Below are 137758 nucleotides of genomic sequence, written 5' to 3'. Positions count from 1 at the left end.
TCCAAAAAAAAATCATTAGTTTATGCTGAAATTTTGAAGTTTTGGATTTCCCCCCATCCCTTTCCTGGCCCCCCTTCCCTTTGAATAAAATAGACAATGATATCTGGGGGTTGATTTTTTTCTCTCTCACTTTCCAGCTTTCACTCTAACTTCTCTGAAACTAAGGAAGTTTTGAAAAGTTAGAGACGCAAAAAGAAGAGAGAGAAAAAGAAAATCCAACTCAGTAACTCTGCCAGCTTCATATTGGCAAGGCAGAGCCCTAGTCCATGAGCTGCCCTGTATCTCATGGGTACAGTCTGAGCTGGGAATCGTCGCCATGGACCCAGAAGAATGGGAAGATTCTCTCCCCAGCAAAAGAGGCCAGCGGGAAAGTGAAGATTGAGGCCCAGCTATTGGCATCAAAAAATGCCACCTGGCCCCCTTCATAATCCAGAGAAACCCGGATCCTCTTGGGACTCCAGCTCAGGGTCAGAGGGCAGGTGAAAGCGAAGTCCTGATTCGTGTGAAGGGACAGAGCCCAGATCCCCTCCTCAGGGTCACATCTGATCCATTCTTCTCTTCTCACAGACTCTCTGGCCACCCCCACAGCCCACCAGTCGCCCCCATCCCCCACCTCCACCTCCCAGTAATGTCTCCCCGAGATGAATCCTTCACAGCCCAGCACACAGGGAGCCAAATTAAATCGCTTGGGATTGTGGGGCAGAACGTGCCAGCCACCCCAGCTCACGGTTTTCCCATCCTCAGAAAGGGTGAGCAGCTCATGAGCCGTGTCTGGATCCAGAGTCACATTTGCTGGGAGGGGAGAGAGAGAAAACAGCAGTGTCAGAGGCAGAGCTTGGCCCTGGCGGGGGCTGGGCTCATTTCTCACACACCCCCAGCAGCCCCGCCCTGGTGGGGACCCTCCCAGATTTTCTGCCTCTTTATCCTGGGTCCCAGAGAACTCTCTCTCTCTCTGCTAGGGCTGAGCCAGGATTTCACTGCAGCGGCCTCTTCCAGGCACTAGGGGGTGCTGTTGCAAGAAGAGACAGGAGCGCCAGAAGCTCCCTAAAAGTGTGGGGGGGGGGCCACTGGTACCTGAATCATGGGCTCCACCCCCTTTCCCTAATGCCCCGCTCCTTCCCCAGGCCCCACCCACCCCTTCTCCCCAAGCCCCCGCCTTTGCAATGCCCCTTCTCCCCGAGGCCCTGCTCCCGCACCGCCACTTCCCCTGAGGCCCCACCCTTGCACCATCTCTTTCTCCGAGGCCCCACCCCCACCCACCCCTTCTCCCCAAGCCCCCACCATCGCACCGCCTCTTCCCCTGAGTAGTTGCCCCATGCTCACTCCTCTACGCCCCCACCATCGCTCGCCCTTACGCCCAGTTAAAAGTGATGGGGCCACAGCTCACTGGTCCCTCCCTGTTCCGCCCCCCCTGGGGAGAGGGCTGGAGAGAAAATAGGGCCATGGCATGGAGAACCTAGCAGAAGTTCTACCCCCGGAGATTGCAAAGTGGTCGGAGCACTGACTCTCAGTCAGTTAATATGGGGGTTACACAGGGCGCTAGCCCTCACAGGTTGCTGCAGCACTAGGAAGACTGCGAGCATCATTGAAGTCTTTTCACCCGTTTCTGTGGGGGATTACTGGCGCGTGGGTGGCCACAGGTGGGCTCATGGGTACAAGTGTACACTGCCCCTACAACATAAATTGAACTCTGCCTTTTTGAGTGATAAAGAAGTACTAATGCTTTTGTAATGCGAGATCTTCTGAAAGATTTTTAAACTGGTCCTTGGTATCACTGAGTAGCTGACTTAAGGGAGAGGTCAGTGGCTCTGTTGACAGGAGCTCTCCAGCCGACATAGCGCTGTCGCTTAGGTCGGTATAAATATGTTGTTCAGGGGTGTGGATTATTCACACCCCTGAGTGCCGTAGTTATACCGAAGTAATTGTGTAATGTAGACCTGGGCTCAGACACTTAGGTTTTTTCCCTACCTCTGCACCAAAAAAAGTTATAAAAATCTGACAACAATGAAAGGAACTCATTTTTTAGTACGGCTACGTCTTGAGGAAACATTGAACAAATGACTCCAATTTGCTTCTCAACCTTAGTGCAGATTAGGGTGACCAGATGGGATGAAGAAAATATCGGAACACATGGGGGGTGGGGGAAGGGGGTCCTGCCAGAGGAGGAAAAAAAAAAAAGCAGAGTCCCGCCAGTGGAACAAAACAAAACAAAACCAGGAGTGCGAAATATCGGGACAAACGCCTAAAAATCGGGACGTCTGGTCACCCTTGTGCAGATTCTGTTGCGGCGATCATTAAAACAATTTCCTTACGCACATGGATTTTAGTTCTCTTTGAAAGTTATTAGCAGCTGATAGCTCCATATATCATAAGGCCAGGAGGGACCAGAGGTGAAAGTAAGCTGGTACGGTCCAATACGGCGCACCAGCAAGAGCCAGTACGCCGTGTTGGATCGCGCTGGCTTCCGCGGCCGGGATTAAAAGGGCTCTGGGCTTCCCGCAGCGGGGGCAGCCGGGATGGAGCTGGGATTTAAAGGGCTCGGGGCTCCCCGCAGCCACGGGAGCTCCGGGCCCTTTAAATCCCGGCCCGAGCCCTTTAAATCCCAGCTGGAGTGCAGTGGGGATTTAAAGGGCCCAGAGCTCTGCAGCGGCCGGAGCCCCGGGCCCTTTAATTTGCCCGTGAGCCCCAGGGGCTCCCAGCCACCTCTGCAGCTGGGAGCCCCGGGTTGATTTAAAGGCCCTGGGGCTCCCAGCCACAGCCGATCCCCCAGGGCCTTTAAATCTTGAGAGGCCCCACCTCTTCTGGTTGAGGCCACGCCTTTTCCGGATGAGGCCACACACCCCTCAGGACTCCGGCAGTACCAGTAAGTCCTGTACGTTACTTTCACCCCTGGGAGGGACCATAGTGATCACCTAGTCTGACCTCCTGCATTACCTAGAACTTAAACAAAAGAATTCCTGTTTGAAGTAGAGCAGATCTTTTTAAAAAAACATCCAATCATGAGTTCAAAATTGCTAGGGATGGAGAATCCACCACAACCCTGGGTAAATTGTTTAAATGGTCAGAGGCAGATTATGATTTCGTGGGGCCCTGGGCCAGAGCAAGTGGGGCCCCTCCCCACCCCTTCCGTCTGCAGTCCCTCCCCTGCCCCTCTCCCTCAATTGGCCAGGACCCTTGGGCACGGGCCCTGTTGGCCCAGTGGCTAATCCGCCACTGCCAATGGTTAATTAGACTCACTGTTAGATATGTACACCTTATCTCCAGTCTGAATTTGTCTAGCTTCAATTTCCAATCATTGGACCTTGTTATACCTTTGTAGCTATATCTCTCAAACCCCTTGACCAAATTACCCCAGATTTGGGCCAATTTTTCTAAGTGCTCTGAAGTTCATATGCAGTCTCATATTGTCTTGAAAATTGCTGAGTTGAGGTCTGGGGTTAGGTTAGTGGCCTAAATTTGGGGGTGTTCTAGCAAGGAACTCCAACAAGGATTTTGATGCTGTTCAAATTAATACTGCCATGCGCTACCAGAGATAAATCTGCAGTGAGCATTATTAATTTGGGCCGCATCAGAGCCATAGCTAAGAACATAAGAACACAAGAACAGCCACACTGGATCAGACCAATGGTCCATCTAGCCCAGTATCCTTTCTTCCGACAGTGGCCAATGCCAGGTGCTTCAGAGGGAACGAACAGAATAGGTAATCATCAAGTGATCCATCCCCTGTTGCCCATTCCCAGCTTCTGGCAAACAGAGGCTAGAGACACCATCCCTGCCCATCCTGGCTAATAACCATTGATGGACCTGTCCTCCATGAACTTATCTAGTTCTTTTTTGAACCCTGTTATAGTCTTGGTCTTCACAACATCCTCTGGCAAGAAGTTCCACAGGTTGACGGTTCGTTGTGTGAAGAAATACTTCCTTTTATTTGTTTGTTTTAGTTTAGCTCCAGGTGTGCAGACTAAGGTTATAAAAACTAGAATGATGTGACGTGATATTTGAGGAAGTCTGTATCTGCAGAACCCCTTGTTACAGTGAGTTATCACAGGAATTCTAGAGCACTTAGAGAAAGGCTGTTAAACTTGTATCAACCTTAATTAACTAGAGCAGAGCAAAGCTACCTCTCTGCTACAATTTCCAGCTATCTTTACCCAGAGACTTACCCCATTCTCTTTCCAGTTCAGATGACAGAGTGTCTACAGAGAGGAGAACAGAAGTGAGATTTCTGCTGTTCATAAGCTTAACAATGCTTTAACGTTCTGACGAAAGTCAGAGGGAAATCAACAGGCATACACGGGCTCGGTCTATTCTAAAAAACGTAGGTCGATCCAGCTACGTCGCTCAGGGGTGTGAAAGATCCACACCCGTGACAGACATAGTTAAGGCAACCTAACTCCCAGTGTGGGCAACACTAGGTTGAAGGAAAAATTCTTCTGTCAACCTAGCTACCACCTTTCGGGGAGATGGATTACCAACGTCAAAGGGAGAAGCCCTCACGTCAGCGTAGGTAGTGTCCACAGCTGCGCCACTGAAGCATTTCAAGCACAGACAAGCCCTGAGACAGGAAGAGACCAATGAAGGAGACCAAAAATTTCAAGTAAACCAGATTAAATTGAAAAGAAATCAGCTATATAAAATTATATATAAACACCGTTCTGGACTCCAGTCCTACTTTCCACCAAGGAGTTCAGAACACATCATTAGATTATGCCTGAGACACCCTAGGGAGTCTAATCATTATTATCACCCCCACTTTAAAGGAGGGAAAACTAGAGTAGAGAGATATTTTGTGACCTCTCTGAGGTCACATAAGCAATCAGTGGCTGGAATTGGACCCAGATATCCTGACTCTCAGCCCTGGGCGCCATCTGCTGGATTTGTTTAGTTTCTCTCTCGTATTTAATAGTTGATTACGCTCTTGTCTATTTACCCATACGCAGGACCACACCCAGTTTGGGGCTGTCAGACAGGAGGACGTGACACTGCTCCTTTGACCCGGATCTTGCATTTCTTATTATTTTGGACAAACAGGTTAATTAAAAAAAAATAGCTTCCTCGTCAATTTTGTTTGTGTTGTGGAATTCCCCGGCACCTTCCCTTGGTTTAGAAACGGTAACAGAATGCTGTATTGCCATTTAACTGGGGCTTGCATTAATAGCTATTTTGCCAGATCCCGTCTCCTACAGACACAGATGCCCAGATGCACAAAGGGACTTTCCTGTTTCCCCCCACCTCCTTGGGGGGTTAGGAACCTAAGTACCTTTGTGGATCTGGATCACAGACCCCTTTCTCAGTTTGACCTCCCAGATCCCTCTTTAGTACCTTTGAATTTCTGGAGAGTCTTCTTTAGAATGGTATATTTCTTCATGAAAATATGGATTCCCTCTTCCAGCCCAGAAGAAATCTCCCCTGGCTGCTGGGACTTCCACTTCTCCCACCTAGAAAGAAGAAAATTATAGTTATTTTAATGTATTGCTAATGGTTTGTATTGTCATCCACTTTTATGTGAATTTCATTCTTGCGAAAGATGTCAGAGTACGCGCCCAGGAGAATGAATGGCTCCTTTGAACTGGGAAAGGAAAGGCATCTCTGTGGATAAGATGGGACTTCTGCTTCCATGCCCTGTTCACTCTTTGGTCTCTATACCATGGATGTCAATGAGCAAGACAAGAAGAGCCAATGGACCTCCTAGCCTTTGGTATGGCAGCACTTGTCCAACTGGACTCAGATGGCTCCCCTCCAGCTCATTTCACACAGGTTACCAGAGACTCACTGGGTTGGAAGTAGCCTTGGAAGGATTAAATTTCAATTGGGACATGTCCATTTTGCCATACACACAAAAACCAATGGAAAAAATATTTCCATCGATAATAATCAAAATGTACAGAGAGGCTGAGTAAGAAAACGCTGCGTGAGCACTTCTTTGAGTTTGATTTAAGGAAATTTAATCTGTATATTTTGACACGTGAGGTTGACAATGTGTGTGTTAATGATTATATGGCTTTAGCTTTTTGAATGTCATTACCGACCGTCATTAAATAATTATTGTGCAACCCACCCCCTTTGTCTGACCCTCCCCCATAATGTTCCACAACTGAAAATTTAAAAGTCGATCAAAATTCTGCCTAGCCTAGTGGTAAGCTATGTAGGTACCCATAGAGCTGTCATTATCATAGTGTATGAGCACTTCGCAGTCTTTAATGCATTTATCTTCACAACACATCTGCGAGGTAAGGGAAGGATTATTATACCCGTTTTACAGATGGGGAATAGAGGCCCAGTGCCTAAGGACACACAGGGCGGCTGTAGCAATGTGATGATATTTGATTGCAAGGTGGTGCTAGTGATTTAGAGGTGAAGGGCCTATACTCCATCCCCAAAATCCTGAGGCAGCCAGCACGGGCAGCAGGTATCAAAGCCCAGGGCAGGCTAAGCCTCCCCTAAGCCAGGCTGTGGCCCCACCCATGTTCCACCCTGAGACCCCGCCTCCCTTCCCCTCTCCTCTGAAGCCAGCGGGGGCTCAGCTCCAGCCAGCAATGTGGAGCTTGGGCTGCCAGAGGCCAGGGGCTGGGTCTGCCCTGGGCGGTTCAGGCCGGCCAGGAGGTCAGGCCAGTGGCTCAGCCTGGGGATCGGACCAGCAACTTGGCCCGATCCTCAAACCAGCGACTTGGCTCAGGGGTTGGGCCAGCAGCTTGTCAGACCAGGGCTCGGATGGGCTAGAGTGGCCAGGGTGGGCCAGCCGGTGGCTTGGGGCAGGCGAGCTGGGGCTCCTCTGGTGGTGGGTGGGGCTTTGGGGCTCCTCTGGTGGTGGTGGGGGCTCGGGGTTCTGGCAGCTGGGGGGGGGTGAAGGGCATGGGTAGAAGGGGCGGGGCCAGCGGGTTAGCCTCTCTGAAGCAGAGGTTCACCTCCTGGCCATGGCAGCCAGTTCTCCAAGGAAAGAACTTATTTAGTTCAGAGACCCAAGTTAAGAATCCCAACCTAGGGATGGAGAAATCCAGTCTTATAAAAAAGCAACAGCTCCAGGAGTCAATAACAAGGATCGCGGTTTGCATCTAAAGTGCATCCCTGCCTCACACACTTGGTGGTTCTCCTTGGGGACATGGCTCAGCCTCCCAGTTGCTCCCAATGAAAATATGGCCACTTGTGTCCAATCAGCTTCCCAACATAGTGAAAAGTGGGGGGGCAGTGAAAAGGAGCAATATACCTGTTTGAGATGCTTATGAAATCCTAGAGGGGAGAGAGAAGAAGAAGCTGTTATGTTCACGGCATAAGACACAGAGAAGTTAAATAACAAGATAACTACTCTTGATGCAAGATTGCACCATAACCTGACTTCACTTCTTAGAATTCAGAACAACACCACTCAAAAACCCAAAAGCAGAGAAAGAAAACAGGCTGTTCCCTAAAGCAAAGCAGCACAACTCAACACCATCTTGCTTTAAGTTTGCTCTTTCCAGACATGCTTCACTACAGAGCTCCCCAGCCTGCAAGCAGGACCAGGAAACCTTTTACACTCTTAAAGCAATAGCTTGCCATTCCAACACAGTCCTCAATCCACCACAAGTCCCACATGCCACAAGAGGTTTCTCCCGCTCTGAACGAGACCCACTTTGCCTTCACTAAGAGTCCCATATACAGCTTCTTATAATTGGGGTCTCTGCTATCAAGCTGAGATATAAATATACACATCCACCCATTTACATCACTTACCAGTATAAGCTCAGGGATAGTCTGTGAACCTAATGCCTTAAGTCTAGATCCTTATAGGTATTTAGGCCCCATTGAAATCAATAGGACGTAGGTGCCTTACATACCTTTGGAGAATCTAGGCTTTAACCAGAATTGTGACTTCCTGGAAGTATTCCTTCAGGTTCCAAAGGACGTAGTTATGACATAAGTAAAATGTGGGGAAATCATAATAGATCTCACTGCCCCTGCTTTTCAAAGGGGCAGGCAAATGAGAGATGGGGACCTGTCTCACACCCATATCCCTTTGTGAGGTGGAGTTCTAACCCCTGAGTGATCCACTCCAGCAGCCCAGCATTTCAAGGAACGGTACATTTGTGCCTTCCCTGGATCACACAGGAGTGCAGTAGAGTGAAGAGGAGGAAACTCTCTGCACCTTCTTACCCCATGGGCGGCAAGTGACTCCTCCATTTAGGGAGGTTGGGCACGCCCAGACCATGGCCCCGCCCCAAGACCCACCCCTGCTTGAACCCCTCCCTCCGAAGCCCCGCCCATGCTCCACTCCAGCCCCACTCAGCTCCCTCCCCCGAGCCCCCCCACCTGCCCCTTCCCCCGAGGCCACCGTGCCCACTGGCCAGCCAGCTGGCCGGCTGCTCACTGAGTGCCGCTTCACCCCCTCCCACAGACCTCCCCTGCCTGCCACTCGCACCTCTTCGCCCCTTTCCCTAGGCCCCCCTTACCCGCTGGCCAGCTACTCATGGCGCCTTTTCACCCCCTCTGGCAAGGCCCACATGTGGGCAGAGCAGGGACAGGAAGAGGTGGAGTGAGGGTAGGGCCTCAGAGGGAAAGAGGACGAGCAGGAGCGGGGCCTCGGGGCAGAGCGCAGGTGGGGCCACGGCTGGGGCACCCTTTTGGCAGCAGCGCACCCCAAAGGCAACAGGCCGGCTGTCTGTTATAGCCACCCATGCACCCTACTGCAGGTGCCGTCATCATTTTGCTTTGCTTTTCCTCACAGGCCAATGACTGGAGGTTGATCTTGAAGGGAGCAAGTATTTTTATGTACTTAACTGTAGACGGTGGGATATATGTGTGCTCGGACTTCTGGGCTCTAAAATTAATGATTCAGGAGACTGCCCATCCCTGCTGAGGGACCTGGGGTTTAAGTCTCACCTGTAGGAAATTAGCCGATGGCTGCTGGTACTTCTCTATCTCATCAAGCAGGTCACAGAGAAATGAAATGTCCTCTGAGAATTTAGCCCCATTCGCATTTTGCCTCTTCACAATCTCCTTGTCCAGCTCTTCCAGCTGGGCCAGCAGGAGCCGCTCCTGTTCCTCCAGAAACTGCCGCAGCTGCTCAAATTCAGCCACAATCTTCTGCCGCTCGACGTTTGTCTTTTCCTTTGATGAGCAGACACAAACAAGCCGACTTTCATATCGGTGAACACCAGGGCTCTGATTCAGCGTGAGCCCTTTCAAATGGACTGTGGTTTCCCAGCAAACCTGCTGGTGCTAGATGGTTCTGCACTCACTATAATCTGGACCACAGAGGGACTGGAAAACCCACAGTTGCTGCACTCAGAGACCTGGTCTACCCTCCAAAGTTGAAGCACATTTAATCAAGCCCATTGATTTGCACCATTTGTTGCATCAAGGACATGCAAATAGTAGCACCTGATACTATCAATGCTGTTTGCAATACAAATCAGGCTCTTGAGACTCAGAGGAGGACATGAAAGAGCAACAATTGGATGGCTTGCTTTGTCCAAATGCAAACCAAAGAAGGAATGCGTCTTCTTTCTTTTAATGGTGAGGGAACTAGTCATTTGTTTAGATTTTGCCACACACTCTAAGGTGTCCTTGATACAACTTCAAAATACACCACATAAATTCCCTAAGTGCAGCAGTACAATAGAACGTCATCAAGAGAGCTGGGCAAAAAACTTTGGACACACAATCTACGTGACAAAAAATGCAGTTTTGGTCAACCTGAAACTAATTGAGAATTTGTTCACAAAATGGCCAAAAAAAAGGAGGTGGTAGTAACACAGAGAAGGACCAGACTGGGTCAGACCAAAGGTCCATCTAGCCCAGTATCCTGTCTTCCAACAGTGGCCAATGCCAGGTGCCCCAGAGGGAATGAACAGAACGGGTGATCAAGTGATCCATCCCGTCGCCCATTCCCAGCTTCTGGCAAACAGAGACACCATACTTCCCCATCCTAGCTAATAGCCATCGATGGACCTATCCTCCATGAACTTATCAAGTTCTTTTTTACCACTGCTTGTGACCTATAGTCCAGTGGCTCGGGCCCTCAGCTGGGATATTAGAGACCCATATTCAAATTTCCACTAGGGAACAAACCTGAAGTAGATATCTTTGATTCCCCCAAAATTCAGATTTGGTTCAAGCTGAATCAATTTTTTTTTCAGAACTACTGCTGATCCAGAAACATATTCACCCAGCTCCAGTCACCAAACCACCAGGCAATTGAAAAGTTCAAAGCCTTCTCCCCCTCCTCATTTCTGAAATCCTGGAATCATGTTTGCTAACTGAATGAGGAGACTGTGTGTGTAGATACGCTGCAATTTACAGAGAGGGAACAGACAATGCTAGTCATAATACATTTCTCCAGTGTAGCGAAAGTCATAGACCCTCACTCACAAAGGGAAATACATAAGGAATAACAATGAAGACCTACCAGAGCCTCTTTGCTTTTCCTCTCTTCAGTCAGTTTAGATGCCAGAAGCAACATGCTTTCCTTCGTCAGAGCCTTCATATGAGTCTGAATTGCTCGCTGTGTCAAGAAAAGGTGTTTGGGTAATATGTTTTCCTTAAGAACATAAGAACGGTCATACGGGGTCAGACCAAAGGTCCATCTAGCTCAGTATCCTGTCTTCCGACAGTGGCCAATGCCAGGTGCTTCAGAACAGGCAATCATCAAGTGATCCATCCCAGCTTCTGGCAAACAGAGGCTAGGGACCCCATCTCTCCTGCCCATCCTAGCTAATAGCCATTGATGGACCTATCATCCATGAACTTATCTAGTCCTTTTTTGAACCCGGTTATAATCTTGGCCTTCACAACATCATCTGACAAGGAGTTCCACAGGTTGACTGTGCGTTGTGTGAAGAAATACTTCCTTTTTTGTTTTAAACCTGCTGCCTATTCATTTCATTTGGTGACCCCTAGTTCTTGTGTTATGAGAAGGAGTAAATAACACTTCCTTATTTACTTTACCAATACCAGTCATGATTTTATAGACCTCTATCATATCCCCCTTTGGTCATCTCTTTTCCTGGGTGGGCAAAGACAGAGAAAGAGGAGAGAGTTTCTTTTCCTGCAAACAATGTCTTTGCATGGATGCAGTTTAGATTTTGTTTAAGCCCTTTCCAACTTCCTCAGTGGGAGAAAATGATGCTATTTTCCATGAAAGTTCCGTGTCTATAGCTTCTGGGTGGGACCTGGTCCTTCCACAGAAAAAAGTTTCAGTTTAAATAAAACCATTAGGTTGAAATGAATGGAACTAGCTGCAGGGGAAAGTATTATTCAATGAATATAATCCTGGCAAAACCAGGTCTTAAATGCCTGGCATAGGGTGCAAAAGGAATTGAGTCCCAGGACACATTAAATTATGGAACCATTCTGTAGCTTTTCCCATGGAGGGATGTGTTGGTAAATTTCATTCTAGTAATCTGAGGCCTGGTCTACACTAGAAAATTAGGTTGGTTTAACTACATTGGTCAGGGGTGTGAAAAATCCACACCCTTGAGCGGTGTAGTTAAGCCGACCTAAGTCCTTGTGTAGACAGTGCTAGGTTGAGAGGAGAATTCTTCAGTCAACCTAGTTACCACCTCTCGGGAAGGTGGATTATCTATGCTGACAGGAGACCCCCTCCAGTCGGCGTAGGTAGTGTCTATGCCAAAGTGCTACCGTGGCGCAGCTTTAGTGTTTAAAGTGTAGACAAGCCCAGAGTTTCTGGTTTTCTCAGAGCATCTCCAGAAGTTCAGCAATAAATTGCAAATTTCCAGATTTCCAAGTGTCTTAGATGTTTAGCCTTGCCATGGAAAGTTATGACTTTCTAATAAAAGGGTGTATTTTGTTTCCTAAGTGGAAGGATTTCTACCCCTCAGTTAGACAGGGCTGAAAACTGGTCAAGCATTTAATGGGAACATGGGCCTTTTTTGTTCCATATCCGTTTGTTGACTCTCTGGATGCTATTAAAAAGCATGAAGATCATGCTCCTTCTGCAAGGAACTGTCTAGGAGAAGCGAATCATACCAACCTCAAAACCCACGTTCCACTGGAGTAGCAACAGCAGCAGCAGCAGTGGCAGCTGTAGCAAGAGGACAGACAGCAATAATTTAACCTGGAATAATAATAAAATAAATAAGCATTAAAACCTGCCTGACGGGTGTTTGGACCCGAGTGCACATGACACGGGACTGAGGAATTCACAACCATGCTGCTGATCACCACACCTGCTGCACAGACGCAAATTCTCTCTTCTGCTCCCAGGGCTGTCGTGGGACTGGACCTGCCTGGAGCTCACTGGCACTAGCATTCCCAAAGGTGTGTGGAGACGGTGGTGGTGAAGCACAGCTAGCTGGCCTGTGGGAGGGCGTGTACAATTCACCCCTCAAAGGGGTGGCACAGGATTCACTCTCCTCAGGAGCTCCCCGAAGCTGGCACACCCCCTGGTTGGAATGAAGACATTCTGCCCCCCACACAGAGCTGTGTATCAGGAACACAACACAGCCAGTAGCCAGCGTACATCACTTACATTTGCTGCGTGACGAGAAGCCCATAACCCAGTGGCCCCAAAACTTTTCTAAGGCTGGGGCCGCAGCTGGGGATGGGTCTGGGGCCAGGAAAGGGGGCCGAGGCTGGGGATTAGGCCAGGGTTCCACCCCCCCTGCACTGTGCCACCCTTTCCCCCGGAAGCCCTACCCCTGCCCCGCCCTTCCCCAAGGCCCTGCCCCTGCCCCGCCCCATCCTTGAGGCCCTACCCCACACCTCCCCTCCCCCCAAGCCCAGTTCCCATACTGCCCCTTTCCCCTGAGGCCCTGCCTCCGCACTGCTCCTCCCCGAGGCCTCACAGCCCTGCCCCCCACATCACCACTTCCCATGAGGCCCTGCCCCCGCACCGTCCCTTCCCCCAAAGCCCCGCTCCACTGCTTCCCCCCAAGATCCCCCGCCCGCTCGCTCCTCTCCGTCCCGTCCCCCAGTCCCTCGTCCTTACGGCCAGTAAAAAGTGCCCCCCCCCCGGTTCTTGCGCCCCGATGAGAGTTGGCAGGTAGGGTGAGGATAAGTGTGAAGGGTCTTAAAAGCAAAGACGAGGAGATTGTGTCGATGTGATGGAGAAGGGAAGCCAGTGAAGACACAAAAACAGAGGGGTGACATGGTCCAAGTGACGAGCCAGGAAAATGACCCGAGGAGCAGCATTCTGGATAGAGATGACGTGGGGTAAGAGTGCATTTGCCAAAGCCAGAAAGGAGGATCTTGCTGTAACTGAGACGTGACATGACGAGGCCCTGGCCCTGGATGACAGAGGAAAGGCCAGATCCTAGAGAGGTAAAGGAACAGCAGCAAGATTTAAACACAGCCTTGGCCCTAGAAAGGAGGTGGAGTCAAAGGATTACACAGGTCACAGGTGTGTTTGACAGTGGAAATGGAGGTGACGGTTCAGATGACTGAGAAAGGAGGGAGAGGGAAGAGCTTAGGAGGAAAGATTCAGAACTCTGTCTTGGCCACATTGGCTGATCATCCACAAGGAGATGTCAGAGGGAGGCAGAGATGAACAGAAGGTCCAGAGCAGATGGGTAGCTCTGTGAGCGGGGTGCCGGAACAACGGGGGCTAGGGGGCATGCCCCCCCCCCCACTTTTTACCGACTGTATGGGTGAGTTTCGGGGGGAGGGGAAGGAGAGGAGCGAGCGAGGGGCGGGGTCTTGGGTGGGAAGAGGCAGCATGGGAGTGGGGCCTTGGGGGAAGGGCAGCACGAGGGGAGGGGTAATGCTTCGGACACCTGTGGCCCCCCCCCCGCATTTTTAGGGACCTTTTCCTGCTCCTGTCTGTGAGTCATCTGTATAGAGAGGAGAGAGGGATTTGTGTTTGTGAATGTGATTGCTCAGAGACAAGGTGTAAGAAGGAGAAGAGAAGGAGGCCAGAAGGCCGGCGCATAAAGTTGGACTGGGGATGAAGACAATGCTCCAAAGGATATGCTGAAGGAGCAAAGATGCCGACTTTCTATTGTGCCAGGGGGTGCTTGACCCTGCTCTGCCTCAGACCCCACCCCCCACTCCACCTCTTTCCCCAAGGTCCCACCCCCGCCCTTCCTTGTCCTGCCCCACCCCCACCTTGTCCTGCCCCCACTCTGCCCCCGCTCCACCCCTGCCCCATCACTTTCTGTCTTTTTCCACCCCCTCCCCCGAGCACGCACCGCCCTCACTCCTCCCCGTCAGCGCCTACTGCCCACCGTGGAACAGCGGATCCGTGGCAAGCAGGAGGTGCTGGGAGGGAGGGGGAGGCGCTGATCAGTGGGGCCCGCCGGCAGGTGGGAGACACTGGGGGGAGGGGGAGCTGATCAGGGGGGCTGCCGGTGGGTGCTGAGCCTCCCCCATTTTTTTTTCTCTGTGGCCCCAGAGCACCCACGGAGTCGGCACCTATGTGAAGGTGCGATTACAGAGAGAGAAGGAGAAGCAGGAGAGGACAGTCACAAAAGCGAAGGGAGGGCAAGATTTCCAGAGGAGCTTAGTCCACAACGTTGAAAGTGGACGACAGGTGGAGGAAGAGGCCAGAGTCCTGGCTCTGAGCACTGGCTAGGAAGAGGTCTTAGATGAGAGCCGGGAGATGGGGTCACCGGGCGGAGCAGATGAGATCAGATGAAAATGACGAGCATGGAAGAACATGAGAAATGAAATCAACCCCTTTTTAAAAGGACAGTTTTAACTTTATGATACTAACCACGATTTCCTACCTTGTAATTCCTAGCAGCAGCCTCCGGTGTGGGACCCACAGGCTGAGACTTGTGAGCTTCACGGTCCCTGTAGATCAAACCTATTAGTTTTCGATCCTCTTCACAGAAGAATTTCAAATCCTCCTCATACAGGTCACACACTCTCCCCTCCTCTCCGGCTGCCACCCGCAAGCTCAGCTGCTTGGCTATTTCTGCAATACGCCCCAGCTCCCTGTTGGGCTTGCAGTTTCTCTGCTGGGCGGTTTCTCTGCACTGGGGGCAGGAGAAGTTTGTCTCCGACTCCCCCCAGCACTGGTCGATGCAGGCTTGGCAGAAGTTGTGCCCACAGTGGATAGACACCGGGGCTTTGAAATACTCCAAACAGATGGAACAAGTGACTTCATCTTCAAGCTTTCCTACAGGGCTCTCTGTGGCCATGGCTAGCTGCAGGGAGCCTGACTGGGTTATTTTCAGTTTCCCCTCTGGTCTGAAACGCACATAGCAGGAAGCAGCAACCCAGCCTTTCGCTTCCTGAAGTCACCTCTTCTGGGTGACAGACCTCACCTGTTGTTATAGTCATGAGCGACGGGTGCAGTGAATTTGCCCACACTTAGGGCTGAACTGCTTTGAGCACTGGCTTAGCTGCACCTTAACCGCCCCCCTTTGACAGCAAGGGGTATTTCCGATTGCATAGGCAAGACTTTCAGAGTTACAGACCTTGGGGGAGTTTGGTGAGGAATGCACAGGGATGCATGGGGGTGGGTGAACCCCCACTTTGGGGAGGCTAGCTTGCCCCCTTCCACCTGAGGCCCCCTGCCCTCTGGAGCCCTGAGTACCCCCCCATGGCCAGAGGAGCCCTGGCCTTCCTGCCCCAGCTGGCCCCCCTGAGCGCAGGGCCTGCCCCAGCACCAGGCTGAGCCGCTAGCCCCCGCCAGCGCTGGGCCGAGTTGCTGGCCTGACCCCTCCTCCCCCGCTGGGCCCAGCGCCACCCCTGTCCGCCGACAGGCCTGAGCTCAGGGCCACCGGCTAGAGCTGAGCCCCCGCCAGGTAGAGAACCAGGGCGGGGCTTCAGAGCACAACAGGGGCAGGGCCACAGCCTCTGTCAGGGGAGGCTTAGCCTGCCCTGGTGTATGATACCCACCACCCATGAGAGGGAGGATGATCCACTAGCCTAGGATCTAGATTCAGCTCCATGCTCTGCCGCAACCTTCTTGTCTCCGACCTTTCAACAAGAGTAATTAACCACAGAAACAGCTTCCCGGGGTCAGGGTGGATTCTCCGTCACTGACCATTTTAAAAATCAAGATCGGCACTAGGAATTATTTCGGGGGAGTCCTCTGGCCTGTGTGATACAGCAGGGCAGACGAGATGATTCCAACGGTCCCTTCCGGCCTTGGAATCTAGGACGTCACTTAGGCCCAGCTCCACAAAGACATGGAGGATTATAAACCCCAGATTTCAGTGCTACTATGATCCACAGAACCCCTCCCTTCCCCCCACCCCACTCAGCTGGCATCTCAGCTCAACTTGGTCCTTGAGTTTTCAGTGTGAAAGTCCCCTAGGCACCTACGTTTCTGCTCATGGGCGTGTGCTGCTTCCCTCTAGTCATCTGGATGCCCATCTACTGCCAAAGCCCCAGTGCAATCCTCAAACCAGGTGGAGACGGACACTCAGCGCCGGGGACGTGGGAGATCCTTGTTCAATTCCCCCTTCCCCCCACTCCACCCGATGAGGAGAAGGGATTTTTGCAGGGGTTTCCCCACCTCCTCAAGGGAGCGCCTTAGCTAGTGTCTCTCTGTCTCTGGTCCAATGAATATTTCAGTTTGGAATCTGCATGACAGCAGCTTCCACAAGGGAGATGGAGAGATCCATAGAACTCTCTGCTCACTTTGATCACCCTGGGTTCCATCTCTCAGCCTTTCCCAGCAGAGCCCACTAGTGAGTATCTGAGTTACATTTAAGCCCCAATCCTGAAGGCTCCCTCCACACTGCCTCCTGGTTGACTTTGGAACAACCCTCCTGGGAATATGGCAGATTCTCCATGCTTTGAGGCCTTTAAATCAGGATGGACTGGCTTTCTAAAATGTATGCTCAGAAGAACAGCCACACTGGATCAGACCAATGGTCCATCTAGCCCAGTATCCTGTCTTCTGACAGTGGCCAATGCCAGATGCCTCAGAGGGAATGAACAGAACAGAAGCGTTATTGAGAGATTCATCCCCTATCATCCAGTCCCAACATCTGGCAGTCAGAGGCTTAGGGAAACCCAGAGCATGGGGTTGCATCCGTGACCATCTTGGCTAATAGCGATTGATGGACCTATTCATTAGCTCAGCCACAAGGTATGGGCTTGATGCAGAAATCACTAGGTAAATTGTACTGGTCTATGTTATGCGGGTCAGACTAGATTATCATAATCATCCCTTCTGGGCCTAAAATCTATTAATAATGGCAAAAAATTACTATTCTTCCTTTTAAAAAAAGGACAAAAAAACTTCAAGTGTAGCCTGTGGATTAGATATCAGTGAAATATGGGAAGTTTAAGGAGTCTGCAGTCTTCTCTAAGCTCATTATGATCCAAAAAATGGTCTGACACAGGGTGATAAAGTTCTGAAAGGCTCCATTTTTAACGTATAAGCCAACTAACCGATTTGTTTGTAAATTCTCAGAACGTGCATTCTCTATTCAAAGAATAAATGTTTCAGTCTTGGGGAGGATATGCTAAGGTCTCTAGTTTATTATGTGCCTCTATCTTGGTAGCATATGAGCATCTGACCCATCCAGGCTTGCACATTTATATGCAGCATATCACTGAAAAGGAGCAAGGGGTTGGTGTAGTTCCCATTCATTCTAACTCATCTCAGTGGTTACAAACACGCCGGCAAAAAAAGCATTCACAATTTATAAAAGGGATTTGAGAGCTCCTGTACATCACACACACACACATACACACACAGAAGCATTCCTGGGGTCGGGGTGAATCATAAAAATGTCAAATCCATTTCCTTAATAAATAAATGAAATCCTGAAATAAAATGACCCGAAGAGCTCTATGCAAGTTCCAACGCTTGTCTCTTTCACCAACAGAAGTTGGTCCAATGAAAGATATCCCCTCCCCTGCCTTGTCTCTCTATATAGAATCCTGTGAAATACTCTTCAGCTAGGGAGATTAATAATTTTCTCCACCATCTTCAGGTTGCCACTCCAGTCCCACCATCTCCTCTCCCCTCTCCATGGAGTCCCCAACCATAATCCCATTGCTCGGAGAAATGTGGCCTGTACCACCGATATCAATGGGGTACTCTGAAACCTAATGATGGTATTGTTAATTCTTTCACCCAACAGAAAAACAGCAAACAAATCCATAACTCCCCTCCCCGCCAAATGAGCCTTTTTGAGCTATTGAGACACTTTAACACAATCAATTTTGTGAATCCTGAAAAGGTCAAACCCATTTCCTTAAAAAAAACTAAAACTTCAAACTTGGAAATGATTCGTTTTCTCCCTTCTCTTCAGGTTCCCTCTTCTTTGGTCTTCTCTTCTCCCTTCCCTACCTCCCCCCACCTCCAATTGCTCTGAGAAATACAGATTCCCCCATTGAGTTCAGTGGGTTTTTAACTCAGACATAAAGATGGGTGTGGCTAGATGTTGGCTGCATGTGTGTGTACTCCCTGTGTGCTGCTCCAGCTCTGCGCAGACAGCCGGCACAGCGGACCTCAAGCGAACCGCCCAATGACCACAAGATCCATTAAGGGATGAACCAGGCCAGGTTTATTGTCGACAAAGCACGGTAATGGCACCTGGCAGACTTTACAAAGACACGTATGCCCGTGACAATGGACAATGGACACAGTTCAGGGAATGGCGGGATTTTCCGTTACCCCCTCGGCTGGACTCTCTCAGAGATACACCTTTATACCCTGATACAAACAAATTATCTACTGCCCCTCTGACATAGTTAGTTACTGCCCCGTGACATAGCTAGTTATTACCCATTTCCTTGTACATATTGGTTTGATTAAAACATCTTTATTTATTACACTGTCATCCTGACCTTATCTTTTAGGAGGGGTCAGTGTGTTCTTGTTATCCTTGGGGAATGTTTTGGTACCATCTTTGATATAGGGATGTTCTGGTACCACTCTTCTGGAATGTGTTTGGGTGAGTACTCTGTGCCTAGCACTTCTTAGGAATCTGTGTTTCTGCAATGTTAGCTCTGTCCTTGCCAGATTCTGTGAGCTTGCAAGCAGGCGGAGCCTGACGTTTGCTCACAGCCTGACTTTTGCTAACTTTGCTTTATATCAGCAAAGCTTGCCCACTACTTTAGCTCAGGCCTCATACCTGGCCTCTGATACAAGGGCTTATATCTTAGGTTCTCTTCCTACTACACTGGGCATTGTCAATTCTTTCACTGCTGATTGTTTTCACCAAAACCTCCAGCCACACACCGATCCCTCAATACCAAACAGCCTCTCATCCCACCCCAGGTGCCAATGGCCCAGATCCTCAAACGTATTTAGGTGTGTAACTCCCATTGAAATAGACTCCTATACACCTTTAAGGTCCTGCGCCAAAATCCCCAAATGTCCCCCATCCAGAAACTAAAACCTCCAGCTCCCCCTTAAAAGAATCTCTCCTGTAGCTACGCATTCTCAGCACAAAGATGTTGGGATATTGGAAACTGATCACCTGGGAATAGTGTAAAATAAACACAATCAAATATCTTGCTACACTAACTGCACCATTTAAATCTATTTAAAAACGTCCTTTAAAATTGTCTCTGACGTTGCTGCAAAATTTCCCCTAGAGGCTGCAGAATCACAGGTGACTACGGGCAGCATTTCTTATTCCCTGATCTTGCAAAATCCCTGGGCCTCCAGAATCATAAAGAATTGACAGACAAATGTCATTTGCTTCGCCTTCACGTCCATCTCTCTGCCATTTTGTCTGGCCAGAAATATGCTCTAGCCTCAGTGTCATGACGTCAGAAGTTAGAGAAACCTATTTTATGGTTGTCACATGAATAGGCTCCAACTTTTATTTTTCCCCGGGGGTGTTTCTGCCCTGAGGCCCCGCCCCCACTCTGCCCCTTCCCCCAAGTCCCATCCTCGCTCTGCCTCTTCCCACCCCTGCTCAGCCCACTCCCCAAAGCCCCCGCCTGCCCACCACTCACTGGTTTCTGCCCTCCCCCAAACCCCTCTCCAAGCCACCAAACAGCTGTTCGTTGGGACCGCCATCAGCTGCTTAGCAGAGCCCCCCAATTAGCTAATCAGGGGCATTGCCAAACAGCTGATCGGCCATGCCGCTGAACAGCTGTGGCTGATGGGTGCTGAGCCCCCACTATTTTTTTTTCCAGGGGCGCTCCATCCCCGGAGCACCTGTGGAGTCAGCACCTATGATCATATGGGACCATTCCCCTTCACCCCTATCTCAGGGACACAGCCGGAGTGTGGATCCCGCCAAAAAGAAAGGGAAGAGTCTCTCCCCAGTGAAAGAGGCCGGTGGGAAAATGAAGATCAGGAACTTGTTGTCAACATCAAAAAATGCCACCCGCCCCCCTTCATAGTCCAGAGCCACCCGGATTCTCCTGGGGATCGTAGGCAGGGGTAGGATGGTCTCACAGGCGGTGTAAGCCCGGTACTGACCACCCCAGTGACCCACAGCCCAGATCTCCTGCTCAGGGTAATTGCTCATCCGTCCCTTCCTCCTTACAGACTCCCTGGCCACCCCCACCGACCAGATTCCCCCAACGCCCACCTCCACCTCCCAGTAGTGTCTGCCCGAGGCGAACCCGTCACGGCCCAGCACGGAGAGAACGGAATCGAATCGCTCGGGATTGTCGGGCAGATCCTGCTGCTCGTGTCCCCGTCTCACGCCTTTCCCATCCGCAGATAGGACAAGCTGGGGATGAGCCGTGTCTGGATCCAGAGTCACATTCGCTGGGGAGAGAGAATCAGAGCGTTAGGGGCAGAGCTCGGCCCTGTCGAAGGAGGGGACCTTTTCTCGCACTCCCCAGCAGCCCCGTCCCACCTGGGTCGCTCCCTGATTTTCTGCCTCTCTGTCCTCTCCCAGGCTCTAGGGGTGCTGCTATATCTGCTGCTGTGACTGCTTCTCTCTGCCTCTTCCCCTGCTGCGTCTCCCTGTGGGGGCTGCCCCACTGCCAGCAGCAGGGACAGATCCTGGGAGCCACCAGCTGTCCTGTTAGGGAGAGACGCCCCGTCCCCAGCTAGCAAGGAGGAAGCAGCCCAGATCACAGCTCAAACTTCTGTGCAGTGCGGGGGGAGGGGGAACCCCTGGGGAAGAGCACCCAGCCCACTGCGGAATGGAAGAGAACTAGGGGACGCCAACCGATGGAGAGCTGCCTCCCAGCCCACGTGGCAGACAGGAGGAGGAGGAGGCAGCCAGTGGTGTAGCCCATAGGGCAAGCTTGCCGATATTCACTGTCTGGCTGTGACCAAGTGGGAATGTTCTTAATGTTTTCTCTGAATATTGTGTGAATGCCTCAGTTTCCCCTATGCCTTTCTTAAGTATCTAGGTGGTGGGATAAGGATAAGGGTGTGTGATTGTTGCAGAGCCCTGGAGGGCCAGTGTGATGCTGTCTGCACAGAGAATGGCCGATATCCCATCTCCTGGCAACTGATGGCCTGGGCCCCTCCCCTGCAAGGTGCCAACTGAAGGTGTTGGAGAACAAAGAGATCAGGTGGCCTCCTGGCTCGGGAAAGAGACAAAGGCCAGAGGAGGGGCTGGAGGGGGTTTCAGTTTGGAGCTGGCTGGGGAAACAGAGGGAGGCCCAGCACCGGGGTCTGGGCTTCCTAGCCCCCCAAGATGGACCCGACTGAGGGGTCCTGTTTTCTGTACCCACAAGCTCTGTTTTGGACTGTATTCCTGTTGTCTAATAAACCTTCTCTTTTACTGGATGGCTGAGAGTCACTGTGAATCGCAGGAAGTGGGGGGTGCGGGGCCCTGACTCCCCCCCACTCCGTGACACTTGCCTTCACTATATTTAGCTGCTTTCATTATATTCAGCTATAATGTGAGAAACCTACAGGCCTGTGTACTGTTAATCAGGAGTTCTCAAATTTCATTGCACCGCTACCCTGTTCTGACAACAAAAAATATTATATGACATCAGGAGGGGGACCGAAGCCTGAGCCCACCCAAGCACTCCTGCCCCAGGCAGAGGGGCCAAAGCCCAAGGGCTTCAGCCCAGGCAGGGGGTCTGTAACCCTGAGCCCCACGACCCAGGGCTGAAGCCCTCGGGCTTTGGCTTCAGCCCCAGGTGGTGGGGCTTGGGCTTGGGCTTTGGCTTTGGCCCTGGATCCCAGCAAGTCGAAGCCAGCCCTGGTGACCCCATTAAAATCCACTTTGGGATTCCAGCCCCCAGTTTGAGAACCGCTGCAGGATTAGCTGAAGCATAAATTAGCATAAGCGTGGTTAAGCAGGTGGTAACCCTTGGCATAGATTAATGGCCTAGCGGTTACCTTTAGATATTGGGAACTAAGGAGAGCTTGCTCAATGGTATGAGTTACAATGTTCCAGTCAGTGCTACCGCAAGGAACATCAGAAGAAATAATCGCGAATCCGCTGGAGCAAGGGGTGATGGTATGATCATGGGCTGAAATGGCTGTTACATGTTAACCCAGCATTTCTCAAACTGGGGGTCTGCGAGGGTACTCCAGGGGCCCAGCTGATCAACTCCTCCCCGTCCCTCCCAGTGCCTCCTGCACACCAGGGAACAGTGTTCAGCAGCATGCAGGAGGCGCTGGGAGGGAGGGGGAGGAGCAGGGATGGGGCACGCTCGGGGGAGGAGGTGGGAAAGAGGAGGGGCAGGGGTGGGGCGGGGGCAGAAAGAGATGGGGAGGGGGAGAGGCCTTGGCGGAAGGAGTGGAGTGGTGCGGGGCCTAGGGGGGAGGGGAGGTTTGGGGGGTCCTCAAAATTTTTTAAATCAAAATGGGGGTCCTTGGGTTGCTAAAGTTTGAGAACCGCTGTGTTAGCCTATAGATGCCAGAGATGGGGCTGGTCCTGTTGTCTCTTACCACCAGGTCCTCAACCCAGGCTATGAGTATGAAATTCTAGGAGCTTATGCATCGAGTGATACCACAGATAACCCCAGTCCTGTATGATCTCTACCTTGTTATTTGGCTCGAGTCTTTTCTAGCTTTCTCCTTTATTTTCATAAAGGTATCTAAGGTTTTACTTTGCCGCCCGGGTATGAGTCCTTGTCATCCAACTTGAGACTCCCCACAAGATATCAATCTCTGTAGTGTTAGGTCTGATTCTGGGGGAAGACTCCGATCAATTGGCCACCAATCCAAACATGATTAACCTTCCAAAGGGTCAGGCAACAGTGGAGAGGTCCTAAAGAGCCAGGGTGAAGGGAGGACCATAAATGGAGACCCCGCAGCCCAGTGGGAAGAGAAAATGGGAGATTCAGGTGATTGAGGGAGGGAAGCAAGTGCCCCGGGGGGAACACTGGGGGAGGTTCAAGCCAACAGCACTGAGTCCCATTCAGTCAGGGGATTGCACTGCCGGCCCTGTCTCACTCCCATGCCGCACTTGTCATGTGGGAACAGCAGTTAAGGGGTTAATATTGTAGGATGTTTAAGTCCCCCTCCCCTTTCCTGTTGCCCTCTCTCTCTCTCTCTCTGTTGGCAGGAGGCTGTTTTGTTTGATCTCAGAGGCTCTTCTGCCATTCAAGCCAGAGCTACAAATGCAAACTAGGAAATATCCCTGTAAAAACTCACCCTTTCTTCCTATGGTGTCCACACCCCACGCTAGAGATCTCCCTGCACCGGTCTCTAGTCCCAGAGCCAGAGTGTCTAGAGAGGAGAGATGTCATGCAGTCAACTTTATGCCCAGCTTTCCAATCTGAATTAAACAAGCCCGCTTAATGAGGGAAGGGAAACAGAGAGAGGGAAAGGGGCAGAGATATGGAGAGAAAAAACTTGTTTAGTCAAACCAGATGTACCTTAAACCAAATCAAGAATATCCCAGGAGCATTTTTATGTGACTATATCACTTGTTTCCTTGAAGGATCTCAGAACACCAATACATTCCTAGACTGAACATCAGAGAACCCAGCACAGACTGCAGTTCTCATTGTCTGTTGGCCTGACCCATTGAGCTTTGATCAGCCCACTTGTTGCTCCCTAATGGTGAGGGGCTGGGCTAACCTAAGCCGGGAGACTTGGTGTAAATCCTCATTTGCTAGGCTAAGTAACGGGAGAGCTTGGCAGAGAGCCAAGAGAGGGCACGCGAGAAGCTTTCCTTCTCTGTGCAGATTTCAAGATGGCCAGCACTAGAACAGCGGCGGTGACCTACCACGGATGCGCCATGTTTTCTTTCCTGCCGGAAGCCAGAAGGGACTTCCTATGCACAAAGTGCAAGGGGGTGGCTGTGCTGGAGGAATAGAACGTCGTGATTTTGGAGATGGGGAAACTGAGGCACAGAGAACCGAATTGATTTTTCCAGGGTCGCTCACCAAATCGGTGGAGGAGCTAGAACAAAACCCAGGTCTCCTGACTCCCAGCCCCCAGCTCTATCTCCTTGATCTGTTCCCTCTTTTTCTCTGTTATTAAACCATTGTTTACTGGAGCTCTTTCTCCCCCTGTGAAATCAGGTCTTTTGTGTGCTTTTGCCCTATACTATATAGATTTAATGGTTTCTCAAATTGTGGGTCTTGACCCAAAAGGGAGTTGCAGGGGGGTCGCAAGGTTTATTTTAGGGGGGTTGCGGTATTGCCACCCTTACTTCTGCATTGCTGCCTTCAGAGCTGGGCGGCTGGAGAGTGGCGGCTGCTGACTGAGGACCCAGCTCTGAAGGCAGCAGCGCAGAAACAAGGGTGGCAATACCATACTGTGCCATCCTTACGTCTGCGCCGCTGCTGGCGGTGGTGCTACTTTCAGAGCTAGATTCCCAGCCAGCAGCCACCGCTCTCCAGCTGCCCAGCTCTGAAGGCAGCGCCGCTACCAGCAGCAGCACAGAAGTAAGGGTAGCAGTACTGCAACCGCCCCTACAATAACCTTGTGACCTCCCCCACAACTCCTTTTTGAGTCAGGACCCCTGCAATTACAAGACTGTGAAATTTCAGATTTAAATAGCTGAAATAATGAAATTTATGATTTTTAAAATCCCATGACTGTGTAATTGACCAAAATGGACCATGAATTTGGTAAGGCCCTATTCATACACAGGATTCAGCCCCTTTTGGATCTGGCACTGCTCCCTTCACCTGGATCCTAAATTTCTCATGATGTAGGAGAAACAAGTAAATATAACATTGAACCATATTCATGTTATTTCATTTCTGAATCCTCGTTCGAAACTTCTTTAGCCCTGGACAGTTCCCACTGCCCGTCCAATGGTCCTCTACTGTACTTTTGCTGGGTTTTACATTGGCTGCTAAGTGGCCAGAGCCCGCCCCCTCTTACAGTTACAGAGACACATCTCGATTCTCTGCCTGCCTCCCCTCTTGGTACCTTTGAATTTCCTCAGGGTCTCCTTTAAGGCAATAGTTTTTTGAGAGAAATCACTGAGTCTCTTTTCCAGCTCAAGAGAAATCCCTGTGGGCTGCTGGAACATCTCGCACCTGGAGAGAGAAAACTCTCTGAAGTGAATTGTATTAATTACATTAATTACTCCTTATTATGCATTACTTAATTGCCTTTTAATATGAAGCTCATGCTAGTCAATGCTGCTGTACTGGGGTCCCTGGAGAATGGATTCCTCTGTGTGTCCTACCCTCACAGAAGGTGACACCGAGGCATTAGCTGTGCATGCTTCCCCCACAGTTATGATCCATCCTTAGGCTACAGAGACTATTAGGCCCAGATCCACAAAGGGATTTAGGCACCTGAGTCCCAGATTTAGGTGGCATTGCAACCCCCTTTATCTGCCACCTAACCCTGTAGGTGCCTAAGCTCACTCAACACCTACCTTTTAGCCACAACCCACAGTCAACCTGTGGAACTCTTTGCCGGAAGATGTTGTGAAGGCCAAGACTATAACAGGGTTCGAAAAAGAACTAGATACATTCATGGAGGATAGATCCATCAATGGCTATTAGTCTGGCTGACTGGGATGGGGTCCCTAGCCTCTGTTTGCCAGAAGCTGGGAATGGGCGACAGGGGGTGGATCACTTGATGATTGCCTGTTCTGTTCATTCCCTCTGGGGCACCTGGCATTGGACACTGTCGGGAGACAGGATACTGGGCTAGATGGGGCATTGGTCTGACCCCGTGTGGCCACTCTTATGTTCTAAAAATGCCATGGGTTCTAAAAATGCCATGTTTCTGCCTCTGGGCACGGGCACTGTTACCTCCCAGTAGGCATCTCCTGCCTATGCTGCAGTGCAATCCTCAAATCGGGGAGGTGTCCCCCTACCTATCTTGCCTGTAGAGGTGCTGAGATGAAAGGCCTCTTATTCCATCCCCAGCATCCTGACACAGCCAGTCCCTTAGAGGTAGAAGCATTGCTTAATTTGTGCCAAGGCTTGCCAGGGCTTAGTGCCAGCACCTCTAGGCTTGGTAGTTCCTAGCCCCGGCACCTTTAGGTTGGCAGTTCATAGCCCCGGCATCTCTAGGCCTGGCAGTTCATAGCTTTGGCACCTCTAGGCCTGGCAGTTCACAGTCCCGGCACCTCTGGGATTGGCAGTTCACAGTCCCGGCACCTCTGGGCTTGGCAGTTCACAGTCTCGGTACCTCTGGGCTTGGCAGTTCATAGCCCCGGCACCTCTAGGCCTGGCAGTTCATAGCCCCGGCACCTCTGGGCTTGACGCATCAGTTATGAAAGTAAAAAATATGGCTTCTAATTGCCTGAGCCACGGCACTTGTTTCATTACAAAGTAATCACTGGGTGGAAGCTATTTAAAACCACTTAATTAAACTTAACACTGGGAGAATTGTGATTGTGCCCCCTACCCCTTGCTGCTGTGCCCCGGGGTTTTAACATGACAAGAGAATGAAAGGCGAGGGAGAGTGAGACGGAGCCATGTACCTGCTCAAGGTGATCCTGATGTCCTAGAAGGGAGAGAAAGAGAGAAAGGAAGTTGATTGCACATGTGAAATGCCAAAGATCCCGCCTGCGGGAAATGAGCTTTCACCCATCAAGTTCCATAGGTTAAAGTCACAACCTACTTCTACATATTTATTAAAGCATTTAGATCACGGAGTTGGATTTTCCAAAATGGCCCCTAAATCTTCCCCTGGGGATAGGCGGCACGTTCTATTGGGCACAGAGAAACAATCCAGGGTGTTTTCAAAAGGCAAATGCTAATCAGGAAGATTAACATTTCCCACTCCAATCTCCACCGCCATCTCCACAGCAAATTCCTGGGGTTGGCGCGTGTTATGTTGCCTTAGCAAAATGTTTAGCCTCCTACTTTGGAGGCTGGATTATGGGGTTCATTTGCGGGCTCTGCTGCAGCCTCTCTCTGTGCCTGGCACATTGGGGCCTCTGGAGGCTACTGCAATACAAACAATAAGTTAAATATTTATGGGCTCATTTGGATTTGAACTTCCCTAGGGCACTAGCTGGGTGCAGAGCTCTGGCAAGCAAAGTTGCCACAGGGCTCTGACGCATTCTGCATGCACAGGGCAGCCGTAGGCAGCGTCTCACAGAGAACTGGGAGAGCAGGCTACATACCAGGAATATTCCACATCAGAGAAAATGTTGGGGGTAATTTTGGCATCATCCCCTGTGCATCATCCCCAATTTTATGCATCATCCCCTGTGAAAATAGTTCAGGATACTGTGCAGAGGCAACTGGGGTGTCTCTAACAGAAGTGGGGAAAGGCTCTGGCAACGGGGAAAGGCTCCTGCAGCTGCCCACTGCTGGAGCCTATCTCCACAAAAAGGAAATTCACCTGCAGGAAATCACTCGTTGGCTGCTGGCACTTCCCCTCCAGCTCACTGATCAGGCTATTAAGATGGGAAATCTCCATGGGAAATCTGGTGACCGTTTCCTTTTGCCACTTCATAATCCTGTCCAACTCTTCCAGCCGGGCCAGCAGGAGGCGCTCTTGTTCCTCCAGAAACTGGCGGAGCTGCTGAAATTCAAACCCAATTCTCTGCCTCTCCTTTTTGATCTTTTCCTGTAACAGACAGATAGAAATGGGGAATGGGCAGGTAAAGACCCTGCAGAGAGATCAGGGGTATTTCATACAGCCATGTGTCTGCCAAAGGGAAATTTCTCACTACCCCAAAAAGTCATTTCAAGACTTTTTTTGAGACAAACTCCCTATGGATGAGAGAGAGATCTTCCTAAAGCTTCCTTAGTCAGTCCTAATTTATGTTAATAGTGTGCAATCTTTAGCATGGATTCATAGATTCCAAGGCCAGAAGAGACCATTGTGATCATCTAGTCTGACCTGTGTAACACAGGCCATAGGATTTTCCAAAACATTTTCTCTTTAATTAGAGCAAATCTATTTTTTAAAAAAAAATCCAATCTTGATGGAAAAATTGTCAGTGATTGAGAATCCGCCATGACCCTTGGTAATATTCCAGTGGTTAATTACCCGCTCTGTTAGAAATATATGTCTTATTTCCAGTCTGAATTTGTCTAGCTTCAACTTCCAGCCAGAGGATGGTGGTATATTTTTGTCCTCTAGTTTCAAAGAGCTCATTATCAAACATTTGTTTCCCAATTAGGTACTTACACACCGTGATCCAGTCACTTCTGAAGCCTTCTTTATGTTAAGTTAAATAGATGGAGCTCTTTGCATCTATTACTAGAAGGCATGTTTTCTATTCCACTGATCAATCTCATAGCTCTTCTCTGAACCCTCTCCAGTTTATCAACATCCTTTCTGAACTGAGGACACCAGAACTGGACATGGGATTCCAGCAGCGGTTTCACCAGGACCAAATACAGAGGTAAAATAACCTCTCTACCCCTACTCAAGAGTCCCATGGTTATGCATCCAAGGAGCACATTTTGGCTACAGTGTTGCATGATTAGGATGTTCTCATATCACTGGCTTAGTGAACTCCAGATTCGTCTAGCAGCAGAAAGGGCAGCAGGAGGCAGGACTCAGCTTAACATTCTCTCCCTCTCTGGCTGTGTCTACACTGAAACCGCTACAGTGGCAGCGCTGCAGCTGCGTCGTGCTAGTGCGTCAGTGTAGACACTCACTGCAGCAACAGGAGGGGGTCTCCCCAGAGGCAGATCAAGGTCTCCTGGGGCCCTGGGCCGGAGCAAGTGAGGGGGCCCCAATGCCAAAACTGTGGCCCTACCCCACCCCTTCCACCTTCAGTTCCACCCCCGTTCCGCCCCTTCCACCTGCAACCCCGCCCATGACCCCACCCTGTTCCGCCCCTTCCCCTGTGGCCCTGCCCTCGTTCCACCCACGGCCCCTCCCTTGTTCTGCCCCTTCCCCCGTGGCCATGCCCCTGTTCTGCCCTCAGTCCCACCCCCATTCCACCCCTTCCACCACAGCCTCACCCCCCCCCCCCGGCTTGCTCCTCCCCCCTATTGCAGCACCGAGACTGGAGAAGCTCTGCACGGAGGTTGTGGTGGGGAGAGAGAGCTCCTCCCGCCCTGGGGCTGTGGCAGGGGGAGATTTTTCCATGCGGTAATCTGGCACTGGTTCTCCCATTGCTGTGCTAAATCCACCTCCCTGAGAAGCAGTCACTAGGTTGATGGAAGAATTCTTCTATCAACTTAGCACTGTCTACATCAGGGTAGGCCAGCTTAACTACGTCTTTCGGGGGGGTGGATTTTTTACATCCTTGAATGACATAGCTGGGTCAAACTAACATGTCAGTGTAGACCTGGCCCCTCTCTCTCTCTCTCTCACACACACACACTGCACTGGCAGCGACTCCTGGGCAAAGGGAGGTGCGGGAAATTAAAAGCATGACACCAACAAAAAAATCCAATGAGAAAAATCATGATATCAGCACATCGGTCATTTAAAAAACAAATACAAACTGCAGAGACAAATGTTCATGGACACACATGAGAGAGACATCCAGAAACTTCCTATAGGCACTCCCGTGGACAGCGACAATCCATGCCTGCCACTGGGGAGGGGGGGGGGGGGGGACAGAGTGAGGGCAGCCGGCTTCAGCAGTGTTACTGAGCATGCTCAGTCCATGGGAGCATGCTCAGTACAAATTGTGCAGCAAATCTGGGGGGGCACATGACCCCCCTATGTGTTGCCTCGGCATGTGGAAATTTAATCACACATGCATCACACTCAGGAGCATGTGGTCACAACAAAACCCAAATACTGTCCCCACACGGAAGCCGTAGAGCGAGAAACACCCTGACAAACACACATTTATTGTCTCAGAGGGTCACAAACATTCACATCCCAGTATCAGAGGGGTAGCCGTGTTAGTCTGAATCTGTAAAAAGCAACAGAGGGTCCTGTGGCACCTTTAAGACTAACAGAAGTATTGGGAGCATAAGCTTTCGTGGGTAAGAACCCATCTGAAGAAGTGAGGTTCTTACCCACGAAAGCTTATGCTCCCAATACTTCTGTTAGTCTTAAAGGTGCCACAGGACCCTCTGTTGCTATTCACATCCCAGGCTCTTAAGCTTGGGTTCCACTTAAAAGTTATATCAGCATAACCACAACGGTCAGGGGTGTGAAAAATTCACAGCCCTGAGCAGCATAGTTCAGCCAGCCTAAGTACCCATGTAGCCAGCACTAGGAAGAATTCTTCCGTCGACCTCTCGGGGAGGTGGATTACCTACGCCAATGGGAGAGCCCCTCCTTTCAGCGTAAGTTGTGTCCACACTGAAGCACTACAGCTGTGCCACGGTGGTGTTTTCAGTATAGACTAACCCCAACATCTACTAGCCCATATTTAAATTCTAGTCTACACAAGGCCAGCGATACTCACTCAGAGGCAGAAATACCCATCTCTGCTTTGGGCACCTACCAGATACTCCCAGCTCCTCCTCTCACCAGTCAGTTTAAATCCCAGGAGTTTTTCTCTCTCTTCCCTCAGAGCCTGCAGTCGAGCCTTGACTTGCTCCTGAGAAGAGAAAAAGGGTTTGGTGGGATTTCTGTTTTGGGTGGGGGAGGAGTGAATCCAATTCAGATTTCATTTAAATAAACTCTTTACCAGCTACTCTACCTCATGGGGAGAACTTTCTTAATGTCACTTGCATGTAAATTCCATGGATGGATGGGGCCAAGTCTGCCTCCCATAATTCACTGGGTCCCCCCCCCCCCCCAGTCAGTAATGCTGGTCTGTATAATCTACACAAACCAAGAGCTTAGCAGTCAGGCGGTCTGGGGAGCAAGGAGTGGGTTATTGCTTTGTTGGGTATGAAATTAATGACACAAAAGAAGAATAAAAGGACCTTAGTCAACTTTATTTCAAATAGACCAGCTTCAGAAAGGGACTTGCAACATCTTCCAGACTACCCACCGGATCAGCGGGTAGCAATCGATCTATCGGGGATCGATATATCGCATCTCGTCTAGACGCAATATATCGATCCCCGAACACACTCCCGTCGATTCCGGAACTCCATCAGGGCGAGCGGCGGTAGCGGAGTCGATGGGGGAGCCGCGGACGTCAATCCCACGCCATGAGGACGGGAGGTAAATCGATCTAAGATACGTGACTTCAGCTATGCTATTCCTGTAGCTGAAGTTGCGTATCTTACATCGACACCTCCCCTCCTCAGTGTAGACCAGCACTAAAGGGCTTATCTATGCTAGAATCCTAGAGCAGCACAGCTGTACCAATGTTGACCAGCTGTTTGGGGGGCCAGGGGCAAGAGGGAGGGGCCGTGAGGGAGGGGGCAGGGCAGGGCAGGAGGGGTGGAGTGGAGCAGGGGTGGAGCACCCACTAGGGAAAAAAAAGACAGCACCTGTGACTCCACTCCTGGAGCCGCAGTAGCTATATCAGCAGGAGAGCAGGCGACTCCACACCCCCAAGCGACTTAAGTTATATTGAAGTAAGCGCTAGTGTAGACCTGCCCTACATAGCTTTGTGAATCCAGATCCATGTGTCCAGGCCCTCAAGGATATGGTGTTGGACAGAATTATTAGATGACAAAAAGACAAAATAACTCAAATCCTATTTTCAAACAAAAAATATTCCTTAAGATTGAAAGCATAGATCAGTAACATAAGGGTAAAAAGTCTTTACAAGAACATTGCAGTTGTTAGCAAAATACATCCATTAAAAAGCCAGGGCATTAGGAGTCAGTGTTAAACTGGATACTCAGCGAACAAGAATTGGAGAAATATATTACCTTATTGGGAGTGAAATATGTGGCATAGAGCAAGGAGTAATATATTACTCCAGTCAGTTTTAGTCACAACAGGTTCAGTGCCCGAGGAATGTAATTTCAGGGTGAAATAGCCCTGATCCTGCGACACACACATGCTTAACGTACTACTCTGAGTAGCCTCATTGACATGGTAATATAAATTTAAGCATGTGCATAAGGACTTGCCAGTCATTGCAGGTGTGAATTTAAAGCACAGTACATGTGTGGACACTTTTACTCCAAAACAACAGTGACGTATTCCTATTCAGCTTAATCCACTTTACAGGAGCAAGGGCACTCTTGCTCCAAAATAAGGGTTGATCAGGAATTTCTCCATGTAATGGACAAGCCCTAATTAGTGTTTGGAAGACTGCGACCTTTGATGCAAAAGGGCACATTCATTTAGGTCTAATTCCCAGACTATACAGCATTTTCATAAATGTTAGGTGCACAGATCAGTAACTTAACAGCACAACCCCTTGCAGGAACACCTGTTAGCAAATTGAATGAATGAGACGTTAGGCGCTCAGGTTCCACTAGAAAAAAAACCAGTTATGAGGAGCACAGGTCAAAAATTTTGTGGCTCAGGCTTTTCTCCTCAAAGATACCTAGGCTCTCAATTTCCAGTGATTTCAATGGAATCCAGAAATCTAAAGACCTCTGAAGCTCTGGGCCAAAATTCCATGCAAGAACTCTGTTGTGAGCATAGAATCATAGAATGTCAGGGTTGGAAGGGACCTCAAGAGGTCATCTAGTCCAACCCCCTGCTCAAAGCAGAAATCGACTATCAGTAACGCAGGAAACGAGGAGTTCAAGTTAAACTGGAAAGAAACCCAAACGTTTAGTCTAGAAATTGCCCAGCGAAGGGCCCAAATTACACTAGGCTTTACTGAACTCCTGCCATTTTGATATTGAAAAGGCAACCAACCAAAAACATAAAAGAGGCATAAATAGAGACTCTGGAGAGAGAGAGATTCCCTACCTTGTACTTCTGGGCAGCCTCCTCTATGGGAACCACAGCGTGAGCTCCGTGCGCCCAGGACTCTCTGCAGACCAAACAGATTAATTGTTGTTCCTCCTCACAGAAGAGTTTCAGAGGCTCCCTGTGTTTCTCGCACACTCGCTCCGCCTCTGGCTCTTTTGTTGGAGGCAACTTCAGCTGTTTCACTAGCTCCACCATGTTCGCCAGCTCCCTGTTGAGCCTGAAGTTTCTCTGCTGGGCGGTCTGTCTGCACTGCGGGCAGGAGAAGTTTGTAGCCAGTTCGGCCCAGCACTGAGTGATGCAGGCTCGGCAGAAGTTGTGCCCGCAGTGTATAGACACCGGGTCTTGGAAATACTCCAAACAGATGGAACAAGAAGCTTCCTCTTGGAGTTTTTCCACAGTAGCCATGGCTCTCTCCGTGAGGACAAGTGTGACAGCAGGTTAGTTTCACATCACTTCCCTTTGAGTGCATCCTGACAGCATTTCTTCTCCTGAAGCCGGCTCATTTGCTGGGCTGGAATGAGCCCCATCTAGTTTCAGCCCCTGAGGCCCTGGAGAGCAATGTGACCCTCCCCATGCAGGGAACAACGCTACTTAATTCCCAGGTTAAAAAAAACCTCTTTGAAACCGCAATTAAGAGAATGCATCTCTCTGCTACTGAAGGGCAGAACGGTGAAATCCGGCCCCCAAATGTCAATAAATGAATGTAATGTAATCATTTATTTAAATCCAGACACAGTAAGAAAAATTATTGGTGGTTAGGAGTTAGATTTCACCTAATCTCACTGGAGCTTTTTAAGAGCAGGTTAGACAAACACCTGTCAGGGATGGTCTAGATAATACTTAGTCCTGCTGTGAGGGCAGGGGACTGGACTAGATGACCTCTCAAGGTCCCTTCCAGTTCTATGATTCTATGATTACCAAGAAGGGAAGCGCTGTCCCTGTCCGTCTTTATCCCCTGCTGATCTCCCACCTTTGCGCCACCCAAATTGCATTTATGTTATTTATTGATATTCCTGTAGCTCCTAGACCTGCCCCAGTCAGGCTCAGAGTCCTGTTGTGCTGCAGGCCAGACAAACTTGTAATAAAAGCCCAGATCCTCAGGTATTTGGCCTCCATTGGAAGTTAGGAGACTAAATACATTTCAGGACCTGGGTCAAAGCAAAACTCCTTCCTCCGTATTCATTAACATTCCCATGATTTCCTGGAGGGGGGAAAGGAGTGGATGCTGCAGACAGAGACGTAGATCGACCATGGCAGACCATTAAAGGCAAGGCAAACTGTGCTACCAGAGCAACAAGCAATCAAAAAAAAAAATCAGAAACGGAGGCCTGGTCTGCACTAGGGAATTCAGTCCATATAACGACATCGCTCAGAGGATGTGAAAAATCCACCCCCGAGTGACACAGGTAAACCAACCTAGCCCCCAGTGTAGAGAGCACGGTGTCGACAGGAGAATTCCATAGCTACCGCCTCTCTGGAAAGGTGGAGAAGTCTTCCCATCAGCAACGGTAGCGTCTTCACTGAAGCGCTACAGTGGCACCGCGGCAGCGTTTTAAGCGTAGACCTGCCCTCAGTGGGAGGAGACGGGGATGGTTGGAGTTTTTAGACCATCCACACCCTGAGAGCCCTTTGGTTTAGGTTGACCAGTCAGACGATGGGTGGGGGAAGGGGATACAGGAGACAAAGCAGAGCAGGAAGTCGGTGCTCTGACGTTTCGTCTGTTTGTCTGCAGGTTGTTGTGATTGTTTTGTCTATGGACCTTTCCCGTGAGGGACAGAAGCGGCTTAAGCTCCCTAAAAGTGGGCGGGGGGTACTGGTGCCCAAACCATGACCCCGGCCCCTGTGCCGCCCCTCCCACCCAAGGCCCCGCTCCCACTCCATCCTCCCCCAAGGCCCCACCCCCACCCCATCTCTTCTCCCCAAATAAGGAAGATAATACAAGTGCTTTGTGGGACTCCAGGGCTTGTGTCAGCCAAAGGCTTTTCATTCATGGATAATTAGGGCAAAGAAGTTCTGCAGGGACAGATTTAGAACCCAAGTCGGTGGAACGGCCGACACGGTCACACCACTAGCTGGCAGCCATGGTAGGGCTGCCTGGGTTGTCACAGACGCTGCTATGAGATAAACACCTCAGGAAGCGCCACCTCCGAAGGCCGGACTGACAGCTTCCCTTGAGGTCCCTGAACATAGGCACCGACTCCATGTGTGCTCTGGGGCTGGAGTACTCACAGAAAAAAAATAGGGGTGCTCGGCACCCATTGGCAGCAGTGCCAATTAGCTCCTCCCCCTCCCTCCAGCGCCTCCTTTCTGCTAGTTATCAGCTGTTCACTGGCATGCAGGAGGCCCTGGGGGGGGGAGGGAGAGGAGCGGGGGGAGGGAGAGGCAGGGTAGGGTGGGGGCTTGGGTGAAGGGGTGGAGTGGGGGCGGGGCCTGGGGTGGAGCAGGGGCAGGAAGAAGTGGAGTGGGTGGGGTTTGGGGGAAGGGGTGGAGTGGGGGCAGGGCCTGGAGTGGAGCAGGGGCAGGAAGAGGCAGGGCAGGTGGGGGCTTGGGGGAAGGGGTGGAGTGGGGGAAGGGCCTGAGGCAGAGTGGGGGTCGAGCACCCCCTGGGAACTCAGAAAATCGGCGCCTCTGCTCCTGAACCTTGTTTAAGTCCAGGAGGCGTTTCAAGAAGTGTTCGTGCACTGAGCTGAGCTCTCCAGCCAGATGTAGTGACGGACGTGCCTCCATCACTGGACACTTAGATCCCGAAGGAACCACATGAAGACACTTGAATATTGCCCAGTAGACGCGTGGGCATTTCTAAAAAGAGGTGAGAAAGTTCTTTTCATTGCCATTCCCTTTCACTGGAGTGGCCCACCCTCGTGGCAATGGGCGTGTCAGTAAAAAGCAACCACCGCACCCGTTAATTCTGAGGGTTCCTTGGCTTATTTCTCTCCAGTAGAACCTCAGAGTTCCAAAGCCCTCGGGAACGGAGGTTGTTCGTCACTCTGAAATGTTCATAATGCCGAACAAAACTTCATGGTGGTTCTTCCAGAAGTTTCAAACTGAACATTGACTTGACACAACTTTGAAACTTTACTAAGCAGAAGAAAAATGCTGCTTTCCCTTTATTTTTTTTTTAGTAGTTTACGTTTAACACAGCACTGTACTGTATTTGCTTTTTTTTTTTGGCTTTACTGCTGCTTAGCTGCGTACTGCCGGTTCCAAATGAGGTGTGTGGTTAACCGGTCACTTTGTAACTCTGATGTTCGTAACTCTGAGGTGCTACTGTATTGTGTACTAAACAGGAAAGACAAGGGAGCCCATTGGAGCGATCAAGACACTTTAATACAATCATCTGGTGGATCATAAAGACATAGAATCCACTTGCTAAAACAATAACACTATAAAAGTCCATAACATTTTCTCCACCTCTTTCCAGGTCCATCCTTCAGGACCCATTCTTACCACACAGCCTTGAGAAATGTGGAGTACATCATTGAAGTCAACGGGTTTAACTCTGAAACCTAAAGAGGGCGATTTCATTCGTCGACATTGTTAACCCTTTGACTGCCAATCGCTTTTAGCAGAAACATCCACAGTCCCAAACGTCCTTAAAGGCCCTATTAGTACTAACCAGCAGCCAAAGCCTTCAGATTCTCCTTCTCCCAACAATGTCAATAAACACAGGAATGGGAGCCCGGAAACTGACTGTGTGGGAACAGAGTAAAATAAACCCAATTCAGCCAAAATAAATACCCCATTTCACTTCAAGTCAAATACTCCATAGGAAACAACTAGCTGGAGCTCCCATGAAATTTTGCCCAGGGGCTACAAAATCCAGAGAACTTGCTACAGAATTTCTAATTTGCTCACCCTTCCGACACCTACAATCCTCCCCAAGAACGGAGGATGAAGACACATAGGCTAGGCCATGCCCATTGCTTCTCTAGCCCGACCGCTTCACTCTCTTCCTGGTTTTGACACCTCAGAAATACCCGTCAGTTTCCAGGATCATAGAGCTGGGCTTGTCAGAGGCCAGAGGAGCCCGGTTCATGGTCCACACTGGGATAGACTAGCCCATAGCTCAGGGACACAGCGTGAGCTGGGATTCCCAGACCCAGAAGAAAGGGAGGATTCTCTCCCCATTGAAAGAGGCAGGATGGAAAGTGAAGATCGGGGCCTCGTTATCAACATCAAAAAAAGCCACCTGCCCCCTTTCGTAGTCCAGAGAAACTCGGATCTTCCCAGGCCTCCTACTCAGAGGAAGCAGGGTGTCGGGGTAAGCCCGGTACTGTCCCCCACAGAGCCCCACAGCCCAGATCCCCTGGGCGGGGTCCAGACTGATCCATCCCTTTCTCCACACAGATTCTCGGGTGATCCCGACAGTCCAGAATCCCTGCTGCCCCAGGTGCACTTCCCAGTCGTTCCTCCCCGAGGTGAATCCCTCCTGGCCCAGCACGCAGCAGTACGTATCAAATCTCTCAGGATTGTCGGGCAGATCCTGAGGCGTGTCCTCCCACCGTACGCTTTTCCGATCCTCAGTCAGGACGAGGTGGGGATTTGCCGTGTCCGGATCCAGAGTCACATTCACTGGGGGGGAGAGAGAATCAGAGCGTTAGGGGCAGAGCTCAGCCCTGGGGGAGGCTGGGACCATTTCTCACACTCCCCAGCAGCCCCGGCCTGGCTGGGACACTCCTAGCAGTAGAGAGAGACAAGAGAATCATGCTGCCTGCTGCAGAGACGTCCTGTACCCACCCGGAAGGCAGCCAAAGGGAGAACGCAAACCCCAGTGTACATGGAATGACCCTGGAGGGTTGAAATCAGTGGCCCCGAATGAGAGCAGAGGCCTTGTTTGTACCAAAGAGCCCAGGTGGTCACCCCAGCCCACGGGGAATGGAAAAGGCACCAACTCAAGACTCCTCTCCCCAGCCCAGGGGCAGGGTGGAATTTTGAGACACGAGAAATCGAAACAACTTCCAAATTTTCCAATTTTTAGCAAAGCTGTTTTTCAGTGGCGATGGGGGCTGGCCAGTCTCCATATGGCCCGGCAGCCCCCTTCTCCCTCCCATGGGATAATAGCAGTTAAAGGATTACTAATACTGGGGTGCTAAAGGCCTTCCCCCTTTCCTGTAAAGCTCCTCCTTCATTGCCAAGAGGCTACTGTGTCCGACCTCAGAAACTTCTTCTGCAAGCAAAGCCCGAGCCACAACTCTCATGGACTTCTCAGTAGGGAAATATCCCTGATACAAGTCACTTTTCCAGCTGTTTTCCAGACACTCACCCCATTCCACCTCCAATTCAGACGGCAGAGAATCTAGAGAGAGGAGAGAGGCGTGTCATGGTGTTATCTTTAGGAGAAGATTTCTGCAATTCGCCAGTCTAACAGGACTTTAATGATGGGAAACAAATGGAGGCGATGGGACAGAGCTATCCAGACAGAGAGAAATTAAGGTGGACAGAGTGTGAATTCATCCCCCTACAGAAGGGCCAGGCCAAGATCTATGCACCTCTTGAATCTCCAAAATACAATTCAAGTGAGAGACGATGGACCATTGGCTCTCAGCAGAGGGGTGAGTTTCACCTCCTGCGAATTCCTAGGCAGTTTGAAATAAAATAGAATCAAGAATATGATTTGATCCCTTTGTGTTAGGTAGAACTGATGTCATCCCCAGTATATCGCGCTCCTCAGTAATTAAGATAGATGCGCAAATCCATCTATGAAAACACAATTATATACACCTCTCCAAACCCTATCCCTACTTCAGGGGTGATGATATATTCCTTTACTGTTATTTAGCTGGGCTTTCCCTTAGCAGCCAATTGCCTAGTGCCTAAACCCTCCCCGTCACAGACACACGTCTGGATTTGCGCCCCCTTGGTACCTTTGAATTTCCTCAGTGTCTCCTTCAGAACAATATTTTTTTGAGAGAAATTGCTGAGTCTCTTTTCCACATCTGGAAAAATCTCCAGTGGCTGCTGGAAGTCCCCCACCTTGCACCTGGAGGAAGACAGGCTTTTTTACTGATTGTTCTTTATTTTATCGGCTTGTAACGTGACTTTCACGCCAGTGAATGCTGCTGGACTAAGCAGCCAGGGTTAGGGTTAGGGTTAGGGTTAGGGTTAGGGTTAGGGTTAGGGTTAGGGTTAGGGATAGGTGCATAGCTCCAGTTGAAATCAATGATGTCTGGGGATGGCAGCTGCCCAGAGCCCATGGCAGGAGAGCAGGCCTCTACTGGATTATTGGTTTGCTTGAAGCCTAGGCACATGTTCTGGGTGTTGAGACAGGCCCTTGCAGATAGGAGCCTGCCTGCTAGGAAGGAGGTTGGAAGCAGACCCCAGTTGGGCTAATGATTCTTTTGTCTGGTGTTTCTGTTGGATTTTGACCAGAGGACTCTGTTACCCTGGAAGGGATTGAACAAGTGTCTTGGCTGGAGGGCTAAGCCACCTCTACAGGGGAAGCGGGCTGAAAATCATGTGGAGAAACTGAGGCATCACCACTCCACACTTAGGGGGAAGGGCATGCTGGAACTCCCCAAAGACTCCAGCAAGAACTCCCCAAAGACTCATCGGGTGGGGAAGATTTTTGATTATGGCTGATCTGGCCAGGGTCCTAACCCGTGACACAGAGGTGAAAAAACCCAAAACCCACTGCCAGATGTGTCAGTCCCTCAGGTATCCAAGTTACTCAATACACACATTCAGATGACGGACGAGTCCTTTCCCTAGGATGGCTAATTCTACAGTCTAGTAGAAATGGAATCTACCCTGGGGGTTTGTTCAGCAGTGGGAGATTTCTATACCAAAGGTGACTCTGCCCCACAGGCTGAGCTAGGGAGACGGGGCTTTATTTATTCAGGGTATGGCTTATACTGCAATCCTGGGATGTGATTGCAACAGGGCCGGCTTAAGGCCAATTCCCCTGAATCGGGCCCTGCGCCTAAGAGGGCCCCGCGCCCTAAAGAAGAGCACCTAACTTAGGCACCTTTTTAATTTTTTTACTCACCTGGTGGCGGTCCGGGTCTTCGGCAGCACATCGGCGGCGGGTCCTTCACTCGCTCCGGGTCTTCAGCTGCATTTCAGTGGCGGGTCCTTCAGTGCCGCAGAAGACCCAGAGCGAGTGAAGGACCCGCCACCGAAGTGCCGCCGAAGACCCGGACCGCCGCCGGGTATTCGAATTGGGCCCCACACTTCCTAAAGCCGGCCCTGGATTGCAATGCCAGTTAACGTACCCGAGGTAGCTTTCATTGAGCAAGCTCAGGTACCGGACTGTAAAGCCGTGGCAGAACATGCTTCAGCATAGGTGAGGAATGACCCAAGGTTCTGAGCGGGTTTATACTGCCTGTGCGAAAGCACATGCCGCTGAAGGTTGGTTGCTCTCAGTACGTGAGCTGTAGGCTGGCTAGGAGCAAAAACCATACCTCGTGACTGCAGTATGGCCCCTTAGTATTGTGATACAGCATGGCCAGAGGGCAGCAGGAGAGGGTTAAAAGGGAGCCTTATTCCCTGTAGAGGGAAGAAAGTTTGCTATAGATTAATTAGAGCACCTGAAGCCAATTAAAGCACCTGAAGCCAATTAGAGCACCTGAAGCCAGTCACCTGATAAAACCCCCCCTGCTTCAATCAGACAAGGGAAGGAGTTGAAGCAGAGTGGATTGGTGTTGGAGCAGACAGCAGTTTGGAGGAGTTGAAGCAGAGTGGATTGGTGTTGGAGCAGAGAGCAGTTTGGAGGAGTTGAAGCAGAGTGGATTGGTGTTGGAGCAGAGAGCAGTTTGGAGGGAAGTAGAGGAAAGTTTGGAGAAGTGCTGCAGTGGGCTAAGAAGACCAAGACCCTAGGTAAAGGGACACCTGGCTTGTGCAGAAGGAGGGCAGGAAGCCCCCACAAGCTGAAGGGAAGGAGAGGGAAGTAGCCCAGGGGAAGGAACCGCTAGTTCAAGTGGTTTACCGCTATCCCTAGGGCCCCTGGACTGGGACCCGGAGGAGAGGGCGGGCCCGGGTCCCTCCCTCTCTACTCCCCTCCTCTAGGACACTAGTGGGGCAGTTAATATCCCAGTTCAGGGGCAAGAAACAGCGCCCTGAACCGCCCCCCGCGAAGAGAAAGCGCGAGACCCATCATAGTAGTGCTGGTAATTTGCCACAGTATATATAATCAAATTGAATCGTGCTTCCTTCGGGGACCAGAATCAGCCAGTCATCCCCAGCTAGACAGGAGAAGCTGAACTGTGGCCCTCTCCCATGTGCTTTGCTGTTGAGTTGTGGGGCGAGCTTCCCACACAGTCAAGTGGGAAGGAGAAGGAGCCACATACCTGATCAAGGTGCTTCTGATGTCCTACAGGGGAGAGAGAGATACAGAGAGCTCAGTCTCACAGCAATAACAACCAGAATGAACAATAAAGGGTCTTTGCACCTTTCCATGCATTTTATCCCTATGACCCTCCGCTCTATTTGGTGAGCATCAGTGCTTTGTTAATTTCGCACCTTCCTGCCACTGCCCCTTTTGAGCACAAATCAGTTATTATGAAATAACGAACTGATCAATCAGCAGGCCCCCAGAGGTCGGGATCTGGCCACATGAGGATCTGAACGCAGCAGCGCTGCTGGTGTGCCCGGCTGGCACACCTGCTGTCCAACCGATAGACCTTTATTGCCTAACACAAAGTGACTTAATGGCCCGGGGCAGACTTAGATCCGGGTTCAGCTGCTGGCCCAGCTCCTTCCTCTGTGGCTTTGGCGAGCTTTACTTCATCTTTCCGTGCCTCGTGTGTGAAATGAGGATACCAGCCTCACACTGCACCTACATTTTCACTGTACAAGTCCCCCAAGCTTCTGGCAGGCAGCATCTGGTGTCCAGGCACCTACGTCACATCCAAGCCCCAGTCCGATCCATGAACCAGGGGAGAAGAGCGGCTCCTATTCCAAGCTTTCCCATAGGGCCCAATCAGGTAAGCACAAGACCCAGGGATGGGGTCAGAGGAAGGGGAAGAGGCCTCACTGCACTGGAGGGTGATTCTCATTCTGTCTCTGGTCTAATTAATATGTAAATAAAGCACAAAGATGGCTTCAAGCAGCAAGACCCACCGCAGTCCATCCTCTAGGGCAGGCACTCACCTAAGAGGGGGGCAGACACCCTGCTCACCAGAGCAGGACTTGAACAGGGGTCACCTGTGACGTTGTGCAGTCTATATGGTTTTATAAAAACTTGATAATAAGTCAATATAATGTAACTGAGATAGTTTTAGAGAAAATACGGTAATAAGTGAATGTAAGTAACTGGGATATGCCTCATGCAAAAGGTCTCTTGTAAGGTATCATTACAAAGCTTATAATCTACTGAGTGTGATCATCTGATTTGTATAAATGTACCACTCTTGTATCTAAAACTAGAAATATAAAATGTAACTCTGAGGGCCTATTGTAATTGTGTAAAGTGTGGACCATTAATGATGGTTTGGAATCTTGATGACTCCCATTGTCTGCAGATGGCTGTATTTACCTGTGAGTCTTCCTGTATATGTGTGTGCTGGCAAGTGAGTAATGAAGTCTTGCAGTGACATGTGATCATGTCACCTGAACTGGAATCCATCTTTAACCTGGTGCTTTTCCAGTGAGGGGGGGTGGAAAACCAGAGAGACAAAGAGTTCCTGCCTTATGCAAAAGATATATAAAGGGGTGGAAGAGAACAGAGAGAGGGAGAAGCCATCATGAAGAATCCCCTAGCTACCACCTGAGCTGCAACAAGAGCTGTACCAGGGGAAAGAATTGTGCCCAGGCCTGGAAGGTGTCCAGTCTGAGAAAAACTTACTGAAACATCTCTGAGGGTGAGATTATCTGTATTCAGTTTGATTAGACATAGATTTGCGCATTTTATTTTATTTTGCTTGGTGACTTACTTTGCTCTGTCTGTTACTACTTTGAACCACTTAAATCCTACTGTCTGTATTTAATAAAATCACTTTCTATTTAGTAATTTACTCAGAGTACGTATTAATACCTGGGGGAGCAAACAACTGTGCATATCTCTCTATCAGTGTTATAGAGGGCGAACAATTTATGAGTTTGCCCTGCATAAGCTTTATACAGGGCAAAACGGATTTATCTGGGTTTAGACCCCATTGGGAGTTGGGCATCTGAGTGCTAAAGACAAGCGCGCTACTGTGAGCTGTTTTCGGGTAAACTCGCAGCTTTGGGACAGGAGATTCAGATCCTGGGTCTGTGTCTGGAGCCAGACGGGAGTGTCTGGCTCAGCAAGACAGGGTGCTGGAGTCCTGAGCTGGCAGGGAAAACAGGAGCAGGGGTAGTCTTGGCACATCGGGTGGCAGCTCCCAAGGGGGTTTCTGTGATCCAACCCGTCACATCACCCACAGCCTAAGCAAGTACACTAACCACTACGTTACAGGTTTCTGAGGCACAGCCTGCTTCATCCCCTCACCCAGCCATTTTGTCTGGCGTTAAGCAGATGCCTAAGCCAGTGATTCTCAAACTGTGGGTCGCAACCCCATTTGAATGGGGTCTCCAGGGCTCGTGTTAGACTTGCTGGGATCTGGGGCCAAAGCCAAGGCCTGAGCCCCACCGCCTAGCTCAATTTGCAGGCCCCCACACCCAGGGCAGCAGGGCTCGGGCTTTGGTCCCGCCTCCTGGGGTCATGTAGTAATTTTTGTTGTCAGCAGAGGGTTGCAGTACAATGAAGTTTAAGAACCCCTGGCCCTAAGTCCTTCTCGCAAGAAATGCCTAAGTGAGGAGAGCAGGTCCTGTTTGTGGCTCCCAAGCAGAGCTAGGAGCCTCCCTGCATCCCAGGTTTAGGCGTCTAACTCTGGGCTTAGCACACATCTCTCTCATCAGCATCTCCCATTGGCTGGCTGAGGCAGCTCCCTACCGAGCGTGCATTGAATAGGGAGCCACGGCGGCTAACCCGGCTTTGTGGACGCCAGTGATTTTCAAGGGGCCGAAAAGCCAGGTGTTGCAACATTGAGTGAATCCAGGCCAAGGTGACAATCCCTTTGGAGTCCAGGGAGATTACTGAGGAACCCAGGAAGCTAAATAGCACATACCACCCCTCAGCCGCCCCGGAACCTAAATGGGGCATAATAAAGCAAAAACTTTGCCGCCAAACCCTGCAACCACGGCAGCACCAGGGGAGGTAGAGCCTCCTATGCCTATTATCCCTGCTGCCCATGCTCGCCCAGGATCTCAACACCATGACAAAATGTGAAGTAAAAAAATCAACATATTTGAATGAAATACCATAAATCAGACACGGAGTTTCCTAGGCTCCAGTTCTTGCCTAGAACGGAGGTCTCACCTGCAGGAATTCACTCACTGGCTGCTGATACTTCTTCTCTAACTCACTGATCAGCTCACTGAGATGGGAAATCTCCTCCGAGAGTTTGGCGACACTCCCATTCTGCCAGTTCACAATCTCCTTCTCCAGCTCTCCCAGCTGGGCCAGCAGGAGCCGCTCTTGTTCCTCCAGTAGATGGCGCAACTGCTCAAATTCAGACAAGATCTTGCACCTCTGGGTTTTCGTCTGTTCCTGTAATGAACAGATTAAAACAAAGGGAAAAGAAAGGCAGGTCAAGAACATAGAGATTCAGGGGACATATAACTGGGCCCTGAATGTACAGGAGGGTGACTTTAATTGTCCTTAAAAACCTCCAAGATCAAGGATTCTACAACCACCCAAGTTAACCTCTCCCAGCGCTTAACGCTCCTCAGAGTTAGGAAGCTCGTGACCCAGTGGCCAGCTGCTATCGCTGATGTCTCTTCGCTTCCTCCCAGGGTCGCACACAATTTATCCTCATCATGTTTGGCTGAGAAACCTTCTATGGTTGCTCATACTTTTGGGGCAATATCTGTCTCTCACTTCCTTGTATTTAGTCCGCTGGAGTAGAAAGTGTCTCTCTCTGTCCCGTTGCCTGCTCAGCTCATCCTCTCTGGGTTTAGACCAGGGGTTCTCAAACTTTTTTTTTTGGGACCCCCTTTGAAAATACTTCAGGCTGTGACAACCCAGCCCCCCCATACCAGGCCATCTTTACTTCTGCGCTGCTGTTGGTGGCAGCGCTGCCTTCAGAGCTGGGCGCCTGGCCAGCAGCCGCCGCCCTCGCAACTCCCCCACAATAGTCTTGCAACCCCCTTTTGGGTCGGGATCCCCAGTTTGAGAAACGCTGCTTTAGACTGTGCTTTGCACTTTCCACCCCTAGTTTGTGGCCACCGATTTTGCGTTTGGAGCAAGTCTGCATTATTTTGGCACAGGGCCATTCCGGTGAAGTAACTGCCACGGTTATAGCTCCGTGCAAGAGATCGGGAACAGCCTAGCTTGTGGCTGTTTGATTTCTTCTTCCCGGTGACTCCTGTGCGTTTTGCTTTAGGTGCTGATCTAGCAACCTGAGCATCTTTTGATTTTTATTGTTCACTCTACTGATCAAAGAGTGAGGCTGACCCAGTGAGAGAGAGACCCACGCCCATGTCCCTGCTGGGTAATAACAATGGGCACCTACCAGATATTCCTGGCTTCTCCTCTCTCCAGTCACTTTAAACCCCAGGAGCTTTCTTCTCTCTTCTTTCAGAGTCTGCAATTGCATCTGGATTTGTTCCTTGGGGGGAAATGATCTGGATGAGATTTCACTGGGGAAAGGGGGCTATTTTCTTCTGTGATTGATTTTCTTAGAACAATACATAACAAAAGGGGGAAAGAGGAAGTAGATAGTACTCAATATGAATGTGAAGTAATGAAGTGTGGAAAATTGATAAGGGAGGCCAGAGACATCAGGGGGGAAAAAAATCACAACTGGCATGGCTAAGGACAACAAGGAGGAGTTTTTTAAGCATATCAGAAAAAACAAACAAACCCCCTAACAATGGTATTGGCACATCACTACATTATGATCATGATAAACCTGCTAAGAACAATGCAGAAAAGGCAGAAGTGTTCCATAAATATTTCTGGAAGAAGCAGGATGATCCATTCCACATGTGAGGATGATGAAGTATTTCCCAGCCCATCTGCAACCAAGGGGGATGTTAGAAAACATCTAGGAGGGATAAACATTTTTAAATCAGCGTTCCCAGATAACTAACTCCAAAGGAACTAGCTGAGGAGATCTCCAGCTAGCTGGTGTTCATGTTTCACTCTTGGAACAGTAGGGAAATTCCAGAAGACTGGAAGCGTTCTAATGTCATGCCAGTAATCAAAAAGGGCAATCAGATGATCTGGATGATTTTAGGCTGGTTAGCCTATCAATTCCAGGCACAATGCTGGAAAAACTGATATGGGATTCAATGTGAATACAATTAATGCCAGTCAACGTGGTTTTACGGAAAACAGGTCGTCAAATCTGATTCAATTTTTTTTCAATGAGATTACAAGTTGAATTGTTGACTGTACAGATGTACTATACTTACACTTCTGGAAGGCATTTGACTTTTAATCAGAATGTGGGGTGATAATGCAATCAACACTACACAGTGTCAACAGAGCCCATGTTAAATGGATTAAGGACTGCCTGACCTGCCTCAAAAAATAGTTTTCAATAGGGAACCATCACTGAATTGGGGTGTTCTGCAGGGATCGGTGCAAGACCTAAAACTAGTCAATATTTTTATCAATGACCAGGAAGTGAATATAAAATCAATGCTGACTACATGTGTGGATGATGTGAAGATTGGTGGAGTGGTAGATAATGAAGAAGATAGGGCAGTCGTATAGAGCGATCTGGATCATTTGATAAGTTAAATGTATATTACAATCAAATTCAAAGTTATACATCTAAGAACGAGGAATGCAGGCCAGACCTACAGAAGGAGAGACTGTATCCTGGAAAGCAGTGACCCTGTGATGAAGAGGTCCCGAAACTGTGGAGCATGCCCCCCAAGGGGGTTGTGGAGGAATGTCCGGGGGGGGCACAATGGGACCCAGGCCAGACCCCACAGGGGGCAGGGAAGGAGCGCCACCCAACCCCTCCCCGCCCCCTGCTCTGCTCCATGTGCCCGGCTCCCGGCCCCACTCCTAGTCCCATCCCCAGCCTCAGTGCAGCTCCGCTCCCAGCCCCAGGGCCGGGGCTGAGGCTGGGGGCGAGGCCGGGAGCGGAGCCATACCTGGCTGCGGGCCCAGCTGCCTGACCCCATCTCAGCTCGGCTGCGGGTCTGCTCCCGCACCTGCCCCCAGCCTTGGCCCAGCCCCGACCCACCCCAGCTCCGGCCGCAGCCTCAACCCCCTTACCCCTGTCTGCCCTCCCTCCCCCGCCTGGAGCTGCAGCCCTGCTCCCGGTCCTGGCTCGGGGGGGGGGGGGGGGAGCCAGGGGGACGCGGACAGGGGTAAGGGGGGCATGACCCTCAAAAGTTTGAGGACCACTGCTGTAATGGATTTAGATGTCAGTGTGGACAAACTGTTCGACATGTGTTCCGACTGCGATGCGGAGGCTGATATGATCCCTGGATATATAAACAGTGGAGTCGTGACTAGTTTGTATATTTTTTTACCTGTGTATATGTTCATGGTGAGGCTGATCCTGGAATAATGCCTCCCATTCCAGGGTCCACTTTTTTACAAGAACGATGAAAAATCAGAGAGGGTTCAGTAAAGAGCAACAAAAATGACTGAAGGGCTAGAAATAACGACTTAGGGATATGTCTACAATTGAACCGCTACAGTGGCTGCTGTAGCACTTCAGTGTAGACACACACTACAGCCATGGGAGAGGTTCTCTGGCTGTTGTAGTTAATTCACCGCCCCAAGAGGCGGTAGCTAGGTTGAGCAAAGAAGTGGGGTAGCACTGTCTACACTAGGGCTAGGGGGATTTTTCACATCCCTGAGAGACGTAGCTATGTCAGTGTAAGTTTTCAGTGTAGACCAGCCATTACAATGAGAGATTTAAGGATTTCAATCTGATTATTTTTATCATGACTATTGAAAGGTGACTTGATTAGTGCATAAATACCTTCAAAGGGGGAAAAAAATGCCAGGTACTAAAGGACTCTTTAATCTAGTGGATTGGGTGATAATGCAACAAGAACAAATGGCTGGAAATTAAAGACAGATCATTTCAAATGACAAATAAGGCACAAAATGTTAACAGTGAGGGTGAGTAGCCAGGGAAGTGGCAGAGTTTCTCCAACTCCTGAAGTTTTCTGATCATAACTGCATGCCTTTCTGGAAGCAGTGGTTTAGCTAAACGCAGGTCACTCGGTTCGATACAGAGGTAACTGGGCAAAGTTCTATGGCCTGTTTTATACGGGAAGGCAGACAAAATGATCATACTGGTCCCTTCTGGCCATACAAGAATAGCCATACTGAGTCAGACCAAAGGTCCATCTAGCCCAGTATCCTGATCTAGCCCAGTATCCTGTCTTCCGACGGTGGCCAATGCCAGGTGCCCCAGAGGGAATGAACAGAACAGGCAATCATCAAGTGATCCACCCCCTGTTGCCCACTCCCAGCTTCTGGCAAACAGAGGCTTGGGACCATCCCTGCCCATCCTGGCTAACAGCCATTGATGGACCTGTCCTCCATGATTATATTTAGTTCTTTTTTGAACTCTGATATAGTCTTGGCCTTCACAATATCCTCTATTAATCTAAGGGAGGTGTGGTCACTTTCCCTCTACAGATTTGTGCATGTGAGAGATTATCTGACTCCTGCTATGTGTCCTTTGAAATAGAGAAAAGAATAAGGATTAAAAAAAAAAAATCTGGTACAAAAATGGCGCTAAACCGTAGTTTCTTACCTTGTAGTCCTGGATAGCTTCCTCTATGGGAGCCACAGTGTGAAATCTGTGAGCGCGGGACTCTCTGCAGATCAGACAGATGGGGCTTTGATCCTCCTCACAGAACAGTTTCAGACCCTCCTGGTGGTTCTCACACACCCTCTCCCTTCCAGCCCCTTGGGCAGCCTGGCAACTCAGCCGTTTGGCTATTTCGGCCACATTTGCTAACTCCCGGCTGGGCCTGAATGTTCTCTTCAGGGCCATGCCTCTGCACTGAGGGCAGGAGAGTTTGGCCTCCGATTTCTTCGAGCACTGCCTGATGCAGTCGCGGCAGAAGTTGTGCCCACAATCGATAGACACCGGGTCAGTAAAATAATCCAGACAGATGGAACAAGAAACTTCTTTTTGCAAACACTCCACAGGATCCGGGGCTGCCATGGCTGCCTGCCAGGGGGAGAATGAAAAGGTTAGTTTCACTTTACAATCTCTTCAGCCTTGGTCAGCAACTGGGCGGTTCCCTTGCTGAAGTTCCTTCATTTTCTGAGCTGTGAGGAGTTGCAGTCCCTGGGGAGGGGAAATTCCCCCCCCCCCGGGCAGGACACAGTATGAAATCGCCGTGTGACAAGCCGTGTCAATAGGACTGAGGCTGGTCTACACACAACACTACGAAGCTTGGTCAAATTCTGTTCTGGCAGCTGAGGGCGCGTCCACAGTGTGCCACTGCAGCGTGTAGTAGGAGGATTTTATGTTTGTATTTTGTATAATTTAGAATAAAATAAAAGAATGTTAATAATGTAGCATGTGTTAAATGTATTAATGTATCCAGGGCTTTGGAGCTGTGCTCCGGTTCCGCTCCAGCTCCAGGCAAAAACCTGCAGCTCCACTGCTCCGGAGCTGCTCCGCGCTCCAGCTCCGGGCTCCGCTCCAAAGCCCTGAATGTATGATATGATCCATATTCTGCCAGCCACTCTTCCTGAAAGCAGAAAGGAAGGGTCTAGTGGGCCATTGGTAAAGATACATCAGCCAGAATCTTGTGTCTGAAGCAGGTCCTCGGAGCCACAGCCGGGCCATGGGAAGAACTGCGCGGGCAGCCGCGGACCCTGCACCCCGAGCCCCAATGTCCATACTGATATTTCAGAGCCCTGCAAACCCAAGTCAGCTAAGCCAGGCCAGCCGCAGCCTGATCTTTCAGTGTGGTGCAGACATACCTGTACTCCCAGGCCTCTCTGCTGGAGCCTGCTCGCTCCTAGCAGCCTCTGATCTCCCGGACCATCCTGCCCCATGCCTCCTGCTGCGCCCTGTATGGAAACCAGGAGATTCCTGCCTCCGTGCTGATTAAATGGCTCCCACTCAGCCAGGTTTGCCGGAAGCTGGGAATGGGCAACAGGGGATGGCTCACGTGACGTGATGATTACCTGTTCGGTTCATTCCCTCTGAGGCACCTGGCATCAGCCACAGTCTAGGGTTGCCAACTTTCTGCTGGCACAAAACTGAACACCCTTGCCCCACCCTGCCCTGCCCCTCCTCCAAGACCCCGCCCATGCCCCGCCCCTTCTCTGAGGCCTCGCGTCCCCCTCACTCCATCCCCCACCCCCGGTCACTAGCTCTCCCCACTCTCACTCACTTGCTCATTTTCACTGGGCTGGCTCCGGGGGCTGGAGTGCAGGTTCCGGCTGGGGGTGCGGGCTCCAGGGTGGTGACAGATATGAGGAGTTCTGAGTGAGGGAGGGGGCTCCAGGCTGAGGCAAGGGGTTGGGGTGCGAGAGTGGGCGAGAGCTCGGGCTTGGGATGCGGGCTTGAGGTGGGGCCAGGGATGAGGGGTTTGGGATGCAGGAGGGGGCTCCGGACTGAGGCAGAGGGTTGGGGTGTGGGAGAAAATACGGGCTCTGGGCTGGGGGGGTGGGTTCTGGGGTGGGGCCAGAAATGAGGGGTTCAGGGTGCAGGAGTGGGCTCCGGGCTGGGGCAGGGGGTAAGGGCTCCGGCTGAGAGTGCCAGGCTCTGATGTGGGGCTGGGGATGAGGGATTTGGGGTGCAGGAAGGGGCTCTGGGCTGGGGAGTTCGAAGTGTGGGAGGGCGGTGCTTGGGGCGGGGGGCAACGTGTGGAGCCCACTGGCTGCCCCTATGCATAGGAGCCGGAGTGAGGACATGCCAACTGCTTCCCAGGAGCCGCACGTCATGGAGGCTAGCAGGGAACCTTGCCAGCCCCGCTGAGTGGCGCCGCTAGCCGGACAGTAAACAGCCTGGTCAGCAGTGCTGACTGGAGCTGCCAGGATCCCTTTTCGACCGGGTGTTCCAATCAAAAACCAGTCACATGGTCACCCTACCACTGTCAGAAGGACACTGGGCTTAATGGACCTTGTCTGAGCCATTGTGGCTGTTCTTATGTGGTGATTTGGGAGTCAAATAACTGAATTCCATTTATTTATTTATTTTCAAAGAGTGACGTTGCCTTTAAAGTCTGTTTTCCCCTAAGGGAACAAAATCTCTCTGTCTGACTTTATTTCCAGTGTAAATGTCCTATTAACCTGAGTTTAAACACTGTCCCCAGCACACAGAGGATCACGTTTCTCACCAGATCCCCCCAGGGGCCTGGAGAAGTCACAGACGCGGCTCAGCCAATGAGACAGATCCAGGAAGGGAAACACCCAATTCCATCCTGTGTTCCTCTGCCAGAGGGCTGTAAATTCAAACTAACTTGGTTACCCCTTTCCCGCCGGGGTCCATTGCCTGCAGAGAGCCCTGCACTGCAGAAAGTCTCCGGGAGGAAGCTTCTTGTTCCATCTGCCTGGAGTATTTCCACGAGCCGGTGTCTATCCACTGCGGGCACAACTTCTTCCGGGCTTGCATCAGCCATTGCTGGGGGGAGTCGGAGCCAAACTTCTCCTGCCCCCAGTGCAGAGAAACTGCCCAGCAGAGAAACCTGCAGCCCAGCAGGGAACTGGCGAGAGTTATCGAAATAGCCAGAGGGCCAAAGGCTCAGGACGAGTGAGTGTGTGAGAGACACCAGGAGGCCCAGAAACTCTTCTGTGAAGTGGACCAAACCCCCATCTGTGTGGTATGTGAGAGAGCCAAGGCTCTGAGCCAGATCTCACAGGGTGGTTCCCATAGAGGAGGCTGCCCAGGAGGACAAGGTAGGAAATATTTGCCCACTAACAATATTTGTACCGGTGGCTTTTTTCCAAACCTAGATTTCAGAGGCCAAAACTCAGCAGTTCAGACAGACCTCATGGCGTCTGGCACCTTACTTGTGAATTTCCAGATGTTCAGATGTTGGGGTTCCTTTCACCTGAACTCCGTATCTTCTGCCACTTTATTGGTTGTTATTTGTTAATTACAATGATCTTATCAGGATCATTAGGTGAAGTTACTGATTTTGGGCCTCAATCTTAGGAATAATTGATGATGAATTTTTGGAGCAAACCTGCCTCCCTCTGTTTTACTAGCAATCAGCAATATGGGAGCAGAGTTGTAGGAAAGAGATCTCTACCAAGCACGCTGAGAGGCCACTGCTACATAGGGAGGCACTAGGGTTTGTACATTGGAGGCCTGGACCCAGCTTGCATTCCTAAGATAAACTAGGTCTCCTCTGTGACCAGGGGTTCTCCCCCAGTTCCTGCATCTTCCATGGCCTGGCCCGTGAGTTGCCATGGGGGTGCTCTCCCGGCCTGCTGCTCGGTTAAATAAACTGGAAAGCTAAATCCGCACAGCAGCGTTATTGTTGGGGGGAGGGGAGGATCATTGAGCCTCATGCTCCAAAAGAAAAAAAATTAACACCCTCCCCCGCACCTCCCATGTCCCTTTGCCCAGGAACAATTCCAGACCCGACTGCAGGCTCTGAAGGAAGAGAGAGAAAAGCTCCTGGGATTGAAACTGACCAGAGAAAGGAAGCCCAGAGTACCTGGTAGGTGCCCAGTGTTGTTACCCAGCAGGGCCGTGGGGATGAATGTCAGTGTGGGAAGTTTGTGCGTCTCTCTGGGGCCGTGTGCTGCTGGTTGGGGATTGTGTGTGTCTGTCTCTGTTCCCCTCTGTGGGCTGGAGTGGGACTGGGACTCCTTGCCTGGCTCTGGGACTGGGGCAGATTCCCCAGGAGCTCTGGGCAACCCTGGGGCAGGGCAGACGCTGATTGAATCCAGCAGCAGGTGGCCAGTCTCGGGTTTCCAGTGGCACCATGGAGCCGGGCCCATGCTCAGAAGGGGCCCTGGCCTGCTCTGCTTGCACTGAGCCCTGAGACCCTGCCTGCCTGCTGGCTCCCCCCACCCACCCCTTGCTCTTCTCCGCTGGCCCAGGGCTCCTCTCCACCCCCGGCCCCACCCGCCGGCTCCTCTTAGCCCCCTGGCCGGACCGCAGTGCACTTCCGGCTCTGGGCAGTCTGCTTCCCACCACCTGTGGGGCCCCACCTGTCTCCCTGGAGCTGAGCCGCCTGGGACTGGTGCAGAAGCCTGGCCAGTCTCGGACAGTGTGGGGGGGCTTGGCTGGGCCCCTCCAGGCAAGTGGGTCCTTAGGGAGCCCGGTCAGGGCAGTTGCGCCACGTCTGAGGAGCCGGAGCGATTCCCAACACTGGGACCAGCCCTGGCTGCGCTGCCAGCTCAGCCCGGCAGACACAGTCGCCTCCCAGCAGGGCCGGTGAGTGCGTCCGGGAGGCAGGGCATGGGGGAGTGGGTCTCTGGGGAATCTGGGGGTGTCTGAAGATCTGTGTGTGTTGGAGCACTAGGGAGTGGGGGTTCTGTGTGGGGTGCTGGGCAGTTGTGGTGGGGCTGTGCTGGGCAGGGGTGGTGTGCAGGGTGCTGTGCATTTGTGATGTGGATCTGGGGGGGGGGTGCTGGGCGTAGTGAGTCCAGGGGGGCTCTTGGCATAGGGGGAGTCAGTGGGGGTATTTGTGTTTGGGGGGGGGGGGGCTGTGTGGCACGGCATGGGCCTGCTCCCGAGAGGAAGGGACATGCTGGAAGCACAGGGCCGGGCGGGCCACTGTGCATCTGACAACTGCCGGTTTGTAAATAGTGCTCTTGCCCTGGGTTGGGTGGAGCAGGGCCGCCCCTGCCATGCCCCATTGCCCCTGGCTGGCCCCTCGCTCTGGGGACTGACCTCCCTGTGCCATGCTCCATTGCCTCCATGGGAGCCCATAAATACGTTTGGAGCCGGACCCACACAAGGTTAATCCGGCCCTGCAGGTGGCCAGAGTGATAAGGAAGTGGGATCGTGGCCAAGGCTGCATTATGGTCAGTCCCTGGCTATCAGAGAGGCTCCCTGGGCCCTTCCCAGCCCCATCACACACTCCTCGGCTTGGCTTCAGGCTTGAACTTCCTGCCTGTGGCCTGGCCTACACTACAGAGTTAGGTCGACGTAAGGCAGTTTATGTCGCCCTAACTGTGTACACGTCTACACTACCAGGTCCCTCCTGCCAACGTAACTCGCCCACTACATCGACTTTATTACCCTGCCTCCGCGAGAAGCATAGCGCTTAAAGAAGTCGATGCCGGCGGCTTAAGTGGCCTCCGGGAGTTGTCCCACAATGCTCCGTGGTGACTGCTCTGGTCAGCGTTCTTAACTCCGCTGCCCAGCAGCCGGGTACACAGGTACCCCTCCCCTGTTAAAGGACCGGGAGCATTAGAATTTCCCATGTCTTGTTTGTTCAGAGTGGAGAGCTCGCCTGCCCAGCTGAGCATGCGGGGTCCACGCTCCAAACGCTCTCCTGCCTGGAGTAGGCGGGAGGTGTTGGATCTCCTTGGCCTGTGGGGAGAAGAGGCTGTGCAGGCACAGCTCCAATCCAGCCGTAGAAATGCGGATGTCTATGAGAAGATCTCTCGGGACATGGTGGAGAAGGGCTACCAGAGGGACCTGCTGCAGTGTCGCGTGAAAGCAAAGGAGCTGCGGCTCGCGTACCAGAAGGCAAGGGAGGCGAACGGTCGCTCTGGTGCAGCACAGACGTGCCCCTTTTACAAAGAGCTGCATGCTATCCTCTGCGATGACCCCACCCCCAAGAGCCGCCTGGAGTCCTCGGAGGAGTCAGAGTCCCAGGGCACCGCAGGCAGTGGTGAGTCGGAGCTGCTGGATGAGGAAGAGGAGGAGACGAATTGGAGACAGGCGAGCGGGGGATCCATTGTCCGGGGGAGCCAGGAGCTGTTTGTAACCCCGGAGCAGTCCAGCCAGTTGCAGCACTGCAGCATGGCTGGCCATGATGCTGGGGAGGGTACCTCTGGTGAGTACACACTTAGCATTAATATTGTAGGGACACATGTTCTTATTTGCTATTTTTTATTGAAATAATCAGTGGAGGCAGAGTGGCTCTCTGCTTCTCAGTGCCCGGACCAGCTAGGCAGAGGATGCCCTGCGAAAGAGATTGTTTATGTACACAGGGATGTCCCAAAAATCTTCCATAGAGATCTTCAGGAAACTTTCCTGGAGGTAGTCTGCAATCCGTTGAAGGTTTCTGGGGAGGGCTGCCTTATTTCTTCCACCACGGTAGGACACTTTCCTGCGCCACTCCAGTATTGATTCAGCAGGCATCATCTCAGTACACAGGATAGCAGCATAAGGACCCAGTCCATACCTGAACGCATGCAGCAGCTGTTCCCTTTCCGCCTCTGTTACCCTCAGGAGCATGGTATCAGCTAGGGTCACCTATGGGAGATGGTGCTAGTATTCATTTCAATTGCTCTAACCGCAAACACTAGTGCCTGTTTCCCTTCTCTCCCTCCTCTTCCATCCACGCCCTTGTGATAGCTTGTCCTACTCCCATAGAATCATAGAATATCAGGGTTGGAAGGGACCTCAAGAGGTCATCTAGTCCAACCCCCTGCTCAAAGCAGGACCAATTCCCAACTAAATCATCCCAGCCAGGGCTTTGTCAAGCCGGGCCTTAAAAACCTCCATCACTGGACAGGGGTGCCAGAACCCAGGAGCACAATGGGGAAGGGGCGCCGGAATCGGGGCGGGGGGGCATGGCCACCCGCTGTTTAACATGGCTGTAATTTGGGTGGCAGGGGTCTGTGTTCCCCCACCCTCACTTCTGAAGAAGCCCCAACGCCCCTGCCCCCGGGCCGTACTCCCCATGGCTAAAACAGCAAACCGGTCCAATGAACACCTTGCAGAAATGCAAATGTTCCGCTGTACATTTGCGGGGATTCAAGGGAGTGATTTTTATGCAGGACGTCTGCCCTGGACCCTGGGTCTGCGCTGAAATGGTTCCTTTGTGCTTTTACAGCCAGGAGCGCGGCCTGGGGCTCTCCCTCCACACTGTCGGCGGGGCTCTTCCAGATAAGACGAAGGCCGAAGAGAACACGCGCCGACGCGCCTCATGAGACAATGAACGCCTCTGGGAGGGCGGACACCGAGCCAAGGACTGCTGTCTCAGAAAAAATGGATGTTATGAGCAGGGTGCAAGCCAAGGAGACTGAGCGTGCCATGCAGCAGGAGGTGCTGGGGATTCTGAAGGAACAAACAGACATTTTGAGGCGTCTGCTTGACCTTCAGGAGCGATACTTTAAGTCTCGACTCCCTCTGCAGCCCCTCCAGAACAGCACTCTAACATCGCCCTACTTCCCCTCCCCCCCTCGCACACATTCCACTTGGCGTAGGGGCCCAATGCAGTATCCCATCCACTCAATCCCCGGGGAGGGTGAATGGACTCCCAGCCGTCCATACACTGACGTGTGATAGGCCAGGCCTGTGCACTTTTAAACAGAAGGTGAATGTGCATTCCCCCTCCCAGTTGTATATTCCCCTGTGGTTTCCAAGGTTTACCTCTGTGGCACATATTTCTGTTTCTGTGGGCAATAAAAGTCCATTTCTTGAAAACAAAACCATCTTTAGACTTCAAAGTGAAAGGGGAGGGAAACTGAGGCACTCAACGGGGGTGAACAAGGTCACACAGAGCCAGACCTGTAGATTGAACCCAAGAATCCTGGCTCCCACCCCCTTCTTGCTCTAAGCATTAGCCCACACTACCCCCACGCTCACAGCAGCCACTGGAGTGGCCCCTATGAGGAATGCATTATAGCAGTGGTTCTCAAACTTTAGTACTGGTGACCCCTTTCACATAGCAAGCCTCTGAGTGCGACCCCCCCCCCATTATAAATTAAAAACACTTTTTTATATATTTAACACCATTATAAATACTGGAGGCAAAGCGAGGTTTAGGATGGAGGCTGACCACTCATGAACCCCCATGTAATAATCTTAAGACCCCCCTGAGGGGTCCCGCCCCCCAGTTTAAGAACCCCTGCATTATAGGGTCTCAGCCCATTCCCCGGGCATCGTTTTCCCCCTCACTGGCAGTGCCTTTGGAGGGGCCAGGGACTGAGTGGAGTGTGGGGTGGTCTCCCCAGCTGTAGCAAGGGAGGGGGCTCTAGTGGTTGCAGCAGGTGGGGGCTGGGAGTCATTTTCAGAGCAAAGTAAGGGGTGTATTTCCAAGGTTACATTACTACACACACAGCCGTCAAAGCAAGGTTCAGACTACTGGCAGGCATAATGCAGAAAAGCAACACCCATTACCGCTGGTCATTAATCAAATGGATTTTCAAAGCCACCCTGAGCCGCATTGCTCCCTGCTGAGCTCCTGATAGCCCTGGTAGCTGGCTGCTCAAAATTAGTAGACTGCTGATCTGCCGCCTTGCCCCCACCCCTGTGGAAACGTCTCTCCCTTTGCTCCACAGAAATTATGAAGCACACAGCAGGCAGTGATAACAGAAGTTAAGATTCTGTCACGGTTCTTTTTAGTAAAAGTCACAGGTAATAAACAAAAATACACAGACACCTGTGACCAGTCCCTGACTTTTACTAAAAATAACTGTAACATTCCATACCTGGGGGGAGTGTACTGTAACCCCCATATTCCTCATTTTCATATAATTGTGATCTTACCTTACAAGGCATGCTTTATATCAGGGGTAGGCAACCTATGGCACGCGTGCCGAAAGCGGCACACGAGCTGATTTTCAGTGGCACTCACACTGCCTGGGTCCTGGCCACTGGTCCGGGTGGGGGGGGGGGGGGGCTCTGCATTTTAATTTAATTTTAAATGAAGCTTCTTAAATATTTTAAAAACCTTATTTAGTTTACATACAACAATAGTTTAGTTATATATTATAGACTTATAGAAAGAGACCTTCTAAAAACGTTAACATGTATTACTGGCACACGAAACCTTGAATTAGAGTGAATAAATGAAGACTCGGCACACCACTTCTGAAAGGTTGCCGACCCCTGCTTTATATGTATCAGGAGAAAGGTTATGACCTGCTGAAAGTCATTTCTCTATCCATATATGTGTATCATTAATGCAGATGAAGTTATGAGAATTGTGTAGTATGGTGGTCACTAAAAGATGCTGTAAATTAGGGAAACAGCCAGATATTAGCTCCCCAGAGGCAACAGCAAGGAAAGTGACCAACACCCAGGTGGGGTTTCAAACAACTCATCAACAACCATTGCCCAGCAAGGAAGCTACAATTCAATGACTCACCTGCATGAGGCCACACCAGGGGAATTGCTCAACTTTGCCTGGAGACTCAGCAATGCCCCCAGACATGCCTGGCCTTGTATTCCCCAGCACATGGGATTGAGGGTATAAAACAGAACAGAGCAGGTCCATGCTTCACCCTTCTCCTGCCTCCACCTATGCTGCAAGCAACTAAAACACTGAAAAGAAGACAAGACTCCCAACAGAGGAGACTGGCCCAATTTTAAGGGTGATATCCAGGGCCGGTACAAGGATATTTTGCACCCTAGGCGAAACTGCCACCTTGTGCCCCCCCCCCCCCGTAACATCAGTTCATTGAGGGGCAAATCCCAACGAGCCTTTATAGACCCCAGGGGCCAGCCGTGCCCAGGGGCTGCTCCCCAGACCAGGTTCCCCCTACCCATCCCCTGAACTCCCCTGGAGGGTACACAGCCCCTCCCCCCCCCACCGTGAGCCCTCCCCACCCCCGTCAGCCCCCGCCCTCAGTCCACTCACTGGCTTTGCCGGGCTTGGGCCGCTGCAGCAGCTCGGCAGGGAGGAACTGCCTTCTGGGGGATCCTGCAGCAGATGCATGTGGGCAGAGGCCCCCGTGCACCCCCCCCCGGCTCCTCCCTCGCCACACTCGGGCTCTGCGGCTCCTGGGAGTGTGAGCCGCTGCTGCTCCTCCCGGAGCAGGCTCAGGGCCCCGCGCCCCGGCGGCGGCTCACATCCCCAGGAGCCGCAGCCCCCGAGCGTGGTGAGGAAACGGGGGGGGGGTGCACGGGGGCCTCTGCCCGCATGCATCTGCTGCAGCCTGCAGGAGCCCCCCGGAGGGGTGCCAGGCCGCAGCCTGGGCAGGAGGGGCGGGGGGCGCAGCTGCTCCCCACTAGCGGCGCTGCCGCCTTTGCAGGGCTCCTGCCCCCCTGCGCTGCGCCGGCTCCTCCATGGCTGGGGCTTGCCGCCGACGCTCTGGATCTCCGGTGCCTCCAGAAGGCGACTTCAGGGCACCGCTTTTTGGCACCCCCAGGGCCGTCCTTAGGATTTATGGGGCCCTATGCAGTATTATTAAACTGGTGCCCCTATGCCCGACGGCAGCCTGAGCTTGCAGCCCAGCGGGGGGAGGGGAGAAGCGGGGCGGAGGGACAAGGCAGAAAGAATAACAAGATGCCCAGCCCACCTCACGTGGCGGAGAGTCACAGTTCCCCGCAGAGACCCCTGTACCCTCTCCCTCATGCAGAATTGACATGCAGAAGGTACCTAATTAAAAGCACTAAACTTGGGAATAAAAAATGTCAGTCACAGGTTTTTTGATATACCCTGAAGTTTGTCAGACATTTATTTGCAAAAACTTTGTAGTAAGGGCGAGTCAGCTGTATACAACATTAAATATTATGGAATACATGATGCAGCTCTTCTCTGTTTTACATTTTCTTAATCAGTATTTCTAAGGTGATTTTATATTTTAAATGTACTCTTAAGCCTTCATAAAGTCATCATTCCAGATTACTACATATTTAACTCACTGAAACAGACATTATTTTAAATTAATCAGTCACAGAGGTTTAGCGTGTTCATAACAAAGTTCATTGCTTTTAGAAAAAGGGAACACTAATTTACTGTGTGTGATCTCCAGAACAATACACATGTTTATGAAATGTCACCAACTTTAAAAAATATGTTTCCAAAGATTTTAGGCATAACAAAAGATTTTATATCTCACTAAGGTACTGATTTTGCTTAAAACTTTTTCATCCGATAGTCAGAAGTAAAGAAAGGGAAACTCTTTCTCCAGCTATCTGGAAGCAAAGGGCTGTTGCTTCCTTCAGTGGGCGGTGGGGAGGGGGTGAAGGGAGAAATGGATGGACAGAAAGGACAGGAAGACTTTGGAAGTAAGTTTTTTTACTACAGTAATTAAAATGTGCTTTTTAGATAAGGGAGGTCTTTTGAAGAATTTATTTAAAAAACCATGTCTGAAGATCCAAGCATTTAAGGCTAACGATGATTGTGCATCTAAAAATCTATGCAAGGATTCTTATTGTTCCGGTCTCCTCCCCCTGAAGATGAGTCATAGACTCAAAGGCCAGAAGGGACCATCATGATCATCTAGCCCAGGGGTTCTCAAACTGGGAGTCGTGACCCCTTAGGGGGTTGCAAGGTGGTTACATGGGGGGTCGTGAGCTATCAGCTCCGTGGGGCAGCCCCGAGCCCCCATTAAAGTAAATGACCCCACCCCCGATTTTAATGAATAAGCCACATTCCAAGACTTGCTGTGTGGAAGGGGTCACCAATACAAAAAGTTTGAAAACCACTGATTTAGCCTGACCTCCTGCACATTTCTAACATTAATAAATAGTGAATTAACTTAATTATCTTATATCCTGGCGATTGCAAACTTCACGTTTCACTTAAGAAACAGGCACAGATTACAGAGTGTGGATTCAGAGCCAAGGACACTCTAATAACCCTGAGCCACATGATCGCCTCCTGTGAGGGGGGGAAGAGAGAGAGAGAGACAGATTAATGAATCTGCTCTACAGCCTTAACTAAGGGCCATAGGGCTTGAGGCTCATGCAGTAGCGGTTTGTGCACTAAGATCTAAAAGCCCCAGCTTCCATTCCACCTGCCCATAAGTGGGGTTTGTGCCTGTCAGTGTTACAAAACCAGCAGAGATTTCTCTTCCTTTCTCTTTCACTTCTCTCAGCCCCACTATTTCCCTCCTATTGGCCATTCCCTGCACCCAGAAAGGTCCTCCCTCCTCCCCCTCCAGTGGATGCAGATACAAAGAGCAGTGCCAGGAAACTGGCCTTATTAGCAGCAGGGCCGGCTCCAGGCACCAGCTTACCGGTAGTAAGCAGGTGCTTGGGGCGGCCACTCGGGGGGGGGGGGGGGGGGAAGGGGCATGTCCAGCTAGTTGGCGGCAATTGAGCAGAGGGTCCCTCTCTCCGGCTCGGAGTGAAGGACCTCCCGCCGAAGTGCCGCAGATTGCGATCGCAGCTTTGGGACGGGGGGAGGCTGCTTGGGGCGGCAAAAACTTTAGCAAGTGCGGGGCCCGATTCGTGGGGCTTGTACTCACCAGGTGGCGCTCCGAGTCTTCAGTGGCACTTCAGATTGCCACGCTCCGGGGAGCGGCGCCACGGGACTTGCAGGGCTCAGGCCGGCACTCCGGCCAGGGGAGCGGGGCCGCGGGGCTTGCCGGGCTCGGGCCGGTGCTCCGGCCAGGGGAGCGGGGCCACGGGGCTCCCGCCGGGGGAGTGGGGCCCTCTTAGGCGCGGGGGCCGATTCCGGGGAATCGGTGGAATCGGCCTAAAGCCAGCCCTGCTTATTAGCCATCAGAGGCCCTAGAAATGGAGAATAGTTTTCAGCTCCCACCCACAGAGAACACTGATCTTGGTGGGTGGGTCCTAGCCCACTTTGAAGCTCATTGTGTATCTACAAAGGATGAAGCTGACACAAAAATCCGCTTCCACACCAGAGTGCAGAAAGCACCGAGGAGTACTGAGTACAGACGCTCTACACTGGGCTCCATCAACAATGCCCTGATGAGAGGCAAGCTGGTGACGGGCTGCAGAGATGGGAAGGTCCCATGAGCATTTGCTCAGGGGCTGTGAGCCGATGCCAGAGAAAGCCCAGCAGAATGGCATGGAGGCCAAAGCAGGAAAACTGGCCAGTGGAGGCTTTGAGGAAGGACGAAAGTGAATTTGGAACAAAAGCCTGGACCCACAAAGGTCCTTAAGTGCCTCAATCCCAGTTTTAGGCTCCACACAATTCCTCTTTGGCTGCCGCCTAACCCTGCGGGTGCCTAAATTTACTTGGCAACTACATTTCCGCTGTTCAAGTTCTGTAGTTGCTTCAGTTTCTTCCTCTAGGCACCCAGACATTGATCCACAAAACAGGGGAAGTTAGGTAGGCAGGGGCGCCAGAACGGGGGGGGTCAGGAGGCCATGGCCCCCCACTTTTTACCAGCCATAAGGGCAAGTGATGGGGGGAGAGGGAGCAGAGAGGAGTGAGCTGGGGACAGGGTCTTGGGGGGGAAAAGGCAGCACAGGAGTGGGGCCTTGGGGAGAAGGGGTGGCACGAGGGTGGGGCCTTGTGAGGAAGGGGCGGGGCCTCAGGGGAAGGGGCAGTGTGGGGGTGGGAGCTCAGGGGAAGAGGCGGCATGGGAGCAGGGCCTTGAGAGGAAGGGGTGGCGCAGGGCAGGGCCTCAGGGGAAGGGGCGGCAGAGGGTGTGTGGCCACGGTTCAGGTGCCGGTAGCCCCCCCACTTTTAGGAAGCTTCTGCTGCTCCTGGGTGGGCAAACACCTATCTCCCAGGGGCCCAGTCCAGTAGCTGTGCTTAGAGGCCACAAGCTGGAGTGGGTCTCATTCAAACCCCAGCCACCAGCACCAGCTCCCTTATAATCCATAGGCCAGTGGTTCAAGCATTCACCTCGGATAGGGGAAAGAAGGGTTCAAATCCCCCCTTTCCCGGTGGGAGGGAGGATTTGAAGAGGGGTCCCCACCTCTCAGGAGAATGTCTTAACTGCTGGCTCCCCGATCGGGGCTCCCTCAATCTCTCCTGCTGAAGCTGTTTCACTGTAGACGAATACTTAAATAACCATTGGGCCAGAGAGAGGGCCTGACGCTGTAGCCTGGTGGTTAGGAGGCTGTAGTCTGGTGGTTCGGGCACTGCCCCCACGGGAGGTGGGAGACCCAGGGTCCAGTCCCCCAGCCACGGAGAAGGGGGGAACGGCTCTGTTCAACCAAGGCTCACGTTGCAGCCCAGCCAGGGCTGCCCCAGGCATGGAAACGCCCCTTTCCTGTAACTATTCAATTATTTAATTCTGCCTCCAGAGGGGCCATCCCCCAGTCATGCCCCTCCCACGTCATGCACCAGCCTGCACTTAGGGTGGGGGCCTCAAAGCCCAGCCCAGCTGGGACTACCCCCGCTGGCTGCAGACTCCCCCCAAGTTCAGGGTTAGGGCAGCTCCCCCTCCCATCCCAGCCAGCGGGAGAGCAGCTACCCCGTCATCTGCACCCCCTACACACGAGCACCAGCAAAGGGGGCAGGGCCAGCTCCGCAGGCCCCCACCCTGGAGCTGGGCAGGCAGGGGGAAGGCAGGGGCCTAGCCTCACAGCACTCCTCTTCCAGCACCAGCTTCCCTCCCTGCTCCAAGTGGTGGCAACGGCCTATCGTCCCCACACCACCAGCCGATGATGGCCCTTCCCAGTGGCACACCTGTGCTTGCGGGGGAGGGGGTGGGTGAGGAGCAGCAGCAGCAGGAGTGTGGTGGCCAGTTGCCAGCTGTGCCAGACCCACAGGTGCGTTGGTCGCGGGACACGTGTGGGCGATTCCCCCTTGTGCCCTTGCATGGGGCTGACACCCAGCCTGAGCCGCATTCTGAGCCTGATCTTCTACTTCTTTTCCCTTTATGCCGCTTCCCTGGTGAGGGTCGCAGTGGCAGCATGGAGAGTAGGGAGAACCAGCCCTCCCTTTCCCTCCGCAACAGGTTCCAACTCCTCCTGGGGGATTCCCCGGCGTTCCCAAGCCAGCCGGGAGATATAATCCCTCCAGCGTGTCCTGGGTCGGCCTCGGGGCCTCCGCACTGTGGGATGTGCCTGGGAGAGATCCGAAGGAAGCCTCCCAGGGGGCATCCTTATCAGGAGCCCGAACCCCCTCACTGGCTCCTCTCGATCCGAAGGAATAGCGGCTCTACTCCAAGGCTCTCCTGAATAGCCGATCTCCTCACCCTGTCTTGGAGAGCAAGCCCAGCCACCCTGCGGAGAAACCTCATTTCTGCAGCCGGTACCCGCGATCTCGTCCTTTAGGTCATTACCATACATGGGTGGCGCGTGAGCTCCCCCCTTTGGGGAGGCGAGCCACAGGGCCCCACCCCTATTGCCCGCTCCTTGTCTGCTGGAGCCCCAAGCCTCCTCCCCACCCCCCGGCAGCCAGAGGACCCCTGGCCAAACCACCCTGGGCCATATCCGGCACCTGGGCCGCTCGCCGGACCCAGCGCCAGATTGCCTGCTGGCCCCCACCGGCTTCGGGGGGAGAGGGTGGAGCATGGGCAAGGCCAGGACCTGGGGCAGGGGAGGCTTAGCCTCACCTCGCCTATTATACCCACCACCCATGTGACCATAGGTGAGGCTGGGACATAGAGCGACATGTAACCCCCCAACTCAAACACCAGGCACGTGTTTCTTCTCTCCCCTGCGTGTAACTGAGCGCCACCCCTGGGCATCGCGTGCTATTCCCTGCACAGAGAGAAACGCGCACATTTCTGCCCAGACCCCTGGGCGGCGGGGAAGGGGGGACGGCCCTGTGCAACCAAGGCTCATGTTGCAGCCCAGGCATGGAAACGCCCCTTTCCTGTAACAGACACTGAACACGTGAAGATTTCAAATCGCTGCCGCTGCTGCATTTGCAAGGTGCGGGCTGGCTGCACGTGGGGTGCAGGGAGCCCTGGCCATGGCCACAGAGAGCTCTGGGGTAGAGACCCTGCAAAGAGAGCTGGCTTGCTCCATCTGTCTGGAGTACTTTCAGGACCCGGTGTCGATACAATGCGGACACAATTTCTGCCGAGCCTGCATCAGCCAGTGCTGGGAGGGATCGGTTAGAAACTTCTCCTGCCCCCAGTGCAGAAAAACTGCCCGGAAAAGAAACTTCAGGCCCAACAGGGAGCTGGCGAGAGTTATCGAAATAGCCAAAGGGCTGAGTTTCCAGGCAGCCAAAGGCTTGGGAAGGTGTGAGAAACACCAGGAGGCTCTGAAACTGTTCTGTGAAGATGATCAAACCCCCATCTGTGTGGTTTGCAGAGAGTCCCAGGCTCACAGAGCTCACACGGTGGTTCCCATAGAGGAGGCTGGCTTGGATTACAAGGTAAGGAAGCTCTGGCTAGGGCTAGAGAGTTCGTGCCTCTTTTTTATTTGTTTTAATAGCACTGTTATTTCAGGGGACAAAGAGTAAGAGTCACACAGTCCTTCAGACACAGGACTTTGTGTAGACTAAACCCCCCAAGGCAAAGAAAACCTCACACACCAAAATACTTCAATCCACTCAAACCCTTTCTCTTGGCTCAGGCACAAATCCAGACCCGCCTGCAGACCCTGAAGGAAGAGAGGGCAAAGCTGCTGGGATTTAAAGAGACTGAAGAGGGGAGATGCCAGCAGCATCTGGTAGGTGCCTGTTGTTACGCAAGCAGGGACATGGATTTGGGGGGCTGTGTGTCTGGGGGAGTGTCACTCTGTGAACAGGGGAGGTAATTGTTGATGGAGCTTCGCTGAACACTGCATCTGATCCATGCCAAAATTTCAGGGGATGCTCTAGGCCTCAACAGCCAGAGCCCTATAGATTTGGGGGACAACTGGGACATTCAAAGAGAGGGTAAAATGAGAGCCACCCACATCTGTGGATGGCCCTTGTTAACACATTGCAGTATAACAATAGCCCCGCTCATCTTCCCAATAGAGGGTAACTGTGTTCGCACCCTGAATTACAAAAGGAATAATTGCTGTCCCTGGTGGAGGGAGTCATGGGGCGGGTACTTAGCCTGCAGGGGAAGCCAGAGGGAGGAAAGAGACATAGCTCCCTTAATTGGGGGGGTCCTGCTCTGTGTGGGGTGGGGAAAGGGTCCCTGGCATGAGGGGGTGAATTGGGGCCCCTGGTATGGTGGGATGAATTGGGGACTCTGCTGGGTGGGGAAAGGAGGCCTGGCATGGTGTGGTGAATTGAGGACCCTGCTCTGTGAGGGGGGTGGAAGGCCCCTGGCACGGTGGCCAGATCTGTGTCTTTGTATGTCCCTTTCCGTGGGCTGGATTGTGGCAGTAACTTCCTGCCCTGCATTGAGGCTGGGCCAGACCCAGGAGAGGGGCCGTGGGCACTGGACAGTGCAGGCATAGGGCCCTGGTCCTGCTTCCTTCTTCCCTTGTCACTAGCGCCACTAGTCTGGAGCTATCCTGGCAGGTCTGTAAGTGTGGCCAGTCCCACACATAAGAGAGAGGCCCATTTTTCTTCTCCATCACATGCCCCTTATGCACCCTGCTGGGACCCTGTCTCAGTCAGGGTCCCAGTGTTCCCATTTGCACATGGCTGGCTCTGGGGGTGTCGGAAGATCAGAGTTTTCCTCAGAACTTCTGAATTATTTTCTCCCCCTCCCCTGCCCGCTCTCACCAAGCCTCTGCCAAGGTCATTGTGAGTCCTGCCCTTCCTGCTACTGGAAAGGACTCAGATGTGAAGACCCCCTTTTATCCGGGGACAGACGGATCAGGTCAGATATGAGGCTGCACCAGTCAGAGCCACCAGGGCCAAGTGTGAGGCTCTAGGAACCCTGGGGAGAGTAGCAGGCCGAGCATTTTTATTTCTCAGTATCTCAAGTGCTGCATTTTTAGATGTATTGATGTCTAAAGTCTCCCCTCTGTTTTATCAAATGTCACTTGACTGTCCTCATGTCCCTGCTAATAAGACCCTGGACTTGCCTTTTTGAGCCCAGACGAACGTTTTCCTTATAAAACCTCTTCCAAAAAAACATCTCTGTAAAATCTGAAATTTGCCCAACAACTAGGAAACTGAACAAACCTCCGCTTGAGCAATTTAACTGGACAAAATGGGAAGAAAGAAAAGATCTAGCAGCACCAAATTAAAAAACAAATAGTTTAAATAAACTCTGGGTTTGTTTTGTTTTTTTAATTATTACTCTTATCCACTCTGGGTCCCTGAACTTCCCTTTCCCCTGTTTGTTACAGAAACAGACACAAGCCGAGAGGCAGAAGATTGTGTCTCTATTTCAACAACTGTACCAGATGCTGGAGGAAAAAGAGCGACTCCTGCTGGTCCAGCTAAAAGAGCTGGACAAGACGATTGTGAGGATACAGAATGAAAATGTCACCAAACTCTCCGAGAAGATTTCCCGGCTCAGTGAGCAGATCAGTGAGATGGAGCGGAAGTGCCAGCAGGCAGCGAATGAATTCCCACAGGTGAGAACTCCAATCTCTGCAGCGAAATGGAGATGGGGTTTTCTATTGCTTTGTATCAGTCTTGATTGTAGTTTGTTTTCGTGCTGTGATTTGTCAGAGTGGTGGGAGAGGCGTATAATTATGGATCTTTCCAATCGAAATAAATAAACTCTATGAAGTTGGTGATCAGACCTCTTTTGGTCCAATGTCTGGGCACCTCACAAATATTAATGAAGATCTACTCACCAGGGTCTATAGTAGGTATGTTCTATCATCCCCATTTCATGGATGAGGAACTGAGGCCAGAGAGACTAAGTGATTTCCCTAAAGATAGGGCCAAAGTCTCTGACGATGTCAAGAACTGACTCTGGGTCTCTTGAACCCCATTCCTGTGCCTTCATCACAAGGCCGGCCTTCTTCTCCTGCTTTGTTTGGGCCAAGAAAGGGTCTTGGGTCAATGCTTCAAGGCAGTTGTGCTAACCCAGTGTTTCTCAAACTGGGGTCCACAGACCCCCAGTCTGCTGGCCTCACTGATCAACTCCTCCAGCTCCTTCCCTCAACTCCTCCCCCTCCCTCCCAGCACTTCCTGCTGGGAGGGAAAGGGAGGAGTGGGGACGCAGCATGCTCGGGGGAGGGGGTGGAAAGAGGCAGGGAAGAGGAGGGGTGGGGTGGGGCCTTGGGGGAAGGGGTGGAGTAGGGTGGGGCCTGGGACTGAGCAGGGATGGGGAGGCTTGGGGGTCCACGAAAATGTTTAAATCAAAATGGGGGTTCTCGGGTTGCTAAAGTTTGAGAACCGCTGTGCTAACCCATCAAGAGGTCTGCACTGTGGCTAAAGGCCTACCCCCTTTAATCATGGTCCAGAGTGTATTTATTCATTATTAGTTTACATTCACTGCTTTGTGCTTCAAAGGGACAGTGACAAGAAGGGGTAGATTTAGTGAAGGTGCAGTAAATACACCTGAGGTTACACTGTTCATTTTCACTTTTTGATTAAAAAAAATAGAGCAACATAAAATTAACCTGGCACACATGATATGGACTTAAAGCTGGCTAACTGACAGGTCTCAGTGTAACTGTAGACAGGGAATCATCACTGAACACGTGTTTCTAGTGGGGTCCCTCAAAGATTGGTTCTGGCCCTATGCTATTTAACTTAGGCTGGTGATGGGACAGTAGATTGGGAGGGCTCTGAGCTACCACAGCGAATTCTTTCCCAGGTGTCTGGCTGGTGGGTCTCGCCCACATGCTCACAGTCTAACTGATCGCCAGATTTGGGATCAGAAAGGAATTTTTCCCCGGATCAGATTGGCAGAGACCCTGGGGTTTTTTTGCCTTCCTCTGCAGCATGGGGCACAGGTCACTTGCAGGTTTAAACTAGTGTCAGTGGTGGATTCTCTATAACTTGGAGTCTTTAAACCATGATTTGAGGACGTCAGTACCTCAGCCAGAGGCAGGGGTCTATTAGAAGTGGGTGGGCGAGGGTCTGTGGCCTGCAACGTGCAGGAGGTCAGACAAGATGATCACGATGGTCCCTTCAGACCTAGGAATCTATGGAAAAGTGTAACCAGGTACAGAGATTTATGTAGTGTCAGTTTTCATTATTAGCACTGTGGGACTGAATCTCTCTCTCTTTCTCCCTCTCTCTTCCCCCCTCCCCTCCAGGATGTCAGAAGCACCTTGAGCAGGTATGTGTTGCCTTCTCACTTCTCCCTCGGGCTTCATCATGCTGGGAAGGGTTCCAGCCAAATGCATGGGGGAGGATTAAAATTCAGATCCCAGCCTTCCTCGGCTGAACAAAATCCTGGACTTGGTGCTCTTTATTTAAGGCCCTGTGATTAATCATCCTAAAGGCTGGATTATTCACCTGAAAATAACTCCTTTCCCCTCCCTGGAGCTGGTCTTTCTTCACGTCGCAACTGAAGCATGTTAACTGGACCTGTGGGGGAAATTGGTGCCTTGACTGACCGTGTTCTGAGGCTGGGATCCACAGAACAATTCAGTCACCTGACCCCTCAATCTAGCAGTCTTCACTATCCGAAATTCGTACTGACAGGTGATGTGATACATTATATGTTATAAAACAATGAATTAGAACATAAGAACGGCCATACTGGGTCAGACCAAAGGTTCATCTAGCCTAGTATCTGTCTTCTGACAGTGGCCAGTGCCAGGTGCTTCAGAGGGAATGAACAGAACAGGTAATCATCAAGTGATCCATTCCCAGCTTCTGGCAAACAGAGGCTAGGGGCACCGTCCCTGCCCATCCTGGCTACTAGCCATTGATGGACCTATCCTCCATGAATTTATCTAGTTCTTTTTTGAACCCTGTTATAGTCTTGGCCTTCGTAACATCCTCTGGCAAAGAGTTCCACAGGCTGACTGCAGTCTGTCTCTCTAGGTGCAAAAAGGGGAAGTCCCAGCAGCAGGTGGAGATTCCTCTTGAGCTGGAGGAGTTCCTCAGTGAATTCTCTCAGGGGAACAGTGTCAGGAAGACGCTGAAGGAATCCAAAGGTACTGAGGCAGGAAATGGAGCTGTAACTCTGAATGTGAGAGGGGGCGGGCTCTGCCTGATACGGTAAAACCAAACACCCAAAGAGGACAGGCAGCTGGTACAATATCTGAATCAAGTGAAGATTCTGGGGAATTATCCTTATGACTTAGCAGGAATGACATGAATGTGATTCCTTGGTCAAGAACCTGCTTATGCTAATTATGGAGGGATGTAAAGTCTTTTGGAGGACTTAAACTCTATTGTTGACGCCGAGGGCCCATGTTGTGTTCTTGATTCTGTTTAATTTCAATCTGGCTTTCGTAGAAATTTTCTCTAGGTGCAATTCACCTCAAACAGAGTGACCAACCCAAGGGTTTTTCCTCTCCCTCTGGGTACCTCTGCATCTTTCCCGTAATTAAACCACAGTTCTCCCCCTCTCTCCTTTCCCCGGATTCGGAGGCCTCTGTGCCCTGTTCTTAGGGGTGAGGGGGGAATCTCCCCAGGCATAGGTGCCGACTCCGTGGGTGCTCCAGGGCTACAGGGAAAAAATAGTGCGTGCTCAACACCCACCAGCAGCGCCCCCACAATCAGCTCCTCCCCCTCCCCCCAGTGCCTCCCGCCTACCAGTGGGTCCTGCCAATCAGTTCCTCCCCCTTCCCCCAGTGCCTCCCGCCCACCGCAATCAGCTGTTCAGCAGTGTGCAGGAGGCGCGGGGGGGGGGGGGCGAGGAGTGAGGGCAGGGGCACTTGTGGGAGGGGGTGGAATGGAGTGGGAAGGGGTGGGGCCTTGGGGGAAGGAGGGGAGTTGGGGCGGGGCCTGGGGCGGAGCAGGGGTCGAGCACCCCCTGGGATATGATAAAGTTGGCGCCTGTGTCCCCAGGTGCTGCCTCTCTAAGGCCCAGGAATAGATTGCTCTAGGAACAGGTTCATATTGTCCATAGTGCAGAATATGTGTCTGTGGTGGCAGAAGATCTGTTTGCATTGTCGGTGGGGCGGAATGGGGGGCGGGTTTAAGAAATAGTTATGAATGAAGAGAAATAGCAGCTCCCCCGTTAAAAATAAGGCAGAGGCGGTGGGGGTGACTCTTGCGGAGCCCTGCAAGCGGAGGGCGCTGCTGTGTCGGGAGCCAGGCATGTCGCCGGGGATCGGCTGGATGTGGTGGGGGTTTACCCTCTCCCCATGGCTGGGTGGGGAGGGGTCTCTCCAGCTGGTGCCTCTGACTCCTCCCACTGCCAGATTTCTTGTCCGTGTACTGCCCCCTTCTCTTTCCTTGCGCGGGGGCGTGAGGTGGGTTCCCAAACTGCAACTAAAGCTGATGCCTCCGTCCGGGCATCCTCCCCTGCTTCGTCCCTGATGATGGGAGTGGGGGAGAAGGCAGAGGGGCAGCCATAACAGCACCCTTCTAGATTCTGGCAGGAGGGGGCTGCAGTGAAATCCCAGCTCAACCCCAGCACAGAGGCAGCTGCCTGGGTCCCAGGACAGCGAGGCAGGAAATCGGGGAGTGTCCTAGCGAGGATGGGGCTGCTGGGGAGTGTGAGAAATGGTCCCAATGTCCCCTAACGCTGAGCTCTGCCTCTAACCCTGTGATTCTCTCCCCCACCAGTGAATGTGACTCTGGATCCAGACACAGCTCATCCCGAACTCACGGTGTCTGAGGATCGGAGAAGCGCGAGATGGGGAGACACGCGGCGGCGAGTGCCTGACAATCCCAAAAGATTTGACGCTGAGCCCTGTGTGCTGGGCTGTGAGGGATTCACCTCGGGGAGACACTACTGGGAGGTGGAGGTGGGGGATGGGGGATACTGGGCCATGGGGGTGGCCAGAGAGTCTGTGAGGAGGAAGGAAGAGATCAGCCATAGCCATGAGGCGGGAATCTGGATTTTGTGCCAGTGCGTGGATGAATACTGGGTCCCGACCTCCCCTCTGACCACCCTCTATCTGAGCTGGGACCCCAGGAGGATTGGGGTTTTGCTGGACTACGAAGTGGGGCGGGTGTCTTTCTTCGACGCGGACAACGAGAAACCCATCTTCACTTTCCCGCCGGCCTCCTTTGGCGGGGAGAGAGTCCACCCTTGGTTCCATCTCTGTGGGGAAGACATGCAGCTCCAACTGTGTCCCTGAGGTGCAGGGCGGGACAGCCCCCATCTGAAGTGCATTTCTGGCCTGCCAAAGCAACCTCAAGATGGGAGCGATCTGACTAGATGCGAGAATGACTCTGACCGGCCTGTTGGTCCCTGTTCTCTATGATCCCAGAGGGCTGAACGTTTCTGCAGAGAATGAGACGGGGGTGGGGGCTGAAGTATGATTTAGTATATCACAAAAGGAGCTCTTGTCTGTTGCACTGGGTAAAAACGACAGAAATAAACTCTTTTATAAACTGGGGTGGTGCTCTCTTTTCCCTGCCATGCCTACTGGGTTCAAGGCAGGCTACGTGAGAAAGATTATTCATTAATAGTACAGTAAAAGCTGTGTTATCCGGCACTTTATGAACCGGAAAGCTCTATTAACTGGCATTTCTGATCTCTCCCAATACAAATCTTCAATCTAGTAACCGGGACAAGTATACTGCCCAGGAGGTTATGCAATTGCACATTCTGCACTCTGCTTTTATGCAAAAGAGGCAGAAGACAAGTAAACAAACTAATATCAGGGATTTATTCAAAAAAGCAGCTTCCAGGGTGTGTTATAGGGTCAGTATAGATTCAGCCCAATCTCTTACACCTTCTACATCTACTGTACAATAATTGGTATTGATAATGCTGACCCGGAGGCACTGCAAGATCCTGAAGTGCCTTCTGAATCATCAAAGAAAGATTAAATGATGTTCAGTATAGCTTTAGTGTTCTGGGTGTACACCATGCGCTGCCCACAGTGACATGCAGTGTCATAAGATAACCTACTATATAGAAAACTCCCTGTATACACCTAAGTGCTTCAAGAAACTAGCCAATCTGCCGTGCAATACTACGACTGAATTCTGCTGAGTACCAGTATTGCTGAGTACCTGTCTACTATTTTATGCTGTATTCACTTTATTGTATTCTTATTCTTTGAAAATTGGTATTCCAGTGGTAAGTATAACACTTAGTTAATTGGAATTTTTGACTAACTGGCACCTCCATTCCCCCCAACATGCCAGATAACAAAGCTTTTACTGTATAAATATTTATTTATTTATATTATCATAGTAGCTAGGGATCTCAGTCACAGCTTGTGCTAGACAGTGTGCAAACAGAACACAAAGACAGTGCCTGCCCTCAATCCCTGTGTAGCGAGGTTGAGACTCACCGGTGCAGCGCCTCCTGCTGGTCATCTAGGAATTATCTTTTTTCCAGCCTATGGAGTGCCCTCTGCAGACCAGTGTCTTGCCTGCTGCTGGCCCTGTGTCCCTCCCAGACCCCAGTGCCCCTTACCCTTGGGTTTCTGCCCCCAGCAGTACCCCAAAATCTGACTCTCCCCTCCCAGGGAAACCCCCAACCACTAAACCCATCTTGCCTGAGTGGCTACTGCCAGTCATCATCTAGCCCCCACTCACTGGGGCAGACCAGTCTGTAATGGCCGCTCATCACTGGCAAGGGTGTAGGATCAGCTGCCTCTGCCTATCTCCGGGCTGCCTCTCTGCAGCCCCAATACCTTTTGTAGGCCTTCACCAAGGCCTGCGGCCTGGGGGTTCACCAGGCTGGAGCTCCCCAGCTCCCTTTGCCCTTCCCCAGCACTGCTCCACTTCAGGTACCTCACTCTCAGACAGCTACCCCTTCCCACTCCAGGGCTAGAGTGAGACTCCTTCAGCTTCTGGCCCACAGCCCTCTTAGCGGCCAGTTGGGCCCCAATTAAGCTGGCCACAGCTGTGGCTGCTTCCTCAATTAGCCTCAATTTCACAGCCCCAGCCCTCTCCAGGGCTGCTTTTAACCCTTGTTTTCCAGGAGTGGGCAGTTGCCCCACTACACCCTGCTTTCCCCTGATGTCTGCTGGAGCCAAATTTTCAGGCCTGGGTCCATCAAGTGCCCCGACACTGTGGTGACAGGGGGCCACCCACGTACCTAGGTGGAGAGGGGCTTGGAAGTGCCTGTGTGTGCAGCTATATCATCACAGCTGTTAGTGGGGATCAAAAGTGAGAACTTCAGACCCCGAATCACCCACCCATTCCCCTTGCATTAAAGCAGTAAGGCTTTATCCCCGACAGCAGGGGGAAGTAACAGGTATTAGAATTATTTCTATCCTTTCTTGCTTTCCCATGAAACAAGGCCCATCAATTTACAACACAGCTTGAGAGGAAAATATGAAGCTCCGTTCCCCTCTTATGTTAATATAAATCAGGAACACAGCAGAACCTCGGAGTTACAAACGCCTCAATGGAGGTTGTTCGTCACTCTGAAACGTTCGTAACTGAACAAAACGTTATGGTGGTTCTTTCAAAAGTTAACAACTGAACATTGACTTAATGCAGCTTTGAAACTACTGTGCAAAAGAAAAATGCTGCTTTCCCTTTATTTTTTTAGTAGTTAACGTTTAACACAATACTGTCCTGTATTTGTACCATACTGTGTCTGCTGCTGCCTGATTGCGCGCTTCCTGTTCCCAATGAGGTGTGTGAATGACTGGTCAGTTCGTAACTATGGTGTTCATAACCCTGAGGTTCTACAGTAACTCCACTGGTGTCATGGGGGATCAGTCTCTGCTCTCACTTTTACCCATACCCATTTAGCAGAGCTGGAAACTAATCCGCATATGGTCATCTTCTCGGTTGGTGCAAGTCAGCAGAGCACCATGGAAGACTCCCCCTTTTTGGTAAAGCCTTTTACACCTTCACCAAGTTAAATAAAACTTAACAATGCTGTTCAGTAAGTGGAATTTCTTTCCCACTAAACATGCTGATATGTGATGTTAGCTTTTAATGGAGGGTGGAAACCCTCAAAACGTAGAAACATTACATAGAAGGAAAAGTTCTAAAAACATTGGATCTGGAAATGTTTTGTTTCGCTGGACATGAAATGATTTGTTTCACGACGTTGACATGTCAAAATATCAGTCCGAAGCCCAATGTTCTGTTTAATTTTTTTTTTCACGAAATCAGAACATTTCAGCAAAACTGACCTGTTGCCATAAAATATTTTGGCCTTGAAACCAGGTATTTTAACTGGACAAATGTTCGGGCAAAATATTTCAACCAGCTCCTATGTGATAACAACAAAAAACAAAATGAAATGAGAATAATTATGCCAAAGGGAAGAGAAAGAAGCCCTTACAGGCAAGAAAGGAAGACTCACAAAAGAGCCCATGATGTCCACTATCAATCCACAAGCATCCAGGAGCCCCAAACTCTTCCTGCTTTAGCTGTGTCTCTTTGACCTCTTCATCATGCACCCAAACCTTCAAGGGGAAGGGCACGGGGAAATAAAGCTCTTACATTAACCAAATAGTTACAGTGACACTGAATTACCCTAACATATGAATTCTCGTTTATGAGTGCTCTCTGTTTTCCAGTGCTGGATAAATCACTGCTGGGGCCGTTTTCAATCCCCCCCCCCCCCCCCAGCCTATGGAAAATCCTCCCAGCAGCTGTGATGCTGCATCATGATCTCCTCTGTGAGTTCTTAATTTCTGTCTACACAGTGTTTGCACTGCTTTAACAATATTGGTTTGAAACTGGTATAGTTAAAGCAGTACACCTCCCCTTAGTATGGATGCTGTTATACCAGTATAAAGATGCCTATACTAGCATAGATTAGTCCTGTAAATTTAGGGAATAAGCTATGTTGATATAAGCACCTTTATCCTGATATAACTAAGTGTTGTACCGAGTTTACTATAAGAGAATGACAAAGGAAAGAGAGAGAAGGCAGGTGAGGTAATATCTTTTAACAGACCAAGTTCTGTTGGTGAGAGAGACAAGCTTTCAAGCTTACCAGGCGGGAGCCCAGCCCTGCAGAAGAGCTCTGTGTGGATCAAGAGCTTCTCTCTCTCTCGCCAACAGAACTTGGTCCAATCAAAGGTATTAACTCACCCACCTCCTCTCTCTGAAATCCCCAACGCGGCCACAACAACATAAAGGAAACCGAGACAGATGCACAAAGAGAAACAAAGTCAGACAGTGAAAGAGACAAACAAGGACAGGCAGAGAGAGAGAGAGAGAGAGAGAGAGAGACACGGGTGGATTGGATGTTTTTGTGGTGTACATTTAAATACAAGGAGACCAACCCAGCAATGCAGTTGCTCCACATCACAACCTTCATCTTCAGAGACTTCTTCAGCCTGCAATGAGCTTACCGAGAAAAACAAGCCTCCATAACAGCCCTAGCTGGGAATGTGACATTTCCTCAAGGCTCCGTGAAATCCAGAGATAGAGATAGATGTCCTTGGCACCAGGCTAGCTAAGTGATCAAAGGGACCGTGCTTAAGGCTCTGTGTGCTTTTCTTGAGCTGGGTATTAGTAGTCTGCAGGTGGAGGTTGGGTTCACATCCTGCTCTTAACACATTTCTTCCAGGCCCTTGGACTGGGTGTTTAAAATGAATTAACTAATGGTGAAGTCACGGCAGGCAAAGAATTCCTCCCTTTGTTATCCTGCAGGGCTCACTTTGTTTCTTAAAGCTGGGATGCCTCCCTGCCCCTCCACAGCCTCTTCTCCAGCACATCACAATCATCAAGTAGTCCTCATGCCTCCCAGAAATTCATTTCCCATACTGCCCTGCAATGCAAACTACACTTCCCATAACGCTCTGCCATGCATACTGCTTTCCCCATAATGCTCCACTACAAACACTACATTTCTGATCAGGCCCAGGCCCAGAGACTACAGCTCCCACAATGCCTTGCGATGCAAAACGCTGTTTCACGGCAAGGGAGACTACACTTCCCATAGTTCTCCGCCACACAGACTGCCCTTTGGAGTTTGCTCTGCAACAAAGAGTGCGTGTCTTTATGCCTTGCAGTGGAGACTGCATTTCCCACAGTGCATCTGTGATGGAAACACAAAAGGCAAGTGGGATGCAGGTTCTGCTACCCCCGGTGCATCAGAGAAGCATCTCTGGTTGGCTGGGGCTGCTCCCCAATTACCCCTGGGTGCTTGGGCACAGGGCCCTCTCGGTATGAATCCAGGTAAGTGCTGGGAAGGGGATTGATGGTAGTGCAATGGACAGACAGCTCAGGGAAGGTAGCCAAGGAACCTCGATGTAGGTCAATACAGCAGTTGAGCATTTTGCAGCCTGACCCCTAAGAAGCTGCTTAGAGAGCAAGGTGCCCTGTTTGGGGCTGGACTGCAGGACCCCTGTCTTTGCCAGCTGAAATCATTCAAGAACCAGTCAGCCCCCCAAAATCATGAGACTGCTTTCAACTAATGAGGCTTTAAATAATAAACACATTATTATTCGTTATTATTAATAATAATTTTATTTTTTTATTATTATTACTACTAATTATTATTTTATTATAGTTTATTATTTGCCTTCTGGGTTTTGAGACTCAGTTTTCAAGCTTTTCTCTTTAACCTTGAGGCTAGAAATGTACTTTTTTGAAAAGAAAAAAAATTAAAGCTGAGATTCTTCCATAATCATCTGACTCTGGGCACTGGGGCTTTGAGGAAAACACTAAACATCATGAGGCTGGAGATAAAAATCAGACGTTGGCATCACGGCAACGGTCACCCAGCTCCTTAGCTGAGCCAAGATTTTGCAAAGTGACTTAATGATTTTCAGTGTCCATCTTAACGGGGCCGGAATTTCAAAAAGTGCTGAGAACTTATCCTCTGAAAAATCAGGGCTTCTTTATGGTGTGTCAGGTTAATCATCCAAAATTCAGCAGCTGCTTTGGAAAATCTTGGCCCGGTAGCTCCATTGACGTTAGTGGGGCAGTGCCAATGTGCACCAGCTAAGGAGCTGGTTCTACAGGCTTCTAGTACAAATCCAGAAGTGGGAATGGGAAGGAGCAGAAGAGCCTAGAAAGTAGACCTTCCCCCACAGCTCACGCTTCTCAGCTGGCATTGTGAGAGCTCCTCTCCTGTTTCAACTTTAGCTATCGGTTCTCTACAGCCGCCCATCACCGTAGTGTCTGATCATCTTCCACTTAAAATTCTGTGCAGGAGCAAAGTCCCTAGTGGACTCCTTAGACTCTCTGGCACCTTCTGAGGGTCAGAACTATGCTTGTGGATAGGAGTGAAACTCATTTTAGGACATAAGAACGGCCATACTGGGACAGACCAAAGGTCCATCTACCTCAGTATCCTGCCTTCCGACAATGGCCAGTGCCAGGTGCCCCAGAGGGAATGAACAGAACAGGTAATCATCAAGTGATCCATCCCTGTCCCCCATTCCCAGCTTCTGGCAAACAGAGGCTAGGGAAACCATCCCTGCCCATCCTGGCTAATAGCCATTTGATGGACCTATCCCCCATGAATTTACCTACTTCTTTTTTTAACCCTGTTATAATCTTGGCCTTCACAACATCCTCTGGCAAAGAGTTCCACAAGTTGATTGTGTGTTGTGTGAAGAAATACTTCCTTTTATTTCAAACCACTTTGTAGCATCCTGAGGACCACACCACTAAACCTGGCTAGAGAACAGAATTTTGGTTCTGTGAAATTTTGAGTGTTCAGGAAACGTTTTGGCCAAAATTGGGACAAAAAGCCAAAACCGTTAAAATTGTCATGAAACTGAAGTCCTGCAATATTTTACTTCAGAAACATTGAAATGTTTCCGCAGTGAGAATGGTGTCTCCTAAATATGCTCCTCTGCTCCAGGGCAGGCTGCCTTGGAACAAGGACCCTCGAAACCTGCCTGATTTCGCTTGAAAGTTTCAATAGAATCGGGACATTCCTACAGAGAACATTTCAATTCTGTCAAAATATTTCCTGGTGAGAAAACGGTTCCATTGGAAAATTTTCTGCCAGCTCTAGCCGGCGACCCAGTACTTTGGGTATAATGATGATGAACCCCTAAATGTACCTTATATTGGGCATCTCTGTGGTAGGACTAGTTTGCTGGCATTGTTCTTAGAGGTGACCAGATAGCAAGTGTGAAAAATCAGGACAAGGTGAGGGGGTAATAGGCGCCTATATAAGACACAGTACCGAATATCGGGACTGTCCCTATAAAATTGGGACAGGTGGTCACCCTAATTGTTTTCCTTTTCCTGGAACCTTTCTGCTATTGATTTACTTAGTAATAGCGAGGTTAATTAATCATTGGAGCAATTTGCCAACAATCACGGTGGATTATCTGTCTCTGGCAATTTTTAAATCAAGATTGGATGCTTTTCTAAAAGATACGCTCTAGTACAAACAGAAATTATTCTGGGGAAGTTCCCTGGCCTGGGTTCTCTGGCCAGGAGGTCAGACTAGATGATCACAATGGTTTCTTATAGCCTTAGACTCTGCATTATTTGTATTACATAAGATCTAAAGGCAGCAGCTGAGATCTGGGTGCACTACAAACACACAGTGAGACTCAGTCCCTGCCCCAAAGACCTTATAGTCTAAATAGACATGATAGGAAGGGGAGGGGGGAAGGACTATTATTCCCATTTCACAGATGGGAACTGAGGCTGGCATTTTCAAAGGTTACCTAAGGGAGTTATTAAAATGAATCAAGAAGTTGTTCCTGAAATACAATGAAAGTTGGATGTCTATTTCACATAGGCGCCTTTAAACATCCCAGCCTAAGTGAACTGTCCAAGGTCATACAGGGAAGTCTGTAGCAGAGCTGGGGAATGAAACCAGGTGTCCTGCGGCCCTGCCCCTTTCCTTAACCTCAAGACCATCAGCCTTCCTCGCACTGTGACCTTGTGTTGTCATTTACACGCGTGTAAAGTGTGTGAAATAAGCAACCCTTTCCAAAAAGATTTCAAGGTCAGAAGGATCATTCTGATTCTCTAGCCCAGTGGTTCCCAATCTTTTTGGGCTCAGGAGCCATTTGTCAATGTTTGTGGCCTGTCGCGACCCAGTAAATAGGCTGGGGGTGGAGGCTTGGGGGTGGGTTCAGTTGGATCCTGCACCCTAGGGGGGTTCGGTCCTGCTCGGCGCTCGCCCCACAGTGGCAGCTCCTGCAACTCCCATGCTGTGGGGCTGGTTGGGCTTGGCTCTCCACTCCGGGCACTGTGACTTCTGGGTTAGCAGCGCTGCCCCTGACTGGACCCAATCTGTGTGAGTGGAGCTGTGCCCTGGCTCATGGGGTTGCAGGGGAACTCACTCAGGTTTGGCCTACCCAGGCTCCCGTTGCCATGACAGCTGGGCCAAACCTGAGTGGCACTGAGAGGTTGCAGTGCCTGGAGCGGGGAGGCAAGCCCAGCAAGCCCCGTGGGACAGGAGCCGCAGGAGCTGCCATGCGACCCTTTGAAACATTCTGGAGCCTCGGCACCAACTTCTAGTTTTCCCTGGGGGTGCTCCACCCCCCTTTGCCCTGAGGCCCTGCCCCCATTCCACCCCTTTCCCCGAAGGCCCCGCACTCGCCTCTTCCTGCCCCTCTCTGCCCCCCTCCCAAGGCCCCACCCCCACTCCACCCCCTCCGCCAAGGCCCCGCCCTCACTCCACCTCTTCCTGCCCTTGCTCTGCCCCCTCCCCTGAGGCCCTGCCCTTCTTCCGCCTCTTCCTGCCCCAGCTGCACCCCATTCCCGAGTCCTCACCTGCCCATCGCTGGCTGCTCTCCGCCCTCCTGCAAGCCTCCAAACAGCTGTTTTGCGGCTGCACCAGCACCCACTTTTTTTTTTCCGCAGGTGCTCCAGAGCACCCACAGCGTCGGTGCCTATGTTCTGGAGACCCAATTTTGGGTCCCAACCCACGGGTGGAGAAATGCAGATCTAGTCTGACCACCTGAATAGCACAGGCCGTTTAATTCCACTCCATGATTCCTGTAAGGGGTCCAATAGCTTGAGGCTATGCCGAGATCCGGGCATTTTTAGGGATTCGGCGTCTGCTTCTGCACCTTATCGAGTTTCCCCAACCCCCGGTGCTGAGGTTTCCTTTCTTCCCAGCCCAGAGAACGACTCGCCTTCAGATTCTCTCTTTTTATCCCAGCAGCTGACGGGCTCGAGCATGAGAACGAAGAGACGAATCCCTGGCAGGGAGGTCCGGAGCATGCGGAACCACGCGGGGCGTTCTCGGGAAGATCCGAAGGGATTGCTTCTCAGGGGGGGAAAACCGGGGAGAGTCGGCGCAGGTCCGGGAGGCAGCACCCAGCAAAGCAAGAGGATAAACGTGCCTGCCATCGGCGAGCTCTCAAGGGACCCCAAGACAGCAACGCGGTCGCCGCCGAGAAACCCTATAAATGCAGCGTGTGCGGCAGGAGCTTCTCTCAGAGCTCCAACCTCCTGACTCACCAGAGGCTGCACACGGGCGAGAGACCCTATAAATGCACCAGCTGTGGGAAAAGCTTCAACACTAGCTCAGCCCTCATCGTGCACCGCCGGACCCACACCGGGGAGAAATCCTACCGCTGCCCCGACTGCGGGCGGAGCTTCAGCGAGGGCTCGGTGCTGATCAAGCACTGGCGGACCCACACGGGTGAGAAGCCCTACAAGTGCTCCCACTGCGGGAAAGGCTTCAGCCAGAGCTCCAACCTGCACGCCCACCAGCGGGTCCACACCGGGGAGCGGCCCTACCACTGCGCCGACTGCGGGAAACACTTCAGCACCAGCTCCAACCTCAGCGCCCACCAGCGGGTCCACACCGGGGAGCGACCCTACAAATGCCCCGAGTGCGGGCGGAGCTTCAGCCAGCAATCCAACCTGATCTCCCACCAGAGGACCCACCTTGAGGAGAAATCCCACCTATGCTCTGACTGCGGAGAAGGCTTCAGCACCAACGCCCAGCTCCTGACCCATCGGAGGAGCCACGCGGGCGACAGGCCTTATAAATGTCCTGACTGCGAGAAAAGCTTCCCCAGCCGCTCCGCCCTGATCACCCATCAGAGGACCCACACGGGAGAGAAACCCTACGAATGTCCCGATTGCCAGCGGGGCTTCACCCGGCGCTCGGACCTCAATAAGCACCGCCGGGTCCACACCGGGGAGAGACCCTTTAGGTGTGCCAGCTGTGGGAAAAGCTTCAGCCAGAGCTCCCACCTCATTACCCATAAGAGACTCCATGAGGAGGCAAAGCCCTATAAAAGTTGCGTGAGCACCACGCCGACAGTCCTCCAGGAACGCGATTCCGGTAAAGATACCCAGAGCCGGAGAAGCGTCGGCCAGAGCTCGGCAGAGACCAGCGATGGGGAATCCCACCTAGCGGGGAAGCCCCATCAATGCCCCGACTGCGGGGAAAGGTTCGACGCCAGCTCCGAGCTCAATGTGCATCGGCGAACGCACCCACAGGAGAAATCTCGTCCACGTGCTAACGCCGTGCAAAGGTTGAGTGGCTCCAATCACAATGCACGAGAGGGAGCTGACCCAGAGGAGGAAGCTGATCTGGGGAAAAGATTGAAGGCGAGCCCAGCACCCCCCAATACACATCCCAAAACCCCGCTGGAGGAAGAGTTCTCTCCGTGCATTAGCACTGAGCAAAGCCCCCAACCCACCAGCTCCAACGTCAGTGCACGTCAGAGATCCCACTCAGAGGGGGAATCCTTTCCATGCACTGTTACGGAGCAGAGCCCAGTGCCGGCTGCCCACCAGGCAGAGCCAAGGGGCCGCAAGGCGCGCTCTGATCCGAGCTCGGCTCCTCCGCACCGTCCAGCGGCAAAGCCCTTCAGGTGCTCCGAATGCGGGAAGAGCTTCAGCCAGAGCTCCAACCTGATCAAACACCAGCGGACCCACACGGGGGAGCGCCCCTACACCTGCGCCGTCTGCAAGCGGAATTTCAACACCAGCTCGACGTTGATTGTACACCGCCGGACCCACACCGGGGAAAAATCCTATCGGTGCCCCGACTGCGGGCGCAGCTTCCGGGACAGCTCCGTGCTGATCAAACACCAGAGGATCCACACGGGAGAGAAACCCTACAAATGCTCCCACTGCGGGAAGGGCTTTGCCCAGAGCTCCAATCTTCACGCCCACCAGAGGACACACACCGGGGAGCGGCCCTACCACTGCCCCGACTGCGGGCGGGGCTTCAGCCAGCGCTCCAACCTCATCACCCACCAGAGGACCCACACGGAGGAGAAATCCTACCTCTGTCCCAACTGCGGGGTTGGCTTCGGTTCCCGCCCGGCCCTGGCAGCCCATCAGAGGGCCCACGCGGAGGGCAGGCCCCACCAATGCTCCGACTGCCAGAGGAGCTTCGCCCGGCGCTCGGACCTCGTTAAGCACTGGCGGACCCACACAGGAGAGAGACCCTACCTGTGCCCCCAGTGCGGGAGAAGCTTCAGCCAGAGCTCCCACCTGGTGGTCCATCAACGATCGCATCTGCCGGAGAAGCCTTACAAATGCACCGACTGTGGGAAAAGCTTCAGCACCAGTTCTCACCTCCTTGCCCACCAAGGGACCCACACGGCATAGCCACCTGGCACTGGTGTGGTCCTAGAAATGTCAGGCTGGACTGGGCTTCGAGAGGACATCCAGTCCAGCCCAACCAGCGGAGGCAGGACCAAATACACCTAGCCCATCCCTGACAGGTGTTTGTCCAACCTGCTCTTAAAAACCTCCAGTTGGTGAGAGTCCCTCAATCTCCGTAGGTCGCCTGTTCCAGAGCCGAACTCCCCTTAAGTGTTAGAAAGTTTTTCCACGTATCTGGTCTAAATCTTCCTTGCTCCAGATCAAGCCAATTACTTCCACTGGGACAAATAATACTGTTGCCTTCCTATAAATCACTTTTCACCTGCAGAGTTCAAAGCACTTCCCAATTTCTAATCTATATATCCTAACAGCACCCCTGAGATGTAGGGAAGCGCTGTTTTCCTCCGTTTTACAGATGGGGGACTGAGCTGCAGAGAAGCTAGGTGGCTAACTCGAGGTCAGACAGGAAACCCGTGGCCCAGCAGGGAGGTGATACTGACTTGCCCATGTCCTAAGCCAGAGCCTTTACCATTGGACCATCCTTGCCCTCAGGTAGCTGAAATCATAGGCGCCGACTTTCTAATGTGCCAGGGGATGCTCGCCCCTGCTCCACACCAGGCCCCGCCCCCACTCCACTCCTTACCTCAAGGCCCCACCCCCACCGTACCTGTTCCAGCCCCCTCCCCTGAGCGCATCTTGCCCTCGCTCCTCCCCGTCCCCCCAGTGCCTCCTGCGTGCCGGGGAACAGCTGATCCACGGCGGGCTGGAGGTGCCGGGAGGGAGGGGGAGGTGCTGATAGGGGGAGCACCCATCACTTTTTTCCTGTGGGTGCTCCAGCCCTAGAACACCCACAGAGTTGGTGCCTATGGCTCAAAGAGGGGAGGAATGGGGCACTGGGGGGAGATCTGGATTCTCCCTGTGTGACCTTGAGCAAGGTACTTAGGGACCATCCACACTGTCATTGTAATTCCCAGTTTGGGTAGATGTACACACCCTCGCTTTGATCAAGCTAGTGTGCTCAAAATAACAGCCATGCTGCCGCAGCATGAGCTAGCAGCTGGAGTACAATCCCATCCGAGACCCTAGCTACGTACTCAGGTGGCTAGCCAGTCCTGTCCCCCTCCCCCCATCCCATGGCAGCTACACTAGGAGTGGCGGAAGGTTCCTAAAGGGGGGGGCATTGGCGCTTGAACCGTGGCCCCACCCTCATGCCGCCCCTTCCCCTGAGACTCCGTCCCACCTCACCTCTTCCCTCCATGACCCCGCCCCCTGCTCACTCCTCTCTGCCCTCTTCCCCCCCCCCCCCGTCATTCACCCTTATGGCCAGTAAAAAGTGATGGGGCCATGGCCCCCTGGTTCCCCTGCATTCCGGTGCCCCTGAGCTACCCCACTGTTTTTAGCATGTTGGCTCCATCAAAGGGAGCACATGTACATCTACCCACGCTGGAAATTGTAGCTCCAGCTTTAATAGAAACGCGTCCTTAAGGCTACATTTTTCAAAGTGCCTAAAGATTGAAGTCAATGGGAGTTAAGTCCCTTATGCAGGTGTGGTGCCTTTGAACATCCCGTTGAATGCCTCCCTGCATCTTTACAGGTTTCTGAGGGGTAGCCGTGTTAGTCTGTATCAGCAAAAAGAACGAGGAGTCCTTGTGGCACCTTAGAGACTAACAAATTTATTTGGGCATAAGCTTTCGCGGGCTAGAACCCACTTCACCAGTGCCACAAGGACTCCTCATTGTTTTTCCTGCATCTTTAGGCACTGAAACACCTTTGAAAATCTAGCTCCTTGTGCCTCAGTTCCCAATCTGTACAATGGGGATAGGAGCACCCATCCTACACAGTGCATTAAAGATTGCGAGGTCTTTGGATACTAGGCGAAGGGGGGCCTGATAAGTACCCTTAGAATACATTATTGTGCCATGAATGTAGAGACCTTTGTCATGCTTGAAATTGTGTTGACAGCTAGTCACTGGTTGGCATTTTCTGAGCAGAAAATATTTCGTTAATGGTGGGACCTGGGGTGCCTGGGGCAGCCCTCACTGAAAATGCCAAGATCAGGGCAGGCTGCAAAAGGAGAACAGATTGTCCCAAAACTGGTGATTAACAATGAAGTTAGACTCCCCAACCAGTCACAAACTCTGCTTCTGATCCCCCACATTGGTTGTTGAGAAAAAGAACTCACACAGCCCCCTTCATTGCATTCCAGGTCTCTGGCTCCCAATCAGCACCTAGATCCAGTACAGTGAGAAGTTATTTGAAACTCTGCTCACTATAGAAAATGTTCTTCTGACCCCAAAGGGTCAGTCACATTGCCAGGTCAATATTAGTTTGGATCTTATCCAAAATACCAGGCTGCCAGCCAATCCTTTAGCGTCTAAAACTAAAGGTTTATTATAAGGAAAAAGAAAGAACAAGAGGAGAGTTGTTAAATGGTAAAGCAATCAGATACATACAGAGACTTCAAAGTCCGTATACCAGATTCTTAGCAGTATTGGTGAGTTTGCTGGCTTGAGAGTCCCTCTGGAACACATCCACAGCTTGGATGGGTCATTCAGTCCTTTGTTCAGAGCTTCAGTTTGTAGAAAAGTTACTCCAGAGGTAAGGAGCAGGAATGAAGACAAAATGGAGATGATGCAGCTTCCCTTTATATTCTTTTGCCATGTGACTTGTACTTCCTGTGTCCCAAACACAAGCTTCACAGCACATGCCATGGAAAAGCCATAGAGGTCCCTTCCATAGGCATGCTTCTACATGTCTTGCTGACTCATACAGTGTAGTCCCTGGTTTCTTTCAATGGGTTCATTGTACAGCTGATGACCCTGGATAGCCATCGAACAGGCTAGGCAGTGCTGATACCAATCAGTCTGGGGGTGTCAGCCAGAAACACAGCACAAGTTGGAAATAAAGATATACTTACACATCTATAACTCACAATGCAAAGGTGATACAAACATCTAAAGAAGATTATCATACTTGGCAAAGTATAACATTTTTGCAGATACCTCACACGGCATATCTGGTCAGATTCCTTGCAATTTTATAATATTGGTATCAAGACTATCATATAAAGTGTCCCCCATATTCCATACAGTGTCACAAATGGAAAATCTTGTTTCATCAAAACAAATAAAATAGCGTTCCTCTGGGAAACTGGGCATTTCCCCCTGGGAAATCCCCAAGCGGGGGAAAGCTAGTGGGAATCTACTTTCCAACTTGAATTCCAGCTGGAAAAAGTTGGGAAACAGTCAGAAAATGTGAGAAAATAGGATTCTCTTACTCTCCCTCTCTTTTTCTAATAGTCCCATGGGAAAACTGGAATTTCCCACTGGGAAAACTTCCCATAGGACATATGCCCCTGAAAATTCCTCTGAGAACTCAATACAGGGGTAGTTGTGTGGAATTCTATGGCCTATATAAAGCAGGAGATCAAACTAGATGATCAAATGGCCCCTTCTAGCCTTAAAATCTAGTAAACAAATTCCCTTTTTCCAACCAGGTCTAATAACTTCATCGCTAGCTAGGTCTGGCTAATGGATGTGGCCCTTTAGCCCAAGCAGAAGGTGCTTATGCTTTTGGATAGAGGTCAGGGGGTTCAGTCCTCACAGATGGTCAAATTCCCTACAAAGTGTTAAAAATTCCAATCTCCGTGTCCGCATGTACCATTGCTGCTCAGAAAACCTGCCGGAACCGAACTTGAGACTTCTGGAGCTAAAAGCATGAATTGGTACAGCCTGATTGAAAGGAGAAAAGGAGGCTGCATTTGATAGTCAAGTTTTGTTTATAAAAGTTTTAATAAACAATTAATAGCTGTTAGAAGCATGTTACAGACGTGATTAGTATGTGCTATAGGTGCATCAGTTGAAGGTTATAAGCATGTCCGTAGGAGTCAGTATCGATGGTTATAAGCAATCTATTGATCTGTCGACCTGTCTAAATGGGGAGGAGGAGGTCGCATACTTCTTTGCTTCTGTAGGCTGAATTTATTGCACATACCAGAGACCTCTTGCATCCCTCCAGTCCACCCTCCTTTCCCCTCTATTTCAGCGACTCCCTGTAACTTTCCCCCTCTTTCCTGGTTAGTTTTCGTTCTGTCCGGGAGATGAGTCATTCGGGGTAGCAACATTTTAAACTCTGTTGGGAGGAGGAGCAGGGATGTTGTTATGCTGGAAGGTGTTAGGGGGTGCAATCAACCTGTTGTTTGATCTACAGACATTTACAGAGGTGCTTGAAGCTGTGGCTAGGTGAATCAGATGGAAGGGGTTCCCCGTGCCCTCTACTTTTCCCCTTCTTGTTTTCTGATTTTGTTGCCCCAGAATCAATCGGATTGTGACCACTGACATCTAGAACGTTCCCATATATGTTGGAATTGATCAGATGCGGTGTTCCAACATTACCACATTACGAAAGATAAACGGAGAAATGTAGTGGAGTGTCAGGCTTTTGAACTCCCAGCCAACAATTGAGTGACCATTTCTTGAAATGCTCTGTTAATCCTTTATTAACCTGTAATAAATGTCACCGTAATAAAAAGTGTGAGCCGGCAATCTCCATTTCCTCCAAGGCTATAGTGGACTCAAAACTTCTGTATCCTGCCTAGCCAATAGAGGTGGACAGAGAGCCACTCTTTGTGAGTGAGTGAGGGGTACAATTGCGTGAGAGCCAGTCTCAATTTCTAAGAATATTTCTTACTGTAACCCTTCTGCCAAGTGGAGTCAGCAGCAACCACGACTGGGTTCTATACCTGGGGGTTCCTTTCCATCGATCCAACACACAACCGGCTCGAGCTCCCACCCCCAATAACCTGGGACAATTGCACACCACCCCTGGCCACCTCCAAGAAGCAACACTTCCCTTCTCGCAAGCACAGAGTCTGAGCGTAGAAAAGACATTTTTCATAAAAGGAGGGAAGTCACCTGGCATTAATTAGGGAAAACGCCGCAATCAGGATTCATAAACATAAAACCGTGGGCAAAACACCCACCCCAGAGCACGTTGAGCAGTGTCCTTTTGCCTCAAGTTCTTAAGTGCATCAACCAAAAGTTCATTTAATGTGCCGCTCCCATCTCCTTCCACCACACCCCACTCACGGTTGTTGTCCTTAGTCAGTGACGATCCAAAGTTCAGAGGTCATCTTCAGGAGCTCACCTGCCAACAGGGGTCGGGGGGCACCTTGCTTTGAAATCTGATCTTTTGTGTGCTTACTCTATACTATACAGATTTCATGGAGGAGACCAGTGTTTCTCAAACTGGTCCTGATTCAAAAGGGAGTTGCAGGGGGGTCACAAGGTTATTTTAAGGGGATCACAGTATTGCCACCCTTACTTATGCGCTGCCTTCAGAGCTGGGCAGCCAGAGAGCAGTGGCTGTTGACCAGGCACCCAGCTCTGAAGGCAGCACCCTGCCAGCACCAGTGCAGAAGTAAGGGTGGCAATACCATACCATGCCATCCTTATTTCTGTGCTGTTGCTGGTAACAGCTCTACCTTCAGAGCAGGATTCCCAGCCAGCAGCCGCCATTCTCTAGCTGCCCAGCACTGAAGGCAGTGCCCCGCCAGCAGCAGCGCAACCACCCTTACAATAACCTTGCAACCACCCCACAACTCCTTTTTGGGTCAGGACCCCTACAATTATACCACCATGAAATTTCATATTTAAATAGCTGAAATCATGAAATGTACTATTTTTAAAATCCTATGGCCATGAAATTGACCAAAATGGACCACAAATTTGATAGGGCTCTAGTTATCAGTGGTTTCATCTCTGTTGGTATGTAACAAGACTCCCAGTTAAATCTTAATCAGTTTTGTTATTACATAGTGGAAAAACAAAGAAGAGAATGGGACCAGTATTTGCCCTTTCAATTCTAATGGTGTTGGGTTTGGCACCCATGTCCCCTGCCGAGTGAGTGCTGTTTAGTTGAGGGTGAGTCCCTCAATCAGGGTATGCCAAGCATAGTTCTGCTGCCCTTGATTCACACAACAAGGATAACAACCCTTTAGTGCCCCTGCCTCCAGTAACAAAGTGACTTGTGATCCAACACCAGCCAAAAGTGATCATTCAAGCAAAGCAGTCCCATCATGCCAAGCACCTAGGCTGGGTGGGTGTGCCCATGCAAACAAGGTCAGCTCGTGAAATCCTCTTCCCCAGCTCAGCACTAGATGTCAAGAGAGAGCTCATTCAGACCCTGCTCAGGTTACCAATAATTATTCCCAAATGGCTGGATTTTCAAAATTGCTCAGCACCCAACTTCTTCCATTTAGGCACCTAATAGGAAGTATAAAGTTATTCAAAAGTTCCCAGCAGCCAACAAAGAAAGGACTTTTTTGTTGTTGTTGAACTTTCTGTATTGTTTGGTGGAAGGGACTTGACAAATGAAATTCTTGTTTGTCTCCAAGTTTCCTCTGTGGTGTGTAAGATATTCTATTCATTTGGGTTCTTATACTGACCTATCACCATGGTCTCCTGGCCTGAGAATCTCCTCATTTCTCAATCTATGGGAAGCCAAGTGTCCCATGTCATAAAATCATCAGTGTAAGATTTTAGACCACTCCATCGTATCAGAATAAGACACCAGATAAAGGAATTTGGTTTTTTGGTTCATCAATGACTCTGCTTGCCTTGGTTGCCAGCCATTAAAAGGTTGTTGGGTCTTCCATTGTCTCTCCAGCTCCCTAAAAGTGGGGATGCCACCAGCGCCCAAACCATGTCCCTGCCCTCCCATGCCGCCCCTTCCCCAGATGCCTCGCCACCTGCATGCTTCTCTCCACCCCCTCTCTCCAATCGCTCGCCCTTACGGCCCCATAAAAAGTGGGACCCGCCCACTTTTAAAAGTGATGGGACCAGGCCCCTCCCCGCGCTCATTCCAGGGCCCCTGCTGAGCGGTTTTCAAACTTTTTGAGCTGAGACCCCCGCCTTTGAGTTACAGTTTTTGGTTGTGACCCCACCCCCAATCCCTGACAGGCTGGGTGGCCTGCTGAGGTGAGCCGGGGGTGGAGGTGGCGCTCCCTCCCCAGGCTCTGCCGCACGGAGCTGGCCCAAGCCCCGCTGGTCCCTCCCCCGCCCCCATATAGAAGTCAAACTACACCTATGAAAAAAACTAACGTTCTCCAGTGCCTATGTATCCCCTGTCTATGGCCACATGCATACAAGTACCATAGTCACTGAGGAGGGTTGAACCAAGGACCTTCAGCACTGAAAATACAGCCCCTGCTACTGTTGGTAAGTAGCAGGCTAAGTTGCAGAAGGTATTTAGATGCCTAAAGATGCAGCTAGGAGTCTAATGGGCTTTTCCAAAGTGTCCAGGTGCCTAACACCAGTTGGTTTCTAGGGCCTTAAGTATCTTTAAAATCTGGACCTTAGTTGCTAAGGACACGTCTATACAGAGAAATTGACTGGAATCACTAGTCTGGAATCACTTCCTGCCTGGAAGTGTTTTGGGAATAAGAGAACCATTGTGTGTGTCTGGATGTGAGGTTCATTTTTTTGTTTGTTTTCATGTAAAAAACAAAACCAATAAAAAAGCACATAAAGGTAAGTGAGTTACAGCTTGTGTATGATTCTGAATCCAACACACTGCACAGGTTCTCCAACAGAATTATACAGTTTTACAATTCATCAGAGCTGCAAGACCAGCTGATACAAAACCAAACGGTACCACGTAGACCAGGGATCGGCAACCCGCCCTCCCACAGCCCCCATTGGCCAGGGACGGTGAACTGCAGCCAGTGGGAGCTGCGATCGGCCGAACCTGCGGACACTGAAGGTAAACAAACCGGCCTGGCCTGGCCTTTCCCTGGCAGGCTGCGTGCCAAAGGTTGCCAATCCCTGATGTAGACATAACACAGTAGGGTGGGTGTTACAAGCGTAAAATACAAGCCACTCGTAAACAGGAAAACCAGGGAAGGAGGGGAGTAGGGAGGCTATGTGGAATGAAGGTCAGGCATTCTTTCAGTAGCGTAACTGGTTTTTTAATGAAATGTATCCAGAAATCGAGTTCAAATGTCTTCAAATTCATGTAATTGAGCTGGTGATGCTGTCTGCCGGCTGTGAGTGCTGACCTCAGGGCAGACTGTCAAAAACAAGGCAGACACCCCAAGCTGGGGGTGTGTTCTATAATTAGAGTTCACCAAGCCGGTATCAAACGTGAACTCATGGATCGCTATAAGAGTCTACAAGTGAGAAGTTGACCATGGGAATTACCTAGATTTAGGGGGTTGGTATAATTGTGAAGAATTTTGTTGTGTCAATCTTGAGTGAATAAATTCAACCTGGCACATTGCTGATGCCATACACAGGGTGCAGGACTGCCCAGAGGAGGGGGGCAAGTGGGACAATTTGCTCCAGGCCCCAGGCCCCGCAGGGGCCCCCACGCCACAAGAATATGGTATTGCAACTTTTTTTTTATGGAAGGGGCCCCCAAAATTGCTTTGCCCCAGGCCCCCTGAATCCTCTGGGCAGCCCTGACAGGGGGATACAGTTAGTTCTCGTTTACATTAATGCTTCTGATCACAACTGTTAACCGGTGCAGTTTTGTGCTACAGTCACAGGATGGGGCTTCAAAAATGCACCTGTGATCAGCTACAAAGGAAGGAAGAAGGGGGGTGGGATGAAATACAATTGAGGCAACAGTGAAGCTAGGGCTTTCTGAAGGAATCAGCACTAGATAGACAATGACCTGGCGCTGCAAAGACCCACACACGTGATTAACATTATACACTTTGAATAATCCCACTGCTGTCAGTGAAGCTCTCAGTGTGCAAATTGAGCATATGCTTAACTCTTTTCAGGATCTCAGCCAATATTATTAAATTAGCATGCAATCCTGCAGCCACTTACATAGATGTTTAACTTTGCTACCATGAAGGTAGCAAATACTTACCATGTGCATAAGTATTTGCAGGCTTGGGGTCCAAGGTACTAATTGCTACACTGGGTAATCTATATTCTGGATCCAGCCTTTATTCATTATATTTTATGTTATATTATTATACTCATTTGGTATCCTTTTTAAAAAAAAAATAATTTCCACTTTATTAATTTCTTTATTTTTGCTACTTTATTTCATTTAGTTTATTAAGTTGGTTGGCAATTAAAAAAATGGTGGGGAAAAAAATATCAAAGTTTCACCCTTTCACCAGCTTTGAAACTGAACAATTTTTTGCCCTTTTTTTTTCTTGTTTTAAAATAATAATAATAAAAAAAATTACTGAAAAAGCCAGTTTTCATGAAATGAAAACAAAAGCTTTTCGTAACCCTTTCATTAATGTATATGATAATAAAGGTTGAAAAAATAAATGGCAAATGAATAAAAATTGAAAAAAATCAACATTTTTGCATTTTTATCCATTTTTCACAGAAGCCCGCTTTGCAATTAAATAACTCTTTGTTCAAAAATGTTTCTACCCATTCAAAATGTTATCCTTGTATTACTTTATTGTTCCCTGTTATGTATTTGTCACGGAGTCCCCGGGCGATGCTCTGGAACTGCTCCCCACAAAGCCAGTCAGGACTTTGGGGAGCCTCCTTTCTCTGAGCAGACTGGCTTCAGGGCAAGAAGCTCACACGGCTTCACCTCCTGGGTCTCTCCTGGGAGCATTCAGCATATGCCCCTCTGTGCGCTTCCCACAGCGAGTCCTCCCAGGCGGGGTCCTGGAGAAGCCAAAGGGTTCTGCACCCCCACTTTGCAGTCAGACGTGACTCTCAGCCAGCCAGTAAAACAGAAGGTTTATTTAGACGACAGGGATACAGTCCAAGACAGGTCTTACAGGCACAGATGACAGGACCCCATCAGTTAGGTCCATCTTGGGGTCCCCGGGCACCTTCTTGGGAGGTCAGAGCCCCGTCTGCCTCCCACCCAAGTCCCTAGCCAGCTCCTGAAACTCTCCCTTAAGCGACCCCTCCCACAGCCTTTGTTCAGTTTCCCGGGCAAAGGTATCACCTGGCCTCTAACCCCTTCCTGGGTTCTCATGTTACATGCTCAGGTATTCTCCATCGGGCAGTCTCCCATCCCCCAATGCAGACCATCCTAGCCACACTCCCCTGTCAGCATTCAAAGACCACAGTAAGAACAGTCCCAGTTCATCACAGTATTATATTTATATTTTATTTTCCTTTATGACATTGTTTTATCTGCTACGCTATGCATCTATTAAACCCCAGGATCAGCATCTAAATAATCTGATCTAACTGCATCCAATCAGAGAGGCTACAGTTTATTCAGATGTGGTCACACTCCTGTCAAAACAGAATGTCTCACAGCTCCCTAATCTGCTCCTTTTCCCTTTAAAGTCACTGGAAAACCTCTCATGAGCTTCAATGGTGCAAGAGGAAGCCCTCAGTGGGGGCAGATTTCTGTGCTACCAGTAGCTGAATAGCTTTCAATTTCCCTTGTCACCTGAGCTGGGAAAGGCAATGAACTGGGGCTACCTACAGTTCCTGCCTCTCAATAGGGCGGGGTGGTAAAATAGACACAGTGTGACCCTGATACTGGGGGGGGGGGAATTCCCTGCAAGTGACAAGACGCTGAAACTCTCCCCCTGTCCTTACAGGACTAGAACAGAGTGGGGGACGGTGATCTCAGCAAGGGGGGGGAACAGGATAATGATCAGAGGGAATGGGAGGGTGACTGAAGTGACTTCAAAGCAGCTGTTCATTTCTCAGACTTTCCCCATTGCAGTGACACGTTTTTTCTCCGCTGGGGGGTTATTTTCGCCAGATCAAAACGCGGTCCTAATTTTAAATGCACGGATTTGTGTGCCTGGGCTCATCTAGAAATAATTCCTTAGGGAGAGGGGGACAGGAAAAAAAAAACATGCGCCCAACGTGGGGCTCGAACCCACGACCCTGAGATTAAGAGTCTCATGCTCTACCGACTGAGCTAGCCGGGCGGCTGTTGCAAAGTTTCAGATTTAGCATGAGTTATTCAGAAAGCGGTGTGTCGTCTCTATAGCTGTTGATTTCCTGCAAATTGGAGTTTGCCTCTTCTCCCAGCTGACCGCTTGGAAACCACGCCTGGCCACAAGACCCTCTCCAGGATTAACCCTAGACTCTTAATCTAGTTCCTTCCATATTTGCAGTTTGCTGAAGAAGGCATGAAGGTTGCATTCCCGCTGGGATGCAGGACACATTTTAGGCGCTTTATAAAACATCAGGTGCTACACCTGACAGACAGAAGGCAGGATCCACGCGTGTGCATCTGAGCGCCTGAAAATTCACTGCCCAAATGCCTGGCTGTATAGGGAAGGATTTAGTCAAGAACAGGGTGAAGACGCATGGGGCTAACAAAATGCAAACCCATGGAGTGATTTAGGGATAGTTCTGAATAACTTAGTCCAGAAATACCTTGTTCCTGTATGCAACAGTGTTAAACTACACAAGACGGGCCTTAATCCGGAATAAAAATGTCCACACATGCTTAAGCAGGAATAGCTGCTCGTGAATGACATCGTATGTATGATCCCAGTGCAGGGGAAATAATGGTGAAAATACATGGATCCTAGTGTAGGGGAAAGAAAATGGTGAAAACATATGGATCCCCGTGCAGGGGGAGTGACCATGGGGAAAAAAATCTACAGGTTATGTAGACAAAAAAACTCTAATTGATGCGGAGAGAACAGATGGGTCTTGGTGCACGAAAAAGAATTGTTGAACTCACATGGACCCACAGCAGGGGAAATAATGGTGAAAACAGATGGATTCCAGTGCAGGGGAAATAATGGTGAAAATACATGGATCGTAGTGTAGGGGAAATAATGGTGAAAACACGTGGATCCCACTACAGGGGGAGTGATCATGAAAAAAAGAAATCGGTGTCTGGAAAGACTCAGGCAGGCACTGTGAAAACATGGCAAGGTAAAGTGGAGGGGAAACAGGTTGAGTGCAGAATTTGGCCATAATAAAGGTAATCCAGCAAAACAGGTGGAGGGGTAACCCACCCCCCCCATACACCCGTAAATCACACAGGCAGCGATTTCACAAACCGCGGGAACTATAAGAACATTTTCTCCCTGTGTGAATGAGCTTGTCAATGACCAGGAAGCCTTTCCTCCAGCTTGTCTCCATGCCTTTTATTCCCGTTCCAGTTTAACACATAATCTAAAGGCAAAGGAAACGCTGGTCAATACCCAAGGTCAGTTTATTTCTCTGTGATTGTTACCCACAGCATAGCACTCATTTCCTCCCCAAACAACAATCATAATCATGAATGTGACATAAATCCCATTGAAAGTCAATTGAGCAATTCTGGACAAAATCAAATATACCTAAATATTAGATCAAGTTGTATAACATTCTTTCATTATTTTTAGTCTGCTGTGCTTTAGGCGATTTAGGGACATGCTGATTAAAGATCTGACATGAACTCTCCTTATGCGAGAGAAATGAAGGTGGAGAAATCTGACAATTCCCTAGCAATGACGGCGCCCGAAGAGAGACTGCAAAACAAGACACGTTCTTAGAGTGGGGGGGGAAAAAGCAAGGCTGTTTCTGCCCGGTTTCGAACCGGGGACCTTTCGCGTGTGAGGCGAACGTGATAACCACTACACTACAGAAACCAGCTGGCTGCGTTTTTCTTTACAGCGGCTACAGCCATTGGTGTGAGAGTTGCAGGCCTGTTCTAGCCAAGTGTTGCTGTTTTCTTGCTGCTAGATAAAATAACACACAGGGAGTGTTTAAAAGGTGCCTCCCAGAGAGGTTGATTTATCTCCTCCTGTGTAACATTCCCTTTCATGCACACCCGTGCATTCTAAACAAAGACCAGCGTCCAGCCAGATGTGGGCACCACTTAGATCTGGAAGAATGCAGGGGGCAGAAAGTTTTAAAACACCCGTTGATGGCAAAATTGAAGGGTATTAAGTGTGAAACAGTCGGGATACAATCAGGAATCCCGGCACAAGTGTGACACAACTGGCAGTATCCAGTCAAAGTAATTCATCCAGCAGGATGACTGGTACAAGCGCCTGGTATCTACCAAACCTGAAAGCAGTCATTGTGAAGTTCACAATGTGAACACATCTGGCTTCTTCAGATTCCAGACAAGGTACCTGTACTGTCTCTGCAGCGGATTTGAAACACAACAGCTGTGCAAAATGCTAGAATCCCCCAGAATCCAGGCAATTAAATCCCACAAGTACCTGGCTTCATCAGAACTGGGAGGACAAAGCCTTTTGTGAAAAACATCTGCATTTCTAAAAAAAAATCTAGCTCACTATTTTATACAGAGGGTGCTGGTGCTTTCAAACCCAGGCTGCTTGTACTTCTCTTCCTTGGTGCAGTCAGCACCTGAATTCAGAAGACCTGAATAATACAAGAAGGTTAAAAAAATACACCTGGATGGTTCAAAGTTCTTCCTCTGCCCAGTTCCCACCCCACCCTTAGGGTCCTTCACTGAAACCCTTCCCTCCTCCATACACAAGCCACACTCACTCATGTAGTTTTGGTGAATCAGAAGAAACTTCAGCAAATCATAACAAAAATGTTTTGTTATAGAGGATAAAATATGTTAAATATGCCCGCATTATTCAATCTTACTTTTCTCTATTTTTTTCAATGTGTTCACTCGTTGCCTTTGACAAGTTTGTGTCTAGTCAATTTCATTGTTCCTCTCTTATAGTCAGTTAGTTTAGTCAGATTCTCCCATCCTGAAACTACATTTATAAAACATACACCAGAAGGGGAGTTCAATAAACCCTCATTAAAAAAAAAGTTTAGGTTGTGCCATTTAATGGCTGTTTCCTCAAAAACTGGATTAAAAATGTAGTCAGTTTCAAATAAAATTAACTCCAGTCTCCCTTTAAGAACTTTAACTAACACAAATCTACTCTATAAATATTTATAAAAATGAAACAGTATAAAGGACACTGCGATGCAAATCAATATAAATCAAAGAGGTGTTTTTGTTTGTCTGAAATCCTTAATCAGTGTTAGGCCAAAGTCAGCCCTGGGGCAAATCTACTGAAGTTGTGGGAGCAATTTGTTTCAAGCACTTTAAAAACAATAATAAAGCAAAAATTTTAACATAGTCTTATTTTAGATTCTGCTGTTTCAAATATAATTGGTTGCATGTATAATAAATGCACAGAAAAAAGAACAATCAACACACACCACCTTTTTTCCATTTTGCTGGATAGAAAAATCATATTTGCTAATTTTGTTGCTGAACCTTTTCTTGTGATTCAAATTATCCATCAGCTGTTTGTCCGTCTCCAGAGCAATCCCCCTTAATAATCAACCCAGTCAACTGAGACAAAAGATGACAGGGAATTGCATCTAGACTGTTTTTCTCTTCTAGCTGAGACAGAAAAAGAAAGAAGAGGAGATCAGAATATTATCTTTTGATTGTAAGAAAGAGGGTGCCATTACTCCTGGAGCAGGAACTGGCATCTGGCGTCTCTCTCTCTCTCTCTTTGCTACAGCCATTTTTACAGACAGACATTTATTTCCAGGGAAGATATGGTTAAAACACCTTGCACTTTAAAACAAAAACAAAAAAACTCGCTTCGCCCAACGTGGGGCTCGAACCCACGACCCTGAGATTAAGAGTCTCATGCTCTACCGACTGAGCTAGCCGGGCTGCTTATGCAATATTTTAATTCAAGCCTGTGGAATAGACCTACAGCTATGTTTCTTAAGTTGCTATTTCTGTCTTGCTAGCTTTCTAGCCCTGTGTTGAACTAATCCCAGGGAAGCTTCCTAAGATCCAACAGGCTCCTTTTCCAGAGTTAACCACCTTCTGGGAACCCCAGAATGTCAAGCCACAGGATGCAAAGTAATAGATGCAAAGAGATGGGGGAATTACGAACAGAAGATAAGAGCAAAGGAAACAAGAAACTTCAGCAAAACGTAAGAAACAAAAGGAAGTATTTCATCACCCACCACACAGTCAGCCTGTGGAACTCTTTGCCAGAGGATGTTGTGCAGGCCAAGACTATAATGGTTCAAAAAAGAACTAGATAAGTTAATGAAGGATAGGTCCATCAATGGCTATTAGCCAGGATGGACAGGGATGGTGTCCCTAGACTCTGTTTGCCAGAAGCTGGGAATGGATCACTTGATGACTACTTGTTCTGTTCATTCCCTCTGAAGCACCTGACAGTGGCCACTGTCGGAAGACAGGATACTGGGTTAGATGGACCTTTGGTCTGGCCCAGTATGGCCATTCTTATGTTCTTATGAACAGCCACACTGGGTCAGACCGATATTCCATCTAGCCCAGGGAAGGGTGAACTACGGCTGGGGAACCGCGGCCAATGGGAGCTTCGGGGGTGGTACTCACAGGCGAGGGCAGTGCACGGTGGAGCCACCTGCCCCACCCCACCCCCAGGAGTCATTGCCTGACATGCTGGCCACTTCTGGGAGCGGCGCAGGGCCAGGGCAGGCAGGGAGCCTGCCTTAGCCCCACTGCATGCCGCTGCCTCCCTGGAGCCGCTCAACATAAGCGGCGCTGGGGCAAAGCCTGCACCCCAGACCCCTGCCCTGAGCCACCTCCTGCACCCCAACCCCCTGCCCTTAGCCCCCTCCTGCACCCCGCACCCTTTGCTCTGAGTCCCTTCCTGCACACCGCACCCCCTCCCACACTCCGCACTCCCTCCCGCACCCCAGCCCCCTGCCCCAGACCTACATTCATGGCTCTGCATGCAATTTCCCCACCCAGATGTGGCCCTCAGGTCAAAAAGTTTGCCCACACCTGATCTAGCCCAATATCCTGGTCTTCTGACCGGGGCAGAGGAGCCTGCCAAAAAGAGGAGGACCAGGGGCCCCCGCCCCCTCCATGGCACCATCCCTTCCGCCCAAGGCTCTGACCCCGGCCAAGCTGGAAGCCAGAGTGGGCTGGGAGCTGCAGACCCTCCACCCACTGGGATGGGGGCACCAAGAGCAGCTTTGGGCCGTATCCCCGCCGTGCAGGCCCCACCATGCAGGGTAGGTGGAGTGTTCGCGGCCCCCCACAGCTACCAGCGCGGTTCTTACCCCAACCTGGCTCTGGCTGGGGAACCGGGCCTCAGAGCTGCAGCCTGGCCATGGTAAGACCACGCAGCCGGGCAGCTGTGAGGAGCAAGCGATCCTCCACCTGCCCTGGGTGGGGGACCTGGAGGGCAAGGACACGGGTCAGGAGCTACTCTTGGCCCCCTCACCCCATGCAGGTGGAGGGTCTGTAGCATGATGCTGTTAGCCTGGCCAGGGGGGCGAGGTCTCCAGGGGCCATGGTGAAAAGTGGATAGGCCAGGCCGATCCATTTTCAAAAAGTGGGAGGGCCATGCCCCTCCCCTTTCCCAGCACCCGTGACCCGTGCTTCCAACAGTGGCCAATGCCAAGTGCCCCAGAGGGAATGAACAGAACAGGTAATCAAGTGATCCATCCCATCGCCCATTCCCAGCTTCTGGGAGTCAGAGGTTTAGCTCAAAACAGCAAAGGGCGGGGCAAAGACTCAACATATAATACAGTTGCTTTTTAGTCATTATTTACCTATATTCCATGCATTTTCCTTTGCCTCGAAGGAAAAAAGGGAAAGAAAATGACCCAGAGGTTGGGCTATTTGCTTTGGAAAAGAGATTTTGTGCAGGATCCTCCCTCTCCCTCCTGAGTGTGTCCAGGACACACTCTCCCTTACGGGATTTAGATGGAAAGTGACAGCTGCCGGGTTTGGGATCTCCCAGACCCCAGCCAGGGTCACGCTGCGAACAGCTGCCAGCACCATTTGCTGCTGATCGCTTTTGCTGCCCTGTCACAATTTGCTGTGTCTGCCTTTCCCCATCCTCTGGTCCAGGGGTACCGTATTGTGACGGATGGGGGGCTTTCCCATCATAATTTCCTCTCTCAGCTTTCTCCATCTGCTCGTCTGGGGCAGCAAATTATAATGGCTAAGGGTCCACCTATTATAATGTGCTACCTCTGCCTTTCCCTATCACCTGGGATGGGGGTAGCAAATAGCCTATGCCTTAATCCAACCCTAACTACACTTGATCCCCTCCCAGGTTGGGGGTCTGGCAGGAAGAGAGGTGGGGGCAGCTATTCAGTAGCTGTTGTGTCCCTGCTCAGAGAGAGGAGGTTGCGCTCCATCTGTCTCTGTTTTGTGTCCTGGGTCATGAGCTGCTGCCTCCTCCATTGGGATCGGGGAGCGGACACTGAGCAGCTGCTGCTCCCCCAGCAGGGTCTGTGCTGGGGAGACCTTCATCAAAGGCCCCTCTGTGCCGTGCCCGGCCCAGATGGAACGTTCACTGCGCCACAGCGAGAGATCGACTCTGCAGTCTGGGGGTCGGGGCACCTGCCTGGGAGGCCCAATCCTTTCCCAAGGATTCTGTAATGACTGCTGCAAAGTGTGACAGGTTCTTCAGGAGAGACTAAGGGACCCCTCCTCCCCATATCAGTATCTCTCATCACCTAGTTTAGGAAGCTTCCTGCCTAGCATGCTGGCTTTTGTAGATTCCATCCTTAAGTGCCTCGGTTTCCCCATGCACGGTACAAGGAGCCTAGCTGACTAATTCAGCCTTTCTGGATCCCAGGGTTGTTTCAGTGATTTTTCTAGACACCTAAATGTTAGGTATTGCAACATCACCATCGTTTTGGCCCTCCAGGGCTCAGTGGCAGCCAAGTACCAGACATTTGACAACTGCAGAACTGGTTGAAGCAGAGGGGGCTAGGGACCAGATGCCTGGAGAGCCCCATGCATCCGCCATTATCCCTCAGAATTTTCCGACGTTCACCAAACTCAGCAGCCTTCTCCCGAGGGCTGCCTGGAACACATCCAGAAATGTTAGCACTGATCAGGTGCAGCCATCAAAAGCTATTGCGTTGCATCCAAACGGCATTGCACTGAGTGCAGGGCCTCACTTTGCATGGCCAAAAATAAATCAGAGGAATACCTGGCTCTCAGACAGCACTTTTCATTGGTGGATTTCAAGGTGTTTTAAGGCAGCGGCTCTCAACCTTTCCAGATGACTGTACCCCTTTCCGGAGGCTGATTTGTTTTGCGTACCCCCAAGTTCCACCTCACTTAAAAACGACTTGCTTACAAAATCAGACATAACAATACAAGCGTCACAGCCCCACTGTTACTGAACAATTACCTCCTTTCTCATCGTTACCATATCCTTATAAAATGAATCGAAGCGAAAACCGCGTATAGTCAAAATTACATTGAGTGCAATGGCGGGCGGAATCGCCCACACTACAGGTACAGTATTAAAATTGTTATTTTTCTTTTTTTTGGTTTTGTTTTTGTTCTTGCCGACTGCATAAAGCTGAAATCGCGCATGTTAAATGCGTGTAAGATACGACAGACCTGTATTGTAAAACTGGGCAAATATCTAGATGAGTTGATGTACCCCCTGGAACACCTCTGTGTAATCCCAGGGATACATGTACCCTTGGTTGAGAACCACTTTAAAGAACAGGTTATCATGACTCCTCTCTATCACTGCTCCACAGAGGTTCAAAAAAAAAAACATGCCTCCCCAGCCTGACTGACTCTTCTTCCGCAGAAGGCGGGTGAATGGGACAGGACAACCAGATGGATTTTCCCCACAGACCCATAGAAGAGTCTGAAATCCCACAGAGCTGGCTGCTTTGGCATCTGCGGTCTGTGGTGCTCAGGGAAAGAGAAATAACACCTCCAAGAGGCTTCCATGAAAGCCCATCTTGATTCATTATTCACGACAAGAGACGCTGAGAGGTTGAGAAACTATGTTCTGCTTTATTATTTCCAAATGAGAAATTCAAGCTAAACCCACCTCCCCAGCCAGGGCCTGGAGCCCAGCTCAGCGCAGTGCATTTCTGTCCCAGACCAGCACTGTGCTGCTCCCAGCTCCCGCGGGCACCAGGGAAAGAGAAACAAGTTAAAGCTGGTTGAAAAGCACAGACAGTCCGCGAGAGATGCCGGGATCCAGTCACAAGATCCAGGGCCAGCTCTGGCTTTTTTGCCGCCCCAGGCAAAAAAGCCTCCCGCCGCCACCCCCCTGGAGCGCAGCAGGGGAGGGCGCCAAGCCCGGCCGCACGCCGCTCTCCCCAACCGGCCGGAGCGCTTGGAGGAGGGTGGCGAGCCCGCCGCGGTTCCGCTGGCAGCTGGAGCCCCAGGAGGAGGGCAGAGAGCCCGGCCGGGGCTTCGCTCTCCCCGGCGTCCAGAGCGCCGGGAGTAGGGCGGAGAGCCCGGACGGGGCTCTACTCTCCCCAGCGGCCAGAGCACCGGGGGGAGGGTGGCGAGCCTGCCGCAGCGCTGGGGGAGGGCGGCGAGCCCACTGCAGCTCCGCTCTCCCCGGCGGCCGGAGCGCCGCGGGGAGGGCAGTGAGCCCAGTCGTGGCCCCGCTCTCCCCGGCGGCCAGAGTGCCGGGGGAGGGCGGCGAGCCCACTGCGGCTCCACTCTCCCCGGCGGCCAGAGCCGGAGCACCATGCTGCCCCCCTCCAGGTGCCGCCCCAAGCACAAGCTTGGTGGGCTGGTGCCTGGAGCCGGCCCTGACAACAGCAAATGCTCGGAGAGCAGGAAACCCCACGAGCTCAGGTTCAAGGGATGCAGTGTGGGGCACGTGGGGTTCTCTCATTTGCACCCAGGACTCTGCAGTGGATGGGGGGGAGCTAAAATTTCAGGGTCCTCCTCTCCCTCTGGCCTCATTGATAGGGGTCAGCCTGGCTTCCGGGGAGCTCAGGCCTCGTGACTTCCCCAGCTTCCTTCTTGCATCTGCCCAGCCTCATCCTCTCAGCAATGAGGAGACACTGCCCTCTCCCCACCTCTCCTCTTGGGGCGTCATTCATAGCCCTTTAGATTTCAGGGGTGTCTTCCCATGGCAATCATAGGACATTTCCTGTCCTTCTCTAGCCCCGCTGCAGCAAGCTCACAGTTCTCAGCATTGGCTGTCTGGTTGTCAACAGCAAAATGTGTAGTTTTCCAGCTCTGTACCCCTCACCTCCCACTCCATCCCCCTCCCAACTGTATCTTGCATTGTTGCAGGGATCAGGCAGTAACTTCCTTCTCCATTTCAGTCTCTGCCTCTGGGAGGGTAAATCTAGCACTCACCCTGTTTGTGCCAATACATATTGACAATTGGCATTGTTCAAACCACATGAAAATCTCACGATGGGGTAGAGGTGAAACTAAAATAGGAAAGGACTATTCTGGCAAATATTCATTTGCCTCATCACGTCTCCAATACACCTGAGCTACATCCTATCAAACCAAACTAATATCAAAGTATGTGACCCAACACCTTCAGGAAAGGAAACCCCACGATAGAGGGTGGGCTACGAAACACTTTTACATTCAGAAAGTGAAATCCCAGAGAATCTTCAGATTCACAATCAGGAGAACAAATTGACACATTTTCTTCTGAGCTGGCTAACCCTGCTTCCCTCAGCGCCTCCTCACTATTCGGTTGTTAGTTACAAAATTTTAGCATCCTCACAACGAAACAGAAAAAAATAAATAAAATCAAAACCTTCCCCTCGACAAATGATCTGTACTTGGCTGTGAAAAGCCCAGAAGCCACTTTACCGATAGATGAAAACAGGGATTAAAGCTCAGAAGCCTCAGAACTGTAGCCTCCCGCAACCCCAGCCCAGGTCGGTGACACTTTCACCTCCAGGAGCCTAATTTAGGATCAAAGTGTGATTCCTATGCATGGAGAGCCAGGGACACTGTGGTAAGCGACACTTTGGGAGGTGGAGGAGTAGAATGGGGACAGGATAAAATTCTCCAAGGCTTGGACAGAGGCTGCTGCATCAAGGATGGAGCGTGACAGTGACTGGGGAAGGAGGGAATCCCTCAGACTCACGCCATCGCTCTCAAACAGCACAGAACCTAAAACACTGCCTTTTACTACCCTTGCTCCAACTCTTCTAGAATCCATTTAATTCTCGTCTGTAAGAGAGAAAATGTACAAAAAGAAATGCTTGCCGGCACGGCCTGGATCGAGGTGAGAATAGCTGGGAGCGAGAGAATCTACACCCAAAGGGGGAACTCAGTGACTGTCACTCTGCTAATGGTGAGGATCAGAATGAATTAGGTGCTCAGGCTCAGTCTAGAGTAGGATGAGTAGGGGAGGGTCAGAGGAGACGAGCTGGCTGATCCAGACCACAGACGGAGGTTCAGAGGCTGAAGCTGCGGAGGCAGCGGTGGGATCTCCAGGCCTCCCACAAAAGGCCCTGTGGGAATCAGTGGCGCTATCTGTATGCAGCGGGGGCAGGGAGATGGGCAGAGGGGGTGAGTGATGAGGCAGCACCTCTCTGCCCCTGGGCTCTCCCTCACCTCTTATCCCAGGAGCTCCAAACACTCGATAGCCCAGCACCCAGCTCCCCCTGCTTCCCAGCTCCACCAGCCCCAGCCATTCAATCCCCAGTTTCCTCCCCACAACCCATTGCCCTGGTCCCTTAACGTTTGATCCCCAGAGCCCAGTGCCCCGGGTAATTTGGGGAGGGGGGTTGGTAACTCCTCCCAGGATACTCCCCCTGCAGGGAACAACCCCAGGTAAGTGGGGGAGCCCAGCCTAGGGGCTGGGGAAGTTCAGGGGTAGGGACAGGTGTGTAGAGTGAAGGTGGGGCCTGGCTCAAGTGTCCTTCTCCTCATCTCCATGGCAGGGGGATCCCAGCTGGGAGGGGAAGGGAGAGGGGGGATGTTCAGCCAGGCAGAGGGAGCGGCTGGAGGAGTTTCTCTCTTTCCCTTCCCCCACCTGTGGCCCATCAGCTCAGCAGACAGGGCTGCAGCCAGGAGGAGGGGCTGATGGGGGCTTCTCCTCTGTCTGGGGTTTGCTTAGACCTGGCAGAGCCAGAGGGTCACGGACCAGCTGATGCTCAGCAGCTGATGGATCCTTGGGAGCCAAATGCCCCTGATGTGTGTGGGAACGAGGAAATGGGTTTGTCACCATGGCCAGCCCTAGTTAGGGCACTCAGAGAATTTCTCCCATGTGCGGAGGAGTCTCTGATGTCTGACATGGTGTTGGCTCCACTTGGAGCATTTTCCTTGCTAACGACATCTCAGCAGTTTCTTCCCTGCGCGGATTTGCTGTTGCCAGATACTAAGGGAAGCTTGCCCCACATTCAAGGTTTTTCTCTCTCATGTGGGTTCTCCAGTATTAAGTAAGGCCTGAGCTGTTATTGAAGCTTTTCCCACAGTCCAAGCATTTATGGGGTTTCTCTATTTTGTGGATTGTCTGATGCGTAACAAGGGCTGATCTCTGAATGGAACTTTTCCCTCAACAGACACTTCTGGGGTCTCTCTCCCATGCTGGGGTCTCCTGATGAGTATTAAGGGTTGACTTCCTATTGAAACATGTCCCACTTACAGGTTCTCTCTCCCTCATGAATTCCCTGATGTTTAGTGAGGTTTGAGCTGTGACTGAAGCTTTTCCCACAGTCCAGGCATTTATAGGGTTTCTCTCCCGTGTGGATTCTCTGATGTGTAATAACGGCTGAACTGACGTTAAACCGTTTCCCACAGTGGAGGCATTTATAGGGTTTATCCCCCGTGTGGGTTCTCTGATGCGTAACAAGGTTTGAGCTCTGACTGAAGCTTTTCCCACAGTCCAGGCATTTATGGGGTTTCTCTCCCGTGTGGGTTCGTTGATGTGCAAGAAGAGCTGATCGCAGATTGAAACATTTCTCACAGTCCAGGCATTTATAGGGTCTCTCTCCCGTGTGGGTTCTCCCATGTTTAATAAGAGACGAGCTGTCGCTAAAACTTTTCCCACACACAAGGCAGTTATAGGGTCGCTCACCCGTGTGGGTTCTCCGATGTTTAGTGAGGCTGGAGCTCTGACTAAAACTTTTCCCACAGTCCAAGCATTTATAAGGTTTCTCTCCCGTGTGGATTCTCTGATGTCTAATAACGGCTGATCTCACATTGAAGCTTTTCCCACAGTCCAGGCACTTATAGGGTTTCTCTCCCGTGTGCGTTCTCTGATGTGCAATAAGAGCCGATCTCACATTGAAACTTTTCCCACACTCTAGGCATTTATAGGGTCTTTCTCCTGTGTGCAGTCTCTGATGGGTAATAAGGTGTGAGCTCTGACGGAAACTTTTCCCGCAGTCCAAGCATTTATAGGGCTTCTCTCCAGTGTGGTTTTTCCAATGCGTAATAAGGTTCGTTCTTATACTGAAGCTTTTCCCACAGTCGAGGCATTTGTAGGGTTTCTCGTCCTTGGGATTTGTCTGCTGGGCGGTGGTTTCCTTGGGATCTGTGCATCCTCCCCCACCTTGAATTGATTCATCCACTTTCTTCCTTGGCTGGTTTCCCAGCTGCCTCTCTGACCCACCCCGATTTCCCCAGGCTTCTCCCTGTTCCAAGCATTGGGAAAAATTCCCTTCAGCTCCTCTCAAAAAGGCCGTCTCTGGTTCCACCTGCCAATTCACCTTCTTGTTCTCACTCACGGTCTCATCACCTGTTGGGAGAGAGAGAAAATCCAGACAGGAGTCACTGTCTGTGCCGGGGAGAAAGGACAGAAAGGGGAATAGCAAAGAGAGAAAACACAACACAGTAACTGCTGGGGAGACTGAGAAATTGAATTCTGCCTCCACATCCCATCCAAACACTCACAGAGGAGTAAAGCTGGGGAGGAACCTGCATACAGCAAAAGGATGGGTGGGAAGCCGTGAGTGATATCTGTCATGGTGAGGCACGACTTGTCAATTACAGCCCTGACCTGGGTGAGATGGGGCAGACCTGGAGGAGCTCGTTCACAGCACATCTTTGGGAGTCTCGACTTTTTCCTTCACTCACCACACAGTTTCTATGTCCGTTTCACCGATGCCTCACCTGTGTGGATGACTCGCATGACCTCCTTTTTCTCAGAGGCCTGGAGATCTGGGACCCACGGCTCTTCCCCTCGTTCCAGCCAGGCGATCAGCTCAGGTTTAGGAATGGGAAATCCTGCTCAGAGGGTGAAATCAGACAAGATCAGGGTGCGTGGAGTACTGGGAGAGTATCTGTCACAAGGAACATTCCCTGAGTTTAACCTAGCCCCACGCGCTGTGCTGGGAGCATGACTAATCTGAACAGATGGGAGCATGATCACTGAGCCCCCTTGAGAGAAGCAGACATTGGGGGTGGGAGACCATCCCCTTACTAGGAGTTTCCAGGGTCTGTGCACTCTGGGGGATTCGCTGATGCAGACACAGCTCTTGGGTTAAACCCCTGCCTAGTTCTAAACCTCCAAAGCCCTCCCCATGGATGGAACTAGTCCTGGGAAAGGAGAGCAACAGGGATTCTGCATGTGAGTTAGAGTTAATAGAGATAGGACAATACATGGCTTCTGCCCCCTTGAAAGCTGGAGGGATGGGGATGAATTAGCACGTCCGTTAGGTTTACGACTCCCTGACCGCTTTGGAGGGGATAGAGATGCAAGTCTCTCTCACGCTGGAGCTGTGGACTATGGGACCCATTCCCCTCTAATCTAACTGACCAGGGAAGAACCTGACCAGAGTCAGAAATGCAGACCCCACGGCTTCTAATAGCTGAGAGGACAGGAATCCCTTACCCAGCGAGGTCACTGTCTCATAGTTCTCCTGCATGACGTCCCTGTAGAGGGCTTTCTGAGTGGGGTCCAACAGAGCCCCCTGCGCCTGGGTGAAATACACAGCCACATCCTCGAAGGTCACCGGCATCTGAAACAACAAGAGTCCCCCGCTTAGCACCTGTTGCCCCAGCCACTTTCTCACTACTCACATAAGAGGAAGGCAAAGAAACAGAAGCTCTTGGAGGACCAGAGTAGCAGAATCCCACCCCCGCCCCGCTCAGAACAGCCAGGAGGCTTCAGGAGGTGGGGAGAAGGTGAGAGTGCCTTGTCCCCCCAGCAGCTGGAGGAAGGCAGAGTCTTCTTATTTACCACATGCCTACCAGCCACAGGCTGATACAGGAAGCAGAGCTCTGAGCAGGGGACAGGGACAGGAATCCCAACAGCTTCCTTTTTGTATTTGGGGGGAAAACAGACGATACAGTCTCATCATATACACTCTTTCCATTCCACTAGTATTTCATGAGGATGTTTAACAGAAGCCACTAAAGCGGGGGGGGGGGGGAGGATAGCTCAGTGGTTTGAGCATTGGCCTGCTAAACCCAGGGTTGTGAGTTCAAACCTTGAGGGGGCCACTTGGGAATCTGGGCAAAATCAGTACTTGGTCCTGCCAGTGAAGGCAGGGGGCTGGACTCAATGACCTTTCAAGGTCCCTTCCAGTTCTAGGAGATGGGATATCTCCATTAATGTTGTTGTTTTTTTTAATGTTTTAGACATTTTGTAATTAGCAGATCCAGATAATTTGCATCCAAGAATTTTAAAAGAGCTGGCCGAGGAGCTTGCCAGACCGTTAATATTGATTTTTTAATAAGTCTTCAAGTGCTGAGGAAGTTCCACAAGACTGGAATAAAGCTAATGTGCCAATTTTTAAAAGGGTAAACAGGATGATATGGGTAATTATAGGCCTGTGAGCCTGACACTGAGCCCAGGCAAGATAATGGAGGAGCTGATGCAGGACTCGATTAATAAAGAATTAAAGGAGGGTAATGTAATTAATGCAATTCAACATGGGTTTATGGAAAATAGATCCTTTCAAATTAACTTGAGATCATTTTTTGATGAGATCACAAGCTTGGTTGACAAGGGTAATAGTGCTGATATAATCTAGTTACACTTCTGTAAGGTATTTGACTTGATACCGCATGACATTTTGAATCAAAATCTCAAATGATACACAATTAACATGTCACACATTACATGGATTAAAAACTGGCTAACGGATAGATCTCAAAATGTCATTTTACAACATTTTACAATCAACATCGAGGGCATGTTTCAAGTGGGGTCCCACAGGGATTGGTTCTTCGCCCTCCGCTAGTTAACATTTCTAAGAAATGACCTGGAAGAAAACAAAATCATCACTGATCAGGTTTGCAGAGGACACAAAAATTGGGGGATGGGTAAACAATGAAGAAGCCAGGTCTCTGATTCAGTGCAATTTGGATCACTTGGTAAACTGGGTGCAAGCAAAAAAATATGCATTTGAATATGACTAAATGTAAACGTACACATCTAGGAACAAAGACGGTAGGTCATACTTCCAGGATGGGGGACGCTGTCCTGGGAAACAGTGACTCTACGGGAGCCATGGTGGATAATCTGCGGAACATGAGCTCCCAGTGTGATGATGTGGCCAAAAGAGCTAATGCAACTGGATGTATAAACAGAGGAATCTTGAGTAGGAGTAGAGAGGTTATTTTACCTCTGTGTTTGTCACTGGTGCAGGCACTGATGGACTCCTGTGTCCAGTTCTGGTACTGACAGTTCAAAAAGGATGTTGACAAATTGCAGAGGGTTCAGAGAAGAGCTAGGAGAATGATCAAAGGATTAGAAAACCAGCCCTATTGTGATAGACTCAAGGAGCTCTATCTATTTAGGTAAACAAAGAAAAGATTACGGAGTGAGTTGATTGCAGTCTACACTGAGAACAAATATTGAATAATGAGCTCATCAGTCTAGTGGGGAAAGATATAACACAATCCAAGGGCTGGGAGCTGAAGCTAGACAAATTCAGACAGGAAATAAAGCGTCCATTTATAACGGTGAGAGTAATTCACCACTGGAAGAATTTACTAATTCTCCAGCACAGACAAGTTTTAAATCATGATTGGATGTTATTCATCTGCTCTAGGAATTATTTTGGGGGACTTCTCTGGTCTGGGTTATACAGTGGGTCAGACTATGATCAAAGCAGTCTCTGGAATCTATGGACTTATCAAAATTTCACAGCAGCCTCTGGCTAGTGGGTTCAGACTCTGGCACTGGGAGTCTGGTCAGTTTTCCCAGCCCTGCCCAGGGGGCCGTTTCCTGTTTCAGAAATGAGGGAATGTTTCTCTCCCACCCCCGCCAATGGGCCTGTTCAGAAAATCATGCCCAGGTTAATCATGCCCCCGCAGGTTTGTCAAACCCTGTCCCCTCCCTGCCTCACCCTGGGTTTCCTGCCCCTCCCTCTCTACAACAACTCTCCCCTGCAGCGCCCTGAAAATCCACTCCCTGAGCTGGCTTCATCACAGCCATTTCCCTTCCCTGTCTCCTGAAGACGGGACAATCTGGAGCAAAACGTGGATGTGATTCCTCAGCCTGTCAGGGCGAGAGGGGCGATGGGGGAGGTTTCAGAAGGGGCTTGAGTCCATTTCACACCCCGATTCCCCCCAGGCTCTCTCCCTACAGACAGACACTCTGGACTCTGCCATGCTGGGAAAACATTCAGTCACTATTACAACACTGACCTGGCCCCTCCCACCAGCACTGAACCCCCTGAGACACTTTTAAATCGCCCCCACTCTGCCCCCCTCAGTAACAGACTGTCTGAGCCAAACACTAGAAAAGACCAGAATCAAAGGAGCTGCGTTGGTGGATTCCCCCTGACGTTGGCCCCAAGGGCAGCGTCCAGCACGCAGTGGCAGTGACTCGACTGGGGCAGGAACTGGCTTTTCGTTTGTCAGCTCCTCCCCTTGTTCCCAGGAGAGTCAGTCGGCCCAAGGGTGATGCAGGGAATGGATCCGGGCAGGGCTGGGAGCTGGGAACCTCCCTCCTCACTTACTGCTCCTGCTGCCCCTTTCAGGTTCTTCTCTTTTCCTTCCTGTCCCCTTCCTTTTCTCTCCTCCCCTCTGCCTGGGACAACTGGTGACTGTCCTGTTCCCCTGGACATTTGCTCTCCAGTACACAGATCAGCTACTTCATCTAGAACATAAGAGCAGCCATACTGGGTCAGACCAAAGGTCCATCTAGCCCAGTATCCTGTCTTCCGATAGTGGCCAGTGCCAGGTGCCCCAGAGGGAATGAACAGAACAGGTAATCATCAAGTGATCCATCCTGTTGTCCATTCCCAGCTTCTAGGGACACCATCTGCCTGCACAACATCCTCTGGCAAGGAGTTCCACAGGTTAATTGTGTGTTGTGTGAAGAAATACTTCCTTTTGTTTGTTTTAAACCTGCTGCTTATTAATTTCATTGGGTGACCACTAGTTCTTGTGTTATGAGAAGGAGTAAATAACACTTCCTTATTTACTGTCTCCACACTCGTCTACTAGCAGGAGTGTGAGCCTGGGGGTGTCACCAAGGGCAGCAGCTCTGGGACTTACAGACACTCGCTGTCCCTCTACTACAAACTCACCAGCTGGTCCCTGAAAGGGGCCCTTTGCGCAGAGTCACTGTCTTGCCCGGCCCCAGTCCTTTCCCCCGCGTCTCTCTCCTCACCTGCAGGCTCCGGACACTGGAGAAAGTCCCCACCAGGCTGGGCAACGCTTAAAGCCCCCATCAACCCTCTCTTAAAGCCACCTCCCCCTGCCCCATCCATCCCCCTCCTGCCCCTGGCCTCACACATGCCTGTTCCCCCCTCAATTCCCCCTACCCCCCTTCACCCCCCTCCCGCTCCCCCCACGTGTGGCTGCCCCAGCACGGCCCGGGCTGGCTCCCCCCCCCCGCACACACCGGGAGCTGGCGGCAGCTTTCCCGGGCCCAGGGCAGTTATCGCAGCCAGCTCCGCTGGGAGCAGCCTGGGGCCAAACCTCCCCCTGCAGCCCGGGGGTGACGGGGGCGGGGGGCGGGTCTCTCTCACCTTCCCTCCGAGCGGGGCCCCCTGGGGCAGGGGCCGGGCCGGGAAGGGGCCTGGCCGGGCTGGGGGCTCTGCCCTGGGAGAGGCTCCTGGGGAGCAGCGGGAAGGGCCCTGCTGGAGATTCCCCTCTCCCGGCTGCAGCCAGGGCTCCGGGCTCCCAGCACCAGCCGCCGGGGCTCGGGGATCTCGCCGGGAGCCTGGAGCCAGAGTCACCGCAGCGGCTGCGAGTCACTTCCTGCTGCCGGGACTGAGCCCAGCGATCGCTCCCCCCAGAGCCGCCTCCCAGCTGCTCCTGGGTCCTAGCGATCAACCTATCGCGCTGCAGCCCCCCTGCCCCAGACCCTGTCCCCTGGGGTCCCACCACCCCTGGGCACAGGCAGCTTCTCCCCGCATTAGGCGGCATCGTGCATAGAAGCCACTGCGTCAGTGACTAGATAAAGGAGACGTCCATATCGCGGGGAGGGGAGAAAAGGGGGCTTCTATGGAGACTGGGGATTGTTCCTGTCTACATGGACACAGGGATGATGGGGGTCCTGGTCCTGGAGAGGCTGCCCATAGCTTGGAGCTGCAGGCGACATGCTTCTTGATGACACTCCGTGTGTGACCGCCCTGGTAACAGTCTGGTACAGGAAGCACTTGGTCAGAGCTGGTCTCTTGTCTGCGCACCAAGCTCCCTGGCTACCAGCCCTGGGCCGGAGCTACCAGCTCTGCTCCCCTAGATCAGGTCATGGAGCTGCCAGTGCTTTGCCACCAGGTTCCTGGAGTTATTTGTAGGGCCGGATTAAGCCATCCCTGGGCCCAAACCCCCTCATGTCCCCCCACCCCAGGGGCAGGCACCAAAGGAACTTTTACCCAGAAAATGTAGGCGCTGGGTGAGTTTAGGAGCCTAGACAATTTGAGGAGTTGTGGGAATAGCTATGGAGTCAAAACTTGGGACTTAGGCCCTGAAACCCAAATTTAGGCATCTAAGTACCTTTGTGAATCTTGCCCAGGATCTCTATAGGGTGGGCATAACGTGTAGTTGTGCACCTGGCTTCTTCAGCTCTTCATAAGAATGTCAGCATCCTCCGTCCTTCTCAAAACACTTCTCAGCGCTGTCAGCACACCGGCACGCTCTTGCACTGAGCAGCCGCTGATATCACAGGGCTGTCTTAAGCAGATATGCTTATAATATTTCCTCCCTTGATGTCTGATCAGCTCACCTGTCAGGTGAGTAAAGAGGGAGCGACCTGCCGGGTGGTTTGCCTACAATGAAAACATCCTATACAGCTTCAGAAACAAAGTACAGAGCATATCTAGTAACTGCAGTCACAGCCTACTTCTGGGTGTTTCTGGGCCAGGTGATGGGCCCTGCGCTGTGCATGTGGGCTGAGATACAACATCACAACGTGTTAAGTGAGCTGAAAATCTTTTTATTACAGCCTCTCAAGCTGTGTTCTCACACCTAGGCAGATATCGCAGCCATTAATATTACCATGAAAATGTCAGAAAGGTGTCAGAGACAATGCTGTGTTTGTGAGCTAAATTCCCCAGGGAGCACATAGTAACAGATAAGCTTTATATGACATGTGATTAGTGAGCAGCTAGTGGCTGAGATCAAAGAGGAATTTCACAGTCAGCACCAAAAATGTGGATTGATTGGTTAATTCTATTGGGACAAGAATTTCTATACATTGCTTACAGAGTGTATCCCTATACAGCCAGGCCAACACCCTCTGTGCACACAGCTGGATCTACCATGAGAACACTATCCGGCCTTCATTCTCCTGCTCATAACAGATGCCCAGACCAGCGGAGGGCAGAGAGAAGAGGCGAGATCATCTTAAATTTCAACCTTAAACCATTTATTGAAATTTTGTCAGGCCAAAATTGAGACCTGGGAAATATCGTAATGACTTTTCCACACAGGGCAACACTCAGGAAAATTAAGATGAGTGCCCCACTGCTTTGCTCCTTCTCTTTGAAAAATCAAATGTGGGTTACACTTGGACTATACAAAATTTTTTAAGTGTTCCGGACACATCAAAGGTCTGATGAATAATAGCGTTTTTGGGAAGGACTCTTGCAATCGGCTATGGTTGCCAAGACTACTATAGTCATAACTAAGGTGACTTTACTTCTGAACGAGATCATCCACACAGGGGTTTATGGCGCATTAACTTCATACCTTTAGCATCACACCATGTACACAAGCCCTGAAGAAGGGAAATTAAAGGGCTTGAAGCCTTGGTTAATTTCTTTAGTTTAAAATTTGTTTTTTTTTATTTCCATGACATCCACATGAACAGGGTGGGGGGCGGGGGGGTCACAGACATTCAGATGCAAATATCTCTGCTCAGGAAAGAATCATAGAATATCAGAGTTGGAAGGGACCTCAGGAAGTCATCTAGTCCAACCTCCTGCTCAAAGCAGGACCAATCCCCAGCTAGATTTTTGCCCCCAACGGCCCCCTCAAGGATTTAACTCACAACCCTGGGTTTAGCAGGCCAATGCTCAAACCACTGAGCTATCCCAGAGAAGTGTTCACTACACAACCAGCATCAGAGAAATCAGTCAGCCTTGAAGTCACATGATCCCAAAGAATAAACTGGGTAAAAAGAACAAAAATTTAGCATTAAAAACTCAAGCTGCCGTCTGCCATACAAACAGGAAGTGTTACACTAGAAACACTGTGAGAGGTGACTGCTGAAGCTACTAGCAACTAATAATATTTCCAAAGATTATTTGCTATGAAAATAGAAATGAATGAACACACGGACATCCATCTGCACCGTGTTAATGAAGGGAAATGATGAAGTGCTAAGAGTCATCAAAATAGCATTTTAAAAAGTAACCAATTTAAAGGAGTGAAACTCTATGGACAGTGGATTACCAAAAAACCCAGTCCGACTCAGGCAATCAGCACACCAGGTAAGACAAATTTGTGAAGTGCTCAGAGGTGTTATGCAGACAGATACATTGATACGGGATTCTCTTTCACACTAAAATCATGTATGACTATTGCAATTTTTGGCAGTGGGGGGATGTAAAATATTTTACTGGATCAAGTCTCCTTTCGCTGCTCAATACTTCATGTCTTGTCTTGGCATTGGGATGACGTGCTTTTAAGAACACACGCCTGCACACCAGCAGACCCTGTTCCAGTTCCCTGTTCCTTCCATTCACTGGGTTGCCCTTTGATTCGCTGCAAAGTTCTTTGTTCCACTTAAGTCTCTTGAAGCTGGTCGAAGCAGTTTCTGCAGCCCACTGGGAGACAAAGGCAACATCTCATGGTTAGTCCTGGCCATTTGCTGAGGATTTCTTATCTGTGTATTGCCCATCTTTCTGGGGAGTGTCCTGATCACCCGATTATTGAAACCCAACATCTGCAACCAGTAAACCTCTCCACTGTACTCAGAGTATGTAGTATTCATAGACTATTACAGGCAGCTTCAAATCCATCATGCTCTTCCTTTTGCTTTGGCCTCTTTATTTCCCTTGCTCTCTTACTCCTCTAACTTGGGGGAGTTAGTCCCCATTTCTCCTTCTACTCCATCCCCTTTCACTACAGGCTCCTGCTCCTTCCCCCCAACGAGGAACTTCACACAAGTTCTTCCCCTGCACAGTTCCCACCCCACCATTAGGGTCCTTCACTGAAACTCCTCCCTCCTCCATACACAAGCCACACCCACTCAATTAGGCCCCTCCCCCAACCAGTCCCTTCCCTCTATTAAACCCCTCCACCTCCCTATACAAGCTCCACCCCCCCTCTGCTTTAAACCCCTTCCCCTCCAGTAGACCCCTCCCCCACTATCCTCATCCCCTCTGGCTGTGGAGAGAGATTCCCCCTGGATACCTCCCAGGCCAGTGAAATGGGGGCTAGATAATCCAGCTCCCCATTGCAGGCACCAGATAGACTACAAGGTTAGGGGCACAGAACATCTCCCACCTGCTTCCACTTGTGAGATACTCGGGAGAGCTGGGTACTCAGCCAGCTTCGCCCCAACACCATGTGGGGGAACCTGCTGTCACCCGCGGAGGTGGGCCAACCTATATTGCACCCTGGTCCCACAGTCCACTGGAGATATAAGTTGGAAGCTCCTTCATGGAGTTGTTAGCATGGATGTGATGCTGATATGGTTTACGGAGTCCCTCCGGTTGTTCTTTCTGTGGCAAGGAGATCCTGCTGCACGAGTATTTGCAGCCGGCCTGGTTGCAGTCCCTTTTCCATCTACTCCAGAACCTCCTGCCAAGGTCCCAACTGCACTTTCCCCCACACCTCTTCATTTGTTCACCCCCTATCCTTGGGGTCCTTCTCCTTGCCCTGGCTAAGATGGCCATCTATCCATTGAGGATAAGAAGGTTGGGCAGGGGTGGGTGTTCTTTGTGACTGTGGGGCTGACATACGTTTACTTGTCTGTTCCTGTCTCCAGGCAGAGTTCCTCTGGATGGCATCCACCAGCTCCCTGGACTCTTTCAAAGACCAATGGGCACTCTCTGGACTTCCCTGCTCGGCAGCCCTCTCTGGATCTCTGATTCTGAACCTTGTACCCACACGCTCTTCCTGTTTTCTCATTTGTTGACCTCTCCCCAGACTCAGGGAATCCCTCTGTCATCGTCCCCTCCCCGCTGCCCTGTAGAAGGGTGTGGTGGATGGATCCCCTTTGGGGGGACCTGCCTTGGACACAGGCCTGAAGCCAAGTGTGGGGGGACCTGCAGCCACCTGCGGTGGAAGGGGAGCCCTGGCAGGCCAGCCTCCACTGCACCCTGATCCCGCAGCCCACGGGTTATATGACTCCTTCAGCAGGGACATGGTTCACAGAGTGCCCTAATGCCTGCTCCATAGGCGGAGAGAGGGAGACCCTAATACTTCAGGCTGTGACCCCCAGACGTCTTCACCAGCCCCTCCCACCACCAGCTCCTTGGTTCTCATGGCCCCACAACACCCTCATTGGTCTGACCCACCGCCCGGCACCAGGCCCGGGTCAGGCAGCTCCGCAAGGCTGGGACTGCAGGGGCTGCTTCTGACCTCCACCCCGCAGGCTCCAGGGCGGCCTCTGACCTCCACCCCGCAGGCTCCAGGGCTACTTCTGACCTCCACCCCGCCCCCCACTAAGTCCCTCCCCCCCGCTCATGGGCTCAGTGGCTCCGCCCACTCAGCTGAGGGCGGGGCTTACGCCGGCCCCGCCCCAAGAACTTCGGCCCCGCACCCTTTGACCATAGAGACAAGAGGGAGGCAGGAACCAGAGCGTCATATCCCTCCCGCCAAGAGGCCATAGAGAAAAGGGAGATAGCGCGTCCCATCCACTCATTTCCTGTCTTTTTTTAAACTCCATAGAGAGGCGCGGGGTGCGGATAGAGCGTCCTGCAGGCACTGCAGATCGGGGGAGGGCGAGAGAATCGCACCATAGAGTATCGAGTCAATGAGGCTAGATCGCCTCGCAGGGCCTGCCGCGCAAAGAACTTTTCACCATAGAGCAAGCACTTCCGGTCAAATGTCCTTATACCATAGAGAGTGAGAGAGGGGATGAGCGTCTCGCATGCATTTCCGGTCACATGCCATTATACTATAGTGTTGGGGGATGGGGCGGGGATAGAGCGTCCGGCGGGCACTTCCGCTCAAAAGACCTTTTCCCCATAGAGTGGCGGAAGAGTGTCTCACTGCCACTTCCGGTCCCATGACCACATACCAGCATGGGGGAGCCCGCCTGTGGGGGATAGATTGTCTCGCAGCCACTTCCGGTGAAGAAAAAAAAAATCAAAAAAACCTCGCACACCATAGAGAGTAGTGGGCGGGGAGGGTAGAGCGTCCTTCGCAACACTGGGCTGGCTGGGGCAGCTGTCAGCTGGGTCCGGGGGAGCAGGAGGCTCCGGGGGCTCAGAGCCCTGAGGGGGACAGGGCCCTAGTGGGGGGAGGGGCTCAGGGCCCTGAGGGGGGGCAGGAGCTGGGGGGAGGAGAAGGAAGAAGCTCAGGACCCTGCTGGTGCCTGGGGCAGAGGGGGGCCTAGGATAAGTGGTAGGGATCAGGTTCCAGTGGGGGGCTCAGGATCCTGGAGGGGGGCTCAGAGCAGGGCTGGGGGCTCAGGGCAGGGGGCTCAGGGCAGGAGGCTCAGGACCCCACGGGGAAGGTGAGGGCTGCAGGCCCTGTTGGTGTAGAGGGTCCATGGCAGTAGCTGGGGAAGGCGGCTCCATGGGGGGCGCGGGCGGGCGGCCCAACGCGGTGGAGACACTGCAGGAGGAGGCCGTCTGTGCCATCTGCCTCGACTACTTCACCGACCCCGTCTCCATCGGCTGTGGCCACAACTTCTGCCGCGTCTGCATCACTCAACTCTGGGGAGGCGAGGAAGAGGGCGAGGGCCAAGCAGAGTACGAGGCTGCGGGGGACGACGTGGGGATGGGTGGTGAGGAGGATGACGTGGATGAGCTGGACGATGATGACAACGTAGAGTACAACGAGGAGGAAGAGGAGGGGGATGGGGATGACGTGGCTGAGGAGGAAGATGATATGTGGAGCGAGGAAGACGAGGACACCGACCTGTGGGACGACCCAGGGGAGGATGACATGTGGGAGGACGAGGTGGGAGATGAGCTCTTCTTCGAGGAGGACGATTACGATGAGGAGGTGATGGAGGAGGAGGACCTGGAGGAGGAGGAAGAAGAGCCGCTGCCACCGCCTCCCCCAGCAGCAGTGGCCACGCGACCTCGACACCCCCCAACTTTCACCTGCCCCCAGTGCCGCAAGACCTTCCCCCAGAGGAACTTCCGGCCCAACCTCCAGCTGGCCAATATGGTGCACATCATCCGACAGATGCACCCACACCCCCAGCGACTCGCATCACCAGCCGCTGGGACCTCGGCATCTGGGAGGTCTGGGAGTGTGGCAGGAGTGGCAGGGGAGCTGGAGAAAAGAGCCCTGTGTGAGAAACACCAGGAACCCCTCAAGCTCTTCTGTGAGGTGGACGAGCATGCCATCTGTGTGGTGTGCCGGGAATCCCGGAGCCACAAGCACCACAGCGTTGTCCCACTGGAGGAGGTGGTGCAGGATTACAAGGTATGAAGTCAGCAGCGTTGGTTTGGTAAAGGCTAGCTAGAGGCTGGTGGGTTGGGTTGAGTTGAGTTGGTTGCTTAACTGATGATAGTTGAGCGTGCATGGATCAGTGTTCACATTACACTCTCCATCAGTACCCAGCCCAAGCCAGGGAAGCTAATGGTCCAACCAGCAGACCAAATTCGGTGATGAATTTTGGTCACGTGCTACCCGAGGCATGTTGCGGCTACACTAAGAAGAAGTTGGGGGTTAGTTGGCTGGGAGGTGTTGGCTTGACCAGATGGTTTGAATAGGGGAGATTGCATTGGCTTGGTTTACAGAGGGATTGGGTTGGCAGTATGGCTTTGGTAAAGCTAGTTAGTGGCTGGGGTTATTGCGTTGCTTCAGTGAGGGAGTTGTGTTCACTTGGTGGCTGATGGTGGGTTGTGTGGTTGGCTGGGAGTTGCTGGCTTGATCAGGTGTTTACGCAGCTGGGTGTGATGGGGAGTTGGTTTGATCCGCAATGGGATGGGGTTGGCCGAATTGAGGCGTTTGGTAAGGCTGGTCAGAGACTGCTGGTGCTGGATTGCATTGGGATGGGCTAGATGGGAGCTGTTTGGTTGTTTTCCAGCTCCCACAGGTGTGTTTTCTGGGCCCTTCTCAGATCATAGGCAGCTTACATCAGGGGTGGGCAAACTATGGCCCAGGGGCCACATCCGGCCCTTCACATGTTTAGAGCCGGCCTTCGAGCTCCTGCCGGGGAGCAGGGTCTGGGGCTTGCCCTGCTCCACGTGTGCTGTGGCTCCATGCGGCTCCTGGAAGCAGCGGCATGTCCCCCCTCCAGCTCTTACGCTGGGGGCAGCCAGGGGGCTCCATATGTTGCCCCTGTCCCAAGCGCCAGCTCTGCAGCTCCCATTGGCCAGGAACCGCAGCCAATGGGAGCTGCAGGGGCAGCACCTGTGGAGGGGGCAGCGAGGAGAGCCGCCTGGCTGCGTCTCCACATAGAGGGGAGACATGCCGCTGCTTCTGGGAGTTGCTTGAGATAAGCGCCACCTAGAGCCTGCACCCCTGGCCCCCTCCTATGCCCCAACCCTCTGCCCTAGCCCTGATCCCCTTCCTGCCCTCTGAGCCCCTCGGTCCCAGCCCAGAGCACCCTCCTGCACCCCCAGCCCCACCCCAGAGCCCGCATCCCCAGATGGAGCCCTCACCCCCCCCGCACCCTAACCCCCTCCCCCAGTCCGCAACCCCCTCCCACACCCTGAACTCATTTCTGGCCCACCCCAGAGCCCTCAGCCCCCTCCCGCACCCCAGCCCCCAGTTTTGTGAGCATTCATGGGCTGCCATACAATTTCCATACCCAGATGTGGCCCTCGGGCCAAAAAGTTTGCCCGCCCCTGGCTTACGCTGTAAGGCCTCCCTCGTGGGAGGGGCTCTGTGCAGGCATTTCCCTGGAGTCAGCGCTGCCATCTAAATACCCGTAACACTCTGAACTTCAGTGTCTGGGTTCAACTGAAAAGCTTATTTCTGTGATCATTCACTCTTCCGGGCATTGTAGAAGAAGGAAGTCTGTAGAGGGCTTAAAACTCTGCCTGGAAATGTGGCAACTGCTAGTGTCGCGAGGGTGATCTGACCTTTTCAGTGGTATGAGTTGCTAGTTCTGGGGCATCTCCGCGGTCCCCGTACAGAGGTCACGCTGGGAAGAGGGACCCCATTCTGCAGAGCGTGCCACCCCACCCCTGCTTGTATCATCGCAGTGGGGGCAGACCCACGCTGCCCCTGGGATCCTTTCGCTGGAATGCAGACAGACCGATATCGGTGCAGCGCAGTGAGCTCGGGACTGCAGGTTTCTAATGTTGCTGTGGGTTGTGGTGGGCTTGGGCTTGCCTTTGGGATTTGGGGGGCTTTTTGGGAGGGAGGGGTGAAAATCGCAACCCTGGGGCAAGCCACCACAGGGAGAGGGGGCGCATGGGGCCTGTGGGGCTACACGTAGATGAAAATTTGTGGCTGGCTGGAGTAGTCCCACAAGCTGACATTGTCTCTTGGAGACTGTAAGTAGAGCCCTGCGTGAATACAAAATTTATATCCGCGGCTGCGGCTATCCGCAGAACTGCAGGGCTCTACCAGGAACCACAGCAGCGAAAGCAGCAGCATGTTTGGCCGCCGCTCGCAGGAGCTAGCACCCAGCCCAGGCAGCTCCTCCGGTATGGCTGTGCTGCCCCCAGCCCTGTCCACTGGAGCGAGCACCAGGCTCACCAGCAGCTGTCCCTGGTCGCGCGAGTGTGTGCAAGTGGCTTGAATGCTCCCGTCCACACAACGGTCTGTATTCCTGGTAGAGCCTTGCAGCTCCACGGATAACCACTTTATATCCACGGATATCCACATCTGCGGATATAAATTTTGTATCCGGGCAGGGCTCTAACCGTAAGCTGTTTGGGGTAGGGGCTGCCTTTTTGTTACGTTTGTACAGCACCTAGCGCAATGGTGTCCTGATCCCTGGCTGGAGCTCCTAGGTGCTGCCACAGATAAAAACATAAATACTTATAAAAGTTATAGCTAACACCCTAGTCCTGCAAAGAGTGACTAGCCCCTGCTGAGTTCGGGGGGGCTACATATCTGTGTAAAATTACCCTCATAAGTGTTTTCAGGATGAAGGCCTAATATTCCTGTAACTAGAAGAGATTGGTTCTCGTCTCAGCTTTTCCTGTGTGCAATGGACAGCACTGTGTGGATTGCCAGTTCCATGGCGGGCCCTCTGTATAATTAGTCCTTTTTCTGTTTGTTGGGGGGCTTTTCCACAGCAGCAGGGATGGGAAAAACACTCGTTAAAAGGGAAGGAAAAAACAAAACCAGGAAACTGTTATCAAAACACCTGGGTTGAAGCAGGGCAAGGAGAGTTTTTAAACGGACCCCAGACTGGCTTTTGTAACGAGGCTTAAAGTGCGTTTGCAGTGTTGTTGTAGCTGTGTCGGTCCCAGGATACTAGAGAGACAAGGAGAGTGAGGTCATATCTTTCATTGGACCAACTTGTGTTACATCAGACTGGTATAACTGTGATGTAAGTGTAGACCTGGCCTACACTAAACATTTCAGTCGACCCAGCTACGTCGCTTGGGGTGTGAAAAATCCACCCCTCTGAGCGATGTGGGTAAGCTGGCCTGATCCCTGGTGTAGGCAGCGCTCGGTTGACGGAATTCTTCCTTCGACCTAGCTACCTCCTCTGAAGGAGTGGAGGACCTATGCTGACGGGCGAACCCCTCCTATCGGCGTAGGCAGCGTCTACGCCGAAGCGCTGCGCTGGAGCATTTCAAGTGTAGACAAGCCCTAAGTGCGTGCAACCACAGCTCAGGTTTCAACCTGTTGCGATGTTACTGTCCTGCCCACGCCCTCTCTAGTCCTCCAGCAAAACCAGAATAGTCCAGGCTGGAGTCTCTCCAGATTTCGTGAGTCTGAATATTACAGCAGTGCCTGGAAGCTCCAGCTGATGGCAGCCCTGTTGTTCTAGGTTCTGTATGTGCAGGTGGGGAGTTGCAGAGAGCTGAGGGCCAGAGAAATCGAGTGGCTTGCTCTAGGTCACACAGAGTTTGCGACAGAGCCAGGAATTGACCCCAGGTTTCCTGCTCTGCTGCTCCTACCTGTTAGACCATGCTGCCTCCTGGTCCACTGAAGCCAGACTATGTTTATTGTTTTTTCTTTGTAGATGAAACTCCAGGGCCACCTGGATCCGCTGAAGAAGAAGCTGGATGCGGTTCTGAAACAGAAATCAAGCGAAGAGGAGAAAATTACTGAGCTGAAGGCAGGTGCCAGGCTCCCCCTCCCCACCACCTGTGCTCTCCACCCCGACCAGGGATTGCATGGTTCAGGGGGGTTCTCAACTTGAGGGTCAGGTGATGAGAGGTTACGTCCATCCTGCTCTTCCATTGTTGCCGCATATCTCCTTGGTGTCTCTTCTTCTTCCCTTTCTGCAGCCACTCCTAAGTCTCACCTCCCTTGAGATTCCTATCTCCTTCCCTATTCCAGCTGCTCAGATGATCAGCACTGAAATAGTTATTGAAGCGTTGTCACTGACCTATTAGAGCTGATGCCTCAGTGAGGCGGACAGGGGAGTTCACTCTCCTCTGAGCTATTGGTTCAGACTCATGCCTGCAGACTCAGGCAGATGTCACTCACGCTCGGGTCACATTCAGCAGGTTTTCTTGACAACCGCAAGGGCTAGAGACTTCTTTTTTTTTTTTTTTCCCTTCTTTTTAATGGAAGCTGAGATACTGGCCAATCTGACCATGTCATGCAGGCGTTGGTAGAGTTAATGTCATGACTCATTTATTGTTTAACAGATAACTCTTCTAAGTGCCCTAAAATCCACTCACTGACTCAGCTTTTTTTACAATTTGCTGTGCTGTGTGGGGATGGTGGGGTAGGGTTAGTGATCCAAATTTGGGGTCATTTAAGCACAGGATTCCTGATATACAGCCTCCCCAAAAGTCATGTGATATCAAAGTCCTCTGGTTCGCCTAAGGCAGTGGTTCCCAAACTTTTTAGTAAGGTGACCCACCAACTGTTTATATCTTTTTGTATCCCTTCTTCCCTCCTGCTCCCCACTCTTCCAGCCCCTTTGCTCTGGCCTCCCAGCCCTGCCCCCTTCTGGGGGGGAGAGGAGCAGTGACCGGGTGACCCACCTGGACCCTTCCCATGACCCACAGTTCGGGAAACACTGATCTAAGAGGGTTTTTATTGCACACTTAAATAAACCATGTGAGCTGGATCCCCCCATATCTGGCATCCCCACTGTAGACTGCTGTACCTTATCTGTAGCATGCTGCCAAAGATAACCACTCTGTGTTTCCACATACGCGCCTTCCATGGATTTTGTAGCTGTGTCTGCACTAGGAAACCTTACTGCAGAGCCCTGCAGGGGACTGTTTTTTTAAATCCTGCTCCTTTCCCGCAACATCCACTTACACATTGTCTCTTGCATTTTTATCCTGCTCCCATCTGCAAAAACTTGGATCCTGCAAATCCCGCAAGAGAGACAGATTCCCCTATGCTCCTTTAATAAAAAAAAAAAGTCAGTTAACATAAATGGAATTCAGACACAATTTTTACCATTAAAGAATAAAATAAATCTTGCTTAAGCCATGTAAAAAAAAAAAAAAAAAGCTTTAACTCCTGTTATAATAGACATCAAATCTCTTTCTATCCCTGCCTTAAATTTAAGTCTTAAAACCTTTATTTAAAAAAGAAAAGAAAAAAACTTGCTTTACGTGGCTGAAATTCTGTTTATAAGAACATAAGAACGTCCAGGCTGGGTCAGACCAAAGGTCCATCTAGCCCAGTATCCTGTCTGCTGACAGTGGCCAATGCCAGGTGCTCCAGAGGGAACGGACAGAACAGGCAATCATCCAGTGATCCATCCCATGTCACCCATTCTCAGCTTCTGGCAAATTGACGAAAGATTGAGCGTTTTCCCGCAAATCACAGCATTCTGGGGTTTTCTGCCCACCCAATCCCGTCTGCACCAAAGTGCATTCTACTCGCTATTATGGCAGCGGGTCCTGTAGGAACCTCGGGATCCCAGTCCCACTGCAGGGCTCTACCTTACAGGAAGATTCCCACCAGTCCCGCACCGGCTGAACTAGCCGGAGCCCAGTGCGGATTAGGCTTTGGCAGCCAGGCTGGACTTTGCCATTGTTAGCAGGTTTAACAGGCCAAGAGCTGCCCAGCCTGTGGCTACATGTAGCTCAGCTGGGCTAGTGTTAGACATGCACTAGGGGATTTTACCCCACTGCTCTTTGGCAAGGACAGACTATAGTGTTGGCTTCGCTCTGCTGACACTCTCCAAATATTCCCCTGCAGGTGGAGTGATGCCCTAGGACGGGTCACTTAACAGGGGTTGAACCAGGGACTTTGGGGCCAGCTGCCCGGGCTGGATAAGCAGTGGGTGGCCCAGGCAGGCAGGAGGTCGGGGCGGAGCTGTGTCTAACTCTTCCCCTCGCTGCTCCAGAACAAGATGAAGCTGGAGATCAAGGAGTTCGAGTCGGACTTCGAGCTGCTGCACCAGTTCCTGATCGGGGAGCAGGTGCTGCTGCTGCACCAGCTGGAGGAGCGCTACGAGGCGCTGCTGGCCCGCCAGAGCAGCAACATTAGCCAGTTGGAGGAGCAGGGCGCCACCCTCGGGCGCCTCATCGCTGAGGCTGAGGACAAGAGCAGGCAGGACGGGCTGCAGCTGCTCAAGGTGAGAGCCCTCAGCGCACAATCTCATGTCTGCCCCCCACACCCTCTCAGCCCTGGTCTGTCATCCTCAGATCCTTTCCAGATCCCTGCTGGAATGAAAATGAAATATTTGGACCCTTTCCACAGCCTGGGAGAGTGTTTGCGTGCGGGGAAGGTTGAGAGGGGGACACCGGCCGGCAGGGAGACCAAGCTTCAAGTCCTTGATTTGGGTTATGATCTGGAACAAAAAACTGTTCTGACTCAGAGCAGGGGACTTGAACCTGTTCTGCTCCCACGTCCCAGGCCAACACTATTTTTATCTCTCTCTGTCCCCAAGGGACACTTCGTTGAAACCAATACGTCCCCGGCTTCAAAACAGCATGTTCCGGTGAAATCAAATTGCGCCGAAAATGTTCCCCACCCAGCTGTACTTAGGGGGAGACGTCCAAGGGCACAGATGGCAACGCCCACTGAAAAGCACCTCGCTCAACTCCGCTGTATGCCTTAGGCATATACGTCAGGGGTGGTTTTCTAACTTCAAGGACGTGATTAGTCCCCCTGACTGCAATGGGGTCACTCCCACACGCAAAGCGAGGGAGGTGCTCAAAGATCTAGCTGAGTCGTGGCTGATCAAAGTGTTTTATGAGACCTGGAGGTGTTTGTCGCTGGCTTGTTAGTAATCTTTTTCTCTTTTCTTCTCACTCTTCTCAGGACATCAAAGACACCTTCATCAGGTCAGTCCCGAGCTAATTCTGTTGATACACCTGTTGCTACAGGAAGGAAACCGATTGCTTTTAAGAATGTTGTGTTGTAGAAATGTGGAAATGCTCTATGATGTCACTTGTTGAAACTGACTAGCCATGGTTAGCACTGAAGGAAAGTGATCTCTAGCTCTTCTAGAGTGCGTTTTGTCAATAGATCACAAAGCACTTTGCAAAGGAGGACAGTCTCATTTTCCCCATATTACAGATGGGGCAACTGAGGCATGGGGGTGTGTGGGGGAGTGACTTGCCTAGCAGGGCAGCAGCAGAGCTGGGAATAGAGCCCACGTCTCCTGAGTCTCGCTAGGAGAGTTTATTCCTAGGCCACACTGCTTCCTCTGCACACTATAGATCTTAACCCAGTGTCCTGGTTGGCTTTAAACATCTCTGGTGTCCCCACAATGCAGTTACAGTAATGGCAGCTAGACTTCTGTGTAGCCTAGACTTGACCGCAAAGAGAGTGGAAAGTTACCCAAGAGAACAGTTGATTTGAGGCAGTCGTGCCAGATGTATTGACGTGACCTATTTACTCAGCCCCCATGACGGGTCCTGAGTCAAGCTTTCGTTCTAAACCAGATCCCAGCCGTTGCGGCTGCAAAGAGAAACTCTCAAACATGAACCAAAGTGGCATTGTTTTAGGCCCAGTGTATGCTAGCAAAGGGTTTGCCAGTATAGCTATACTAACAAAGCCACCTAGTGGAGATGCAGTTTCTCCAGGCAAAAGAGTATAGCTTATTTTGGTTCCCCGAACAAAATACCAGCACAAGGATTCTTATGCTGAGACTTGGTCTACACCAGGGCTTTTGTCGGTAGAGAAATGTCGTACAAAAAATCGCATCCCTAACTGAATTTACTATAGCAGCCAAAATTTCTAGTGTAGATCTGGCCTCAGACTGCGTGAAACGGGTCAGGGGCCACCTCTCCCCATTTACATCACGCTGTATTAACTCTGGAATCGAATTATGGTGCTTCAAGGAGCAGTCTTCGAAACAGATTTGGTCATTATTACTAGCGGGTCACACGCGGTCCGAACATTGTAGACCGTGTCCATGGACTGTAGTTAAAGATGTTACTTGTGTCTCTGTGCAGACTTCTCTGATCTTAGGTACTGTTAGGTCATTTGTGTTAGAGTTAGAGACCCACTGCGTTGGATGTGGTAGCCGTGCGTAATGGGTAAAGCTGGTGAGAAAATGTTTTTTCTCGTGGGAATGTTTTCTTATGGAAAATTTGAATACCAGAAAACTCAATTTGGAAGTGCTGCCCCAGTGGCTCATGGGAGTTTAGTTCAGCTGCCTCATGCTCCCCTTCTCCTGTATAGGCTGGCGTTCCTGGTCACACTTCATCTCCCATGATGCACCACAGGCTCTCCTTTTGGAGAGGGGAGGTGGTACATCATGCTCAGGGACTCTCCCGATGCATCATGGGGGATGTAGTCTGCCTGGGAACCCAGCCAGTAAAGGAGAAGGGAGACATGAGGCAATTGAATTACAACTCCCAGGAGGCCCTGCGGCATTCTAAGCCAAATTGAAATATTCGAGGGTGGTCTGGTTTTGGGTGAAAAAAATCAAAATCTTCTGCAGAAAGGAGACAAGAAAATTGCTTATCAAAAACCTACATTTCTGTTGCAAAAGAGCTTTGACAGAAGATTGTCGGCCCACCCCCACAGTGAGAGACTTTCTGTCCCTGGAGCTTACGGTCTAAAGAGACAGAGGAGGGAAACTAACCTCCCCAGGGTCGTTGAGCGAGACAGCGGCAGAGCCTGAGACCTGTTCAGTGCTCTGCCTACTAGGCCACGCTTCCCACTACACCCAGCCCTTGACTCACTGCTGTGTTCCCTTTGCCAGGTGCGAGAGCGTCAAATTCCAGGAGCCGGAGACCGTGCCGGTAGACGTGGGGAAGAAATACCGCAATTACTTCCTGCAGGACGTGGTGATGAGGAAGATGGAGAAGGTCTTCAGGAAAGTCCCTCAAGGTAAAGCAAGGTTAGCGGACCGGGGAGAGCCAGGGCTCTGTTTACACTGACGTCCTGTGTGTGTGGAGCTGTACAGCGCAGGCGGCTGTAGCACTCGCTCACAACTCTGTCCTGACCTACATCCCCCTGCTGGCCCAGCCCTGGGCTCCCCCAGTGCACACGATTGCTGGTTCTCCTCTATCCCAACCCACAGCCCTCACCTGCTGTCCCAGCCCTGGGCTCCCCCAGTGCACACGATTGCTGGTTCTCCTCTATCCCAACCCACAGCCCTCACCTGCTGTCCCAGCCCTGGGCTCCCCCAGTGCACACGATTGCTGGTTCTCCTCTATCCCAACCCACAGCCCTCACCTGCTGGCCCAGCCCTGGGCTCCCCCAGTGCACACGATTGCTGGTTCTCCTCTATCGCAACCCACAGCCCTCACCTGCTGGCCCAGCCCTGGGCTCCCCCAGTGCACACGATTGCTGGTTCTCCTCTATCCCAACCCACAGCCCTCACCTGCTGGCCCAGCCCTGGGCTCTGCCCCCCAAACTCCAGGCTCTGCCAGTGCCCAGCCATCCCAGCCACTTGGTTTCCCATGCAGCTCTGCTAATGCACTGCAGTCCTGACTCACAGCCCCCTATCCTGCCAGCCTTAGGCTCCTGCCCGGCTCTGCTGGTGCCCCTCAATCCTGACCCACAGCCTGCTGCTATCCTGTCCCTGAGCTCACCGTGCTCCTGGCACTGGCAGTCTGCAGCAGCTCTTTGTTGCTCAGGAGGAGGATGCCCCCTACTGGACAACCAGTGCCAGTGCTGGGAGCAGCTCCCAGCCAGTAGTAATAAATATAAACCTAGCACTGGAGGCTTGCTGATTGGCCTATGGCGTGTCACATGATGAGGTAAGGCCTTGGCTCTCGATGCAGGGAAAGCAGAGGGAGGTCTCAAATACCAAGCCTACTGTTTATTTGTATTATCTCAGTGCCTGAGACGTGAGTTGAGATCAGGGCCCCGTTGTGCCAGGTGCTGCACAGACACACAGGGAGAGACAGTCCCTGCCCCAGCTGAGATCAGGGCCCCGTTGTGCCGGGTGCTGCACAGACACACAGGAAGAGAGAGTCCCTGCTCCAGCTGAGATCAGGGCCCCGTTGTGCCGGGTGCTGCACAGACACACAACGAGACAGTCCCTGCCCCAGCTGAGATCAGGGCCCCGTTGTGCCGGGTGCTGCACAGACACACAGGGAGAGAGAGTCCCTGCTCCAGCTGAGATCAGGGCCCCGTTGTGCCGGGTGCTGCACAGACACACAGCGAGAGACAGTACTCACAGTCTAAATAGATGAGACAGGGTGGGAAGGGAAACGGAGGCCGTACCTTGCCCAGGGTCAGCTGAGAATAGATCCCAGGTTTCCTGACACTCAGCACAGAGTTGAGTTCACTGGATCATGCTGCCCCCCTAACCCTAACTCTCCTGACTGTGTGTGGGTCTCTTTCCTTAGCTGACGTGACCCTGGACCCCGACACGGCCCACCCTCACCTGAGCCTGTCCCTGGATCGCCGGAGCGTGAAGCTGGGCGACCGTCGCCAGGACCTACCCGACAACCCCAAGCGCTTCGACTCCGACTACTGCGTGCTGGGCTCTCAGGGCTTCAGCACGGGGCGCCACTACTGGGAGGTGGAGGTGGGGGGCCGGCGGGGCTGGGCAGTGGGGGCGGCCCGGGAGACGGCCCGGCGGAAGGAGAAGACGGGTGGCCCCTACCAGAAGCGGGAGATCTGGTGCGTGGGTGCCAACGGGAAAAAGTACCAGGCGCTGACGGCCACGGAGCAGACAGCGCTGCCCCCTGGGGAGAAGCTCCGGCGCTTTGGGGTCTACCTGGACTACGAGCGGGGTCAGCTGTGCTTCTACAACGCCGAGAACATGGCCCACATCCACACTTTCAATGCCACCTTCCGCGAGCGCATCTTCCCCTTCTTCCGCATCCTGGCCAAGGGCACACGCATCAAGATCTGCACCTGACCCGCTTCCCCGCTGCCTCGGGCCTCCTCCCCCGCTGGGTCCCTCCCACCATTGCACGGATCCTCCCCACCCTGTCCCAGGATCCGGCACCGCACAGAGGGCTGGGGGAGGCCGCCTCAGCCGGCCTGACATTCCAAAGCCTGCCTCGTCCCTTTGCGTTGCTCTGTTTTGAAGTGTGAGGGCAGGGGAGGGATTGGTTCCGGGGATGACGGGTGGGTTTTCATGCTGCTGTCAGGCGATCCCCCCCCTCCTGTCCGATGCACAATGTGTGAATTGCTCTTGCCGTACCACTGTAACCTCCCCCCGATCTGTCCCTCTGCCATCACGCTGTAGTGCCCCGGTGCTCCTGCAAAACCCTTGCTCGTGTCTGTAGGCTGAGCAGGCGGAGGTGAGCGACTTCACGGAAGATCTAGGCCCCAGACTTGGCGAGGGAGCTCTGAGCATCCCTGGAAGCGCTGGCCCCCTGCTCTGTCCCGTAATGACTCAAGCTCCCAAGGGACTTGGCCACCCAGATCTCATTGAATTTCCTTTGGCCCTGTTGGAAGAATTCCAGCCATCCAACTTCCCCCCCCCTCACTTCCTGGTGGCATTTGGAGCTAGTTCCAGACCATCTTCTCTCTTCTTCCACAGGCACAAGACTCCATTGCTCTCTGCCCAGTCCGATAATGCTGCCTTCCCTTCCCTGCTGGTGTTCAGACCAAGATCCAGCCCTGCAAAAACATTGCTTCCCCCCGCCCCTTGTGTCCAGCCTCCAGAGTCCAGTGCTTTCCACCCAGAACCATCCCAGTGTCCATCTGTCCTCTAGTTCTTCCCCACAACAGTCCTCTTGTCTGCCGGTCTTGGTCCCCAGGTCTTCTCCAGAACCATCAGGCACCAGGTCTTCTCCAGAACCATCACGCGTGCTCCTGAATCTCTCTTCCACATTGTCACCACCCTTCGTGGCCCTGGACATTGCATTTATTCGTGGACGTCCAAAACAGCCTGTGGTACTGAGGCAAATGGGGCAACTTCCTCCCTAAGCTGAGATGCTACAAGAGAATCACTGGCTAAAATGTCTGGACGTGCAAGAATCATGTGAGATGCTTTCATTGCGAGCCCTGTTGTTCTGGAAATCCTAGGCCGCCTCCAGCACTCTCTGAGGGTTGGGTATTTATTTTAATTGTTCTCTGAGCTGTTCTCCTCCCCCCCACCTCCCCCGGTCGCTGTCCAGTTTCCAGCAAACCATCCCTCTCCCCACTGGAAAGACACTGCTGTGTGTTGAGGTTTGGTTGGTTGTTTTTCTGTTGATGTTACAAAGCTAGTTTGAAATATTTTTGGCTAAACCAAGAATTAAATGGAGATTTAGTTTTTTGAAATGTTATAATAATAATTAATAATAAAGAGAAGATTGTACAGTTTAGTCTCTGCCTCTTCAGTCCCACCTTGGCTGGAGCTGGTGGAAGGGTAAAATCCAAAACGGGGTTTTGGAAAGGATGTTGAATTTGTTTCAAAGGCTACAAAAATAATTCTTCTGCTCTACTCCGCACTGATAAGGCCTCAACTGGAGTATTGTGTCCAGTTCTGGGCACCACATTTCAAGAAAGATGTGGACAAATTGAAGAAAGTCCAGAGAAGAGCAACAAAAATTATTAAAGGTCTGGAAAACATGACCTGTGAGGGTAGATTGAAAAAATTGGGGTGGTTTAGTTTGGAGAAGAGAAGACTGAAGGGGGACATGACACTTTTCATGTACATAAAAGGTTACAAGGAGGAGGGAGAAAAATTGTTCTCCTTAACCTCTGAGGATAGGACAAGAAGCAATGGGCTTAAATTGCAGTAAGAGAAATTTAGATTGGACATTAGGAAAAAGTTCCTAACAGGGTGGTTAAGCACTGGAATAAATTGCCTAGGGAGGTCGTGGAATCTCCATCATTGGAGATTTTTAAGAGCAGGTTGGACAAAGACCTGTCAGGGATGGTCTAGAATTAGGGAGAAGGTGAACTCTTTCCCTTCAAGGGGTAGCAATACAAGTGGGTAGGTAGAGTCTACAGCTCGCTCATAACAATATCACAAAGCTGTCCACATTTGTCATGGGGGGGGGGCTGATTACCCCACCATCAGTCTTTCTGTAGTAATCAGAGATTGGTTTAAGGCCTGCAGCCTCTCTTCCAGCATTTCAGAGTGGTAGCCATGTTAGTCTGTATCAGCAAAAACAACAAGGAGTCCTTTTGGCACCTTAGAGACTAACTAATTTATTTGGGCATAAGGTTTTGAGGGCTAAAACCCACTTCATCAGATGCATGGAGTGGAAAATACAGTAAACAAACTATATATTCTAGCACATGAAAAGATGGGAGTTGCCTCACCAAGTCGGGGGGTAGTGCTAATGAGCCAATTCAATTACGGTGGAAGTGAGCATCAGCTGTTCTAACTGAATATTCAAGTTATCTGCATAAATAGCCACTCCTTTTTTAAAAAAAAATCTTGCTGAATTCTTGGCTTCAACCACTCCCCGTGGTAACAAATTCCATAGTCTAATCCCACGTGGTGCAGAACAAGTGTGTCCTTTTTATCAGTTGTTCACTGGCCACCTTTCGCTTTCATTGAATGCCTCCTTTGCGCTTGTCTTATGAGACAGAGAGAACAGAAATTCCTGCTCTCCTTCCTCTAACCAGTCCCATATTGTATAGACTCTGTCTCTTTTCTAAAGCCCTGTCTTTTCAGTCTCTCGTCACGGGAGAGTTTTCTGGACACCGGATGAGCCTCATTGCCCTTCTCTAAATCAGTCCTCTCCAATCCTGCAATGAAGATACTTAATATTTAACACAGTGGTTCTCCGCCAAGGGTACGTGTACCCCTGGGGGTACTCAGAGGTGTTCCAGGGGGTACATCAACTCCTAGGGATATTAGCCTAGTTTTACAACAGGCAACATAAAAAACACTAGCAAAGTCAGTACAAACTAAAATTTCAGATTTCAGAGTAGCAGCCGTGTTAGTCTGTATCCACAAAAAGAACAGGAGTACTTGTAGCATCTTAGAGACTAACAAATTTATTAGAGCATAAGCTTTCGTGGACTACAGCCCACTTCTTCGGATGCATACAGAGTGGAATAAATATTGGAGATATATATATATACACACATACAGAGAGCATAAACAGGTGGGAGTTGTCTTACCAATTCTGAGAGACCAATTAAGTAAGAGGAAAAAAAACTTTTGAAGTGATAATCAAGATAGCCCAGTACAGACAGTTTGATAAGAAGTGTGAGAATACTTACAAGGGGAAATAGATTCAATGTTTGTAATGGCTCAGCCATTCCCAGTCCTTATTCAATCCTTTGTTGATTGTGTCTAGTTTGCATATCAATTCCAGCTCAGCAGTCTCTCGTTGGAGTCTGTTTTTGAAGTTTTTCTGTTGTAATATAGCCACCCGCAGGTCTGTCACTGAATGACCAGACAGGTTAAAGTGTTCTCCCACTGGTTTTTGAGTATTATGATTCCTGATGTCAGATTTGTGTCCATTAATTCTTTTGCGTAGAGACTGTCCGGTTTGGCCAATGTACATGGCAGAGGGGCATTGCTGGCACATGATGGCATATATCACATTGGTAGATGTGCAGGTGAACGAGCCCCTGATGGTATGGCTGATGTGATTAGGTCCTATGATGATGTCACTTGAATAGATATGTGGACAGAGTTGGCATCGGGCTTTGTTACAAGGATAGGTTCCTGGCTCAGTGGTTTTGTTCAGTGATGTGTGGTTGCTGGTGAGTATTTGCTTTAGGTTGGGGGGTTGTCTGTAAGCGAGGACAGGTCTGTCTCCCAAGATCTGTGAGAGTCACTGAACAAAACCACTGAGCCAGGAACCTATCCTTGTAACAAAGCCCGATTCAAGTGACATCATCATAGGACCTAATCACATCAGCCATACCATCAGGGGCTCGTTCACCTGCACATCTACCAATGTGATATATGCTATCATGTGCCAGCAATGCCCCTCTGCCATGTACATTGGCCAAACCGGACAGTCTCTACGCAAAAGAATTAATGGACACAAATCTGACATCAGGAATCATAATACTCAAAAACCAGTGGGAGAACACTTTAACCTGTCTGGTCATTCAATGACAGACCTGCGGGTGGCTATATTACAACAGAAAAACTTCAAAAACAGACTCCAACGAGAGACTGCTGAGCTGGAATTGATATGCAAACTAGACACAATCAACAAAGGATTGAATAAGGACTGGGAATGGCTGAGCCATTACAAACATTGAATCTATCTCCCCTTGTAAGTATTCTCACACTTCTTATCAAACTGTCTGTACTGGGCTAGCTTGATTATCACTTCAAAAGTTTTTTTTCTCTTACCAATTCTGAGAGACCAATTAAGTAAGACAACTCCCACCTGTTTATGCTCTCTGTATGTGTGTGTGTATATATATCTCTCTTCAATATTTATTCCACTCTGTATGCATCCGAAGAAGTGGGCTGTAGTCCACGAAAGCTTATGCTCTAATAAATTTGTTAGTCTCTAAGGTGCCACAAGTACTCCTGTTCTTTTTAAAATTTCAGACAGACAATGACTTGTTTATACTCTCTATAGACTATACACTGACATGTAAGTACAATATTTATAATTACAGGGTAACAATGAGAAAGTCTGCAATTTTTCAGTAGTAGTGTGGCTGTGACACTTTTGTATTTTTTTGTCTGATTTTGTAAGCAAGTTGTTTTTAAGTGAGGTGTAATTTGAGGTACACGAGATAAATCAGCCTCCTGAAAGGGGTACAGTGATTGGGAAAGGTTGAGAGCCACTGATTTAACAAAAAGGAGGGCGGGGGGGTTGGTCCTAAATTTTTTTCATTCCGTAGAAAAACCCATTTTTCAATTGTGTTTGGGGGACAAATATTTTTAACCAAATAATGGAAAAAAAACAACAATTTTCTGCAAGAACCGTTAAAACTTTTCACCAAAAAAGTGATTGGGTGGTGGTGGTGGTGGGGGGGGACGACAGAAGGAAGCCATTGTATGCCAAAGTGTTCATGTGAAAAATACCAACCCAGCTCTGGTATTAACCCTTTGCTCTTCATGTTCCTTCCATGATGACCAAACTTGTCTCTTTGCTCAGCTACCCCAGCTCTCTCCCCAGGGCAGTCCTCGATGCACGAAAGTGCTTAAACATTTGCTCTCGTCCTGACAGCAATGAGATTGAAGCATGTGGTTATCTTACATTTTGCTCAAATACTTTCCTGAACCAGCCCTTCTATCAGAGAGAAAGTCAATACCCATTGTCCCAGCCGCAGGGCTAGCTCCCTCTCTGACCCTCCTCTGCCTCCCTGAGGGCACTCCCACAGGTGTTGGGCCTCATGCCTTTACCTCCCTGGAATGAAATCCTCATGCTTCAGGGTTTCACCTGGCAGCAGTCAGGAAGGGATTTCTCTTCTGCCCCCTCCCCAATGTCTTCTGGGGGGGCTTTTCAAATCTCTTTCCTCTGAAGCATCAGGGGTGACCATGGCTGGAGATGGGACAATTAGAGGGAGGTGGGTGGGCCAGGGCACTGAGATGGCACCAGGCATTCTTGCTCTCTCAGGTGATTGGCTAGCTGGTTCTTGCGCACATGCCCAGGGTCTCACTGACTGCCACATGTGGGGTGGGGAAGGAATTTGCCCCCCAGGGCAGCTTAGCAGTGATCTTGGGGAGGTTTTTCACTTTCCTGTGCAGCAGGTGGGTGTGGGTGGCTTGCCAGGATTATCTGGGTATATCTCGCTTAATCACTTCCCTGCCATTGTGGGGGTCCATGGGCACAGATGCACCTTGGTCCCTCCTGGTCCCTGCCTCTGGCACGTAACAGTCTAGTCTCCTGCAGGCTGTAATACTGTGGTCTCGTTCCAGGTGTCAGATTGAACAGGCCAGTGGCGGTAGTCTGTGATCCAGGGTCAGCCTGCATGATCGGGTGGCACCTTCTGCCCTTAAACTTTATTTCTGCCACTCCTAGCCTGGATCCCTGGGCTACAGCACCCTGCACGCCAGCTATGCTTCCCATTTGGGTGTTCTGACCCATAGTAAGTGCCGTGACGAATGTAGGGTTTGCTTCCCCCAGCCGGAACAGCACAGAGCATAAGAGGAAAAAATCAAGGCTTTTAAAACCCACCTGTGGCTATGTTACCGAGACACTTGCCAGCCCTTGGCAGAGCCGCTAGGCAGGACCCTGTTCACTCCAGCTGTCTGGGAGGGGGAGACCTGCTGCTCAGTAGCAGCCCCCACCAGCCCCCTCATTTCTCAAGAGTGCCTCTTTTCATCCCTCCAAGGGCCTTTGACTCACGTTTCCGGGAGTCTGATTCTCCTGCGGGTACAAGCTGGGCTCCCCCCTCCGGACAAACTGGTCCCAAGCACTCGGAATGGGGGACATCAAGGTGAATGGTTCTAGCATTATCCCACAACAACCCCTCTGTGCAGCAATCGGACCTTACAATGATTCGTGCTGGGAACAGAGAGGCCGCTAAAAGCAATGCCCTACGCAGGCTAATGCTGATACACGTTTGCCAGGTCTGAGGGGCTGATCTGGACTCTGGCCCGTGCCCATTTTTTTCAGCAGCGAGGTTGCAAGTGAAAGTCAGCCCCAGCAGCTGTGTTTGCTGCCCTTTCCTCTCCCTTTGCGTGTGGTTGTCTTGTTTTGTCTCCTTTGTAAACAGGACTGGACATTTGACCACAACAGCTCCACCGCATCTCCCCTAACTTCTCTTGTTCCGTTATGACCATATTTGATACCATCTAACAGCTTGGCTACACTTGCAAGTTAGAGCGCATTAAAGCAGCCCTAGGTGCCCTAACTCCCAATGTGTCCACACTGGCAAGGCATGTAGAGCGCCTGGGCTCTGCAGCTGGAGCGCTCCTGGTAATCCACCTCCACGAGAAGCATAAAACTTGCTGTGCCCTGGCTGAAATGCCTGGGCATCAGTGTGAATGAAGTGTTGCATTACTGTGCTGTGATTGGTCTCTGGAAACATCCCATAATCCCCAGAAGTCAAGTGGCCACTCTTGTCATTGTTTTGGAATCGGCTGCAGGCATGCGGATATCCCCTTTCACAGCTCCGTTTCTGACAGACGGCTGCTTATCTGCTCCAGGACAAAGCAACCATTAGTGTGGAATGCTGCTGTGAGGGGGGTGGGGGAGGGGGTCTGCTGCTGTCTGAATTTACAAGACAGCATGCTGACCCCCCCCCCCCCCCATTTAAAAAGCACATTGCAGCCACTTGCACACTGGGATAGCTACCAGAATGCACTGCTCTTTGTGGCATTGCAAGGGCTGCTAATGTGGCCACGCCAGCAGTGTAAACACACGGCAGCATTTTCCCTGCTGCAGTCTCCGAAGGCTGCTTTAACTCCCAGCGCTCTACATCTGCAACTGTAGCCAAGCCCTAAGAAGCTGTCAGACAAGGGAGTGGTTAAAATGAAAACCTTGTTCAATATTTTACCTTTCAGCTGGTTTTCCTTCATTTTCTGTCTCTTTAATAAAAGGTTAAAAGGAATTTTAATGGTGTATCTGACAGAGTGCTAAGCAGGGTGGTCTCTGCATACCACAGCCCAGACCTTGTTTAACTGTTTTATGGTTGCAGTGTTATTACAGCCAAACTGGTCTCAGGGATTACAAAGTGGGTGAGGTGATATCTTGTATTGGATCATTTTTGGCAGGTGACAGAGACATGCTTTGAAGTTTACACTGAGCTATTCTTCAGGTCTGGTAAAGGTACTCTCTTTTCCAGATCTGAATACAAAGTGGAATAGTATCAGGGGGTAGCCGTGTTAGTCTGTATCTGCAAAAACAACAAGGAGTCTGGTGGCACCTTAAAAACTAACCGATTTATTTGGGCATAAGCTTTCGTGGGTAAAAACCTCACTTCTTCAGATGCATCCGAAGAAATGGGTATTCACCCACGAAAGCTCATGCTCCAATACGTCTGTTAGTCTATAAGGTGCCACAGGACTCTGCTGCAAAAACAACATGGAGTCTGGTGGCACCTTAAAGACTAACATATATTTGGGCATAAGCTTTTGTGGGCTAGAACCCACTTCATTCATCAGATATATGAAGTAAAAGATACAGAAGCAGATATAAATACATGAAAGGCTGTGGGGTTGCTTTACCAAGTGTTAAATCAGTCTAAACGAGATAAATCAATTAACAGCAGGATACCAAGGGAGAAGAAATAACTTTTGAAGTGGTAAGAGAGTGGCCCATTACAGACAGTTGACAAGGTGTGAGTAACAGTAGGGGGAAATTAGTATGGGGGAAATTAAGTTTAGGTTTTGTAATGACCCAACCACTCCCAGTCTTTATTCAGGCCTAATCTGATGGTATCCAGTTTGCAAATTAATTCCAGTTCTGCAGTTTCACATTGGAGTCTGTTTCTGAAGGTTGTTTTTTTTTTTGGAAGAATTGCCATTTTGAGGTCTGTAATTGAGTGACCAGGACTGAAGTCCACCTCCCT

At 51.0% G+C, this 137758-nt stretch overlaps 8 protein-coding genes, 1 long non-coding RNA gene and 3 other non-coding genes across 21 annotated transcripts in view; 4 read left to right on the top strand and 8 right to left on the bottom strand.

Moving 5' to 3' along the window:
- The window catches only part of LOC101941809 (zinc finger protein RFP-like), a 17204-nt gene extending 1837 nt beyond the window's left edge, over window positions 1-15367 (bottom strand). Inside the window, exons 1-8 of the mRNA XM_024106182.3 lie at window positions 14661-15367; window positions 11969-12052; window positions 10385-10480; window positions 8857-9084; window positions 7205-7227; window positions 5323-5438; window positions 4164-4196; window positions 1-792 (exon numbers count right to left, since the gene is read on the bottom strand). The exon at window positions 1-792 is cut by the window's left edge and continues 1837 nt beyond it. Coding sequence (XP_023961950.1) covers window positions 284-792; window positions 4164-4196; window positions 5323-5438; window positions 7205-7227; window positions 8857-9084; window positions 10385-10480; window positions 11969-12052; window positions 14661-15077 — 1506 coding nt within the window. The 5' untranslated portion in view covers window positions 15078-15367 and the 3' untranslated portion in view covers window positions 1-283. The remainder of the gene's footprint in view (window positions 793-4163; window positions 4197-5322; window positions 5439-7204; window positions 7228-8856; window positions 9085-10384; window positions 10481-11968; window positions 12053-14660) is intronic.
- Window positions 15368-18387: 3020 nt separating this feature from the next.
- Window positions 18388-35869, bottom strand: LOC101941531 (zinc finger protein RFP-like). The gene is made up of 7 exons (XM_065563245.1): window positions 32861-35869; window positions 30531-30626; window positions 27503-27730; window positions 26634-26656; window positions 25118-25227; window positions 23384-23458; window positions 18388-20578 (listed from the first exon to the last, which is right to left on the bottom strand). Exons 1-7 carry the CDS (start codon window positions 33266-33268, stop codon window positions 20070-20072), a joined length of 1449 nt encoding a protein of 482 aa, XP_065419317.1. The 5' UTR covers window positions 33269-35869; the 3' UTR covers window positions 18388-20069.
- A 147-nt stretch (window positions 35870-36016) lies between these two features.
- LOC101937406 (zinc finger protein RFP-like) lies at window positions 36017-50001 on the bottom strand. Its single transcript, XM_008167137.4, has 8 exons — window positions 49749-50001; window positions 48562-48984; window positions 45337-45432; window positions 44142-44372; window positions 41149-41171; window positions 38728-38843; window positions 38127-38159; window positions 36017-37435 (listed from the first exon to the last, which is right to left on the bottom strand). Exons 1-8 carry the CDS (start codon window positions 49821-49823, stop codon window positions 36930-36932), a joined length of 1503 nt encoding a protein of 500 aa, XP_008165359.3. The 5' UTR covers window positions 49824-50001; the 3' UTR covers window positions 36017-36929.
- Window positions 50002-51135: 1134 nt separating this feature from the next.
- LOC101937139 (uncharacterized) lies at window positions 51136-56339 on the top strand. Of its 2 annotated transcripts, none has more exons than XM_024105530.3 (4): window positions 51136-51595; window positions 52348-52441; window positions 54174-54736; window positions 55742-56339. In XM_024105530.3, the coding sequence occupies exons 3-4, from the start codon at window positions 54202-54204 to the stop codon at window positions 56191-56193; spliced, it is 987 nt and encodes a 328-aa protein (XP_023961298.2). In that variant the 5' UTR covers window positions 51136-51595; window positions 52348-52441; window positions 54174-54201; the 3' UTR covers window positions 56194-56339. The 2 variants fall into 2 exon arrangements, with proteins under 2 accessions (XP_023961298.2, XP_008165363.2); XM_008167141.4 differs by having other exon boundaries at window positions 51136-51671.
- On the bottom strand, window positions 54776-55753 carry LOC135974732 (uncharacterized). Its single transcript, XR_010591840.1, has 2 exons — window positions 55622-55753; window positions 54776-55158 (listed from the first exon to the last, which is right to left on the bottom strand). It is a non-coding gene; the product is annotated as an uncharacterized LOC135974732 (long non-coding RNA).
- A 7888-nt stretch (window positions 56340-64227) lies between the features above and the next one.
- On the top strand, window positions 64228-71778 carry LOC103306019 (E3 ubiquitin-protein ligase TRIM39-like). Its single transcript, XM_008167149.4, has 6 exons — window positions 64228-64834; window positions 65035-65130; window positions 66697-66927; window positions 68569-68591; window positions 69305-69417; window positions 71000-71778. The coding sequence occupies exons 1-6, from the start codon at window positions 64424-64426 to the stop codon at window positions 71515-71517; spliced, it is 1392 nt and encodes a 463-aa protein (XP_008165371.4). The 5' UTR covers window positions 64228-64423; the 3' UTR covers window positions 71518-71778.
- Window positions 71779-76252: 4474 nt separating this feature from the next.
- LOC122172425 (zinc finger protein 271-like) lies at window positions 76253-87373 on the top strand. 2 transcript variants are annotated; one of them, XM_042842882.2, is made up of 2 exons: window positions 76253-76492; window positions 80403-87373. In XM_042842882.2, the coding sequence occupies exons 1-2, from the start codon at window positions 76483-76485 to the stop codon at window positions 82814-82816; spliced, it is 2424 nt and encodes an 807-aa protein (XP_042698816.2). In that variant the 5' UTR covers window positions 76253-76482; the 3' UTR covers window positions 82817-87373. The 2 variants fall into 2 exon arrangements, with proteins under 2 accessions (XP_042698816.2, XP_042698815.2); XM_042842881.2 differs by having other exon boundaries at window positions 80400-87373.
- A 6252-nt stretch (window positions 87374-93625) lies between these two features.
- On the bottom strand, window positions 93626-93698 carry TRNAK-CUU (transfer RNA lysine (anticodon CUU)). The gene has a single exon. It is a non-coding gene; the product is annotated as a tRNA-Lys (tRNA).
- Window positions 93699-95290: 1592 nt separating this feature from the next.
- TRNAV-CAC (transfer RNA valine (anticodon CAC)) lies at window positions 95291-95363 on the bottom strand. The gene has a single exon. It is a non-coding gene; the product is annotated as a tRNA-Val (tRNA).
- A 1945-nt stretch (window positions 95364-97308) lies between these two features.
- On the bottom strand, window positions 97309-97381 carry TRNAK-CUU (transfer RNA lysine (anticodon CUU)). The gene has a single exon. It is a non-coding gene; the product is annotated as a tRNA-Lys (tRNA).
- A 4092-nt stretch (window positions 97382-101473) lies between these two features.
- On the bottom strand, window positions 101474-111772 carry LOC101936582 (zinc finger protein 501-like). 7 transcript variants are annotated; one of them, XM_065564935.1, is made up of 6 exons: window positions 111358-111497; window positions 110253-110480; window positions 109000-109106; window positions 107262-107388; window positions 106541-106654; window positions 101474-106166 (listed from the first exon to the last, which is right to left on the bottom strand). In XM_065564935.1, exons 4-6 carry the CDS (start codon window positions 107386-107388, stop codon window positions 105049-105051), a joined length of 1359 nt encoding a protein of 452 aa, XP_065421007.1. In that variant the 5' UTR covers window positions 109000-109106; window positions 110253-110480; window positions 111358-111497; the 3' UTR covers window positions 101474-105048. The 7 variants fall into 7 exon arrangements, with proteins under 7 accessions (XP_065421007.1, XP_065421008.1, XP_065421006.1 ...); XM_065564936.1 differs by having other exon boundaries at window positions 109000-109104; window positions 110341-110480; XM_065564934.1 differs by lacking the exon at window positions 110253-110480 and having other exon boundaries at window positions 109000-109104; window positions 111358-111576.
- Window positions 111773-117000: 5228 nt separating this feature from the next.
- TRIM41 (tripartite motif containing 41) lies at window positions 117001-130686 on the top strand. Of its 2 annotated transcripts, XM_042842883.2 has the most exons (7): window positions 117001-118384; window positions 122058-122153; window positions 124359-124589; window positions 125279-125301; window positions 127173-127300; window positions 128770-129159; window positions 129918-130686. In XM_042842883.2, exons 1-7 carry the CDS (start codon window positions 117497-117499, stop codon window positions 130304-130306), a joined length of 2145 nt encoding a protein of 714 aa, XP_042698817.2. In that variant the 5' UTR covers window positions 117001-117496; the 3' UTR covers window positions 130307-130686. The 2 variants fall into 2 exon arrangements, with proteins under 2 accessions (XP_042698817.2, XP_005286766.2); XM_005286709.5 differs by having other exon boundaries at window positions 128770-130686.
- The last annotated feature ends 7072 nt before the right edge of the window (window positions 130687-137758 follow it).

Source organism: Chrysemys picta, chromosome 12 (assembly GCF_011386835.1).
Source record: "Chrysemys picta bellii isolate R12L10 chromosome 12, ASM1138683v2, whole genome shotgun sequence".
NCBI lineage: Eukaryota > Metazoa > Chordata > Testudines > Emydidae > Chrysemys > Chrysemys picta.
Note: the sequence above shows the minus strand (reverse complement) of the source record. Positions and strands in the feature narration are given on the sequence as shown.

What these genes read in the sequence shown, in the direction of transcription:
- LOC101937139 (XM_024105530.3), top strand. Translation starts at nt 54,202, where the DNA reads ATGCGGGGTCCACGCTCCAAACGCTCTCCTGCCTGGAGTAGGCGGGAG. An exon ending in TGCTGGGGAGGGTACCTCTG is followed by an intron (nt 54,737 to 55,741) that starts GTGAGTACACAC and finishes GTGCTTTTACAG; the next exon opens with CCAGGAGCGCGGCCTGGGGC.
- LOC103306019 (XM_008167149.4), top strand. Translation starts at nt 64,424, where the DNA reads ATGGCCACAGAGAGCTCTGGGGTAGAGACCCTGCAAAGAGAGCTGGCT. An exon ending in GGAGATGCCAGCAGCATCTG is followed by an intron (nt 65,131 to 66,696) that starts GTAGGTGCCTGT and finishes TGTTTGTTACAG; the next exon opens with AAACAGACACAAGCCGAGAG. An exon ending in GACGCTGAAGGAATCCAAAG is followed by an intron (nt 69,418 to 70,999) that starts GTACTGAGGCAG and finishes CTCCCCCACCAG; the next exon opens with TGAATGTGACTCTGGATCCA.
- LOC101936582 (XM_065564933.1), bottom strand. Translation starts at nt 111,757, where the DNA reads ATGCCGCCTAATGCGGGGAGAAGCTGCCTGTGCCCAGGGGTGGTGGGA. An exon ending in GGGCCCCGCTCGGAGGGAAG is followed by an intron (nt 106,655 to 111,357) that starts GTGAGAGAGACC and finishes CCCTCTGAGCAG; the next exon opens with GATTTCCCATTCCTAAACCT. An exon ending in CATGCGAGTCATCCACACAG is followed by an intron (nt 106,167 to 106,540) that starts GTGAGGCATCGG and finishes CTCTCCCAACAG; the next exon opens with GTGATGAGACCGTGAGTGAG.
- LOC101941531 (XM_065563245.1), bottom strand. Translation starts at nt 33,268, where the DNA reads ATGGCTACTGTGGAAAAACTCCAAGAGGAAGCTTCTTGTTCCATCTGT. An exon ending in GGAGGAGCTGGGAGTATCTG is followed by an intron (nt 27,731 to 30,530) that starts GTAGGTGCCCAA and finishes TGTCTGTTACAG; the next exon opens with GAAAAGATCAAAAAGGAGAG. An exon ending in GACCCTGAGGAAATTCAAAG is followed by an intron (nt 23,459 to 25,117) that starts GTACCAAGAGGG and finishes TCTCCTCTCTAG; the next exon opens with ACACTCTGGCTCTGGGACTA.
- TRIM41 (XM_042842883.2), top strand. Translation starts at nt 117,497, where the DNA reads ATGGCAGTAGCTGGGGAAGGCGGCTCCATGGGGGGCGCGGGCGGGCGG. An exon ending in ATCAAAGACACCTTCATCAG is followed by an intron (nt 125,302 to 127,172) that starts GTCAGTCCCGAG and finishes TCCCTTTGCCAG; the next exon opens with GTGCGAGAGCGTCAAATTCC. An exon ending in CTACCTGGACTACGAGCGGG is followed by an intron (nt 129,160 to 129,917) that starts GTCAGCTGTGCT and finishes CTTCTTCCACAG; the next exon opens with GCACAAGACTCCATTGCTCT.
- LOC101937406 (XM_008167137.4), bottom strand. Translation starts at nt 49,823, where the DNA reads ATGGGGCAGGATGGTCCGGGAGATCAGAGGCTGCTAGGAGCGAGCAGG. An exon ending in AAGCTATCCAGGACTACAAG is followed by an intron (nt 45,433 to 48,561) that starts GTAAGAAACTAC and finishes TTTCCCCCCAAG; the next exon opens with GAACAAATCCAGATGCAATT. An exon ending in GACACTGAGGAAATTCAAAG is followed by an intron (nt 38,160 to 38,727) that starts GTACCAAGGGGG and finishes TCCTCTCTCTAG; the next exon opens with ATTCTCTGCCGTCTGAATTG.